Below are 121896 nucleotides of genomic sequence, written 5' to 3' on the forward strand. Positions count from 1 at the left end.
TTTTTTTTCAAAGACAGAGAGTCAGAGAGAGGGATAGATAGGGACAGACAGATAAGAACGGAGAGAGATGAGAAGCATCAATCATCAGTTTTTCGTTGCAACACCTTAGTTGTTCATTGACTGCTCTCTCATATGTGCCTTGACCATGGGCCTTCAGCAGACCGAGTAACCCCTTGCTCAAGCCAGCGACCCTGGGTCCAAGCTGGTGAGCCTTGCTCAAACCAGATGAGCCTGTGCTCAAGCTGGCAACCTCAGGGTCTTGAACCTGGGTCCTCGGCATCCCAGTCCAATGCTCTACCCACTGCACCACCGCCTGGTCAGGCAAGGACACCAGCCTCTGAACAACCCTGGCAACGATGAAGCTGACACCTTGGCACAGATCTAGTAGTTACATTCCCTAGCAGTGGACACTATGGACTGGCTGCACCGGAAGCTGAATCATGTTAGTCAGCGCACCATGTGGGAGACAGTGAAGGCCTGACATCTGCCCCTCCAGTATGCAGACTTTGTAGATACATGTCAGAAGTGCCCAGTATGTGCTAAGAGACATCTTACCCCCCTCCTGTAAGAAGGTGGGAGGATCCAACAAGGGGAGGAACCCCTGACCTGTTGGCAGGTAGACTACCTCAGACCCTTGCCTCATAGTGTGGGATCTCAGTATGCATTCACCCACCTTGATACAACAGAACTTCTACTGGCATACCCAAGTGGAAAGACCAATCAAAGGGAGACCATCTGGAGGCTTTGGCAGCTCTGTGCCTCCTACAGCACCCCTGAAGTAATTGAAAGTGACCAGGGAATCCAATTCCCTGGACACCTGGTCCAGGACAGGGAAGAGAACCAGCACATCGATTGACAATTCCATCCACTCTATTTTTTTTTTTTTTTTTTTTTTTTGTATTTTGTATTTCTCTGAAGTGAGAAGCAGGGAGGCAGAGAGACAGACTTCCACACGTGCCTGACCAGGATCCACCCAGCAAGCCCACGAGGGGGTGATGCTCTGCCCATCTGGGGTGTTGCTCCATTGCAACCGGAGCCATTCTAGCACCTGAGGTGAGCCCATGAAGCCATCCTCAGCACCTGAGCCAACTTTGCTCCAATGGAGCCTTGGCTGCGGGAAAGGAAGAAAGAGATGGAGAGAAAGGAGAAGGGGAAGGGTGGAGAAGCAGATGGGCACTTCTCCTGTGTGCCCTGGCCGGGAATCGAACTCGAGACATCCACACACTGGGCTAACACTCTACCACTGAGCCAACCAGTCAGGGCCCACTCTATAACACTATTGGAGCTGGACTCATAGAATGATATAATGAGCTGCTGAAACAGGCTCTTAAGACCAATAATGACTCATATTAAGGACAGACAATGCACTTGGCAGACTGCCTCAGGGTCTTGAATGAATGGCCATGGGGAGGACAAGCAGCCTTGGTCAATGCCTAAGTGCATTCTGTGGCAATCTACTCCAGATTTGAAGCCTGGGCAAGGTCAGCAGAATTATGTACTCTTGCCAGCCTCTCATGATGCTCCCCCAGGGTGATCAACTCTGATTTGGGACTGGACAGCACAGATTAGCCACAAGTGGTGCTCCATCCTTTCCTCTAGGTGGGAGGGTCTGACCCAGGTTCTGCTCTTGCAACCAGCAGTCTCCAGTAGTTGGCCAACGTGGATCTGCTGCCAGAATCCCGGTGGCCAGACCATTCCCAAAGGGACATACATTGCCTCAGTCTGGCTGATTAGGACCCTGTCCAGATACCTATCCTCCACAGGCAGGGAAGGGAGTAGCACAGGCGTGGTATAGGAAACCAGGGCACACCCCTCAGAGTGTGACTGTGCTGATGCAGGATCATGAAACTGCCTGAATTTTACCTAATGGTGGGGATTTGCCTTTGTTAGTACCCTTATCTCATTTGTCTTATCCCTAGGTTAAGTATAGGTAACTCCTTTCTGTAGAGTCACAGTACATATTAGGTGTGCTCAGAATTTCCCACCTCAGTGGGGACAGATTACCCTGGAAAATACATCCAGCCAATCAGACAGAATGGACCTGGTTACAGAGGTGAAAGACCCTCCTTTCAACACCACCAAAGAACAGGTGTTCCACCTCATCCGGGAAGGTGTATGGTATGTCAGGAAGCAGACTCAAGCATGACCCTGACTGCCCCTCAGCCATGAGGTTTGAACAGGGCTAAGCTGGATGACCGCTGTATGTGCTGATTTACTCATCTCAGCCCCTCACTGCATTGAAAGAACTAATAGGACTGGTAATGTAACCCACCCCATGGAGTGGCTATCACAGGTCCTGTGTGAGAACATAACCTACATCACTTCCAATGACCATTTGAGGAAACAAAATGTAACCTTTCAGACAGGGGCCTTCCCCATCCCATGAGGAACCTTTGGATCTACAGGTCTTATGGTTGGCCCTCCTTGCCTTACAACTTGAAGGTTACCCCTAGGGGCAAACTTAAAATACATGCTATTAAGTATTATAGGTATCTGTCTTTTCTTACTGGTGCTTGCTTGTAGCTTATACTGTGTCTGTAGTATTTGGATGTAATGCACCATTGCTCAGCCAGCACAGGTTCTCTATTGGAAAAATTTTGCATAGATTGTGAGGTGAAAGAGCAATGCTAGGGTGGAGTGTACCTAAGTTTAATGCTAGACATGGCCCTTCCACATCTGGCAGATAGCCCAGAGCCCAGGGCCATGTGCTCTTGAAATATATGTCATGTTCTGCCAAGGAACAAACAGACCTTGCAGAAGGCTTCTATTCCCTAACATCCAGCACATACACCCCTGGCCTTTGGCTTTGTGCCATTATTGTCTAACTGCTTTATAAGCCAGACTACCTACATGGTCAATGCAGGCTCTCAGCCAACTAACTGCCATCAGTACTGTTCCCATATGTAAGTAATAAAGGCTACGTCTGCCCCATCTGGTCCTCCTTGTGGTTTTTTCAGAGTATCTTCAAGACAAGTGGACCTACCTGGTCTCGAATTCCTGCATTATAATAATCGGGATGAAGGGTTAAACAACAGGAATCAACCCACTTACTTCAACCTGTTAGGTTAATCCAGACCATAGGTTAAAAGGACTTAACATTTACTGGTTACTTGTTACTAGTAAAGCACTGCTCAAATACTTTATGTAAAATATTTTTTATCTTTAAGTCAATTCTGCACACTGTCATTGTACAGATGAAGAAACTCAGGCAACTACTCTATCTAGAAAAACTGGGATTCAACCTTGGGGTACGGAGAAGGGACTGGCTCTAAATTCCTCTCTGTTTCCACTAGGTTTTGGAATCTCAGCACTGCTGTCCCTTTATTTTTTTTTATTTATTTATTTTTTACAGAGTCAGAGACAGAGTGATAGATAGGGATAGACAGACAGGAACAGAGAGAGATGAGAAGCATCAATCATTAGTTTTTCGTTGTGGCACCTTAGTTGTTCATTGATTGCTTTCTCATATGTGCCTTGACCGTGGGCCTTCAGCAGACCGAGTAACCCCTTGCTGGAGCCAGTGACCTTGGGTCCAAGCTGGTGAGCTTTTTTTTTGCTCAAACCAGATGAGCCTGCGCTCAAGCTGGTGACCTCAGGATTTCGAACCTGAGTCCTTCCTCATCCCAGTCCGACGCTCTATCCACTGTGCCACCGCCTGGTCAGGCACTGCTGTCACTTTAGACCAGATTAATTCTTTGTTGTGAGAGGCTGTCCTATGCACTAAAGGATGTTTAACACTGTGACAACCAAAAATGTCTCCAGACATGGCCAAATGTTCCTGGAGGTGGGCTGGGCAAATCCCCTCTGAGAACCACTAGACCTGACCAGATTAAGAACTACTTATTGGCCTGCCCTGTGCTGGCGCACTGAATAAAGCGTCAACCTGGAATGCTAAGGTTGCAGGTCTGAAACCTTTGGCTTCCCTGGTCAAGGCACATATGAGAAGCAACTACTATGAGTTGATGCTTCCTGCTCCCCCCATACACCCTTCTCTCTTTCTCTCTGTCCTCCCTCTTAAAAAAAAAAAAAAAAAAAAAGAAAACAAATTACTTATTGGAACCTCTCCTTCCAGCAATGAGTGCTCTATTACCTTCTCCCAACTTAACGTAAAAAATAGTAAGTGGGGAAAATCTATAAAACCACCATTTTGAACACTGAAAAATGTAGAATTGTAATATATGATAAAAGAATAACAAACAAGGTGAACTCAGTCGAGTTCCAAGAGTTGTCAAGGCTTCCTTCCTAAAGGAGGAGGGAGAACCTAATCAGACTGTAGGATTCTCACTTATGAGAAGACAAAGACCAGAGTATGGGAAGACACATCCCTACTAGAATTTGGAAGGCAATGAACCAGAGAGGAGGGATCTACATAGGTAGACCTTTAGAAATATCTCCAGGCTGCGGTTGTGGTTGTCGCTAAACACTAATCTACACATGCATAAAGTGAAACCACATGACACAGGAAAACAATGATTCCTAAGAAAAGAACAATTACTTGAGAGCTTTAAGACTAACAATTCCAAAACAAAACAAAACAAAACAAAAAAGATTAACAATTCCAGGGCTCGCCTAAGGCCAGGAATATTTCAAATTCCTCCCAACCCCAGCGGAGAGACCTTGCTGACTATAAAGGGCATTCTGTAGACTCCCAAAGAGTCACACATTAGAAATGCAGCTATTAGCCTTAGAATAAATACGACCATACACCTACCCTAAAATATCTTATAAAACAAACCTCAAGCCTGACTGGGCGGTAGCGCAGTGGATAGAGCGTCGGACTGGGATGTAGAAAACCCAGGTTCGAGACCCCGAGGTCGCCAGCTTGAGCGCAGGCTCATCTGGTTTGAGCAAAAGCTCATCAGCTTGGACCCAAGGTCACTGGCTCGAGCAAGGGGTTACTCAGTCTGCTGAAGGCCCACAGTCAAGGCACATATGAGAATTCAATCAATGAATAACTAAGGTGTCGCAATGAAAAACTAATGATTGATGCTTCGCATCTCTCTCCATTCCTGTCTGTTTATCCCTCTCTCTCTCACTCTGTGTCTGTAAAAAAAAACAACCTCAAAAGGATCAAGCTAATATGCAATAGCTTAACTTCCTGCCAGGAAACTCCAACAATCCTTAAAAGAGTATGATAAAATCCAGTACTCAAATAGAAATCACAATATCCAACATCCAATCAAAATATGCAAGACCGCCTGACCTGTGGTGGCGTAGTGGATAAAGCGTCGACCTGGAACACTGAGGTCGCCGGTTCGAAACCCTGGGCTTACCTGGTCAAGGCACATATGGGAGTTGATGCTTCCTGCTCCTCCCTCCTTCTCTCTCTCTCTCTCTCTCTCTCTCCCTCTTTCCCTTTCTCTCTCTCTCTCCTCTCTGAAAATTGAATAAAATCTTAAAAAAATAAATAAAATTGCAAGACCCACCAGAAAACAGGGAAATGTGACCTACAACTAGAAGAAAAATCTGTCAATGAAAACAGACACAAAAATTACAGAAATGATAAAATCAGCAGAAAAGGACCTTAAAACCACTATTAGCCCTGGCCGGTTGGCTCAGCGGTAGAGCGTCGGCCTAGCGTGCGGAGGACCCGGGTTCGATTCCCGGCCAGGGCACACAGGAGAAGCGCCCATTTGCTTCTCCACCCCTCCGCCGCGCTTTCCTCTGTCTCTCTCTTCCCCTCCCGCAGCCAAGGCTCCATTGGAGCAAAGATGGCCCGGGCGCTGGGGATGGCTCTGTGGCCTCTGCCCCAGGCGCTAGAGTGGCTCTGGTCGCAACATGGCGACGCCCAGGATGGGCAGAGCATCGCCCCCTGGTGGGCAGAGCACCGCCCCTGGTGGGCGTGCCGGGTGGATCCCGGTCGGGCGCATGCGGGAGTCTGTCTGACTGTCTCTCCCTGTTTCCAGCTTCAGAAAAATGAGAAGAAAAAAAAAAAAAAACAAAAAAAAAAAACCACTATTAAAAGTATAATCTGGCCCTGGTTGGTTGGCTCAGTGGTAGAGCATTGGCCTGGCATGTGGATGTCCCAGGTTCATTTCCCAGTCAGGGCACACAGGAGAAGCACACACTGTTTCTCCACCTCCTTGTCTCACTTCTCTCTCTCTCTCTCTCTTCCCCTCCTACAGCCATGGTTTGATTAGAGCAAGTTGGCCCTGGGCACTGAGGATAGGTTCATGGCCTCCATCTCAGGCTCTAAGAAGAGCTCGGTTGCTGAGCAAGGGAGCAATGCCCCAGATGGGCAGAGTATCGCCCCCTAGTGGGCTTGCCAAGTGGATCCCAGTCAGGGCGCACGCAGAAATCTATCTCTCTGCCTCCCTTCCTCTCACTGAATAAAAAATAAAAATAGGCTTGACCTGTGGTGGTGCAGTGGATAAAGTGTCGACCTGGAACACTGAAGTTGCCAGTTTGAAACCCTGGGCTTGCCTGGTCAAGGCACATATGAAAGTTGATGCTTCCTGCTCCTCCCCCCTTCTCTCTCTCTCTCTGTCTCATTTCTCTCTCTCTCTCTCCTCTCTAAAATGAATAAATAAAATCTTTTAAAAAATTAATAAATAATAAAAATTAAAATTATGATCTATTGGCTCAAAGATGTAAAGGGAAATATAAAGATGATCAGAGAAATAGAAAATATTTAACAGAATTTCTAAATAGAATCTCTAGAGATAAAAAAATATCTGAACTAAGCCTGAGCTGTGGTGGTGCAGTGGATAAAGCGTCAACCTGGAACTCTGAGGTCGTCGGTTCAAAACCCTGGGCTTGCCTGGTCAAGGCACATATGGGAGTTCATGCTTTCTGCTCCTCCCTCCCCCTTCTCTCTCTCTCTCTCTCTCTCTCTCTCTCTCTCTCACACACACACACACACACACTCTCTCTCTCTCTCTCTCTCTCTCTCTCTCTCCCCTCTCTAAAAAAAAAATTAATAAAAAATAAAAATCATAAATATCTGAAATAGCCTGACCTGTGGTGGCGCAGTGGGTAAAGTGTCAACCTGGAACGCTGAGGTCGCCAGTTCAAAACCCTGGGCTTGCCTGGTCAAGGCACATATGGGAGTTGATGCTTCCAGCTCCTCCCCTACTTCTCTCTCTCTGTCTCTCTTTCCTCTGTCTCTCTCTCTCCTCTCTAAAAATGAATGAATGAATAAATAAATAAATAAATAAAAGATGTTAACCTAGAATTCTAAACATAGCCAAAATAGCTTTCAAAAAACAAAGGCAACTGCCCTCGACGAATGGCTTAGTTGGTTAGAGTATCATCTCAAAGTACAGAGGTTGCCAGTTTGATTCCGGGTCAGGGCACATACAGAAACAGGTTGATGTTCCAGACTCTTTCTTTCCCTTCCTCTCTCGCTAAAAATCAACAAATAATTTTTTTTTTTTTTTTCTGAAGCTGGAAACGGGGAGAGACAGTCAGACAGACACCCGCATGCGCCCGACCAGGATCCACCCGGCACGCCCACCAGGGGCGATGCTCTGCCCCTCCGGGGCGTTACTCTGCTGCGACCAGAGCCACTTTAGCGCCTGGGGCAGAGGCCAAGGAGCCATCCCCAGCGCCCGGGCCATCTTTGCTCCAATGGAGCCTTGGCTGCGGGAGGGGAAGAGAGAGACAGAGAGGAAGGAGGGGGAGAGGGGTGGAAAAGCAAATGGGCGCTTCTCCTATGTGCCCTGGCCGGGAATCGAACCCGGGTCCCCCACACGCCAGGCCGACGCTCTACTGCTGAGCCAACCGGCCAGGGTCAACAAATAAAAATTTTTTTAAAATACAATCAGCTTTAAAACAAACCAAAAATAAATAAATAAGGCAAAATAAAGTATTTTTCAGATAAACAAAACTTAGAGGCATTTATTGTCAGAAGATCTGAAATACAAGACATATTAGAGGCAGTTCTTTAAGCAGAAGGCCACCAAATGTAGATTTAAGTCTACACAAAGGATAACACTGAATGTAAAATACATATAATTGAAAAATTAAGCTCACCTATGGTGGCGCAGTGGATAGAGCACCAACCTGGAATGCTGAGGTCGCCAGTTTGTAACCCTAGGCTTGCCTGGTCACATATGAGAAGCAACCAATAAACAGCTAGAGTGAAGCAACTACTTCTGGTTCCCCAACCCTCTCACTCTTCTCTCTGTAAAATCAATAAATAAAAATCTAAAAAAACGCCAACTCTTATTGCTTGTCTCCTAACAAAAATCTACACAAAGAAATAAAGGGTGCTAAGAATGGCATACATGCAGATAAAATTAAAATATTCTTCCCCTCATTTTCACAGTCTTAATAGACTGGCTGTTTAAAGCAAAAAGAATTAATGTATTACAGAGTTTATAACAGCAATAAAAGTCGAATTTATGACAATAGCATAAAAGACAGGAGGGAAGCAATGTAAGTATATTGTTGTAAAGTCTAGCATTATATATGAAGTGAAAGATATATACTGCAAACCCTAGAGCAATCACACAAAGATACATAGTTTAAGGCCTGACCAGTGGTGGTGCAGTGAATAGAGCATTGACCTGGGATGCTGAGGGCCCAGTTTTGAAACCCCGAGGTCACTGGCTTGAGCACAGCTCATCAATATGATCACATGGTAGCTGGCTTGAGCAAGGGGTCACTGGCCTGCTGGTCAAAGCACGTATGAGAAGCAATCAATGAACAACTAAAGTGCTGCAACTACGAGTTGATGCTTCTTATCTCTCTCCCTTCTTAGCTTTCTCTTTCTCACTCGCACACATGCTAAAAAAAAAGAGACATAATTAATAACTCAATAATAGAGATAACCAGAGTCCTAAAAATATTCAAATAATCCAAAATAAGTCAGGAAAAGAAAAACAGTGTAAAAAAATAAATAGGATGGGTAAAAAACTAACAGTAAGATGGTAGACTTGAATCTAACCTTATTTATAATGACATTAAATATAAATAATTTAAGCACTCTAATTATAAGGCAGAGATTGTTATATTGGATAATAAAAGTAAGTCTATATGCTGCCTACATGAAACACACTTTAAATATACACAGATAGGGCCCTGGCTGGTTGGATCAGTGGTGGAGCGTCAGCCTGGCGTGTGGGGAGTCCTGGGTTCGATTCCCAGCCGGGGCACACAGGAGAGGCACCCATCTGCTTCTCCACCCCTCCCCCTCTCCTTCCTCTCTGTCTCTCTCTTCCGCTCCCGCAGCCGAGGCTCCATTGGAGCAAAGGTGGCCCGGGCGCTGAGGATGGCTCTGTGGTCTCTGCCTCAGGAGCTAGAATGGCTCTGGATGCAACAGAGTGATGCCCCAGAGGGGCAGAGCATCGCCCCCTGGTGGGCATGCCGGGTGGATCCCAGTCGGGTGCATGCGGGAGTCTGTCTGACTACCTCCCAGTTTCCAACTTCGGAAAAATGCAAAATAAATAAATAAATAAATTGGGCTAGTGGCCCTGGCTAGTTGGCTCAGTTGTAGAGCATTGGCCTGCTGTGTGAAAGTCCCAGGTTCAATTCCAGGCCAGGGCACACAGGAGAAGCGCCCATCTGCTTCTCCACCCTTCCCCATTTCCTTTCTCTCTATTTCTCTCTTCCCCTCCCACAGCCAAGGCTCCATTGGAGCAATGTTGGCCCAGGTGCTGAGGATGGCTCCATGGCCTCCGCCTAAATTGCCAGAATGGCTCCAGTTGCAACAGAGCAATGCCTCAGATGGGCAGAGCATCCCCCTTAGTGGGCCACCAGGTGGATCTCGGGAGGGCTCATGAGGGAGTCTGTTTTGGCTCATGAGGGAGTCTGTTTCTCTGCCTCCCCACTTCTCACTTCAGAAAAATACAAAAACAAAAACAAACAAACAAAAAAGCCCTGGGCTTGCATGGTCAAAGCACATATGGGAGTTGATGATTTCTGCTCCTCTCCCCTTCTCTCTCTTTCTCCTCTCTAAAGTGAATAAATAGGCCCTAGCCAGTTGGCTCAGTGGTAGAGTGTAGGCCCCAGGCATGTTGATGTCCTCAATTCAATTCCCTGTCAGGGCACACAGAAACAACCATCTGCTTCTCCTCCTCTACCCTTACTTCTCTCTCTTTCTCTCTTTCTCTCTCCCTTCGCCTCCCACAGCCATGGTCCAAATAGTTTGAGCACATTGGCCCCAAGTGCTGAGGATGGTTCTGTGGAGCCTTTGCTTCAAATGCTAAAATTAGCTGAGCATGGCCCCAGATGAGCAGAGCCTTGACCCCAGACAGGGGTTGCCAGGTGGATCGCGGTCGGGACACATGCAACAGTATATCTCTCTTCCTCTCACTTGGAAAAGAAGAAAAATAAATAAATTAATAAATAAAATGAATAAAGTCTTTAAAATACATACACACACACACACACACACACACACACAGATAGGTTAATAGTAAAGGATGGAAAAAGATATACTAACCGACGGCTAATTAAATGAAACATCGAGTGGCTATAATAGTATCAGAATAAACTTCAGATTTCAGAATAAGAAATATTACCAGGGACAAAGAAGGGTATTTCATAATAATCAAAGGATTAATCCACCAAACTTTTTTTTTTTTTAAGAGACAGGGAGAGAGTCAGAGAGAGGGATAGATAGGGATGGACAGACAGACAGAAACGGAGAGAGATGAGAAGCATCAATCATCAGTTTTTCGTTGTGACACCTTAGTTGTTCATTGATTGCTTTCTCATATGTGCCTTAACCACAGGCCTTCAGCAGACCGAGTAATTCCTTGCTCCAGCCAACGACCTTGGGTCTAAACTGGTGAGCTTTGCTCAAACCAGATGAGCCCGCGCTCAAGCTGGCGACCTCGAGGTCTCGAACCTGGGTCCTCTGCATCCCAGTCCAAAGCTCTATCCACTGCGCCACCACCTAGTCAGGCAATCCACCAAGCTTTAACAGTCCTAAATGCAGCACCTTACAAAGGAGGTCCAAAATACATGAAGCAAAACCTCACAGAACTGAAAGGAAAAAAGAAATTCACAATTTTTTGTTGAAGATTTACACAATCCTCTCAGTACAGTATTTGATGGAACAAGTAAATATTGAAGATCTTAAAGACACTGTCAAGGAATCTAACCTACTTGTCCTTTGTACAAACACTCCCTCAAACAGAGCCTAGTATCCCTTTTAGATGCAAAGAGTGCAATTCACCAAAATAGGCCATATATGTGGCCATAAAACAAGGCTCAATAAATTTAAAAAGATGCCTGACCAGGACAGGTCCTCAGCACTCAGCTCACCATCCCCCCAGGGCACCTCTCTCTACACCACGCCTGCTCATCAAAAAGGAAAAAACTGGCCAGACTGACCCCTTCCTGGGAATGATGATGGGCCTCGGAGGGGGCATGGACTTTGACTCCAAGAAAGCCTACAGGGATGTGGCCTGGCTTTAGCCGACCTCCTCGGATGGAAGAAGGAGCTGGAGGACCTCATCCAGAAGGAGCATGCCAGCATAGATGCTCAGTCAGAGTCAAGGAGCCCCAACCCACCACTTCAGCTTCCCTCCAAAGGTCCCCACCTCCTGCCAAGGAGGAAGCCAGGGCTACGAAGACAGAGAAACCGCAGTGACAGCAGCATCACCCAGGCAGGACACCCAGCTCCTCTGGGACAGTCCCAAACAGCCCTGGCCCTCCCTAACTTGCAATTCTTATCTGGGAAGCTCAGAGCATTCCCTCAATCTCATAACTACTTCCTTCCAAAACAGGGTTCCAGTCCCCCTGACCCTGGCAAATCTCTAATATCTGGGGGCTGAGGCATAGGCAGCCCATCTCTAACAGCCTGGAGCTTCTAACCACCAGGGGCAAGGATCGACCTCCCCTGATTTCTAACTGCTCCTGGGGGCTGGCAGGCCTCCAAATTTCTAACTGTCCTAAGACTGGGCCCCGGGGCCCCAGTACTCTCTACTGTTCTCAGGGGCCTGTGGCCAAGTAGACAAAATCTAACCTACCCTGGGTGGGGCGGGGCCCTCCAAACATAACATCCAATGTGGGGGTTTGAGCCTGCAGCCTGCAGGCCTCCCACCTCTCTGCCTCCAACTCCCAACTGGTTGCTGGGCCACCTTCACTCATGACCCATTTCCCATGTGGGGATGGGCAGATGATGTTGCTTATTGGAGACACATTAAATTATTTAAAATTTTTTAAAAATTTAAAAAAAAACTAAAAAAAAAAAGCCTGACCAGGCAGTGGTGCAGTGGATAGAGACATGGAGGACCCAGGTTCAAAACCCCAACCTCGATGGTTTGAGCGCGGGCTCACCAGCTTGAGCTCTGGGTCACTGGCTTGAGTGTGGAATCATAGACATGACCCCATTGTCACTGGCTTGAGCCCAAAGGTTGCTGGCTTGAAGCCCAAGGCCGCTGGCTTGAACTGCTGTAGTGACCCTCCCTCAAGGCACATATGAGAAAGCAATCAATGAACTGAAGGAGGAGAAACCAGAAGAATGCAGAGAGGGGGGCCTGCAATGTCTAGGGTCTTACACTCCAGCCTGTGACCTCAGTGTTCTTGACTGAGAGAACAAGGGCAGACAGACAAGTTTGAAAACATAACAAACCATGGGTGTGGACCTTGTTTGTTATCAGTTCCTTGAAATGAACTTGCAGCTCCAATAAGAAGAATGAGTGATAGGATCATCAAGGACAGACCCTCAGTCTACCTCTCCGCTTCCCCTCGCTAAGACATGAAAGTCATGTAGGCCTGAAAACAAAGAAGTCATAGAAATCGGGCCTTTGTCACATGAAAGCTAAAGCTGTAAAGTATATAAGATGCAAGAAATCTAACTTCGGGGAGCACGTGTTTTGTTGCCTCTTTGGGGGTCACGCAGCTCTGCCAGCTAAATAAATCCTACTTCCTTCCTCAAGTTGGGCGTTTTTGTTCTGCTTTGATTCCTGCAATAGTACAACTACGGTGCCCCAAGGAAGAATTGATGCTTCGCATCTCTCCCTTCCTGTCCGTCTGTTCCTATCTGTCCCTCTCTCTGACGCCATCAAAAAAATAATAATAAATAAATTATTTTTAAAAGGTTTAAATCACATAAAGTATGTTCTCTGAGGAAACAAACTGCTCTGATAGAAAAATGACAATATATGTAAAGTGCTTTAGGGGGAGCTGAACAGGCGGTCTACTCTGCTTCTGGAATCTCCGCAAGGGCTCTGCTAGGAGAGCCGCGTGGGAAGCCAGAGGTGCGGTCTTGGGCTTGTGAAGCCGCGGAAAATACTTCATTGAACCTGTAGGGCTGGGAGCCGGACTAACGAGGCCCCAATGCCCGCGCAGTCACTTACTGGCTGTACAGCCCTTATCTGGAGGTTCTGAGTAGGCCTTGTCCTCTGCCCGGGACCCCCACCCCGCGCCGTGATGACGCCCTACCTGGTAGCCCATCACCTCCACAAATTCTGGGGAGACCGGCGGCGGATCACGCAGGCAGCACAGGAAAAAGGCCGTGTCGAAGCGACGGCTGCCGCTGCTCAAGAACGGCGTGACCCAGCCGCTCCAGCTGTGCAGTGCCCAGATGTCGGGGGTGCAGTCGAGGTGTGCACAGAGGCGCAGGAAGTGGTGCGGGTCGCGGTGGACGCGTTCACGCCAGTCGTCTACGTTCTCCGGCGCCGGGAGGGCGCGACCCGGCTGGAGCTCCGGGGCCAGCGAGGTTCGGGGACGCAGGAGCAGCACGCCCGCTTCCTCGAAAGTCTCACGAATGGCGCAGATGCGGAGGGCTATGTCATCCGGCAGCGCCGCCCTGTCCAGTTTGGCGGCGTCGGGCCCCGTGGGCCACAGCACCGGGAAGGTGGTGCGCGGGAACGGTGCGGGGCTCAGGCCGAAGTACGGCGGCCGGTGGTGCGGCGCGAAGAGGCCCAGCCAGTCGGGCGAGCTGTCTGCTGCGTCCACTACACCGCCGGGGAAGACGTGCGCCCCGGGAGAGAAGCCTTGCTGCTGGGAGCGCTGTAGAAACAGCATCCGGAAGTCCTCGGCTGGCGGCGGGGGCAGCGACCCGGCTGCGGGGCTTGAGGGAGGCCAGCCCGCCACCAGCACTACGGTGGCCGCCCGCCGCCAGTTGCTTGAGCCCGACCGCAAGACGCCGCTCATGGCTTCCGGCCTCCGGGTTCTGGCGCAGCTACGAGTACCAAAGCACCAACCCTACGACCCACAGCGGTCTTCCTGGGTCAGAGGGCGGAGGCTCCTGTCTCTTAGATCAAAGTCCGGGCGCTCTGAGAATGGGCTTTCGCCGGTACCTTCATGTGGGAGGAGCGGGGCGCGAGAGCGGGCGGGGACAAGTACTGTCACAGCCATGGTAAAGGAAAAGCCTTAGGATCCTCACACTGGACCAAAAAGCTGGAATGCTTATGAGTGCACGTGACCTCCCAGGGTAAAAGTATGATGCAGTCCTGGTGACACCAAGCCGACCAAAACCTGAGAGCTAGGATTTTGCCCCTTAAACCCTGCGTTGACAGAAGACCATGTTTACTTTTGGGAGGGGTGTCACTGGAACAAGCCAGGATTCGTGTTGTCTGTCATCCTATTTTATCAATTTCAGGAGAGACAGGGGCTGAGTAGGTATAAGAGCGTTTTTAATTAAAATTGCAGCAAGTTGAGAAGGCAGGGCACTCCTGTCCAAAAGAACTGCCTTTACAGTCTCCTGGTGCTGATGGTTTTTATACGGCTCAGGACCTGTTAGTAATGGGGGTGGGGGTGGGGGCGGAATCCGTGCAGTTAATTATGAAACAATGTGCGGTAAGAGGGAGTTGGGTTTGCAGGGATGCCGCCCCAAAATGTCCTTGCACTGGCACAGGTCTGTCTAGTGTTCTTGACGTTGCTCCTGAACTGCCGGGTTCTGGCATCTGCTAGGAACTTTCTGCAAGAGAACTCCCTGTATTTCTTAGGCAACAAACTAAAGATTAAGGTTTATGAACTAAGCTCCTAGTTATCTGCAGTGCTTTAACCCCTTACAGGAAATTATTGGAATTTAACCCCTTAGGAAATCTACTCATTACAACTAACAAGTTACATACAATAGCTAAAGCCAAATTTCTAACTTTTGGGTTCCCTGATCAGGGGTAGGGGGGCAGTGTCCAAGGGGCAGGTGTCTGAGCTTTGCACACTTACATGAACCCCACCAATGAGAAACTGATGGATGCACCAGATGCCGAATCATAAATTTCCCACTGCGCAGCCTAAGTGTGAGAGCTCTTTCTTGAATCCCTGATCCCCAGGGTAATCTGCTTTGTGTTATGAACACCTTATTGGTGCACCTGGGACTACTGTAAGCATCTTGAAGATTTCCACTTTCATGGGAGATGTTTAATGCAGGCCATTTTTAGTGACTATAACACTCTCACCTCCAAGAGAAACTTACTGTCTCCTAGAAAAAGCCTGTTCAAGTCTGAGTCTTCTCTTTTACAACTCCTTATCAGTCACCAACAGCTTCTCCCACAATTGGTATTATAATTGATTCCACATTCATTATGTTTTCTGAGTGAGATACAGACTCTACTCTTGCTAAGCCTCATTTACAAGCTATCATTTCAATATGGGTTATTTCCTGGGGGGAGAATCCACAGATGATACCACTAGTATTTAGATTGATTTTTGTTAGCATTATTTTCTAAATTTTCAAGTCTCTTTGTACTGACTGAATTCCCAGCAACAGAAAATGGGGCCACACATTGAGAAAAGCACACATGAAGGGCAAAGGAGGATACATGTCCTGGAAGGGTCTGCTAGCTTTTATCCACCTTGAGTCTACAGAATCCACTGTTGGGGACCCATCCCTGACCTGCTTCCCTGTGGCCCTGCTCTGAGAATCATTTCAGAATCAGAGAGTCTTGGGTGGCACCCTAGAACCTGCATTTTAAACAATTCTCTGCTCCCCAGGGGTGCCAGTGCTATGAGCCATAGGAAGTTATAAAGGGGCACAGTGACATCATCAAATTCATATCTTCAGAGGTCACCCTGATGTTGGGGACTGAAAGCCAACAGGGTCCTTGCAATTTAGAGTTTTGGGGGATAGAGATGTGGGGAACTGGCAGTAAGCTGACAGTCTGCCCAACCCCCCACCTCACTTGTTCTGTGAAGTTGCTAAAGGCTATTTTTTTCTACACCTTTATGTTTGCTATGGTGTGGTATTGTTTATACTTGTCCTATCCCCCATGTCCCTTGGAAAGACTGGAGACAAGTTTCTTTTTATCCCTTGTCTTGTGAAGTTAAGATGTTATGTATGGTGAGGGTTTTCTGCACTTGGGAAAATTCTTGGGATGCCTTGGAAATGTGATTTTGCTTTAATGATCTCTTTGATTTGTTAATGGCCTCTCTTTGCCCTATAAATAAAGCAGGTTAGGGAATGGAGCTTTAATTTTGCAAGCTATCTCTTGCGTGTCAAAGAGAACTCCCAAGCCCATCCTTTCTGTCTAAGCCTATTTTCTTAATTCCATGCCATTCCCAATCAGGACCTGGAATTACTAGCCACGCTGGTTCGTGGCAAGTGGCACCTGAATAGGGACTTGAAGAAGGGAAAACTAAACTGAAGGCAGGTGATGGAACTCCCCAGGTGCACACAGTAAATAAAATTTTTGAGTAGAGTTTTCAGGGAGAGTATAATCACGAGTAATAAATTATGGGACAGTTAGGGTCAAAAGTAAGGGATCTTTTTTTTTGTACAATTTTTTTTTTGGTTTTTTTTTTCTTGTATTTTTCTGAAGTTGGAAATGGGGAGGCAGTCAGACAGACTCCCACATGTGCCCAACTGGAATCCATCTGGCACGCCTACCAGGGGGCGATGCTCTGCCTGTCTGGGGCGTCGCTTCATTGCAACCAGAGCCATTCTAGCGCCTGAGGCAGAGGCCACAGAGCCATCCTCAGCGCCCGGGCCAACTTTGCTCCAATGGAGCCTTGGCTGCAGGAGGGGAAGAGAGAGACAAAAAGGAAGGAGAGGGAGAGGGGTGCAGAAGCAGATGGGTGCTTCTCCTGTGTGCCCTGGCTGGGAATCGAACCCGGGACTCCTGCACGCCAGGCTGATGCTCTACCACTGAGCCAACCAGCCAGGGCCTGTACAAATGTTTTTGTTTTTTTTTAAATAAATATTCTTTTATTTTTTATTTTTTTATTTTTATTTTATTTATTCATTTTAGAGTAGAGAGGGAGTGAGAGAGAGAGAGAGAGAGAGAGCGAGAGAGAGAAAGGGGGGAGGAGCAGGAAGCATCAACTCCCATATGTGCCTTGACCAGGCAAACCCAGGGTTTCGAACTGGCGACCTCAGCATTCCAGGTCGATGCTTTATCCACTGCACCACCACAGGTCAGGCACAAATGTTTTTATGTGAGAAGTTGTTATTTGATCAGAGTGAGCTAGAAACAGAGGGATGTAAATATGAGAAGACCTTGGAGTCTGAGGATGACTCCGGAGATAATGAGGGTGTCTGGCTATGGCTGCCCTTAACCTTTGTGCCTCCACCGCCCTCTGCTCTTTCTTATGCTTATCGGGTTGCTCCCAGGATCTCTGTCTCAGACCTTTGGAGATTCCTGCTCCAACAAGCTTTAGATCAGGCTCGAGATATAGGGGATTACATCAGAATATGTGCTGATATTGGGCCTTTATATATGCAAGGTCTGGTTATTGCCACAGCGTTTCAGGGGAGGCCTCCAGGACAATACTTTGATAAACAGCAGAACAAATGAAAGAAGGAAGGTCAGGGAAGTACTTTTGCCCATGCATTTTGTTTCCAGTGCGGGGGGGGGGGGGGGGGGGGGGGGGTAGTTTAGGACATTTTGCTAGAAATTTCCCTGCCCCCCCCCATATAAGTCTCAGCCTCTCCTTCAAGGACAGCCAGCTGTTAAAGCTCTTCTCTGCCCACATTGTAATAGAGGGAAACATTGGGCGAATGAATGTAAATCTAAATATACTGCTGAAGGGCAGGTGATTCAGGGAAACAGATAATGGAGCTGGCCCGTCAACTTAGTTTGCTGCTTAGCTAAAATTGAGATAGAGAAATCTCAACATAATCAACCTGAACTGCCAGTTGCAGCAGCTATTGGAGTTTGAGAATGAATAGGAGACTCAGGTATTAGGAAAGTTACAGCTTTTCCTATTATTGTCTGATGTTCTTTAATGTTTTAACTACAATCTCTGAACTATCATTTTGTTTCTTTCTTATTCTTTGCCTAGAAATTAAGGCAGGGGACACCTGTTGGATCCGACTATAGAAAATATCCCAGCAGCTGCTGAGTTTTCTTTTTCTCAGGTGTATGGCCAGTAGCCATAGCCATCATCACAACCGCCTGGCCCATGCAGGTTCGCATTTGATTCGAACAGATAATAATGAAACAACGAAGCCAAGAACTGTTGGGCCATTACCTTTAATCCTAGCTTGCACACGATGGGCAAGAAATACACACAGTGGGAAAACACTTCCCTTTCCATTCAGAGCTCCGAAAGCCACTGACTTATCCAAGTTTCCTAGAATCAAAGGTTTGTACCTCACCAGCCTTATTCACCTCTGTTCCCCATCTCCTTCTCTCTGCACAAACTCTACAATAACTGGCTTCTCCTTCAGAACTCCGCCATCTTGGGTGCTTCTCCTCTCCTCCACGTGGCCTTTCTCTGCTCTCCTCCAGCATGGGCTCCTCTGCCCCATTTTATAGTGTAGAAATCCAAACCTTTAATCCAATATACAAACAAGGAAGTCTCTCATACAAAGTCACTTATCTGAGGCATAATGGAATTCCTCATGAGAGTGCACCACCCCACATCATGCAACAGTCAAGGGTGTGGGGAAAAGCTTAGTGTTGAGAAGATCTTAGTATTAAAAGGGTAGGAAAGGCGTCTGACCTGTGGTGACGCAGTGGATAAAGCATCGACCTGGAAATGCTGAGGTCGCCGGTTCAAAACCCTGGGCTTGCCTGGTCAAGGCACATATGGGAGTTGATGCTTCCAGCTCCTCCCCCCTTCTCTCTCTCTGTCTCTCCTCTCTCTCTCCTTGGCCGGTTGGCTCAGCGGTAGAGCGTCGGCCTGGCGTGCAGGGGACCCGGGTTCGATTCCCGGCCAGGGCACATAGGAGAAGCGCCCATTTGCTTCTCCACCCCCCCCCCTCCTTCCTCTCTGTCTCTCTCTTCCCCTCCTGCAGCCAAGGCTCCATTGGAACAAAGATGGCCCGGGTGCTGGGGATGGCTCCTTGGCCTCTGCCCCAAGCGCTAGAGTGGCTCTGGTCGCGGCAGAGCGACGCCCCAGAGGGGCAGAGCGACGCCCCAGAGGGGCAGAGCATTGCCCCCTGGTGGGCAGAGCATCGCCCCTGGTGGGCGTGCCAAGTGGATCCCGGTCGGGCGCATGCGGGAGTCTGTCTGACTGTCTCTCCCAAACAAACAAACAAAAAAAGAATTCAAAAGGGTGGGAAAGGCTTAGTTTTAAGACTAAGCCTTAGGCTGTAACGACCCTGCCTGCTTACAGACAGCCTGTCCCCCACACCCAATGCAAACTATAAGCAAGCAAACATATATATCATATTTACAAACTTACGACCTGTTTCCAGTTTGTTTTCAAATGCAAACACTGCTTGTTGAAGGGATAAGACTGTATTTCCAACGCCTTGCATTTTCACATTAAGCTGGTTCAGATGTTCAGTCATGTCTACTAGATAGTAGAACTTCAGAAGCCACTCAGTGTTAGCTAACTCAGGATGCTCGACGTTTTCCATTTCAAGAAAAGTCCAGATTTCACTCAAACAAGCCACGAAACAGAAGCAGATCAGGATAATTATTCCCAACTTCATCCAGCAGTGTTTTAAACTGGCGATCATTTAAAGCTCGGGCAACAATAAAGTTGACCACCTGAATGACCAGCGACATCACCTCACCAAGCTGCTCGCCACACATCTGAGCACAAAGCGCCTCCTGATGTAGGTTGCAGTGAAAACTTAGGATGGGTCTTGTAAAGCCAGGAGCCAGGGCTACCATCATGGCTGCCCGGCTCATGCAGGTTTGCATTGGATTCGGATAGTCAGCAAAGAAACAGCAGAGCCTGACCTGTGGTGGTGCAGTGGATAAAGCGTCGACCTGGAAATGCTGAGGTCACCAGTTCAAAACCCTGGGCTTGCCTGGTCAAGGCACATATGGGAGTTGATGCTTCCAGCTCCTCCTCCCTTCTCTCGCTCTCTCTCCCTCTCTCTCTCCTCTCTAAAATGAATAAATAAATTAATTAATTAAAAAAAAAAAAAAAAAGAAACAGCAGAGCCAAAAGCTGGTGGGCCATTATTTTTAATTCTAGCTTGCACCCGGTGGGCAAGTAAAAACACACACTTGGATCCAAAACCCACTCACATTCAATGCTCACAAAGCTACTGACTTATCCGAGTTTCCTAGAATCAAAGGTTTCTAGCTTACCAGACTTTATTCACCTCTGTTCCCCATCTCCTTCCTTCTCCCTGCACAAACTCTGCACTAACTGGCTTCTCACTCAACACTCCGCCATCTTGGCTGCCTCTTCTGGCCTCCTCCACGTGGCCTCTCTCTGCTCTGCTGTCTCCTCTAATGTTAATCTCAGGAACCAAGAGCGCAAGCTCCTGTTCTGCCCCCACTTTATAGTGTAGAAATCAAAACCTTTAATCCAACATACAAAATAAGTCTCTGATACAAAGTCACTTATCTGAGGCATAATTGGATTGTACCACCCCACATCAAAAAGGGTGGGAAAGCCTGACCTGTGGTGGCGCAGTGGATAAAGCGTCAACCTGGAAATGCTGAGGTCGCCAGTTTGAAACCCTGGGCTTGCCTAGTCAAGGCACATATAGGAGTTGATGCTTCCAGCTCCTCCCCCCTTCTCTCTCTCTATCTCTCCTCTCTCTCTCTCTCTGTCTCTCCCTCTCCTCTCTAAAATGAATAATAAAAAAAAATTTAAAAAAAGGTGGGAAAGGCCTGACTAGGCGGTGGCGCAGTGGATAGAGCATCAGACTGGGATGCAAAGGACCCAGGTTCGGGACCCTGAGCTCGCCAGCTTGAGCGCGGACTCATCTGGTTTGAGCAAAATTCCACCAGCTTGAGCCCAAGGTCGCTGGCTCCAGCAAGGGGTTACTAGGCCTGCTGAAGGCCTGTGGTCAAGGCACATATGAGAAAGCAATCAATGAACAACTAAGGTGTTGCAACGTGCAATGAAAAACTAATGATTGATGCTTCTCATCTCTCTCCATTCCTGTCTGTCTGTCCCTGTCTATCCCTCTGTCCTTGTCTATCCCTCTCTCTGACTCACTCTCTCTCTCTTTAAAAAATAAATAAATTGAAAAAAAACAAAAAGGGTGAGAAAGGCTTAGTCCTAAAACCAAGCCCCAGGCTACAAGGATCCTACTTGCCCACAGCCCGCCCCCAGCATACATTAATATCACCTGGGCGACAGCTTTCACGTGGGCAGCGCCATCTTTAACAAAGTGAGCATAATATATTTTATCTGCCCAACAGGTCCCTTTTCATGTTCATGAAGAAGCATTACGAATCATCTGTTTTTCCCCACCATGCATGGAGCACCATCAGTACACACCGAAATAAGTTTATCCATCAGTAGATTTTTTTCTTTAGCGAACTCAGTGAAAGACTTGAATAAATCCTCCCCTCTTGTTGTCTCTTTCATAGGCAAAACAACAAGACTTTCCTCACGTAGTGTGTCACAGACAGCATACCTTGCAATCACGCTGAACTGGGATAAATGGCTTACGTCTGTTGACTCATCCAAAGTGAGAGAAAACAATGGTGCTGCAATTACGTCCTTCACTTGTGTTGCCTCAATTTGATTTGCCATCATGATGGTATGATCGTGAACAGTTCTTGCTGACAGAGGCATGTCTTTTATTTGTTTGATTATCTTGTCTTTATCCGAAAAGTCATCAAAAAGTTCATTGGCAACATCAAGCATGAATGTTTTGGCATAACCCCCACCTGTAAATGGGTTTTGTTTCTCACAATTGCTAAAGCACCAGCAAAGCTAGTCAAATTCCAGTCACCTTGTTGGGTCTAAACACAGAATTGCTGCTGACTAGCTTGCACTCTGCATAGCAGCTCTTTTTTTTTTTTTTTTTTTTTTTTTTTTTGTATTTTTCTGAAACCGGAAACGGGGAGGCAGTCAGACAGACTCCCTCATGCACCCAACCGGTATCTACTTGGCACGCCCACCAGGGGGCGATGCTCTGCCTATCTGGGGCATCACTCTGTCACAACCAGAGCCATTCCAGTGCCTGAGGCAGAGGCCACAGAGCCATCCTCAGTGCCTGGACCATCTTTGCTCCAATGGAGCCTTGGCTGCGGGAGGGGAAGAGAGAGACAGAGAGGAAGGAGAGGGGGAGGGGTGGAGAAGCAGATGGGTGCTTCTCCTATGTGCCCTAGCCGGGAATCGAACCTGGGACTCCTGCATGCCAGGCCGATGCTCTACCACTGAGCCAACCGGCCAGGGCCTGCACAGCAGCTCTTGACATGCTTTCTTCCTGCTGTCCCCGCTGGATATTTTGATGCAAATGTAGTATGATGTGTGTCGAAGTGCCGCTTGATATTTGACTGTTTCATCGATGCAATTTTATCATTGCATATTAGATGCCGGGGTCCAGCCCCAGGGGGGAATCCAGGGATCCCACTGGAAGAGACGGCGTCGGCACGAATCGAGTGAGAGAGCCGAATTCTTTTCTTTCTCTTTATTCTCCAGTTAGCATTTACTGCCAGGCATCTCTCTCAATTGCTGGTCTAGCTTTCCTTTTATGCACACACACTAAGTTACAATCACATGGTATTCAGAATACATTGATTAATCATTGTTTTTGTTTCACTATGGTTACATTTTCTAGTAACAGTTAATTCATTTCTATAAACTGTAAGTCATTCAAAGTACAATTATACAATAACTTGAACACCAATAACAATATTGATACAAACTTCTAAAAGGTCAGTACTGATTAATAACTCTACCTTGTCTAGGATACTATTGTCTAGTCAAATTTTATTTATTACTATATTCATACACTAATTAAGTTCTAACTTTACTTTTCTTAGAGTGTTCCACCACCTGCAGGTCAGGTATGCAAGAAGAATGGAAAGTTTCTTTACTCTACTACATGAAAAGGCTCAGGGAGGTAAAGTGATGAATTAAGTGAAGGCTGAAAAGTACTCTGTGTATAGTTACTGTTTCCTACCTATTCATAAGTCACAATCTATTGTTTATAGTATGATTAAGAAGAAGTTCTCCTACCAACTTAACCCTTTATGAGGGATATCATAGCCAGCCTCTTATGTCTATGAGCCCAGTTCAAGGGGCTTACAGGCTTTTCTGTGGAACTCACACCCTCTGTCTCATTTCCAAAGATATTACTATGAATCTACAGGGAAAGTACGGTACTATTATCCCTGTGCCATAAATGATAGCACACACCCAGAAAAGGGGGAATATAAGGCCAGATTAATTCAAAAAGGTCAAAAGGGGGAAGTATCATTGTGCCTTTCCTTTGCGGTGACTTTGTCAACTCGCAGCTGTTAGTCTTCACTGCGGTGACTTTATTAACCAGCAGCCATAGGTCTTCTTCTGCTGTGACTTTGTCAACCAGCAGTTGTGGATCTTCTTCTGCTGTGACCTTGTTAGCCAACACTAGTGGATCGGCTCCCGACAATTAGACATACTGTAGAACCTGCTCTCTCCACAAAGACGAATTCTCTGTCCATTCCTGCTGAAAAGTACGATACTCCTCATCTTTTTATCTTTTAGCCATCTTATTCATCAAAAGGGTTTCTGCAATTAGCTAGCTGCCTACTTGATTAAAAGGAGGGAAGTTTAGCCTGACCTGTGGTGGCGCAGTGGATAAAGCGTAGACCTGGAAATGCTGAGGTCGCCGGTTCGAAACCCTGGGCTTGCCTGGTCAAGGCACATATGGGAGTTGATGCTTCCAGCTCCTCCCCCCTGTCTCTCTCTCCTCTCTCTCTCTCTCTCTCTCCTCTCTAAAGTGAATAAATAAAAGTAAAAAAAAAAAAAAAAAAAAAAAAAAAAAAAGGAGGGAAGTTTACTTCCTGACCTCACAACGACCTGTGTACATTATGCATTATCCAATAAAAATTTGATGTTGTCCCAGAGGACAGCTGTGATTAGCTCCAGCCACTCGCAACCATGAACATGAGTGGTAGGAAATAAATGGATTGTATTACCTGAGAATGTTTTATATTTTTAACGTTATTATTTTTTTATTAAAGATTTGTCTGCGAGGCCTGACCTGTGGTGGCGCAGTGGATAAAGCGTCGACCTGGAAATGCTGAGGTCGCCGGTTCGAAACCCTGGGCTTGCCTGGTCAAGGCACATATGGGAGTTGATGCTTCCAGCTCCTCCCCCATCTCTCTCTCTCTCTCTCTCCTCTCTAAAAATGAATAAAAAAAAAAAAAAGATTTGTCTGCAAGCCAGATGCAGCCATCATCTTGTGAGCCATAGGTTCCCGACCCCTGGTATAAGGCTTATCTTACTATGCTCTGATCCCTTACCTGTCCCATCTATCAAATCCTCTTAGCACACTCCAAACCTCTTTCTCCTGCAAATTCCTAACCTCCTTCATTTGATCCAGCTGATAACACTGTCCTTCTGTCTTTTCCAATTAGCTCCAGATATATGGAAAAAAAGTTTATATAGGCAGAAGAGAACCCTGAAACCCCTCAATGAGATCTCCTGAGCATGGCTTTTTTTTTTTTTTTTTTACAGAGACAGAGATAGAGTTAGAGAGAGGGATAAACAGGGACAGACAGACAGGAACAGAGAGATAAGAAGCATCAATCAGTGCTCGCTTCGGCAGCACATATACTAAAATTGGAACGATACAGAGAAGATTAGTATGGCCCCTGCGCAAGGATGACACGCAAAATTGTGAAGCGTTCCATAAAAAAAAAATAAAAAAAAAAAGAAGCATCAATCATTAGTTTCTCGTTGCACATTGCGACACCTTAGTTGTTCATTGATTGCTTTCTCATATGTGCCTTGACCGTGGGCCTTCAGCAGACTGAGTAACCCCTTGCTCAAGCCAGCGACCTTGGGTTCAAGCTGGTGAGCTTTTATTAAACATTTTTTTTAATTTTTATTTGTTTATTTATTTTTTACAGAGACAGAGAGTGAGTCAGAGAGAAGGATAGACAGGGACAGACAGACAGGAACGGAGAGAGATGAGAAGCATCAATCATTAGTTTTTCATTGCACGTTGCAACATCTTAGTTGTTCATTGATTGCTTTCTCATATGTGCCTTGACTGCAGGCCTTCAGCAGATCAAGTAACCCCTTGCTGGAGCCAGCAACCTTGGGTTCAAGCTGGTGGGCTTTTCCTCAAACCAGATGAACCCACACTCAAGCTGGCGACCTTGGGGTCTCGAACCTGGGTCCTCTGCATCCCAGTCCAACGCTCTATCCACTGCGCCACCGCCTGGTCAGGCAGCTTTTAAGGTCTATAATGACAGAGAGGAACAGGAAAATGTAGACAGGGCCCAAAAAGATCAGGCAAAACACCAGCTCTTGGCATATGCCCTTAAAGACTCCAAAGCTCCTAAGGGGCCTCATAAAACTCCATCAGGGCCCTGCTTCAAGAGTGGAAAGGGGCCCTGGCCGGTTGGCTCAGCGGTAGAGCGTCGGCCTGCCGTGTGGGGGACCCATGTTCGATTCCCGGCCAGGGCACATAGGAGAAGCGCCCATTTGCTTCTCCACCCCCACCCCTTCCTTCCTCTCTGACTCTCTCTTCCCCTCCCGCAGCCAAGGCTCCATTGGAGCAAAGATGGCCTGGGCGCTGGGGATGGCTCCTTGGCCTCTGCCCCAGGCACTAGAGTGGCTCTGGTCGCGGCAGAGCGATGCCCCGGAGGGGCAGAGCATCACCCCCTGGTGGGCAGAGCGTCGCCCCTGGTGGGCGGGCCAGGTGGATCCCGGTCGGGTGCATGCGGGAGTCTGTCTGACTGTCTCTCCCCGTTTCCAGCTTCAGAAAAATACAAAAAAAAAAAGAGTGGAAAGGAAGGTCATTGGGCTATAGCCTGCTTGGCTTCTCAGCCCCCACCAGGGCCATGCCCTTGCTGTAGGAAAAAGGGACACTGGAAGGTATGCTGCCCCCTCGCTCCTCCAAGGGAGAGTTCAGTCTCTTCCAGCCCTACCCCAGCCACCTCTGACCTAACTGGTGAGACTTGCCACTGAAGATAGAAGGTGCCCAGGGCCATCAGCCCCATCTCACATCACCGTGGATGAGCCTAGGGCAATCATCCTAGTAGCAGGTAAGCTGATCTCATTTCTTTTTTTTTTTTTTTTTTTTTGTATTTTTCTGAGGTTGGAAACGGGGAGGCAGACAGACAGACTCCCGCATGCGCCCGACCAGGATCCACCCGGCACGCCCACCAGGGGGCGATGCTCTGCCCATCTGGGGCGTCACTCTGCCGCTATCAGAGCCATTCTAGCACCTGAGGCAGAGGTCATAGAGCCATCCTCAGTGCCCGGGCAAACCTTGCTCCAATGGAGCCTTGGCTGCGGGAGGGGAAGAGAGAGACAGAGAGGAAGGAGAGGGGGAGGGGTGGAGAAGCAGATGGGCACTTTTCCTGTGTGCCCTGGCCAGGAATCAAACCCAGGACTCCCACATGCCAGGCCGACGCTCTACCACTGAGCCAACCTGCCAGGGCTGATCTCATTTCTTATAAACAGGAGGGCCACTTACTCTGCCTTGCCCGAATATTTGGATTCTGCTCATCCCTCATAAATCTCTGTTGTGGGTGTTGATATTCTTATTTTCCTCCCCATTTGCCATGGATCCACTGCCTTGTTTAATACACAGTGTCTCCTTTACACACTCTTTTTTTTTTTTTTCATTTTTCCGAAGCTGGAAACGGGGAAGCAGTCAGACAGATTCCCGCATGCGCCCGACTGGGATCCACCCGGCATGCCCACCAGGGGGCGATGCTTTGCCCCTCTGGGGCATCGCTCTGTTGCGTCCAGAGCCATTCTAGCGCCTGAGGCAGCGGCCAAAGAGCCATCCCCAGCGCCCGGGCCATCTTTGCTCCAGTGGAGCCTCGCTGCGGGAGGGGAAGAGAGAGACAGAAAGGAAGGAGAGGGGTGGGGTGGAGAAGCAAATGGGCACCTCTCCTGTGTGCCCTGGCCGGGAATCAAACCCAGGACTCCTGCATGCCAGGCCGACGCTCTACCACTGAGCCAACCGGCCAGGGCCTCCTTTTTTTTTTTTTTTTTTTTTTAATTTTATTTATTCATTTTTAGTGAGGAGAGAGAGAGGGAGAGAGAGGAGAGAGAGACAGAGAGAGAGAAGGGGGGAGGAGCTGGAAGCATCAACTCCCATATGTGCCTTGACCAGGCAAGTCCAGGGTTTTGAACCGGCGACCTCAGCATTTCCAGGTTAACGCTTTATCCACTGCGCCACCACAGGTCAGGCCCAGGGCCTCCTTTACACACTCTTTTCTCCTCCTGCCTCAATGCCCCATGCCTATCTTAGGCTGGGACCTACTCTCCAAATTCAGAGCCTCCCTCTCTCTCTCTCCTTTTTACCCACTTCTGTTACAAATTTATTGCTACCACCCAGCATAGTATATCCCAAGGTTTTCCTCACCACCCCATGGTTGCAAACTCCAGGAAAAGGCCACCTGGTTTCATCTCTCCAGGTTAAAAAAAACAGAAGCTCTGTCTCCATACATGCTGCAGATGGCCCTTTCAGTCTACCTGAATCATTGCCAGAAATCCAATATTGACATTAAGCTTGAGACAGATCTTAATGTACTAGAAGCAGTGGTCATTGGGACTTGGTCACTAGCTGCAGAGTGTGGAAATGTGACAACATTTCCAGTGCCATGTGGACTTTTCCTGAATGTATGTGACTCCTGCTCCTTGGGACAGTTCTCAGACTGAAGTGGGGTTAGGTTGCATTTACAAATAATATGGAGCGATGATGGTGTCAACATGGACTTAGTGAAATTACTTTAACATATTTAGGACATTCAAAACTACAAAGATTCTATTTTAGATCCTGCTGTATTAGCTAAGAATTTGCTTGATAATCTAAAAGGCTTTAATCCTTTCACGGTATTAAGACACTTGTTTTGGTATCTGTTAGTATTGGCTATTTTAGTTTTGTGGGGTTTTTTGTTTTGTTTTGTTTTTTGTATTTTTCCAAAGTTGGAAACAGGGAGGCACTCAGACAGACTCCCGCATGCGCCCGACCGGAATCCACCTGGCATGCCCACCAGGGGGCTATGCTCTGCCCATCTTGGGGCATCACTCTGCCGCAATCAGAGCCATTCTAACGCCTGAGGCAGAGGCCACAGAGCCATCCTCAGTGCCCGGGCAAACCTTGCTCCAATGGAGCCTTGGCTGCAGGAGGGGAAGAGAGAGACAGAGAGGAAGGAGAGGGGGAGGAATAGAGAAGCAGATGGGCGCTTCGCCTGTGTGCCATGGTCGGGAATCGAACCCGGGACTCCTGCACGCCAGGCCGACGCTCTACCACTGAGCCAACCAGCCAGGGCCTAATTTTGTGGGTTTTTTAATAATTTTCCAGTCTGCCTCCAAATCAGAACATGGGAAATCAGATGAGTATAAATCACAGCACACGAATTGAAGTTAAAAAATAGAAAAGGGCCTGACCTGTGGTGGCGCAGTGGATAAAGTGTCAACCTGGAAATGCTGAGGTTGCCGGTTCAAAACCCTGGGCTTGCCTGGTCAAGGCACATATGGGAGTTGATGCTTTCTGCTCCTCCCCCCTTCTCTCTCTCTCTCTCTCCCCTCTCTATAATGAATAAATAAAATATTTTTAAAATATAATAAATAAAAATTAAAAAAAATAGAAAAGGGGGATATGTTGAGGACTGAAAGCCAACAGGTTTCTGCAATTTAGATTTTTGGGGGACTGAGATGTGGGGAACTGGCAGTAAGCTGACAGTCTGCCCAACCCCCCACCTCACTTGTTCTGTGAAGTTGCTAAAGGCTATCTTTTCCCACACCTTTATGTTTGCTATGGTGCGGTATTGTTTATAGTTGTCCTACCCTCCCTGTCCCTTGGAAACACTGGAGGCAAGTTTCTTTTTATCCCTTGTCTTGTGAAGTTAAGATGTTATGTATGGTGGGGGTTTTCTGCACTTGGGAGAATTCTTGGGATGCCTTAGAAATGTGACTTTGCTTTAATGATATCTTTGATCTGTGAATGGCCTCTCTTTGCCCTATAAATAAAGCAGATTGGGGAATGGAACTTTGTTTTTTGCAAGCTATCTCTTGAGTTGCAAAGAGACCTCTGAGCCCATCCTTTTGGTCTAAGACTATTTTCTTAATTCTGCCTCGTTACCACTCAGGACCTGGAATTACTAGCCACACTGGTTTGCAGCACCCTGAGAATGTGGTGTCTCAATTGAATGGGGCTGAACTGGAGGCCCATGGAATGTTCTAGGCAAGAAATAATGAGGGCCTAAACTAAGAGTGGCTGTGGAGAGGGGGTAAGGTGGGAAAAGAGGAATGGTTTAGTATTTAGAAGATAGACTTGAGGTAATACAGTAATTGGTTGAATATGCAGAGCAATGGAGAGGAAGGAGTTAAGGTTCTAGCTTGGTAATACTAATATACTAAGCACTTACTGTTTGTGAGGCACTAGGAACTTTGTATTAGCTGCATAATCCTCACAAAACCCTGTAAGGTGGGAATAGCTATTGCCATTTCACAGATGAGATATCATTCACAGAGGGGTTAAGTGTCTTAAGAAAGGACATATTCTTCACTGTAAAATAACATCATGGTTTTGTAGGTATAAATGTTTATATTAGCCAGTTTTCCCAAAGGTTGGCCACTCCTGAGTGAGATGACCAAGTCCTGGAGTACATAACAAAGTGATACATTTTGGTTAGATCTTTTATTATTGAATTTATTGGGGTGACATTGTTTAACAAAACTAGACAGATTTCAGGTCCACAATTCTACAACACATCATCTGTACACTGTATTGTATGTTCACACCAAGTTCACTGTGCTTAGATCTTAATCAGTGCAGAGGAGTCTCCAGAACTGCACACGGCCATGTGGGTCTTAAGTGGCTCTATGATGATGCAATGCCATTTTGTATATATCCAGAGATCACATCTTGTCACCTCAGTTATCTGAATTGTAACCAAGAATCAGAACCAAAGAACAGACCAGGCCCTGAGCAGCAAAAAAAAGACACCAGTATATTCAAATCTAATGTTCTCTCAGTAAGAACTAATTTATGAATATATTACTTATCTAATTGCTGTTAAATCCTTCTAAAACTTGGTGGCCTAAAACAATAAACATTTACTCTCTCACAGTTTCTATGGATCAGGAATTCGAGATCATTTTAGGTGAGTGGTTTTGACTCAGTATCTCCCATGAGATTAAGGTCAGCAAGTCAGCTGGGACTTGACGGGGGGCTAAGGGACTCTATTTCTACAATGGCTCAGTTGCATGGCTATCAATTTGACAAACTTTCTGTCTATATAACTTTATTATGACAAAACACTAGAAGAAAGTCTAAGATATAAAACACTAAAGCAATCTTTAATGCCTATCACAAATGGTTAAGAATTAGAAAAAATGAAAAAGTAAAAACTTCCAATTGGGCCCTGGCCGGTTGGCTCAGCGGTAGAGCGTCGGCTTGGCATGCGGGGGACCCGGGTTCGATTCCCGGCCAGGGCACATAGGAGAAGCGCCCATTTGCTTCTCCACCCCTCCCCCTCTCCTTCCTCTCTGTCTCTCTCTTCCCCTCCCACAGCCAAGGCTCCATTGGAGCAAAGATGGCCCGGGCGCTGGGGATGGCTCCTTGGCCTCTGCCCCAGGCGCTAGAGTGGCTCTGGTCGCGGCAGAGCGATGCCCCGGAGGGGCAGAGCATCGCCCCCTGGTGGGCAGAGTGTCGCCCCTGGTGGGCGTGCCGGGTGGATCCCGGTCGAGCACATGCGGGAGTCTGTCTGACTGTCTCTCCCCGTTTCCAGCTTCAGGAAAAAATACAAAAAAAAACCCACAAAAAAACACACACACACAAAAAAAACTCCAATTGTATAGAAAAATGGGAAAGAGATCATGAAAAGACAGTTCACTGCTATTTATTTAAGGTCCCATGCCAGCAAGTATCAAAATCTGTCTGCAAACCTATTGGCATCTTCTCAGAGTGCCTTGTCCAGCCCTGTTCTGCCATGGACACAGTGCCAGCTACCCCAGGCCTGACAATAAGTACACGTGGCCATCAACTATTAGTGCTAGCAATTACTGTGTGCCATTTGGTCACAAGACTGTGAGTTACTTCGTTTATGACAACAGTTTTTTACTTCATAGCTAAGGACAGTTAACTCTTCATTCTTTTGTTCTACTGGTCCTCCCTAGCTATCTTTTTTTTTAATTATCTTTTATTTATTTATTCATTTTAGAGAAGAGAGACAGAGAGAGAGAGAGAGAGAGAAGGGGGGAGGAGCAGGAAGCATCAACTCCCATATGTGCCTTGACTGGGCAAACCCAGGGTTTTTTTTTGTTGTTTTGTTTTGTTTTGTTTTGTTTTGTATTTTTCTGAAGCTGGAAACGGGGAGAGACAGTCAGACTCCCGCATGCGCCCGACCGGGATCCACCCAGCACGCCCACCAGGGGCGACGCTCTGCCCACCAGGGGGCGATGCTCTGCCCCTCCGGGGCATCGCTCTGCCGCAACCAGAGCCACTCTAGCGCCTGGGGCAGAGGCCAAGGAGCCATCCCCAGCGCCCGAAACCCAGGGTTTTGAACCGGCAACCTCAGCATTCCAGGTCGACGCTTAATCCACTGCGCCACCAGAGGTCAGGCCTATCTTTCAAATAAGAAGTTTCCTTACTTGGTTTATTAGAACAGGCATAATCTTGAAAGAAAAAATATTACAACCCTGTCATATTGCTTATCTACAACTCCAAGTGGGCTTTTATTTCAATCTTTCAGCGAGCCCAAATTCATTTGTTCTCCATTATTTATCAGGTTTTTCGGTTGAAAAAGAAAGAAAGAGAATGTGATCTGTAGGGCTAGTCATGGAAAGATGACTTTAGCTTGGAGATTCAACAGTAACAGGAGAGTTTGTTCCACCTGCCTAGAAACAAAGGCACCTTAGTGCCGTGACACAAAATTCACCTGTGAATGACCAGTGACAACAACCTGGGTGCACCCAGAATCACCAAATACAACTTATTTCTCAAAAGATTTTTTGAGAAGGATTTTTATTTATTTATTATTATTTTTTAAAATTTATTTATTTATTTTTAGAGAGGAGAGAGAAACAGAGAGGGAGAGAGAGGAGAGAGACAGAGAGAGAGAAGGGGGGAGGAGCAGGAAGCATCAACTCCCATATGTGCTTTGACCAGGCAAGCCCAGGGTTTCGAACTGGCGACCTCAGCATTTCTAGGTCAACGCTTTATCCACTGCGCCACCACAGGTCAGGCGAGAAGGATTTTTAAAAGGTTCACAACATTTGTTTTCTCAAAAATGTATGAATTCCATTTATGTGATGTTCTGGAAAAGGCAAAACTATAGGGACAGAAATCAGATCAGTGGTTGCCAGAACCTGGGGTGGGAGGAAAGGATTGACTGACTACAAAGGACAAGGGGAACTTCTGGGGCTGATGGAAACATTCTATATCTTAACTGAGGTGGTGGTTAAATGATTATAGACATTTGTCAAAACTGAAAACTAGGCCTGACCTGTGGTGGCGCAGTGGATAAAGCGTCAACCTGGAAACGCTGAGGTTGCCGGTTCAAAACCCTGGGCTTGCCTGGTCAAGGCACATATGGGAGTTGATGCTTCCTGCTCCTCCCCCCTTCTCTCTCTCTCTCTCTCTCTCTCTCCCCCCTCTCTATAATGAATAAATAAAAAATCTTTAAAAAAAAAAACAAAACTGAAAACTACACACCTAAGAAAGGTGAGTGTTGCTATATTTAAATTAGACGTCAACAAATTTGACTTTATAGGCACTGGCCAGTTTGCTCAGTAATAGGGCATCAGCCCAGCGTATGGATGTCCTAGATTCGATTTCCAGACAGGGCACACAAGAGAAGTGGCCATCTGCCTCTTCCCCCCATCACCTTTCTCTCTTCCCTTCCTGCAGCCAGTGGCTCAGTTGGTTCCGAGTGACAGCCCCAGGTGCTGAAGATAGCTCAGTTGATTTGAGCATCAGCCACAGACAAGGGGCTGCCAGATGGATCCCAGTCAGGGAGCATGAGGGAATCTGTCTCACTATTTCCCCTCCTCTCACTTAAAAATAAATTTAAAAAATAATTGACTTTTTTTTTTTTTTTTTGTATTTTTCTGAAGCTGGAAACGGGGAGAGACAGTCAGACAGATTCCTGCATGTGCCCGACTGGGATCCACCCGGCACGCCCACCAGGGGTGACGCTCTGCCCACCAGGGGGCGATGCTCTGCCCCTCCGGGGCATCGCTCCACACGACCAGAGCCACCCCATCGCCCAGGGCAGGGGCCAAGGAGCCATCCCCAGCGCCCGGGCCATCCCCGCTCCAATGGAGCCTTGGCTGCGGGAGGGGAAGAGAGAGACAGAGAGGAAGGAGGGGAGGGGGGTGGAGAAGCAAATGGGCACCTCTCCCACGCGCCCTGGCCGGAAATCGAACCTGGGTCCCCCGCATGCCAGGCCAGCGCTCCACCACTGAGCCAACCGGCCAGGGCCAAAATTGACTTTATAAATGTATGAATTCCAACTTCTACATCAACCTGAATTTCCTTCTGTAGTCTTGACCTTCTTGTTATATACCTTCTCACATTTGACAAGTTTATCTAATTTTAATATATAAATATTAAAATATTTTCATATATCAATATATTTTCTTTGGCAACCATTTCATTTTTTGGACTTCTAAAGTAGTGTGGTAAATAACAGCAGTGGGGCCTGACCTGTGGTGGCACAGTAGATAAAGCGTCAGCCTGGAATGCTGAGGTCACCAGTTCAAAACCCCAGGCTTGCCTAGTCAAAGCACATACAGGAAGCAACTATTAGTTGATGCTTCCTGCTCCTCTCCCATCCCTTTCTTTCTTTCTCAAATTAATAAATAAAATATTTAATAATAATAATAAGCAATGGAAGCCAACATTTATGAGCTCTGTGTTTGGAAAAAGTCATCTCCACATTCTTATGAAGTTTACCCTATTATTGCTCCCACTGTAAAGATAAGGTAGTTGGAGTCAGAGAGATTAAGGAACTTCTTTAAGAAGGTCAGATCAGAACTCAGGTGTACCTTACTTCATAGGCAGTGCTTTTAACCTCTATGCTCTTGATATCGTATTTCTTTTTTTTTTTTTTTAATTTTATTTATTCATTTTTAGAAAGGAGAGAGAGAGAGAAGAGAGAGAGAGACAGAGAGAGAGAAGGGGGGAGGAGCAGGAAGCATCAACTCCCATATGTGCCTTGACCAGGCAAGCCCAGGGTTTCGATCCGGCGACCTCAGCATTTCCAGGTCGACGCTTTATCCACTGCGCCACCACAGGTCAGGCTTGATATCGTATTTCAAAGCATGCTTCTGATTCTCTGCAGTAAGATTCCAGATGTATATTCCTGGGGGGAAGATTCTGAACTTATTTCTCATTGTAATTGACACACTAACTGCAAATATATGTTTTTTAATAATAATATTTTCTAGGTGATAAGAGCATTCCAATTTTTTATTGTAAAAACAATATAACACTAAAAATATTGAAAAAACACCATTCATAAACCCACCACCTTAACAAATATTTTCATTTCTGTTTCCTTGTAGATCTTCTCTATATGCCTAACACATACATACAAGCAGGGGACACTCAACTTTGTCTTCTGGCAACAGCATATTAAAAGGACTTTTCAAAGTCATTTCACCAACAGAGAGCTCTCATTTGGGCTTATTTACATTTGTCATATAAGCCTTCAGTTTATACAATTCTAAACTTATACAGCAAATAACAAGGATGCCCAGGATCTCACAGTACTACATTGAAAACACTCAGAATCCTCTGGAACGAGATGAAAATAAGTAAATGAAAGAGAGGAATGCTTTTCCAGAAATACATTTAGTCCTCATAGACTCAGGGCTGCAGCATGTGATCAGTTCCTGAACTTCTGGTCTGTTCCTGAGAGCCAAAAAAGCAATATTTGAATATGACTTTGATCTGTGTTAACCACAGCCAAAGATTGTTCATCTGGAGACCTACTGTTCTTCCCGGATTTCATCCTGCATTAGCAGATGAGTATAATCATATTGTAGAGCACCCTTGGAGATTTATAATCCTGGAGTATTTCTGAAAGTCCCTTTATGTCATTTACCCTGTCAAGGGTAAATACATTGATCAGGACATTTACTTCAATTCAAATGTGCATGAAGATTAGGAGTATCTTTTTAAAAATCACTGTAGTTGATAGCTGAATATTTTGAGGGTGTCTTTTCTGGCTATGTTATAAATGCTGCATGTTATCTTTAATTTTTTACTTATTAACAAACATTTTATTTAGAAGCATCTTTCAAACAGTAGATACAAAGCTTTTAAGTCCACCTTGGAGCTGATGTCAGTACAGAACAATCCATGCTGAGCTCGTGTTCCATGACTTCAGGCAGCCAATGTAGTTTCAGTTCTGAGGCTCCCAGGTTACTTACAGAATAGGATTCTCCTGGCCTCCATCACAAATGACAGGTTTTCACACATGTAATTTCCCAGAATCAGTTCAGGTGGTCCAACTGCTGGGCACAAAAAACTGTTTAATACATACTAAGCTTTCTTTGACTTAGACTTAGGGTCTGAAATTAAATTCCTAATCTAATGTAAGTACTATAAATTAGTAGCATTTACACAAATTTGCTACTAAGTCTGATACGGACTAAAATCACAGTAAGCTTAGTTCATTCTGATTTTTAAAATTCATATGGAACTTACCAACAGACTAATTATAGACAATAACCACCAAACTGTAAGATTCCATTTCAATATGCACCCAAACCAACAACATCCAAAAAAAAAAAAAATTCCAACAAAACAACCCTTTCTTATTTAACTGCATTCTGTTAAATGTTTTAGGCTCTGGAAGGGACCTTTGGGTTAATGAGGAAACCCTTCATTTCACAAATGAGGGAAGCGAGGCACAGGGAGGTCAGTGACTTGTCTGAGGTACTTGGAGAGAGAGGCAGAGCCCCTGCCAATTGCAGCTGGTCAGGCCTTGCCGGAAAAGGCAAGCCCTAAGGAACACAGCGGCCAGTCCTACAGCACTTTGTTTCTCAGACTGACATACGGACTCACACTCTGGGGCTTGCACCCTTAACAAGCATTCAATACAGAACAGAGAACTACATTCTGAAAAGCAACCAAGTAGCTAAAAACATATCAATGTGCACATTGAAAAGGAAAATGCAGCATTATCAGGGTCCTCATGCATATCAGAGCTCTCTTTAACCAGACTACTTTAGTCAATTCACATCACACATCTCATATGTTGCTTACTGTAAACCTTAGGTAAATCATGAAGTTTATGCTCTACTTTTATTTACCAAAAATATTTTCCCTTGTGGCATTTAAAAGTGTAAGTTCTTAGAGCACATGAAAAAGAATTTGCCAGAAGGCATTTTTTTCTCCTACAAACATATTAGTTTCTTTTTAAACTAATAGCAATAGTTCATAGTTCCCATGATAATGACCTTGACATTCTACATTCTTTTTTTTTTTTTTTAAACAGGAAGCATCAACTCCCATATGTGCCCTGACCAGACAAGTGCAGGGTTTCAAACCAGCAACCTCAGCGTTCCAGGTCGACGCCCCACCCAGTGCACCACCACAGGTCAGGCCACATTCCACATTCTTATCTTCTCAGTTATCACATAAAGCCATGCTGTTTCCCAAAAGAGAAACCAGAAATGTTTTCTCTTTACAGGTATTTAACTTCACAAGAAATTTTGCTTCACAGTAACATTTTTCTTTGGAAAGTCTATCCTTCAACTTAAACCTTTAATTTGGGAAAGTAGATGTTCTCTGCCATAGGCTTTAATAAAAAAAAAATCAACCTCTTCATATATATATATATAATATTATTAAACATGTTGAATTTTTGTTTTTATTTCTGTCACTTGTATCATGGTATAAGATCAAACCAAATGCTTTTTGAAAATTAGTAACTGATGTAAAACACCTAAACTAAATCAAGCTTCTGCCAGAAAGCAATTTCTTGAGTTATATTTATTTATTTATTTATTTATTTATTTTTCTTTATTCATTTTTAGAGAGGAGAGAGAGAAACGGGGGGAGGAGCTGGAAGCATCAACTCCCATATGTGCCTTGACCAGGCAAGCCCAGGGTTTCGAACTGGCGACCTCAGCATTTCCAGGTTGACGCTTTATCCACTGCGCCACCACAGGTCAGGCTTGAGTTATATTTAGAAATAAGAGCAGCCTGTTACTCAAGTGGAAAGTGATTTTGCTTGTTTCATAGAGCAAAAGTTCAATTAGTCAATGTTATAACTACAAATAATTCCAAATAGTCCTAGTGTTTAAATTTTTCAAATTCAGTTGTTTAAACTAATAGGTCTACAGGATAAATATGTTTATTGTTAATTCAGTCTTTTTTTGCAACATTTTGTTACTAATTTCAGTGATCAGAGGACTCTCAAAATTAGATACACATTTGATTGCACATATAAGTAAATACTCAAGGATCTGCCATGTGGGTGGAAAGAGTGACAAGAAATTTGTTTGCCCCAAACTGTTCTCTATGGATTATACAACTTCCGATGGGTTGTGTAACAGGTTCTGCAGAACAATTTTTTTAATTGATTGATTTTAGAGAGAGAAGGAGGGAGAGAGGAAGTGATGGAGGGAGAGAGAGACAGAGAGAGACAGAGAGAGAGAGAGAGAGAGACATCAACCCATTGCTCCACTAATTTATGCATTCATTGGTTGATTCTTGTATATGCCCTGACCAGGACTAAACCCACAACTTTAGCATATTCAGATGACACTCTATCTAACTGAGTTACCTGAATAGTGCCTAGACAATTTTTCTTTTCTTTCTTTTTTTTTTTTACAGAGACAGAGAGAGAGAGAGTCAGAGAGAGGGATAGATAGGGACAGACAGACAGGAACAGAGAGAGATGAGAAGCATCAATCATTAGTTTTGTTGCGACACCTTAGTTGTTCATTGATTGCTTTCTCATATGTGCCTTGACCGCGGGGCTACAGCAGACCGAGTAACCCTTCGCTCGAGCCAGCGACCTTGGGTCCAAGCTGGTGAGCTTTTGCTCAAACCAGATGAGCCCACGCTCAAGCTGGCAACATTGGGGTCTCGAACCTGGGTCCTCTGCATCCCAGTCTGATGCTCTATCCATTGTGCCACTGCCTGGTCAGGTGACGATTTTTCTTTTTTATGAACAAAACACCTTGATAAGAACAGAGAGTCACAGCCCTGGCTAGATAGCTTGGCTGGTTAGAGCATGGTCCTGAAGCACAGAGGTTTCCAGTTCGATCCCTGGTCAGGGCACATACAGGAAACAGATCAATGTTCCTCTCTCTCTCTCTCTCTCTCTCTCTCTCTCTCTCTCCCTTCTTCTTTCACTAAAATCAATAAATAAAAATAAAAATAAACCCACAAAAGAACAGAGTCACAGTCTTAGAAAAGAATCTATCTAGGGTGTGGTTTTCAAAGATATTTTCCAACGCTGGGTCACAAATGTATTAGCCTCTCCCTGCCTGAGATGAGACTTTGGGTAAGGTGACAGAGATCCCAGGTTGTGTTGTGTATGGGAGGAGGAAGAAGAGAATCAGAAAAATTTCTGTGTCATCTCTGAAGGTACCCAGGGGTGGCAGGTGCAAAAGAACTTGACATTGGCCACTATTCAGATTTACCCAGACTGAACAAGGCAGAAGGAGTTCCTTTTAATTAGTTATTGTTATAAAACTTTTAATCAGCCGTAGAGTGTCAGCCTGGCGTGTGGAAGTCCCAGGTTTAATTCCCGGCCAGAGCACACAGGAGAAGTACTCATCTGCTTCTCCACCCTTGCCCCCTCTCCTTTCTCTCTCTCTCTTCCCCTTCCGCAGCCAAGGCTCCATTGGAGCAAAGTTGGCCTGGGCACTGAGAATGGCTCCACGGCCTCCGCCTCAGGCGCTAGAACAGCTCCCGTTGCAGCAGATCAATGTTGCAGATGGGCAGAGCATCGCCCCCTGATGGGCATGCCAGGTGTATCCCAGCTGGGCGCATGTGGGAGTTGGTCTGCCTTATCCCCGACCCCTTCTCACTTCGGAAAAATTAAAAAAAAAAATTTTTTTTATTGACTTTAGAGAGAGGAAGGGAGAGAAAGAGATGGAAACATTGATCTGTTCCTGTATGTACCCTGACTAGAGATGAAACCCACAACCTTTGTAGCTTGGGATGACGCTCTAACCAACCCAGTCCAGGTCAACACTTTGTCTTTTAAAAGTTACCTCAGATACGCGCAAATATCTCATACTCTAAGTTACTAGAAGCTGTGTGCCGAGAAGTGAGAATGGGCTATACTGGGAAGGTAACCCTTAGTTAGGACTGGGTGCCCAGACAAGCACTTCTACTGTTATTTGCCTCTTGCCCCTCTGCCCTCCACATTGCCCTTGTGAAAAACTGCCAATTACCTCCTCCTGGTCCCTTTCCTCACTTCTGAGGTAAAGAAGAAAATTAAATCCTTGTCAGTTTTCAGCCAAACTAAAGTTTAATTCTAAATTATTACCTTTAGGGAGTTAAATGCTTTTTTTTTTTTTCTCTGTCTCAACAGATGCCCTCTCTGCAACACAGACAGGAGGTGGCAGCACTGCCCAGGCAAATTCCAGACAGATCCAGGGTGTCTTCTATACTTCCTTATTTACTGATCAGAAGAAAAAAGGCTACACCTGTGGGTCTAGAAGTTTTTACTATGACCTCTTGCCTTCAAGATCAATTTTAAAAATAGATGCAGATGTGTATTTACTAACCAAAGTATGTAAGTAAAGACTGCTATGCTTCACTCATTGGCATGTATAAATTCGTGGCCAAATATCCTTTAGAAAAAAATACCCCAGCTTTGACAGTATACAATGTGGTTATGATTTTTCTCTTAAATGATTGTTATTTTTAAAACGCTTCTTAAGTTTCAAATTAAAACTGTTACATTCTAACCCAGTCTAGGCTAACTGGCTCAAAACCTCTGTGTGCCAGCCACTGTATCCCCTCAGGAGGCAGTGCTGGGGTTAGTGAGCTGTGCATCTCCTTCCAAAGCCAGCTCTCTAACTGGCTGCCCAGCAAATTCCAAGGGATAGATAGGATTAGGGCTCCAAAGAGGATTCCCCAGCCCTCCCCCAAAGGAGTATCAAAAACTCTAGTCTAGTTCTGGAACAAAAATAAGCCAAAGCGAAGGAGAAAGTCCCTGTTTATGTAGCATGTGGCCCTTCCCAAAGCTTGCACCCCTCCTGGGCTGGTCGGGGAGAGCCCTTTGAAACAGGCAGTGTGAGCAGTGGCTCCAATCCCTTGAGGGGAGGTTCTATAGCCCTTCCCTGGGTTCCTAAGCAGAGTCAGACCCTTGGGTTGAGGATACAATCCCAAACCTCTGCTAGCTGCTTTTAGTGACTAACGGATAAACTCTGCTAAGAAGCGCAATCTGCGCCATCAAGAAAGCGCTTTGCATGAACTTCTATTTGCACTCTCCTAAGCGCAGGCCTCAGAAGATTAAGGTAATAAAAATAAAAAAAAACCCTCCCAGCAAAATCCCCCTTTCCACACTTCATCACCCCTTTTTTCAAACTGCCCCATGCAGAGAGTGGGAAACGCCAGTAGGGATGGTGGCACCAAGCTCGGACTCATTGTAAACACGCCCCAGCAGCACACGTGGTCTCCATTAATTAACTCAGAGGAATCTGGGGTCACTGTGGGCGGTTTTCTATTAATAGGGGATAAAGCTCCTGCATATATTAGCGGTAATGCCCTGGCGGCCTGCACAAAATTAACTCCTCCCAGGCCAGCAAGGGGAAACAACGTTCTGCTAGCAGATGTGTGCATGAAACACCCGTGTATGCCTACACATACAGGGTTTTTAGAACCGCTTCCCTTAAACATGCCAGGTTCCATTATCAGCCCGAGTCCTGGCGGTAAGAGGTCATTCCAGGAGAGGAGTCTCTCCGCGGAAGGAGCGGTGGCGGCGGGGGACCGTCGGGTGTCGGTCAGCTCAGCTTCGCCACGCACACCACCAGGGCCACAGCCGCCAGAAGTACGGCGCTGAAAACAGTGGCAGCCAGGGCCTTGCTCGGGTCGCAGGGCCCTGTGCGCTCTTCTATGGACACAAAGCCCGCCGAGGAGACGCCAGCACTGGACAGAAGCTCTGCGCCTGCCGCCTGCCGGGATTGCACTGTCCAGCGGGGCACGTTGACCTTCACCTCCATGTCGTGGATCATCTTGCCCACCTGAAGGATCTCCCGTTCCAGCTCGCGCAGATCGTCCACGTCGAAGTCGCGCTCCGCCTCGTGCCTCAAGCTGCGGGCGCTCAGGGCGCGGGCCGCTACGGCCGCCGCACCTCCCTCCACACCCGTGCGCACCAGCGGCCGCCGGGGCACGTGCAGCGAAAAAGCGGTCCCCAGCGCCAGTGCGCGCCGCATGTCGGCTTCCAGCAAGTCCAGACAGCCGGAGAAGGAGACCCAGAGGCGCTCGAACTCCGCGCGCTCCTCGGCACCCAGGCCCTTGTTTCGCAGCGCGGTCGTTAGGGGGGCGCCGGTGGCCACCGCCAGCTCCTGTGCCTTCTGCCGCGTCTTCTGCATCTCCTCACGTAGGTTTTGTGAGTCCGCCGAGCCGCCGACGGTCAGCACTAGATGGTGGTAGCATGCGGTCGCCTTGTTGAGCGCGTCCAGAAGCGCCTTGCACTCCTCCCTCGCCATTGCGTTGCGTGCCGGCACAAGCTGGCCGCCTGTGCCCTACACCCTCAGCGTAGCAGAACGCTGCCAACCCCGACCACGACCCCGCATGGGGTCGCTGGAACTCTCCTCATGGCCCAAGACTAGCTCCGCGCTGCAGGGCTGTCGACGGAGCCCGCTCAGGACCCACGACGTGCGCCTCAGAGGACAAAACGCGGAGAGGGAGCCCTGTTAGCTGCCTCCTGCCCCCTCGTCCATCCTCCCAGATACGCTCCGAGTCACACGCTGAGTCTTTGCACCTCCCTGGCCTCCACGGTGGCCCCTTGCGAAGCCCGGGTTGCAATCCCCATCTTCCTCTTGTGTAGTCGCCAGAGGCTAACCCCTGAGCTGCGCGCTCCGACTTAGCCGCTGCCAAGGGCGGCCGGGTCGTGTTTCTTAGGATCCACCCACCCCCGCCCGTCCTCGCGGGGTGCTTCCATCTGCTGGACAAGGGATAGGCGGGGCCCCGCGCGGGGAGGTCACGTGTAGGTCCCCCATCTCCCTCTCCTCTCTGGAATATTAGTGCTTGGCAGATCTAACCTTCTATTTTACGGATAGGGAAACTGGGGTCCAGGTAAAAGTAAAAGGGGGGCTAGATCACTCGACACTCAAAGTGAGGGGACTAGAACCTACGGCCCTTGACTCCCAGCCCCTGCCAGTGACGGGAGTAGTGTGCTTCGTAGGACTGGGCACTTCTGTCCTCCAAAGCTAGCAGTAAGTGGGTCGATATGGTTCCTGGTTCTCCCCATCCCAGTTCAATCAGCTTCCCAGAGACCGAGCTTGGACCCCTCCCCTACTGTCGGAGCTGCTCTCGGCCCCGCCCTCTCCCTTTTGGGCACGCGCAGTCGGCGGCTCTGGGATGGTTCAGTCAGAGTAGGAAGCGTTGTGAGCTTCCTGAGCTCCTCCCACAGCCGAGCGGACTTAATCATTGCTCCGCACGCACGTCACTCAGAGGTCCGGCTCCGCCCAACAGTGGAGTAAGAGGGTGGGCGGTGAAGTAAGGCTGCCGCGTTGGGGTGGTGGACCCTGAGGCCGGATGCCTGGGGCAGGGAGGTGTTGCCGCCTCTCCAGGAAGGTCAGGGAGTGGAACTATGTAGCCTTTTAAGTAAGTGTCCTCTCTCCTATATGCTCCCGCGCCTCCCCTCCCTCAGGACCGCTGCGCCTCGGGACTCAGAGGCCGGGCGAGGCCCGGAGCAGGGGGAGGGGCTCTTTCCGCTGCAGGCGCCTCACGGCGTCCCGGGCTGGGGCCGCGGGGCGACCCCCAAGGCCCCGGCCTCTCGCGGAGTGGACCGCCCCGCCCGCGCTCTCCCGCTCTGGTCGGCAGCGAACTCTTCCGCCTCTCCTTTCCGGGGTGGGGTGGGATGGGTAAGGGTAGAATGCGCGCTCTGACCCTCGCGGCTCCAGGACAAGTCAGCGGGTCCGAGGTCTCAGGAGCTTGGAGTTGGGGCAATGGGCGGAACCGTCGCACCAGGGCTGAGTGGCCTCCAGGGCTTGCTAGCGGCCTGGCCGTGAGGGTGGAGAGGAGGCTGTGTGGGTGGGTGTCCAGCGCCTTGGGGGGACTCTTGTGGTGCGGGGGAGAGGAGCTGATGGGGACGCAGGGGTGGAAGAAGGGAAATACGTACCTGCCTGAGTGCTTCTCCGCGGGGCGGGGTCTCTTCGTCCAGCCAGGTAAACATTGCTCCAGGAAAACTTTTTTTTTTAGCGAGAAAGAGAAAGCCAGAAAGAGGGACAGACAGGAAGGGAGAGAGATGAGAAGCATTAAGTCTTCCTTGCAGCACCTTAGTTGTCCACTGATTGCTTTCTCATATGTGCCTTGATGGGGGAGGGCGGGAAGGGGTGGCAGGGTAGCTCCAGCCAAGCCAGTGGCCCCTTGCTCAAGCCAGCGACCATGGAGTCATGTCTGTGATCCCGTGCTGAAGCCAGAGACCCCTCACACAAGCTGGTGAACCCGCACTCAAGGCAGCGACCTCAGGGTTTCCAGCCTGAGTCCTCTGCATCCTAGGTGGATGCTCTGTCTACTGTGCCACCACCTGGTCAGGCTCCAGGAAAACTCTTAACCACGAAGACATATTCTGGACTTTAGATCTGTTCAGTTCTTTTAGTTGGAAATGGACTGCCCAAAGACGCTAGAGATAGGCCATTCCCCTCTGGCCATCCCTAAAGGTGCTAGGGACCTGATTCTTCTGGGCCCTTACAGAACCGCAGGAACAAGTGTCCTCATTGAGGATTTAGAATGCTCAAGAAACAAGAGGGACTACTAGTCTACAGCCAGCTGGGATTTTCCAAATTATAGGTTTCCTGGAGTGAGGCCCCTATTTTAAGTAATGCACCATTGCGTTAGAGAAGAGCAGTGGATATTAGCGTTTCTGGGTCACCTCTTTGGTCCTGGTGTTGAGGCATTCTGGAGGTTCTGGAGCGTCCAGAAGCCTGGGCCTCAGGGCTTGCTCTTACTCAGCAATCTGTCCTTGAATCTGTTGATTCAGTGGCCATTTGTGGTGAGGGCTCAGGCTCTCTGGGCCTTGGCCATTCTTTGTGGTGCAGGGTCTCAGCCACCCACCTGCCAAAGGAAGAGTAGTTTCCAAAACAAAATGCTAGCATCTCCATCTCCTTGGAGAGTGGGGACAGCAGAAGGAGATGAGGCTGCAGAAGTGAGTGGGAGGCCAGAAATGAGAGGCTCTTAATACCTAGCAGAAGAGTTGAGAGTTCATCTAGTAAGGAGTGGAGAGGAAGTAGTTGAGGAATCCTACACAGACGTCAGTGTTGGAAAGATCACTTTGTGGTCTTGCTAGTGAACAGGTTTGAGTAACATCGGAAGGCGGGGCCTGCAGGTCTCCAAGGGGGAAGTGCAGTATGAGAGCAGGAAAAATACTTCTGACCAGCCCAAGGGCAAGAAAACAATAAGGGTTGTGGATCTGGGTATGCAGTTTGGGTGAGCTCTCCCAGTGGGGGCTTGTCACCTGAAATAATCCTGCAGGGCAGTGTCGCTGGGGGATTGAGCACTAGTATCTGCAGAGGGTCTGCGGTCAGGCCTTGATTGTGCCTCCGTAGGGCTCTTGGATTTTGTTACCCTCGTGAGGGCAGCTTCTGGGTCTCTGTTATTCGCTTGTTTGTACACTGTTAGTGTGTCTGTCAGGGCTCTCCCTCTGTTTATGACTTGCCAAGATTAGATTAGTGTTCAGTAACTTTACCTTCTTCTAGAGGAGCATAGTAATGTGACCATGTGATAGATACAGAACCAGAAAGGATTCGCACCTGAAGAATCCAGAGCTGGTTTGTCCTGAGGTTGCTTCCACATCTGAGAGACACTAAGTGGCCCGTGGCATTTCTGCCTTTCTGCCCAACATGGCAGGGAAGTGGGTTCTGGTGGCTCTACCTGTACCTCCAGGAACAGGGTGATGGAGTGGCATTCTATGGAGCAGTTGTTCTCCAAATTTTCTTGCTCCCTTGGTGGTCATACCCCATTCTGGTCATGAGGGCTTTGCTCTATCTTGTGACCCTCTACCATTCAGCTGTCACTGTGTTTGTTTTGGCCAGCTCTGAGGACACTGTGTCTCTCCTTTAACCAATGCTTGCATGGCTGCCTAGGGCCAACCCCTCACCTTCCCTGGATATGGGCAGTGGATTTCCAGCTCTGGTGAGAAATAATGCCTCCCTGGGAGCTCGAGTTTCCTCTAATACCCCACTATTCTGTATTCAAGTGGGAGAACAGTTACTGCAGGCTTACAGTGAGCCAGGCGGCTAGGTGTAGGCTGGGTGCTTTGAAGAGGAGCTTTGAGAAAAATATGTGTGCAATCCATAGACATTAGATTAGAAGGACAGAAATGATCATAATATTATACATTGTATTAATGTTTTCAGCCAGAAGTCCGCCGGAAATTTCATGACAGTTGGTGAAAGAGTTAACCACCCTGATGTTGTGTGAAGATTATAGACCCAATGATTATACTCTATAATCTTCATTTCTGGTGGACCAGTACCAGCTCAGTGGTTGAAAACCAATGCATTATATCATCAAATCGCTTCCATTTGATATTAAACAGATGAATAGAAAGTTTTTCCTTTTTGCCTTTTTCTTCTGAATCACAAATTAAATCAGCTGGAGAATATTGGTCATCAGTTGTATGCCAGGGTCTTAGATCAGGGCACAGGAAGGATAGGAACAACCACAGCAGTGAGATTTTGGCAAGGAGTGTCTCTCTGGGAGGAAGACTTTCTTATGCTGGATTCTGCTGAGCCAGGCTGCATGCTGTTACCAGTGGGTCCCAGAGCAGCCAGAGTCATCCAGGCTGGCAGACAGTTGAAGACCACACAACTGCAAGTGTACACACCATCTCCTGAACTGCCTGGTACTCGCCTAACTGTCCTGATCACAGAGCATCAGATAACTTATGTTCTGGGCTATTTTATCTCTAACTTCACTGGATTTTCTGTAAATGATCCCATTATTTGAGCTTAGGCAGGGATTCACTCATCATTTTAGTTTTACAAGGAAAAAGTTTACTTTGTATGCATGATATTTTAAAATGTAAAATCAATTCTTGCAAGTAAACTTGTGAGAGTATTAAATTTTTTTTTCTTTTTTTATTATTAAGTGACAGGCAGAGAGGCAGAGAGACAGACTCCCACATGCACCCCAACCAGGATCCACGGGGCAAGCCCACTAGGGGGTGATGCTCTGCTCTTCTGGGGCCATTGCTCTGTTGCTCAGCAACAGCTATTTTAGTGCCTGATGCGAGGCCATGGTGCCATCCTCAGCACCTGGGGCCAACTTGCTTAAATGAGCATGGCTGTGGGGGAGAGAGACTGGGGGGGGGGGGTCGGGGGGGTGGAGAAGCAGATGGGAGCTTCTCCTATGTGCCCTGAGCGGGAATCAAACCCGGGACTTCTACACACTGGGCCGACGCTCTACCACTGAGCCAACCGGCCAGGGCAGGTATTAAATATTATTTTTAAACATTTACCCCTACATAAGAATTCAACTCTGACATTAAGCACCAGCTTGTATGTGATTTTTACATATTTTTAACCCTAGGACAGGAAGGTTGAGAACAGGCTGGATACAGCTCTTTGAATCCCTACTTGGGGACAGAGGGTTAAGTCATTGGCAACCAGGAGGACTGCTGTCCAAGAGAAAGCAGATGACTTGGGATAAAAAAAAAACAGCTTCATCTCATTCACCAGCAAATTTGCTAAGAGTCTTATGTGTTTACACAGTTTGTGCATTTGAATTGAATGTTTTTTTGTTTTTTGTTTTTTTTTTCTGAAGTTGGAAATGGAGAGACAGTCAGATAGACTCCTGCATGCGCCCAACCGGGATCCACCCGGCATGCCCATGAATTGAATGTTTTTAAGTCACATTCAGGGATCTTCTCTTACCTTGCTGGCCCTCTCTGGCCCACTCTGTTTGGATTCTTATTATTTCCCTGGCCTCATCTTGTAAAAAACAGTTTGATTTTTCTTTGCCCACAAGGACCTTTTCCTGCCTCCTGAACCGCTGCCCCTGCTCTGGTCCCTGCCAGGATGCCTCCCCCACTTCTCACTCCAACCCCCTCCCTGCTTTTTCTGTTGCTACCTGGCCCTCACTTCTCCCAGCATTCTCTGGGTTTGTTTTACTCTTCTGGTACTCATTCTTTGCCTTGTATGCAGGTAATTAGTTTCTGCATCAAAGCCAGTTCTATCACCTTCATTTTGGGGATGAGATGTTGGTGTTTTGCCAGCATCTTGTCTGAAGAACAGTAGGAGTGTCCCCTCACACTTTTCGTCTGACCATAATCTATCCTGTTTCTCATGTGGTTTTTGTCCAAGGCATCTTTACTTGTGTACTCTGCCATGTAGAACCAACTGTAAATTGGTAAGGGACTTGGAAGAATTTTGTTTTCTTATAACTCTGTCCCAGCAAAATTATATTCAGTTGCTCTGGTAGGGACTTGTTAAGGGTTATCTAGGCTCTCGTAATAATTGAATTTGACAATTCAAATACCTAAATTGTTGCAGGGCTGTCTCTGGGGTCTAGGAACAGATTATATGTAGTTGTTTTCATGTTAGGCTCTTCCCTCTAAGCGGATTTGCAGGGAGCTCAGGGACTCCTCCTCAGTCCCCGGGTGCTCCAGCTCTGGCTGGATCAGACTGATGTGGGGTCTGTGTGGCTGTCTGTCAGGGGGACTTTTCCATTGGGGGAAAGGAAATGTGGAATCCTCACATCCATGGGTCATGAAATAGCCCCTATGCCAGACAAATTTATTTTACATGTTAGTGGTTAAAGTAATGGGTGTTAAAATAAATTCTAATATCTTGTAACCTTGAGTTGGCCAGCTGAGCCTCACTTTCTTTATCTGTGACATGGGGCTAATGGTACCTATAGTTATGCTGAACATTGGTCATTGTTAGTTACCCATAGTTATCAGTGTATTAAAATAGGATGAAGACGTATAGAAGTTACCACAGTGCCAGGACGAATGATGCTCTCTAATGGTGGCCGTTTTTGTCATTAGCTATAAGGAATAGAAATCATAATATACTTATATATATGTAAACTGTTCTGGTGTTTTCCTAAGGAAGCCATATTGGAATGTTGTTACATAATGAGAAAGCAATTCAGTTTTCACTCATGTCATTCATCTGATTATATCAAAGATAACTTTACTTGATGTTCCTTAATAGTTTCTGATTTTCTCTTTTTAATGATGAGACCATAGGCTTAAGCTCAGAACCTTTGGCAGGTAACAGTATTTAGCAAAGTTTTAAATAATGTCAATTGTTTTCATAATTTTTAATTAAACTTTAATTTTTTAACAATAAATTTTAGTATATGTGCTGCTGAAGCGAACACAATAATAATACATTTTAATTAATAATTAATTTTAATTTTAATTGATAATCTATGGGTATTGACACTTCTTTTCATTTAAGTAGCTATAAGAATTCTTTTATTTATATATATATATATATATATATATATTTTTTTTTTTTTTTTTTTTTTTTTTTTTTTTTTTTTCTGAAGCTGGAAACCGGGAGGCAGTCAGACAGACTCCCGCATGCGCCCAACCGGGATCCACCAGGCACGCCCACCAGGGGGCGATGCTCTGCCCATCCTGGGCGTCACTCTGTTGCGACCAGAGCCATTCTAGTGCCTGGGGCAGAGGCCAAGGAGCCATCCCCAGCGCCCGAGCCATCTTTTGCTCCAATGGAGCCTCAGCTGCGGGAGGGGAAAAGAGAGACAGAGAGGAAGGAGAGGGGGAGGAGTGGAGAAGCAGATGGGTGCTTCTCCTATGTGCCCTGGCCGGAAATCGAACCCGGGACTCCTGCACGCCAGGCCGACGCTGCACCACTGAGCCAACTGGCCAGGGCAAGAATTCTTTTAAATAAATTTTAAAAGAGAGTAGGTTTTTAAAGGAAAATGTCAAACATTAACAATAGAGCTATTGTGTACACTGTGCAGGTTATTTATTGCACAGGTACTCTGCCCGGGGAGGGAAATATTGGCAAATTGGGGCTAATGAATAACCTCTGAACTGTTTACTAAGCCATATGCCCAGGTACAAAACTGTACCCCTAATTCTCACAAAGGAACCATGTAGACTGGCACTAAGTGGAAGTACATTGCTCTTCAGTATGGCGCAGATGACAAGGGTACAGTGTAAATGGATCTTCTGTGAGACAGATATTTGTATTCTTCGTTGCACAGACTAAGGTGGAGGTGCAGAGAGGTTCAGTGACATGGCAGAACTCTGACTCCTCTTCTGTGTCCATTTTTCATATTCCTCTCTGAGAGCTTTGTAAAACCACACTGATGTGTGTGAAGAAGAACAGACCAGGGGCAAAGGAGGCCCCATTTACAAAAGGGGCAAATCTATACTGAATATAAATATATAATGTCTAATAAAGGTTGTATATGATCTTTAAAAAACATTTTATTCATTGAATTTTGGAGAGAGATAGAGACTTAGAGAAAACATCAATTTGTTGTCACTCATTTATGCCGTCCTTGCTTGATTCTGTATGCCCCCTGACCAGGGATCGAACCTGCAATCTTTGCATGTTGGGACAACACTCTAACTAACTGAGCTACCCGACCAGGGCCTGAACTTTAAAATTTTTTTTTAATTTAAATTTTTTATATTGAATTTTATGGAGAAAGTAAAACACCAGTTTGTTGTTCTATTTACTTATGCATTCATTGGTTGATACTTGTATGTGCCTTGACTGGGGATCAGTATACAACCTTGGTATATCAGGATGATACTCTACCTAGCCAGGGTGTATGTGATCTGTGTAAGCAGAGTGTATGTGATCTTTATAGAGAAAATTTAATTGAAGAATATGGAAGATGTACATGGGAAGACATACCATATTCATGGATGATAAAATTATTACAAAGATGTTGATTTTCTAGTCCATAAATTCAGTACAGTTTTAATAAAAATCCCAACAGGATTTTTCATGGAATTGATAAGCTGATTCTAATTCATGTGACAGTGCAAAGAACTAGGAATAACAGACAATTGTGGAGAACAAAGAGGGAGGCCTTGCTTTATGAGATACAAAGCAGATTATGAAGCTGTAGTCATATAAAATAATATGGCTGTGCTCTGTCCAATATATAATAGCCACTAGCTACATGTGGCCCGTAAGCACTTGAAATGTTGCTAGTATGAATTGAGAAGTACTGTATATGTAACATACATGCCAGATTTTGAAGACTTAGTAGGAGTAAAAAAAAAGTAAATTACGTATTAATAAATTTAAAATATTTTTAAATTTTAAAAAAATTCTTTTTAAAATTTTTATTTATTGACTTTAGAGAAAGAGAGAAAGGGACAAGGGAAGCGCAGGAAGCATCAACTCATAGTATGTGCCTTCACTGGGCAAGCCCAGGGTTTTGATCCAATAACCTCAGCATTCCAGGTCAATGCTTTATCCACTGCACCACCACAGGTCAGTTTTTAAAATTTTAAATTGATTTTTAGAGAGAGAGGAAGGAGGAGAGAGAGGAAAAAAATAACATAAATTTGTTCCACTTTTTATGTATTCATTGGTTGATTTTTGTATGTGCCCTGACTGGCGATTGAACCCACAGCTTTGGTATTGGGATAGTGCTCTAACCAACTGAACTACCAGGCCAGGCCTAATAACTTTAAAATATTGATTACATGTTGAAAGTGTAATATTTTAGACTTATTACAGTAAATAAAATATGTTATTAAAATTAATTTCCCCTTGTGGCCTGACCTGTGGTGGTGCAGTGGATAAAGCATCGACCTGGAAATGCTGAGGTCGCCGGTTCGAAACCCTGGGCTTGCCTGGTCAAGGTACATATGGGAGTTGATGCTTCCAGCTCCTCCCCCCTTCTCTCTCTCTGTCCTCTGTCTCTCTCCTCTCTAAAAATGAATAAATTAAAAAAAAAAAAAAATTAGCCCTGGCCGGTTGGTTCAGCAGTAGAGCGTCGGCCTAGCGTGCGGAGGACCCGGGTTCGATTCCTGGCCAGGGCACACAGGAGAAGCGCCCATTTGCTTCTCCACCCCTCCGCCGCGCTTTCCTCTCTGTCTCTCTCTTCCCCTCCCGCAGCCAAGGCTCCATTGGAGCAAAGATGGCCCGGGCGCTGGGGATGGCTCTGTGGCCTCTGCCTCAGGCACTAGAGTGGCTCTGGTCGCAACATGGCGACGCCCAGGATGGGCAGAGCATCGTCCCCTGGTGGGCAGAGCATCACCCCATGGTGGGCGTGCCGGGTGGATCCCGGTCGGGCGCATGCGGGAGTCTGTCTGACTGTCTCTCCCTGTTTCCAGCTTCAGAAAAATGCAAAAAAAAAAAAAAAAAAAAAAAAAATTAATTTCCCCTTTTATGTGGCTACTATAAAAAATTTTTTTCTTTATTTAAAAAATATGGAACGCTTCATGAGTTTGCGTGTCATCCTTGCGCAGGGGCCATGCTAATCTTCTCTGTATCGTTCCAATTTTAGTATATGTGCTGCCGAAGTGAGCACGCTACTATAAAATTTAAAGTTACAGGCCCTAGCTGGTTGGCTCAGTTGGTAGAGCGTCGGCCTGGCGTGCAGGAGTCCCAGGTTCGATTCTCGGCCAGGTCACACAGGAGAAGTGCCCATCTGCTTCTCCACCCCTCCCCCTCTCCTTCCTCTCTGTCTCTCTTCCCCTCCTGCAGCCAAGGCTCCATTGGAGCAAAGTTTGCCCTGGCGCTGAAGATGGCTCTGTGACCTCTGCCTCAGGCGATAGAATGGCTCTGGTCACAACAGAGCAACACCCCAGACGGGAAGAGCATCGCCCCCTGGTGGGCATGCTGGGTGGATCCCAGTCGGGCACATGCAGGAGTCTGTCTGACGGCCTCCCGGTTTCCAACCTCAGAAAAATACAAATAAATAAATAAATAAATAAGTAAATTTAAAGTTACATATGTAAGCATGCATAATATGTATGTTAATATTTTCCTACATCTGTCTGTTTGACAGCACTGGTCCAGACCATTGAAACAGAGTAGAGCCTAGAAACAGGCAAAAATATATATGGGAACTTGGGGTATGACAAAGGTAGCATTATCAGCCAGTGTGAAAGGGGTAAACTCTTCAAAAACAATGAGGGGGCCCTGGCCGGTTGGCTCAGTGGTGGAGCGTCGGCCTGGCGTGCAGGAGTCCCAGGTTCGATTCCCGGCCAGGGCACACAGGAGAAGCGCCCATCTGCTTCTCCACCTCTCCCCCCCTCCTTCTTCTCTGTCTCTCTTCCCCTCCCACAGCAGAGGCTCCATTGGAGCAAATTTGGCCCTGGCGCTGAGGATGGCTCTGTGGTCTCTGCCTCAGGTGCTAGAGTGGCTCTGGTCACAACAGAGCGACGCCCCAGATGCGCAGAGCATCGTCCCCTGGTGGGCATGCTGAGTGGATCCTGGTCGGGCAGGCGCATGCAGGAGTCTGTCTGACTGCCTCCCCATTTCTGGCTTCAGAAAAATACAAAAAAAAAAAAAAAAAAATGATGGGACAATTATCTTATTGTTATACCTTCCCCAAAAATTTATGTTGAAACTCTATCCTCCTTCTTTTTTTTTCTTTTTTTTTTTTTTCTTTTTTTTGTATTTTTCTGAAGTTTGAAACAGGGAGGCTGCCTGACCTGTGGTGGCGCAGTGGATAAAGCGTCGACCTGGAGATGCTGGGGTCGCCAGTTCAAAACCCTGGGCTTGCCTGGTCAAGGCACATATGGGAGTTGATGCTTCCAGCTCTTCCCCCCTGTCTCTGTCTCTCTCTCCCTCTCTCTCTCCTCTCTAAAATGAATAAATAAAATTAAAAAAAAAAAAAAAAAAAAGAAACAGGGAGGCAGTCAGACAGACTCCCGCATGCGCCCGACTGGTATCCACCCGGCATGTCCACCAGGGGGCGTTGCTCTGCCCATCTGGGGCGTTGCTCTGTTGCATCCAGAGCCATTCTAGCACCTGAGGCAGAGGCCACAGAGCCATCCTCAGCGCCCGGGCCATCTTTTGCTCCAATGGAGCCTTGGCTGCAGGAGGGGAAGAGAGAGACAGAGAGGAAGGAGAGGGGGAAGGGTGGAGAAGCAGATGGGCGCTTCTCCTGTGTGCCCTGGCCAGGAATCGAACCCGGGACTCCTGCACGCCAGGCCGACGCTCTACCACTGAGCCAACTGGCCAGGGCCCAGATGGTTAACTTTTTTGTGTGTGTGTGAGAGAGACAGGAAGGGAGATGAGAAGCATCAACTCATAGTTGCAGCACTTTAGTTGTTCATTGATTGCTTCTCATATGTGCCTTGATGGGGGATGGCTCCAGCCAAGCCAGCGACCTTAGGCTCAAGCCAGTGACCATGGGATCATCTTAATGATCCCACATTCAAGCCAGCAACCCCCACACTCATGCTAGTGAGCCTGAGCTCAAGCTGGCAGCCTTGGGGTTTTGAACCTGGGACCTCAGCATTCAAGGTCTACACTATCCATTGCGCCACCACAGGTCGGTTAATGCTTTCGCAGATTGACACCAGTACATGGACTGGAAGTTGAAAAATACTGGTTTAGAAACTTAGTCTATGATATTCTGTCATAGCAACCCAAACAGAGTATAACAGTTTGCCATATGAAAAAGATTAAATTAGATGTCTGATTTATAGCATATATAAAAATAAAGATGAATTGACAACTTAAAAATGAAAATTTTTAAGATTCTTAGAAATTGTAGGAAAAAAATTGTGGGGACTATTTTTATGACTTTGATGTTGGGAAGGCTCTACATTCAGTTATAGCCTTAGCTGCATAACAAACCAGCCCAAAACTTAGGAGCGTAAAATGGCCACAATTTATTACTTCCTGCTGTTCTCTGGAGTGGCAGGAGGTTCTTCTGCTAGTTTCACCTGGACTCACTCACATGGCTGCATTCAGCTGGTGGAATGACTGTGCTCTCTGAACCACCTGGGCTTCTCTATTCTTTTTTTTTTTTTTTTTTTTTTTTTTTCATTTTTCCAAAGCTGGAAACAGGGAGGCAGTCAGACAGACTCCCGCATGCGCCCGACCGGGATCCATCTGATATGCCTACCAGGGGGCGATGCTCTGCCCCTCTGGGGCGTCGCTCTGTTGCATACAGAGCCATTCTAGTGCCTGAGTCAGAGGCCACGGAGCCATCCTCAGTGCCTGGGCCATCTTTGCTCCAATGGAGCCTTGGCTGCGGGAGGGGAAGAGAGAGACAGAGAGGAAGGAGACGGGGAGGGGTGGAGAAGCAGATGGGTGACTCTCCTGTGTGCCCTGGCCGGGAATCGAACCCGGGACTCCCGCACGCCAGACCGATGCTTTATCGCTGAGCCAACCGACCAGGGCCTTTTTTTTCAAACTTTTTTTTTTTTTTTGGTATTTTTCTGAAGCTGGAAACGGGGAGAGACAGTCAGACTCCTGCATGCGCCTGACCGGGATCCACCTGGCATGCCCACCAGGGGGTGATGCTCTGCCCCTCCGGGGCGTCGCTCTGCCGTGACCAGAGCCACTCTAGCGCCTGGGACAGAGGCCAAGGAGCCATCCCCAGCGCCCAGGCCATCTTTGCTCCAGTGGAGCCTCGGCTGCGGGAGGGGAAGAGAGAGACAGAGAGGAAGGAGAGGGGGAGGGGTGGAGAAGCAGATGGGCGCCTCTCCTGTGTGCCCTGGCCAGGAATCGAACCCGGGTCCCCCGCACGCCAGGCTGACGCTCTACCGCTGAGCCAACCAGCCAGGGCCTAAACGTTTTTTTTTTTTTACAGAGGCAGAGATAGACAGGGACAGACAGGAACGGAGAGAGATGCGAAGCATCAATCATCAGTTTCTCGTTGCGTGTTGCGACTTCTTAGTTGTTCATTGATTGCTTTCTCATATGTGCCTTGACCGTGGGCCTTCAGCAGACCGAGTAACCCCTTGCTCAAGCCAGCGACCTTGGGTCCAAGCTGGTGAGCTCTTTGCTCAAGCCAGATGAGCCCGCGCTCAAGCTGGCGACCTCGGGGTCGAACCTGGGTCCTTCCGCGTCCCAGTCCGATGCTCTATCCACTGTGCCACCGCCTGGTCAGGCAAGTCTTTATGGTCTTTTATACCATGGCTTCTTCATAGCCTGGTGGTCCCAGGACACCAAGAGAATGAGAAATGAGAGTGGAATCTGCAAGGCTTGTTGAGGCTGACACTCAGAAATCACAGAGCATCAGTTCTGTCTGTTGGTTGGTTAAAGCAAACCATGGGCTCAGATTCAAGGGGTAAGGAAGTAGATACCACTTTCTTATTGGAGGAATGGTTAAATCACTTTGCAAAGGGGCATGCCAGATGATAGGATTCCCTAAAATCAAAAAAGCTCTGACTATTAAGGCAAAGATTGACAAGTTCAGCTACATAAGAATCAAACACTTCAGTTTTGAAAACACCCATTTGAAAAAACAAAAAGACAAATTGCAGATTGGGAGAAGATATTTGCAACATCTTTCAGTGTCCAGATATACTATAAAGAACCATAAATCATGAGAAAGAGGACAATAGCCCATTAGAAAAAATTAGCAAAAGACATGATAAGGTATTTTATAGAACATAAGGAAATGTTCAACTTCATTAGATAAATGCAATTATAAAAACAATGAAATACTATTATATACTCATGTCAGAAGTGAAATAACTTGACAATACTAAGAATTGTTAGCTAGGATGGGATGTGAGGAAGGGGAATGAATGCTCGACTTTTTTATTTTTATTTTTACAGAGACAGAGAGAGTCAGAGAGAGGGATAGACAGGGACAGACAGACAGGAACGGAGAGATGAGAAGCATCAATCATTAGTTTTTCGTTGTGACACCTTAGTTGTTCATTGATTGCTTTCTCATATGTACCTTGACCACGGGCCTTCAGCAGACCGAGTAACCCCTTGCTCAAGCCAGCTACCTTGGGTCCAAGCTGGTGAGCTTTGCTCAAACCACATGAGTCCATGCTCAAGCTGACAACCTCAGGGTCTCAAACCTGGGTCCTCTGCATCCTAGTCCAATGCTCTATTCACTGCACCACCGCCTGGTCAGGCTCGTGGACTTTTCAAGGAAGTAGAAAGCAGTTCAGCATTGCCAGCATCTGGTGATAGTTCAGGTGGGTGCACCCTGCAGTGCCACCTAGGGACATTCCTAGATGTGTGCTCAGGGGACACATAAGGGTATAGTGTTTGTTCCACCATTGTTTGTAATATTGGAAATGTGGAAGTAACTTAAATATAGAATATTAGATACTGTACATAAATTGTGTCATGTTTAGTTAAAGATACTATACAGAAATCAGTGAGTGAGTGAGACCTGTATGGGTCAGCATAGACAGAACTTGCAAACGTAATGTTGATTGAAAAGAGTATGTTCCAGAATACTTATAATCTGCCCTATTTATGTAAATTTTGAATCACATGAAACAATATTCTAGATTATTTATGAATGCCTAAGTATTAAAGGAATAGTAACATGAGCAAGAAGGACATAAAACAACTCCAGGATCGAGGTTGCCTCTGGAAGAGGAGGAGAGAGTGGGGTCTGGGCGAGGCACAGTGGGGGTTCTGGTCTACTCTCATACACTCTCGCTTAAAATCTGAGGCAAGTATGACAAACTGTAAGAGTTGGTAATTCTGAGTGGTACTTTTTATTTTTACTTTGTACTTTTCTGTATGCTTAAAATATTTAATTAAAAATATATGTGCCCTGGCCTGACCTGTGGTGGCGCAGTGGGTAAAGTGTCAACCTGGAAACGCTGAGGTTGCCGGTTCAAAGCCCTGGGCTTGCCTGGTCAAGGCACATATGGGAGTTGATGCTTCCAGCTCCTCCCCCCTTCTCTCTCTCTGTCTCCCTCCCCTCTCCAAAAATGAATAAAAAAAAAAAAATATATATATATATATATATATATATATATATGCCCTATATATATGTGCCCTGGCTGGATAGCTTGATTGGTTAGAGCATCATCCAAAAGCACAGAAGTTGGCCTGACCTGTGGTGGCGCAGTGGATAAAGCATCAACCTGGAAATGCTGAAGTCGCCAGTTCGAAACCCTGGGCTTGCCTGGTCAAGGCACATATGGGAATTGATGCTTCCTGCTCCTCCCCCCTTCTCTCTCTGTCTCTCTCCTTTCTCTCTCCCTCTCTCTCTTCTTTCTAAAATGAATAAATAAATAAATAATTAAAAAAAAAAAAAAAAGCACAGAAGTTGTGAGTTTGATCCCCGGTCAGGGCACATACAGGAACAGATTGATGTTCCTGTCTCTCTCTGTCTCCCAAACCCTTTCCCTCAAAAATAAATAAAATAAACATAAAAAAAAATACATTGTGTTTTTTTGTTTTTTTTTTTTTTTACAGAGGCAGAGATAGACAGGGACAGACAGACAGGAACAGAGAGAGATGAGAAGCATCAATCATCAGTTTCTCGTTGCGCGTTGCGACTTCTTAGTTGTTCATTGATTGCTTTCTCACATGTGCCTTGACCGTGGGCCTTCAGCAGATCGAGTAACCCCTTGCTAGAGCCAGCGACCTTGGGTCCAAGCTGGCGAGCTCTTTGCTCAAGCCAGATGAGCCCGCGCGCGACCTCGGAGTCTCGAACCTGGTACTTCCGCATCCCAGTCCGACGCTCTATCCACTGCGCCACCGCCTGGTCAGGCACATTGTGTTTCTTTAAAGTGTCATAATTTTGGTCATGTAGAATATTCTCAAAAGAGTCATTTTTTACATTTGCAGTGACCTGGAGTTGAATTTTCTGAACATAATTCATACGTTTAAACAGTAAAAAAATAAAGTCACTTTAGAATTGATGGTGGCCCTGACCAGTTGGCTCAGCAGTAGAGCATAAACCGGGCATTTGGAAGTCCTGGGTTCGATTCCTGGTCAAGGCACACAGGAGAAGCAACCATCTGTTTCTCCAGCCCCTCCCCTTCCCCCTTGTCTCTCTCCCTCTCCCTCCCTCCCCCTCTCCTCTCTCTCCCTCTCCTGCTCTTGCAGCCATGGCTTGATTGGTTCGAGTGCATAGGTTTCCAGACGCTGAGGACAGGTCCATGGAGCCTCCACCCAGGTGCTAAATTAGATAGCTCTGTTGCCAGTTTGGCCCCAGATGGGCAGAGGATAGGCCCCAGGCATGAGTTGCTGGGTGGATCCTGGTTGGGTGTATGCGGATGCAGGAGTCTATCTATCTCCCTTCCTCTCACTATTTATCTTTACTATTTCCTGCGGGGGTGTTAGGTCTATAGGGTAGAATACTATGTTTCAGGAATGGTTTTTAGAAATAGCCAGATCACCTGACCAGGCTGTGGCACAGTGGATAAAGCGTCAGAATTGGACACGGAGGACCCAGGTTTGAAACCCCAAGGTCACCGGCTTGAGTGCGGGCTCACCAGCTTGAGTGTGGGGTCACTGGCTTGAGCATGGAATCATAGTCATGACCCCATGGTTCGACCTTGGGCTGGCTCGAGCCCAAGGTTGCTGGCTTGAGCAAGGGTCACTTGCTCAGCCCCCAGTCAAGGCGCGTTAGAGAAAGCAATCAGTGAACAACTAAACAGACTAAGGAGCCACAACAAAGAATTGATACTTCTCATCTCTCTCCCTTCCTGCCTGTCTGTCCCAATCTGTCCCTCTCTCTGCCTCTCTCTCTGTCACACACACAAGAAAAAAAGAAAAAGAAATAGCCAGATCAAGACTTTCATGTGTTATATAAATCTGAAAGCGGTCATTTATTGCCTTTTCTTCCCTTGTTCCAGGAGTCTCGCTTTGCCCCATCTGAAGTCCATATGGCTCTTTATGATGAAGATCTCCTGAAAAATCCTTTTTATCTGGCTCTTCAAAAGTGGCGTCCTGACCTGTGCAACAAGGTGGCCCAAATTCATGGCATTGTAAGTTCTGAAGGTTGTCTTTTTTTCCATTAGGTATGGACCAAGCAGTGCTGGTGAGGCCAGACACATAGTAGACTTTGGTTAAGTTTAGAGGGAGTCAGCCACAAGCCCACTCAGCGTAATAAGCCACAGAATGTGCTCGGTATGTGAACGAATACCTGTCCAGGGTGTAATCTTTTCTCTGAACTCTCAGCCCATGTGACACAAGTCTCATGGTATTCACCTCTGTTTCTTTTGTTTCCATGTTGACCATGAGGGCTTCTCAAGGACAAAAATCATATTCCCCCTCAGGGCCTCACGAGTCCTGGTGTGTGAAGTGAGTGCTCACTCGCATAGAATAAGAGAATGGCCCTGGCTGGGTAGCTCAGGTGGTCAGAGCATCATCCCAATATGCAAAGGTTGCAGGTTCAATCCCTGGTCAGGGCACATACAAGGATCAACCAATGGATACATAAATAAGTGGAACAACAAATTGATGTTCTCTTTCTCACTTTCTCTTTCTCCTGCTCTCTCTCCCTCCCCCCTTCCTCTCTCTCTAAAATCAATAAATTAAAAAAAAAAAAAAAAACAGAATAAGAGAGCGTATGAATACATTCACATGTCACTTTCAAAGGCATTTCCTAAAGGGAAAGAACTGTGGCGAGAGAACTTTTATAATAGAGTCCACAACCTCAAAAGCCTTCCCAGACAGCCAGGTAACAGGAACGGAGACATGTGTATGAGAAACCGTGTCCTGCTGGTGGGGCCCGTGCTGCCTGGCAAGAAGGCGGACCTATCCCACAGGTCTGTCCAGTTCTGAGGCTGCCTTACACACACATCAGGACACTGTGAGCACCTCTGCACGTCCTCTGCTTGAGGAGTCTTCTGTGTTCTCTCTGTGTGTCCCCTACTATGTTCCCACTATTCTTGCCATGGGGTGTGACTGCACTCTGGAAAATTATTATGTATCTCTGTGTTTTGGTTAACCCCTTCTTCTTTCATCCAGTCCCCTCAGCCCTCTACCCTCTGACTGCTGTCCGTCTATTCTGTGTCCATGCCTCTGTTTCTATTTTGTTCATCAGTGAATTGTGTTCATTAGGTTCCACATATAAGTGAGATCATACAGTATCTGTCTTTCTCTGATGGGCTTATTTCACTGTCACCCCACCCAATGCCATCAGAAGCCTGATTTTGTGAAGTCTCTTTTAGTTTTTATGATTGGTTTTGTGATTCATACATTTTTCCCAGAATATTTTTTGCTCTGGATTTTTTTTTTTTTTTTTCATTTTTCTGAAGCTGGAAACAGGGAGAGACAGTCAGACAGACTCCCGCATGCGCCCGACCGGGATCCACCCGGCACGCCCACCAGGGGCGACGCTGTGCCCACCAGGGGGCGATGCTCTGCCCATCCTGGGCGTCGCCATGTTGCGACCAGAGCCACTCTAGCGCCTGGGGCAGAGGCCACAGAGCCATCCCCAGCGCCCGGGCCATCTTTGCTCCAATGGAGCCTTGGCTGCGGGAGGGGACGAGAGAGACAGAGAGGAAAGCGCGGCGGAGGGGTGGAGAAGCAAATGGGCGCTTCTCCTGTGTGCCCTGGCCGGGAATCGAACCCGGGTCCTCCGCACGCTAGGCCGACGCTCTACCGCTGAGCCAACCGGCCAGGGCTTTTGCTCTGGATTTTAAAAGCCATAAAGTTCATTATTTTTAAAAATGGAGAATATAGCCTGACCAGGCAGTGACCAGTGGATAGAGCGTTGCACTGGGATGCGGAAGGACCCAGGTTGGAGACCCCAAGGTCGCCAACTTGAGCGCGGGTTCATCTGGTTTGAGCAAAAGCTCACCAGCTTGGACCCAAGGTCATTGGCTTGAGCAAGGGGTTACTCGGTCTGCTGAAGGCCCGCGGTCAAGGCACATATGAGAAAGCAATCAATGAACAACTAAGGTGTCGCAACGAAAAACTGATGATTGATGCTTCTCATCTCTCTCCCTTTCTGTCTGTCTGTCCCTATCTATACCTCTCTCTCTCTCTCTCTCTCTGTAAAAAAATAAAAATAAAAAATAAATTTAAAAAAATAAAAATGGAGAATATAGCTGTTGCTAAAGAAGAAAATAAAAATCTCATAAAAGCTCACCAAAAGACATTCATTGTTACCTATTTATTTCACACTAGCTATTAAATGCTACTCTGTGCAAAAAGTATGAGTATATGTCACCATTTTTACCCTTACAGAGCTTAAATTCTCGTGGGAGAGATGGTCGTACTCTGGGCAAATATATACAAAATATAGTTGTGCTAAGTGTCACAGAGAAAGTTAGGGATGCAAAGCAACCATATTAACTTGGAGGACTTGACCTAATTTGGGCAAGACTTCTTCCGGTCTTTGTTCTATGATATTTTTTAAGTACTGTCTAGTATGTTACTTGCTCATACTTTTTTAAAAAGGCCAGACTCTGGAAAGCTGTGATTTCTGAGTAAGTTCTGTGGGACCTGTCTGTCTCACTTGCCACTGTGTGCCAGCACTTAGCACAGTTCCTTGTCACCCAGCAGGTGCCTTTCCAGCTGCAGGTAGTGGAATCATCATACTTGAGCTCACTTGAGCCGAGGCGGGATTTTGAATGAGAACCTTGGCATCTTGGTCACCTTCCTTTCAGGGGCACTAAGGAGTGAGAGATTCTTCTTAAACTGTACCATCCCAAGTTCCCAGTTGGTGCCCTAGATGCTTACCTCAGCCCCCCCCCCCCAAAAAAAGCCATGAGCTCCACAGGAGCTGCTTAGGCCCACACGGGGCAGCACTGAATTCCTCAGCCTTGTTTAGTTGGAGAATCAGTGAGGCCAGCTTCTCAGCAGGAACCAGCAGTGATGGGAAGGAGTTGTCCTGCTCAGCATGGGCAGATATTGTTTGTTGGCTAGCTTCTGCCCTCTGTTGGCCGTGTGACAGGATCACTGGCTCATCCCTGTCCAATCCATAACAGTGCTTCATCCACATCTATTGGTTGAATGGAAACAGAATACTTCAGTTGCCTCTAGAAGAGCACTTATCCTTCCTGCCCCTCTAAAGGATCCCATGGCCTCAGTGGCTGAATGATGAATTTCTTTCCATGGGGCTTGGCCACTGGGCCAAATTTGGCCACCTTTGAATTTGCCCTGGGGATCAGAGTCCAAAAAGATGTGAAATAATCGCTTCTATACATATGTGTCTCCTAGGGTTAACTGCCCTGCACACCTCTGTTAGCCAAGCTTACGGGCCCCCTTGCCCTCACATGAGTGTGTGTGGCAGCCAAGGGTGGCGGCTTGTGCTTCCCCCACCTAGCCTATGCTTGAGTCTGACTTCCTTCTAAGCCTTCCTTTGATGGGGATGCCTTCATATCCAGGCAGGTGCCTCCTGCCAGCCTCTTGCTCTCTGTCTGGACAGTGGGAGCTCTTTTTGCCATGTTCCCTGTTTCCCAATCACAGAGGCCTGTGACACTCACACACTGCTTCTAACAGCCGCCGCTTTTCTTAGAACCACCTAGCTAAGTATACACTGTGACTTCTTCAGAGCAAGTTTGGCAGGCCTGCTGCCCCCCCGGGGCTCTTCTTGTCCAGGGGAGGGTCCTGCAAGTATCCCAGGTAGATTGGGGGTAGGTTCATTTGACTGTAGGAAAAACAAAAATTATAAAAGGAGATTAAATGTGGTTCTTTAAATAATGGTTCTTTAGTTATAGAATAGGTAGGATTTTGAGACCTAGTCAGGGAGCCTAGTAGCATGTCTTATAATTATGTTCCAGAGAACTGACTTTCAAGTAAAATACCTAGACAGCCCAGCTAGGGGCACTCTTATCCATATTCCAGATCTCAGGATTTATTTATTATGCATGCAGCCAACAAACATTGATTGAGTGTCTACTATGTGCCAGGCACTGTGCTGGGTTTCCAGGATTACATGGGTGGTTAGGGAACAAAGTATGTCATCAGGAAATTCTGGAAACAGGCTGTTTGTAGGACAGAAGAATGTCAGCAAAGAAGTCATTTCAGGTTCCCGTGGAGTGCCTAACCCTCCCTTGGTGGGGTCCGGAGTGTACCCTGGAGTGCATGTCTATGCTGATTCTTGCCTTTATTGTATTATCTTCTTTTTAATTAATGTTATTTTAAAAGTTCTTTATAGCCTGACCTGTGGTGGCGCAGTGGATGGGGCGTCGCCCTGGAAACGCTGAAGTTGCCGGTTCAAAAACCCTGGGCTTGCCTGGTCAAGGCACATATGGGAGTTGATGCTTCCTGCTCCTCCCCCCTTCTCTCTCTCTCTTCCCTCTCTATAATGAATAAATAAAATCTTTTAAAAAAATACAAAAAAGTTTTTTATAAAGGAGCTAGAATAAAAAGGTTTATTGTTAAGCTTTGAAACGTGTATGTCCCCATGTTATGGCCTACTTCATGATATCTATTCTAGAAGTAGTCTGAGGCTCTCTGGCTTGTGAGAGCCCCTGAGGCCCTTGATTCTCCCTCCCTGGGCAGCTTCCTAGCTTACCCCCATCCTATGACTCAGGACGCTGATGAAGATGGAGGAAGCCATAGAGCGCCAGCCATTGGCGTCTACTTGCAGTGAAATGTTCTGGGCAGCATTGTCTGCCTGAAATTGGAGGGCCCTCTATTCGCTCAGCAAACATTGATTGGCACCCACTGTACTTCAAGCGGTGTGCTGGGTAATGAGGACACAGTGCAGTGGAGCCAGTCGTACTCTGTGCAAGTTAGGGAGGAGGAGAGCTTTCGTAACAGGTAAATAGAATGTAATCACCACTGGGGTGGAGTTCACCCAAGCACCTCAGAAGTTCCTGTTTCTAAGAGGCCCTTCCTATGGGACTGTGTGACCCTTCACCCACAGAGCTAGAGTGGGCTCATCTCTTGGCCTCTCTGCTTGGCGTGTCGCATCCCCTAGGTCTGGTTCACGATGTTCCCTTGCCTGTGGCAGACTCTCGTTCTCTGTATACTCAGTGCTGCCCCAAGGCCTCCTGGGAGCCTTGAGGTTGTTTCTCAATTCAGACTGGTACCTGAGAGCCCCCCTTTTTTTTATTTTGTTTTATTTTTATTAAAACTTAAAATTATTATGTTTAATTTCAAACATATAAAAGTAGAAAGAATACTATAACTATTATTATGCACCATTGCCGTGATCAGTTCAGTGGCCAGTCAGTCACATATCATTTCTACCCCTCCTGACCTCCACCCTTGGCCACTGGATTATTCTGAAACAAATCCCAGAAAAGTAAATAAGATAGTCATATAGTTTTTTTGTTTTGTTTTGTATTTTTCTGAAGCTGGAAACGGGGAGACAGACAGACTCCTGCATGTGCCCGACCAGGATCCACCCAGCATGCCCACTAGGGGGCGACACTCCATCCATCTGGGGCGTTGCTCTGTTGCAACCAGAGCCGTTCTAGTGCCTGAGGCAGAGGCCATAGAGCCATCCTCAGTGCCCGGGCCAACTTTGCTCCAATGGAGCCTCGGCTGTGGGAGGGGAAGAGACAGAGAGGAAGGAGAGGGGGAGGGGTGGAGAAGCAGATGGGCGCTTCTCCTGTGTGCCCTGGCCGGGAATCAAACCAGGACTCCTGCACACCAGGCTGACGCTCTACCACTGAGCCAACTGGCCAGGGCCCATATAGTTTTGTCTGTAAATATTTATGAATATATTTTTAAATGATAAGGACTCTTTAAAAAAAAAAACCCAATAGCCAAGCCTGACCTTTGTGGTGCAGTGGGTAAGGCATTCGGCATGGAACTCTGTGGTCGCCAGTTCGAAACCTGGACTTGCCCCATCAAGGCACATACGGGAAGCAACTACTGCAAGTTGGTGTTTTCCTCTCCTCTCCACCCCCTTCCTTACTCTCTTTTCTCTTTAAAAATCATTAAATAAACATTTTTAAAAAAAATAGCCAAATATCATGATCACAACTAGAATATTCCTCAATAATTCTTCAATATTGTCTAATATCTAGTCACTGTTCAAATTTCCCAAATAGTGTCATAGTTTTTCTTTGTTTGTTTTGCAATTGGTTTGTTCAAATCAGGATTCAGAATCCACACCTTATATTAGATTGTTTGGTCTTTTAAGTCTCTTTTTCTCCTAACTTTATTGAGCTAAACTGAAGTCCACTAAACTGCACATACTTAACGTGCACTCTTATGTTTCTTTTTCATTTTTTCTTCTCATTTTCTTTCTTTCTTTGCAGTTCACTGATCCAGGTCATTTATCCTGTGGAGTTTCTTGCATTCTGGCTTTTGCCAATTTCAGTCCCATGCTGGTGTTTAACATGGTCTTCTGTTCTCCGTACTCCTGAAATTGGTGGTTAAATCTAGATCTTTATCTGATTCCATCTTGACTTTTTGAATCAGGGCAAGGCTACTTCCTAGACAAGGTTGAGTTCATCTACCAGTAAGTGCCTCCCTTTTCTGCTGTGAGTGAGGAGTTGGTGTGTCCCTCTGTGGGGGGAAAGGCTACACCGCTCTTTCTTTCTCTCTTTTTTTAAAATGAATTTATTGGGATGACATTGGTTCACAAAACCATACAGATTTCAAGTGTACAACTCAACAAAACATCATCTGGCCACTGCATCGTGTGTCCACTGCCATGAAAGTCTCTTTCTGTCCCCATTTACCGCATTTTTCCCACCTCCATCTACCCTCACCCCCTTTTCCTCTGGCTTTCACCACACCACATTGCTCTTTCTAACCTGATGACAGCTGCTCCCAAAGGCTCCAGGGTTGCACGGTATCTTTGCAGAGGAAACTCCAGCAGGAGCTGGGCTGGTCTTCCAGGAGGCAGCAAGATGGGCAGTGGTCAGAAAGGTGACAAAAATCTGGATCATGGCTCTGCCACTCACTGGCTGTTATGTGACCCTGGACAAGTTATTTAACTCCTTTAAGCCTCACTTTCCTCTTCTGTACATTGGGAATAGTACAGAAGCCATTTGCTTTGTGCTAGGCTCTTTTAGGAGATGGGGCTCTGAGGGACTTAGCCCTTTGGTCATCTTCCTCCCAGGTACACTTGAGTCTGAGATTCCTCTTAAACATGAGTCCCTGAGCCAAGAACGGAGCATGTGCCAGGGCAGTAGGCAGTGTTGAGTTGCGCTCCTTCCTGTCGTTCTATTGAGATGAGAAGCTGATGCCTGGTCAGTGAGGTGGCCGCTGTTAGACTAAAAATTCAAGTTTCAGATTGCATCTGTCCCAAAGAGAGAGTCTGGTGGAGGTGACAGCCTATTATTGAGTTTTGGTGGCTTGTGTTATGAACTATGATCACAACTAGGCCTAAAAACAAGCAAAGAAAAAGGTTGGGAAAGAAACCGTCTTCATGTGCAATGTTTATCATTTAAGTGGTGGGATTATGTGTGACTTTTTTTTTTTTTTTTTTTTTACAGAAACAGAGAGAGAGTCAGAGAGAGGCATAGACAGGGACAGACAGACAGAAAGGGAGAGAAATGAGAAGCATCAACCATTAGTTTTCCATTGCGCATTGCAACACCTTAGTTGTTCATTGATTGCTTTCTCATATGTGCCTTGACCATGGGCCTTCAGCAGACCGAGTAACCCCTTTCTCAAGCCAGCGACCTTGGGTCCAAGCTGGTGAGCTTTTTGCTCAACCAGATGAGCCCACGCTCAAGCTGGCGACCTCAGGGTCTCGAACCTGGGTCCTTCCGCATCCCAGTCTGACGCTCTATCTACTGCGCCACCGCCTGGTCAGGCTGCGTGTGACTTTTTAGTTACACTGGCCTATACTTTGCAAACTATCCTCTCTTCATCTGGACTTGCTTCTGAGCCTATTGAAGATTGAGTGGGCACCTGGTCTAGCTGTGGGGAGGGACCCCATGGGGGTAGGAGCGACCCCCACCTCTCATCTGTAGGTGTCAGATGTAAGAGGCCTCATGCCTCTTCCCACTGCCTGGGCTCCATCACTACAACAGCAGACTAATTCAGCTGGTGCAACCCACCACTGTCTTGGTAAGTGACCCCCAGGCGTTCTCTCTGCCAGTAGGCCCCCACAGCCATTCCAGCTGGAGTGTTTTGATACACCCTGTTCTGCTGAAGTTATAACCGACACATCTCTCTAGTATTCACTCTAATTTTTTTTCCAGGTCTTGGTACCCTGCAAAGGAAGCCTGACAAGCAATGTTCAGTCTACTTGTCAATTTGAGTCCTATATTCTGATACCAGTGGAGGAACACTTTCAGACCTTAAATGGAAAGGTATTTGTTTCTCTGTGGGTCAGCCAGGGTTGTTCACTCAGTGTTTGGGTGGGGCGGAGGGGAGAGAATCCTGCTTGTCTCCCTTTCACGTCTATGTTGAGTGATGGCTTTGACACACACAGCAGCCCACTGCCCGTTGCCTCTGAGGAAACAGGAGGTGGTAGTGCTGAGCAGGACCCTGGCAGCGGCCTTGGAGAAGGAGGGCTGTGTGTCTCTCCCTCAGCACACGGGGCTCCTGCCCATGCATCCGAGTGTCGCTGGAACACCTCTTCATCGAGACCCTGTCAGAGAAAGGGTATATCCTTTTATTCCTGTGACATTGAAAGCTCATTGGTTTCTTGGCCATAAATTAGAGATCCAGTGAATTTTTAATTTTTTTTAAACTTTGCTTTGAAATAATTTCAATCCTACAATAAGTTTCAATAAAGTGCAAAGAATTCTCACATACACTTCCCCTAGATTGTCAACTAATAACATTTTGGCCACATTTATTTTATTACCATACATATCTATAATACACACTATTATTTTTCTAAAGTTTTTTTAGAAAACGTTTCAGAAACCATGTCCCTTTACTCCAAAACAATTCAATTTGTATTTCCTGCATAACTACAGCACAGTGATCACACTCAGAAAGTTTAACACTAATTGAATACGGTCTTCCAACAGACTGTTCTTATACAAAGGATGCTGATTACACTAATACTATTCTTTTAGACCCAGGATCACAGAATGCAGTTTTAGTTTTCTTCTACTTCGAAGAGCCCCTCGGTCTGTGTCTCTCATGGCATTGACATTTTTGTTTTGCGCTGTGTACTCTTCCTAAGTGTGAGTTCTCTGATGTTTCCTTGTGATTATATTAGCAGTTATGCATTTTGGTAGGAATGCCTCCACACAGGGTATTTTATCTGTCTCAGTGGGCACATGATGTCAGTCTATTTCATTGTTAAATGGGGCATGCATTTTCTACTTTTTTATGTGGAAACAGAGAGGTTACACTCCTAGTCAGGACTGCCCACAGTCTCTCGTGGTCAGGGGAAGAGCCACATTACCTTCTCACCAGTATTGGTCCAGTTTGGCCTCTTTAACCCAGCAGCCAGAGGGAGATGCCCAGTGGGGCATGGAGTGACCCCGATGCTGGCTTGGGGGCAGCAGCCCCTCTGGCTCATGAGGTGTGCCACTGTTTTCCTGTCAGGGATCTGCTTCCCACAGCTGCCAGTCCCTCATTAGTTTTTTTGCTCTCTTCAGGATACCCAAATCTACAAAGAGAGCAGAGCAGTCAGGCTTATCATAGCCCTGGACACCCGGCCACAGCCGGAGTGCATTGTCCAGCCCCGTCCATGTTGCAGCACTTGTCACTTTGGTCTCATGTTCAGATAAGAAAGCCTTCTTACTTTCCCCTTCCTGGGGGGTGCTGGTTTTCTGCTACTCTGAGGAGCAGTGTAGTGCTTCTTCTGTTGCAACATTTAAAAAGGTTCAGGATACTATGTAGTCACAACTACAGGCTGAACACAGAGGAAAGAAAAACATTTTCATATCAAAAAGCAAAATAGTACTCGTGCTGGTACAAACTCACATTGGAGGGAGGAGGGGCAGGTGGGGTAATGTGTTGGATGGGGGTCCAGGCTGAGAGGGGTCAATGGTCCACTGGCTAGTGGTACAGTGACAGTTTTCTTGTTCCAGGATGTCGTTATACAAGGCAACAGGATTAAATTAGGAGCTGGCTTTGCCTGTCTTCTGTCAGTGCCCATTCTCTTTGAAGAAACTTTCTACAATGAAAAAGAAGAAAGTTTCAGCCTACTGTGTATAGCCCATCCTTTGGAAAAGAGAGAAAGTTCAGGTATTGTGGGAGAAAACCCCTTTCTCATGATTTGGAGAGATGTATTTGTTGAACTTCCTCCTGACATAACTGCTACAAACATCTCAAAAAATATTTAGGAGTCCACTAGAAACCTGCGTAATTGTTTACATAATTCCCCATAGAACTTAATCAGAAAGTCTCCTTGAGTTAAGGTGTGGCCTGGGCTGCTGTGTATGGTTGTACTGTATTCACATAAAGCTCGGTGTGGATGTCGCTCCCTGGAGTTGTGCAAGGTGGTAGCCCTAGCTTTGTCTCTGGGCCTCAGCTTTAGGGCTAGCTATTACAGCATTATTACCCACCTAGCCCCACTGTGTGACCTCTGAGATCTCATTATCTTTTCTTTTTTTAAGTGAGAGGCGGGGAGGCAGGGAGGCAGAAACAGATTCCCGCATATGCCCCAACCGGGATCCTCAAGCTCCCTATCCCTACAGGCTGATGCTCTACCCATCTGGGGTTGCTTCTCTATTGCTCGGCAACTGAGCTATTTCAGCACCTGAGGCGAGGCCATGGAGCCATCCTCAGTGCCTGGGGCCAACTTGCTTGAACCATTCGAGCCATGGCTTCAGGAGGAGAAGAGAGGATGAGAGTAGAGAAGCAGATGGCTACTTCTCCTGTGTGCCCTGACCAGGAATCAAATTGAACCTAGGACTTCCACACGCCAGGCCAATGCTCTACCACTGAGCAACTGGCCAGGGTTGGTCCTCATTATCTTTAATGAATAATAATTCTGCAATTGCTCCAGGAAATTGAGGCAGCACTGTGTCAAATGCACTCGAGGCTCTTCTAATTAGACTCAGGCTTCTTCACTAGAGCCTCACAGGTCATGGCCATGGTCCCAAACAGTCCAGTTTTTATCCCAGAAAAGGGTTCCAGGAGGACCAGGCTCTCTGGACCCTGGGTTGCCCTGTAACTAGGCTGCTCTGGGCAATATCTTTTTCTTTTTTTTTTCCCGAAGCTAGAAACGGGGAGGCAGTCAGACAGACTCCCGCATGCGCCCGACCGGGATCCACCCAGCATGCCCACCAGGGGGTGATGCTCTGCCCATCTGGGGCGTTGCTCTGTTGCATCCAGAGCCATTCTAGCGCCTGAGGCAGAGGCCATGGAGCCATCCTCAGCGCCCGGGCCATCTTTGCTCCAATGGAGCCTCGGCTGCGGGAGGGGAAGAGAGAGACAGAGAGGAAGGAGAGGGGGAGGGGTGGAGAAGCAGATGGGCGCTTCTCCTGTGTGCCCTGGCCGGGAATCAAACCCGGGACTCCTGCATGCCAGGCCGACGCTCTACCGCTGAGCCAACCGGCCAGGGCCGTGGGCAATATCTTAAAATAAGGTTATCCTCCTCTTTCCCTGGGAAGATGGGGCCCCAGATCCTGGGCAAACAGGTCAAAGGACGTAGCACTTCCCTGGTAGGAAACAGCGAAAGCTCCAGTCAGCCTGATCCACTGTCTCTTTTTCAGAAGAGTCTTCAACACCTTCAGATCCCTTTTCCCTGAAAACCATCGAAGATGTGAGAGAGTTTTTGGGAAGACACTCGGAGAGATTCGACAAAAACATTGCCTCTTTCCGGAGAACATTCAGGGAATGTGAAAGAAAGAGCCTCCGTCACCACATAGTCAGTAGCCGGGCCTTGCTTTGCCAGGCACGCCTGGTCACGAGCCAGTTTAGAGCCGGGGACCCTCTCAGTTCACTCTGAAGCTTGGCTGTCTCCACTGTTGGAAGTTTTGTTGAAAGTTTCTTTCTAACAGTAAAAGTAGTACAAGTCACTGTAGAAAACCTGAAAATCACAGAGAAGTATAAAAATGAGTATTATCTGTGTTAACCCCAAGGGGAGGTTTTTTCTACTCTTAATGCATATACACCTAAAATAAATAATTTGAATAAAATCACACAATTGATTTGATAAGCTTACATTAGCACTTATAGCTTGTCACCCAGAAAATACATTTTGTGAAATGTTCTCTTCACTCCAGGACACATTGCATGTCCTGGTTTGTGTTATGGCCTCAGATTACAAGGTGACCTGCCTCTCTGCTCTGTTGCACAGGACTCGGTGAATGCTCTCTACACCAAATGCCTCCAGCACCTTCTGAGGGACTCTCACCTGGTAAGCAGCAGGGCTTTCAAAACAGAATTGTATTTTCCCACATGCAATGCCAAGCTCTTTAACTGTACTTTTCTTGTCTTCTAGAAAATGCTTGCCAGGCATGAGGCCCAGATGAACCTGATGAAGCAGGCGGTGGAGGTAAGAGGCCAGGGCGGCCGGGGGAGGGAAGGCAGCCACACTGCAGGCTCTCCTTGCTGCCCCCCGCCCTGAACTGAGGTCCGTTGACTTCACAGATGTACATCCAGCACGATATTTATGATCTGATCTTTAAATATGTGGGGACCATGGAGGCAAGCGAGGTAGGTTCTAAATCTTCATCAGTCACCCAGGATAGAAGAGCCTCATTCTATGTTTTCGAAGAAATTTGAAGCTTTGTTAAAATCTGTTGTTAGGATGCCGCCTTTAACAAAATCACAAGAAGCCTTCAAGATCTTCAGCAGAAAGATATTGGTGTGAAACCTGAGTTCAGGTAAGGCCTGCACTGCAGCCAGTGGCGGGGGCGCCCTCTCTCCCGAAGCAGGGCCCTCGGCAGCAGTGGTGGCAGGCTGGTTTGACGTGGTTCGTGCTGAGGAGCAGTGCAGTTATTTTTGACCAAAGATGAAGGGCTGACATTGGCGGATGACTTGTAGCTGTCGCCCCCCTGTACCTGTCCGCCCATGTGTCAGCTGGGTGGGAACTAACGGGGCTGTGGTTCACACAATGGGCTCCAGGTGAGCACATACATACCTCACCCAGGTGGGTTCTACGTGCAGATGTCCCTCCTCATCTGCCCGTCTTACGGGACCCTGCCCAAGAGGCACTTATTTTTGAATCATTACAAGTGTCATTAGGATAAAAAAATGTCCCCCCTTTCAGCTGTTTCACTCTGGGGCTAAGAACTTTTGTTTTTTTCCTAATTTTCTGTTGTTGCTTTATCACTGGGCAGCCTGAGTGACACGTTTAAAGCTGTTGTGTTTTACCACTGACTTAAGTCAGATGGCTTCTGAGTTTCTATTTTTATTTTTCATTATTATGGTTTGTTTTAAGAAATGTAAGTCAGAGGTACGTTATTAGATCAGAAAAGAAGGGCCTTCACACTGTGGTTTTAAGTTGTCATTTGCCAAATTATGTTATAGCTTCAACATACCTCGTGCAAAAAGAGAACTGGCTCAGCTGAACAAACGTACCTCCCCACAACAGAAGTTGGTTTGTTTGCGAAAGGTGGTGCAGCTAATTACACAGTCTCCAAGCCAAAGAGGTTTGTGCTGGGGGAGGGGCGGGGGAGAGGTACATGCATCTATCCAGATGCAAAAGTCTGTTAAGAAGCAGGGCTGGCCTGCCCAGGCAGTGGTGCAGTGGAGAGAGTGTTAACCTGGGACACTGAGGAACCAGGTTCAAAACCCCAAGGTCGCTGGCTTGAGCATGGGATCTCTGGCTTGAGTGCGGGATCATCAATATGATCCCATGGTTGCTGGCTTGAGCCCAAAGGTCTTTGGCTTGAGCCCAAGGTCACTGGCTTGAGCAAGGTGTCACTGGCTTGGCTTGAGCCCCTAATCAAAGCACGTATGAGAAAGCAATCAATGAACAAGTAAAGTAATGCAACTACAAGTTGAAGCTTCTCATCTCTCTCCCTTCCTGTCTGTGTGTCTCTCAGTTAAAAAAGGGGGGGGGGGGCCTGACCAGACGATGGCGCAGGGGATAGAGTGTCGGACTGGGATTCAAAAGGACCCAGGTTTGAGACCCCGAGGTTGCCAGCTTGAGCACGGGTTTATCTGGATTGAGCAAAAGCTCACCAGCTTGGATCCAAGGTCACTGGCTCAAGCAAGGGGTTACTCGGTCTGCTGAAGGCCTACGGTCAAGGCACATATGAGAAAGTAATCAATGAACAACTAAGATGTCGCAACGAAAAACTGATCATTGATGCTTCTCATCTCTCTCTGTTCCTGTCTGTCTGTCCCTATCTATCCTTCTCTCTGACTCTCTCTCTGTCAAAGAAAAAAAAAGGAGGTAAAACAAAATAAGTCAAGAAAAAAGTAATGAGAAGGCAGATATGTGTGTGCAGATAGGGGACTATCTTCAAAGTGTATTAAATGAAATAAACAGGAGTGTGTACAGTATACTTCCAGCAACATGCAGAAAGAGGGGATGTCTGCATATCCATATATATGGAGTAAGTTCAGAGACTGTCTCATAGACCTTGGGCTCAAGCCAGCGACCTTGGGCTTCAAGCCAGTGTGGGAAGCGTGGGAAGCATTGGAAGTGATAGTGGTACCTCCGGGAAAGAAGACTGGGTGGCAGGTCGGGGAGGGACAGTCACGGTTTGCTCTTTTATACTGTTTGAATTTTTAACTGTGTGGATTACTTAAAAGTTCAGAATAAAAAGAAGTCAGGCTACTGTCAGCATTAGACTCCACAGTGCGTAAAACAGAAATGATCTAGGAGGAAAAGGCTTTCAGCAGTGACTCCAGGCACCTCTTCACTTGGTGTCTACTATCACTGACCTCCCTGGGCTCTGTCCATCCAGGAAGGTGGCAAGGGGTGGTCTGCTTCTAGTTCCCTTCTTTTGCACGTGTTCAGAGAACGCTAGTCGTTCCCCTTGAATCTGGCATCTGTTCAGGATACTATAAATGAAATTGTGCAATTGAAATTCTCCCTGATGTATAATATTACTGGGCTGTGGTTTTGTGGATTGACTGATGGTGGGGAGTTGATGCAGCTGTTGGTCCGTTTGTCTCCTGATGGCATTGACCATGTTTCCCCCTTGCAGTTAACTTGGAGACTATGTGTGCTGATGATCTGCTCTCCGTCCTGCTATATTTGCTTGTGAAAACAGAGATCCCTAACTGGTAATATTTTTTGTGAAAATACTTTTTAAAAATGGCAGCACTGTACTGTGGTGGTGTGTGTGGGACTCTAGGAAATTGAGCGCCTTTCCTGAGTCAGGTGCTGTGCCTGCCCCACCTGCATTTGGCAGTAGTGGCTTGCATCCCATTTACAGAAGGGGAAACCAAGGCCCAGAGAGCTCACGTCTCTCCTTCCGAAACACACAACTAGTTAGTGGCTGAGCAGGAAGCCTTGTGGCCCCAGAGCTCATAGGAACCCACAGTTCACTTTACAGTAATCAGCTTTCTAAAAAAAATACCCTACTCCAGGAAATAACAAGTCGTTTTCCTATCGGCACACACTCTGACTAGAGAACACGGGTGGCAGTCATTGTTCCCTGGAGCTAACCGACTTTCGTCACCCAGGCCAACAACACTGTTTCTGCAAGTAATTGTGTACAACAGTAAAACTTTGTTTCCTTTTGTTAGGATGGCAAATTTGAGTTATATCAAAAACTTCAGATTTAGCAGTTCGGCAAAAGATGAGTTTGGGTACTGCCTGACCTCGGTTGAGGCTGCAATCGAATATATTCGGCAAGGAAGCCTGTCCCTGAAACCGCTGGTAAGATGCCCTCCTGCCCTGGCCTTTCTAAGGGGTGTGCGTTTGATAGGGTTCTGTGGTGGGTGTTGGGGGAGGAGATTCTTAAATGATCTCCTGAGAACGGGGCCTCAGCTATTTACAGGCCCTGGGGCTGGACCGCAGCCCAGCACACTGAACATTAAGCACCCAGGTGCTGTGGGAGTGTGTGGGTTTCGCTGGGACTTACTTTGTTCATGTCCTGCTTCACTGATCCTCAGCATCCTCAAACACAGGCAGAGGGAAGCTAGTGAATGTGGCTCGCTTGGCCATGATAGGCAAGAAATGAGATTAATTATGCAATTTTAGGACTCAGTGGCCTTACTGTTGTTTTCTTGGTTGGTTGGTGAGCTTTGGCTAGGAAAGGCGATTATGTTTCTACGTGAATTATGAGGATATTGCACCTAGATTGCATTGTTGGCCTATTTCACTACAAACCAGTGGGCAAAACATGACTACTCATAGAAATCACAAAACTGAAATGAATAAAAGGAACATTTTTTTTTTTTTGTATTTTTCTGAAGTGAGAAGCAAGGAGACAAAGAGACAGACTCCTGCATGCACCCTAACAGGATCTACTTGACATGCCCACTAGGGGGCAATTATCTGCCCGACTGAGGCATTGCTACCAGAGCCATTCTAGTGCCTGAGGCAGAGGCCATGGAGCCATTCTCAGCGCCCGGGCCAACTTTGCTCCAACAGAGCCTTGGCTGTGGGAGGGGAAGAGAGAGATAGAGAGGAAGAAGAGGAGGAAGGATGGAGAGGCAGATAGGTGCCTCACCTGTGTGCCCTGGCTGGAAATTGAACCCAGGACTTCCACACACCAGGCTGATGCTCTACCACTGAGCCAACCAGCCAGAGCCCCCAAAATTTTTTTTAATTTTAGATTTTTATTTAGTCTTTTAGAGAGGGAAAAGAGAGAAAGGGAGAGAGAAGGTAGGGGGAGGAGCTGGAAGCATCAACTCCCATATGTGCCTTGACCAGGCAAGCCCAGGGTTTCAAACAGTGACCTCAGTGTTCCAGGTTGACGCTTTATCCACTGCACCACCACAAATCAGATTAAAATGAAGAGATTTCTGGGTTGCAACCAAGAGTCCTGAGGACTGAACATTTATGTGATACTAATCTCCCAAAATAATCTGTGAAAACATCTGGAAAAGAACATAAGCCTGTCCAAACAAGTGTACTTGGGTGAAAGCAGTTTCTCTGAATTCATTTATCATTAACCTGTTTATGTATTTTCCAGTTTTTCCTATCCATGTATACTTCAAATAATTGAAATTACATTGTATACAACATTGTATATTTTTCCCCCCAAAAGAATCGTTTTATTTTTTCTGATTTGAAGACTAATAATACAAGCAATATTTGTGATCTGTATAGTTACAGTGAAGAAAACAGAAGCCTCTTGTAAACTCACTAGCTGGGGGTAACTTTTACTAACATTTTGGTATATGTCTTTTTGCTGTGCCATACAATTGCGTCTTTACCCACAATTTGAGGTTATGCTGTACTTGTTGGCAGGTTCACTTATTTTGTTCTTTAGATCCCACAGCTAAGTGAAATCATATGGTATTGTGCCAATCAGTAGCATCATGGTGCTTCCTAAAGAACTAAGTTCTGCTTTTGTCTGGGTTTTGATTTGGTTGCCCACGTGTCTGCAGGTCACATCAGAGGCTGTCCATCTCAACTCAGATGTGGCTGGCTGTGCCTCTTGTGAAAAGGTGTTTCTAATTTAGGGGGAACTAACTAACATGTTAGAATGAACATCTGTGTGCTCTCTATATGCACTGGTGTTTGCGGCATCAGCTGCCACTCCCATAGTAACGGAGTAAGAGCTCTTAGTCTGAAAATCGTCTTCCATGGGGTTCTAAGAATGTAGGTTTTTTGGGTTGTTGTTTTTTTTTAATGTGATCAGTTAAGTATTTTATTTGATTTCAATTTTATTCTGTATTGGTTTCAGATATTCAACTTCCGATATTTCCAGTACCCACCTGGGACCATACACAGTTATTACAACATTATTGACTACATTCTCTCTGCTGTACCTTACATCCCTGTGACGATTTGTAACTGCCAATCTGTACTTCTCAATCCTTCTCTCTTAACCAGTCCCCGAAACCCACCTCGTCTCTGGCAACCACCAGTTCACTCTCTGTTTATGATTCTGTTTCAACTTTGTTCACTTATTTTGTTCTTTAGATCCCACAGCTAAGTGAAATCATATGGTATTGTGCCAATCAATAGACAAGTTGATAAAAAAAAAAAGCTGTGGTACAGACACAATGGAATGTTACTCAGCCATAAAAGAGAAGGAAATCTTACCATTTGCAACAGCATGGGTGGACTCAGCCCATGTCATGCTCAGTGAAATCAGTCAGTCTAGGAACATGTCGTTCCCATGATGCCTGCAATGGGTTTCTGTGATGGCCCTGTCCTCCTGGTTCTTTCCCTCTCATTGTCTGAGAGGTCACTCCCTTCCTGGCTCTACCACCCTGCGAAGGAATTGCCTGATTCTCTTGATGGGGCCAGGAGCATCCTTGTCACATGGAGAGAGGTGTCCACCTCTTGAAGGTGCTCCTGTCCCTTTGTTGCCCCACACTGTACTGTGGCCATCCTGCTTCCTTATTTTCCAGATAGGCAAGAAGGCCTTTGAAGGCCTTTGGCCAGAGTGTAAGGAGGTTGCTGATCAAAGAGTATCAGTCAAAGTTTCACACTGACTTTTACTTCAGGAAAAGATTCCAAGTGGGGTTGGGGGATTGTTTGAGGAGTGGCCCCTCTTGTGCTGGTGTTGGTTTGAGTCTCGTACTTCTGTTTGCAGTTGGACAAGTCTGTTTGTCTTTCTAAGCCTGTGTCCTTCTTCCTCTCTATACTAGCAATACTGCTGTGTATTTTACCCCTTCCTAGATGGTTATGAGAATCAAATGGAATATTTGGAAGTGCCTTTTTGAATTCTGAAGTGATACTGGTGCCCTAAGCTGCTCGTCTAACATCCCTGCATCTGAGTGTCTTGTTTCATGGTTCTCTGGTGCATTCTGCATGGATGGGGCAGGGGTGTGGAACACAGCCCGGGGAGTTCCTCTAGCCAGGGGTGTCCGACTCTGGTCCTGTCTTTCTGGATGGGAGCTGGGTGGTTGGCTCCATCAGGCAATAAGACAAGGTGTGTGTCATCCTTATAGCTTGCCCATCCCTTGGGTCGGGCTTGAGAAATGCTCTTCACTTTATTGGCAGAGCAGGGATTATGGCTTCTTTTTCTTTTATGATGCCAGTATTGGGGTTCCATCTGTGGTAGTGCCTCTGCCTGAGCTGCCGACTGGCTTCTTTTTTTTTTTTTTTTTTGTGGCAGAGACAGAGAGGGTCAGAGAGAGGGACAGATAAGGACAGACAGACAGGAAGGGGGAGAGACGAGAACCATCAATTCTTTGTTGCAGTTCTTTAGTTGTTCATTGACTGATTTCTCATATGTGCCTTGATGGGGAGGGGGGCTACAGCAGACCAAGTGACCCCTTGCTTGAGCCATTGACCTTGGTTGGGCTCAAGCTGGTGAGCCTTGCTCAAACCAGATGAGCCGCTCTCAAGCTGGCGATCTTGGGGTCTTTTTTTTTTTAATTTTTTAATTTTTTTTATTTATTCATTTTAGAAAGGAGAGGGGGGGAGAGAGAGAGAGGAGAGAGAGAAGGGGGGGAGGAGCAGGAAGCATCAACTCCCATATGTGCCTTGACCAGGCAAGCCCAGGGTTTCAAACCGGCGACCTCAGCATTTCCAGGTCGATGCTTTATCCACTGCGCCACCACAGACAGGTCAGGCGACCTTGGGGTCTTGAACCTGGATCCTCCACATCCCAGTCTGACTCTCTATCCACTGCGCCACCGCCCAGTCAGGGTCGACTGGCTTCTTTTCAGTAGTGCAGTTCCCTCTAGGAATGTTTGAGGCCACTGCTAAGTATTGGTGTCGTTTGTTTTCTGGGGAAAGAGCCCAAGAGTATCTCCAGCCTTACCAGGTGGTGGTACAGAGAAGAGAGCGTCAGACTGGGATGCCGAGGACCCGAGGTCGCCAGCTTGAGCGTGGGCTCATCTGGTTTGAGCAAAAGCTCACCAGCTTGAACCCAAGGTCGCTGGCTCGAGCAAGGGGGTTACTCTGTCTGCAGAAGGCCCGCAGTCAAGGCACATATGAGAAAGCAATCAATGAACAACTAAGGTGTCGTAATGCGCAACAAAAAACTAATGATTGATGCTTCTCATCTCTCTGTTTCTGTCTGTGTTTCTGTGTCTATTTCTCTCTCTGACTCTCACTCTGTCTCTGTAAAATAAATAAATAAATAAATTGAAAAAAAATAAATTAATAAAAAAGAGTATCTCCACACAGTAGGTGAGGTTTCTGAAAAGCATTAAAGACTGAATATTAGTCTTGAATTATGTTTTACTCTTGACTCTTTATGTAACATAGTTTCACAGAAATTTTTTCCCCAAGATAGAATCATACTAGATATGACCATAAACATTCTTCAAGCATAAACACTTAAATAGGCCCTGGCCAGTTGGCTCAGTGGGAGAGCATCATCCTGGCATATAGAAGTCCTGGGTTCAGTTCTCGGTCAGGGCACACAGGAGAGTCATCCATCTGCTTCTCCCCACTTTCTCTCCCTCTTCTCTCTCTCTCTCTTTATCTTTCCCCTCCTGCAGCCATGGCTCGATTGTCCAGGTGCTGAGGATGGCACCATGGAGCCTCCACCTCAGACGCTAAAAAGAGCTCAGTTGCGAGTGGCCCCAGATGATGTTGTCAGGTTGATCCCAGTTGGAGCACATGTGGGAGTCTATCTCCCCTTCTCTCACTTAAAAAACAAAAAAAGAAAAGCTTTAAATAATTTTAGCTTTTTAAAAAATAAACATTTGTGGCCAAAAAAACAAACAAAAAAAACGGAGGAGAATCCTGAGTGAATCTGTACTCTTCTCTGGTCTAGCTTTGCAGGCTCTGGTCTTTCTCTCTTGACTGGGTTTCTAATAAATATTATTTATGCCATTCTCAGATGGGTCTTATCTGATATGCTATTTCTTCTCGTAGTTCTTTCTTCCCTGACAATTCACCCCTGGAAGGCTTCTCTCTCTTTATCGCTGTCCTTCAGATGGTTACCCAGAATAGAGGAAAGAACCCTGAATTTACCTGAACAATAGTATCTTTGATGTTTCTTTGACCCTAAGCTGCTCAGCTATACATCACTGAATAAAACAGGTTGTTAGAGCTTTCTATAGCTCATAGCAGCTGGGAGCAAAATGGCTTTAATTCTGAGTTGTTGGTGTTTGTTTGCCAAGTTAACCCTCTTAGGGAAGTCAGTATGAGGGAACCTGCAAGATAGCAGACCCCAGAAATGGTCCATTCCCCAAGATACTGTTGGCTGTATCTTAGCTGAACCTCTAAGTCAGAACTTAGAGGCCAACATAGAGAGCCTTATCCTACAGTTTTGTCTGGGGTGCTGAGTTCTACTGGCAGCAGCTAGCTGGAAAAAATTTTTCTTTACCGCCCTGGCCAGGTAGCTCAGTTGGTTAGAGCATTATTCCAATACTCCAAGGTTGCGAGTTCAATCCCTGATCAGGGCACATACAAGAGTCAACCAACAAATGCATAAATAGATGGAATAACAGATCAATGTTTCTCTTTCTCTCTAAAAATCCATTTTTTAAATTTCTCTTTACCACCCACCAAGACTCTTTTTCTGATTTTTTTTTTTAATTTTATTGATTGCTTCTAGAGAGACAGAAAGAAAAAGAGAGAAAGAGACAGGCAGAAGCATTCATTTGTTGTTCCACTTGGTTGTGCATTCATTGGTTGCTTCCCATATGTACCCGAACCGAGGATCCCACAACCTTGGTGTTTTGGGACAGTGCTCTAACTGACTGAGCCAACTGGCTAGGGCCCAAGGCTTTCTAAGGAAGTTTATTTGTCATTAGACAATTTAGTTGCAGGTGTTCAATTCAACATTAAACTGTCTTGCTAGAAATTATTTCATAAAGTAGGGATAGGTAGAAGAGGGGATAAATGGTGATGGAAGGAGACTTGACTTGGGGTGGTGAACACACAGTACAATAGACAGATGATGTATTATAGAATTGCATACCTGAAACCTATATAATTTTGTTGACCAATGTTACCCTGATAAATTTAACAGAAAAGTAAATAAAGTGAGAACACATTTTTTAGACTTTTGTATCTAGGTGATTATTGCCTACAATTTGAAGACCTGACTTTGTTAACTGGGGTAAATCCTAGTATATTATTGGACTTTGGGCCAGTGACCATATTGTTTGCCTTGTGTGTGTGTGTGTGTGTGTGTGTGAGAGAGAGAGAGAGAGAGAGAGGAAGGAAGGGAGAGAGATGAGAAGGATCAACTCATAGTTTCGGCACTTTAGTTGTTTATTGATTGCTTCTTATATGTACCTTGACCAGGGACTTCAGCCAAGCCAGTGACCCCTTGCTCAAGCCAGCAACCTTGGGCTTCAAGCCAGTGACCATGTGGTCATGTTGATGATCCCACACTCAAGCCAACAAATCCTGTGCTCAAGCTGATGAGCCCGAGCTCAGGCCAGATGAGCCCGTGCTCAAGCTGGCAACCTTGGGGTTTCAAACCTGGGACCTCAGTGTCCCAGGTTGACACTCTATACACTGCATCATCTCCAGTCAGGTTTGTTTGCTATTTTAATAAGTATGTTCAAAAATTAAGACCCTTCTCTCCCCTGCTGGTTGACACCAGTAAATGTAGACCACCCTGTCAAATGGTTTACCTGCCTATAGGCCACCGGTAAAATGGCAGGGGATAAATAGGGCTATGAAGGCTAGGACAGAAGTTTGAGAGGAGGAGGAGGCCAGAACAGCCCAGGTGTTCATCTGGAGGTTGATGGTCTGTGCATGCAACTTTCCACACTTAGAGATGGCACATTCTACACTCACAGCCAGCCAGTGAGCCACTACTGTCCCAGATCCCCACTGGGAAGTCATCGTCAGAGCTACCACTTCCTAGAGAAACAGCCAGGAAGCCTTGTTCCTAGCCTGATGTGGGTCAGCTCTCCAGCTCAGTGAGAGGGGGAGCGAGGCACTGCTGACCCTCTTCTAGGGGAATGGCAATAGTTGTTCCTGTGGCCTCTCTTTTGAAGGATCTGCACTGACATCTTGTCACGTGTGATAAAACAGATTGTCGGTTTTTTCTTGCAGGAGTCTGAGGGATTTGGTGACAGACTGTTCCTTAAGCAGAGAATGAGCTTACTATCTCAGATGACTTCAACTCCCATTGACTGCCTGTTTAAGGTAAGACACCAAGAAGTCTTTGTGAGGAACACTCAATCTTTCAGCATCGCTGGTGTCTCTACGGAATCCACAGGGTGGCCTGAGTGGGTAGCTCAATTGGTTAGAGTATTGTCCTAGTACGCCAAGGTTGCAGGTTCAATTCTTGGTCAGGGCACATGCAAGAAATCAACCAATGAATGCGTAAATAAGTGGAATAACAAATTGATGTCTCTCTCTCAAAAAAAATTAATAAAGGCCCTGGCTGGTTGGCTCAGCGGTAGAGCGTCAGCCTGGCGTGCGGGGGACCCGGGTTCGATTCCCGGCCAGGGCACACAGGAGAAGCGCCCATTTGCTTCTCCACCCCCCCTCCTTCCTCTCTGTCTCTCTCTTCCCCTCCCGCAGCCGAGGCTCCATTGGAGCAAAGATGGCCCGGGCACTGGGGATGGCTCCTTGGCCTCTGCCTCAGGCGTTAGAGTGGCTCTGGTCGCGGCAGAGCGACACCCCCGGAGGGGCAGAGCGTTGCCCCTGGTGGGCGTGCCGGGTGGATCCCGGTCGGGCGCATGCGGGAGTCTGTCTGACTGTCTCTCCCCGTTTCCAGCTTCAGGAAAAAAAAAAATTTTTTTTTAAATTTAATAGATAATTTTTTAAAAATTAAAAAAAAATCCACATGGTCTATGTAAACACTGAATTTCACCTGTGCTCAGAGCAGGTGGTAAGAATGCTGAGGTTTTACAGATGGAATTAGCATGTATGCCCATCTCGGGTCACCAGGGCCCTGAGCCTCCACAGGTAGTACCCTCTGCCCCAACTGTCCTCCTCTCTCCATTTGGCAAAACACAGTTTGTCTTTAGGCCAGCTCAGTGGCACCTCCCTGTGGCCTCGCCGAGTTGATGCCTCTTCTCCGCTCCTGGAGCCCTGCATCGCAGGTGTCTGTGTGACATGTGTTGGGTTGGGCATGCAGCTCTCCATGCAGATCTGATTGGCTGCTGGGCAGTTGGCAAGGACTGGGTGAGGGTGATCTCAAGAGGTCACCTGGAGCCAGAGTGGCCAATGTGCTCCCCAGAACATCTCACTCCCTGAGGGAGCACATCCAGGAATCACAGGTGAGCCCTGCAGGTTTGGTTGTTGATAGGGTCTCCTGCTAATGGCGGCTGTTTCCTCCTCCCCAAACTGAGGCTCTGTCAGGTACAAGGGAACAGGGCCAAGGCTTATTCTAGTGAGGTGTCAGAATCCACTCTGAATGAACAACTAAGGTGCCGCCACGAAGAATTGATGCTTCTCATCTCTCTCCTTTCCTGTCTGTCTGTCTCTATCTGTCCCTCTCTCTGTCTCTCTCTGTCTCTGTCACATGTAGCATCCACCGGGTACGAGAACAAATGTCGGAGACTTTCAGGAGTTAAGATGTTACTTTATTGGCCAGTTTAACCTGCGCAGGGGCGAACTCCCGAGATGTCCGGAGACACCGTGCCCACAAGGAGCTGCAAATGGGAGCCGCGCCTAGCGCTCACAGCTAAATCTTTTTATAAGCTAAGCAAGCAAGCCTCATACAGAAGCAAATTTGGCATTTAGCAATTGGCTCCCCTAAATTAAATTCTAGTCACGTGCCTTAGTAATCAGTCATACAGTTGAAAGCTCCAGCTGGAAATATCCCTATCTATCCCCTAGGATGTGGTTACATTTACTGTCTTAGGAGTTCTTGTGGCTTCCTTATCTCAAGGACTCCTTAGCTCCTAGCCATCCTGGGAGTCTAACGACTTCTCTATCTCAAGGACTCTTCAGCTCCTAGCCATCCTGGGAGTCTGGGCTCACCTGTTTACTGGACTAGTTCCTTTGAAGTTATTTCTAAAGCCTATTAATATATTTTATAGCTTTTTATTCGAATGTCACATCACACACACAAAAAATCCACTCTGAGCTTCTGGATGTATTGTCTCCCTACTTCTATTGCTTTGGGAATTTTGTCTCTTTTGGGGTTGGAGGTATGAGAGAGAGAGACAGGAAGGGGGAGAGAGGGGGAGAAGCATCAACTCATAGTTGCTTTCACTTCAGTTGTATGGTGATTGCTTCTCATATGTGCCTTGACCGGGGCGAGCCAGTGTCCCCTTGCTCAAGGCAGCAACCTTGGACTTTTTATGTCAGCAACCTTTGGGCTCAAGCTAGTGAGCTATGGGATCATGTTGACAATTCCCCTGCTCAAGCCAGAGACCTTGTGCTATTGCGCTTGTGTTCAGAGCCAGTGACCTCAGGGCTTCGAACTACGACCTCAGCATTCTGTGTCAACTCTTTATCTGCTGTACCACCACTGGTCAGGCTAATCAGGGGTCTCAAACTCCGGCCCGCAGGCCGCATGCAGCCCGCCCACCAATTTTGTGCGGCCCGCAGACTGGCCCGCAGACTAATCCACGAAGTTTGATTAGTCTGCGGGCCGCACAAAATTGGTGGGCGGGCTGCGGAGTTTGAGACCCCTGGGCTAAATGATGGGAAAATTCTTACGTTTACAGTTACAAAAATAAAAGAGTAGTGTAATACACAAACCCCCACATAGCCATCTCCCAACCTTAGTTCATCTCTGCCCCCACCCACTTTCCATCTACCCTGATTATTTTGAAACATGTCCCAGAGAGCAAGTCAGTTCATCTATCCATAAGTGTTTCTACAAGGACAGGCCCTGGCCGGTTGGCTCAGTGGTAGAGTGTCGGCCTGGCATGCAGAATTCCTGGGTTCGATTCCCGGGCAGGGCACACAGAAGAAGCGCCCATCTGCTTCTCCACTCCTCCCCCTCTCCTTCCTCCCTGTCTCTCTCTTCTTCTCCCACAGCGAGGCTCCATTGAAGCAAAGATGGCCCGGGTGCTGGGGATGGCTCCTTGGCCTCTGCCCCAGGCGCTAGAGTGGCTCTGGTCGTGACAGAGTGATGCCCCGGAGGCACAGAGCATCGCCCCCTGGTTGGCAGAGCGTCGCCCCCTGGTGGGCGTGCCAGGTGGATCCCAGTTGGGCACATGCGGGAGTCTGACTCTCTCTCCCCATTTCCAGCTTCAGAAAAATACAAAAAAAAAAAAAAAAGTGTTTCTACAAGGACAATCAAAAAATTCACTTCTTAAAAAGCAAATAATTTCCTAGCCCTGGCCGGTTGGCTCAGCGGTAGAGCGTCGGCCTAGCGTGCGGAGGACCCGGGTTCGATTCCCGGCCAGGGCACACAGGAGAAGCGCCCATTTGCTTCTCCACCCCTCCGCCACGCTTTCCTCTCTGTCTCTCTCTTCCCCTCCCGCAGCCAAGGCTCCATTGGAGCAAAGATGGCCCGGGCGCTGGGGATGGCTCTGTGGCCTCTGCCTCAGGCGCTAGAGTGGCTCTGGTCGCAACATGGCGACACCCAGGATGGGCAGAGCATCGCCCCCTGGTGGGCAGAGCGTCGCCCCTGGTGGGCGTGCCGGGTGGATCCCGGTTGGGCGCATGCGGGAGTCTGTCTGACTGTCTCTCCCTGTTTCCAGCTTCAGAAAAGTGAAAAAAAAAAAAAAAAAAAAAGCAAATAATTTCTTAATATTAATAGTATCTTTGATGTCACTTTCAGCACATTGCTTCTGGTAACCAAACGGAAGTGGAAAGACTTCTGAGCCAAGAAGACCAAGATAAAGATGCCATCCAAAAGATGTGTCACCCTCTGTGCTTCTGTGATGACTGTGAGAAACTCGTGTCTGGGTAAGAGGGTCCTTGTGGAGGCTCAGTATGCCAGGAAGCAGGATACTCGGCCTTGATGGACTTTTCTGCTTCTTTGCCCTGAAATTCTGAATGAGGCCCTTATCCTAGCTGTGCTCAGCTTCCTCTGCTATAAAGTGAGGACACTAATCTCTGCCACTTTGGAGCATCAGATGGAATAAAAGTCGTAAAAGTACTTGGCCTGCTGCCGGGCTGCCTACAAGGGTAGGCAGGTATAGGGCCTGCCCCAGCCTCGGCGGGTGGTTTAGGGTGGGAGGAATGTCGGCCTCCCCCAGTAATCTTGTTGATCTCCCCTTAATCTAGTCAGACTTTTGTGCTGGGTGTCGAGGCCTAGAAGGATGGCGTGGTGGGGAGGGATGCTAGAACTGGATGCCTCAGCTCCTCACCCTGTGAGCAGGGGCTGGATTATATCTGGGACACTGTGGGGGAAACGCAGCTTGGATCACACCCTGAGATCTGTCTTCTAGTCCTAGGACCCTGACATGGCCAGTCTTGTCAGAAGGTGGCTTTGCCATGCCAGTTCCTAGGGTGTCATTTTCTGTATTTTCTCTTTATTTTAGGAGGCTGAATGATCCCTCAGTTGTCACTCCATTCTCTAGAGATGACAGGGGTCACACACCCCTCCATGTGGCTGCCCTCTGTGGTACGTCGTCTTGGGATGGCCTCTGGGGATTGTCAAGGCAAAGGGAGGAGCCAAGGAAGGCCCAGCAGAGGCCTGAGGCCTGGCTCACGGGGTGCGGTGAAATTGGGGTGGTGGAAGGGGCTCATCATGGGTGGCCCCTGGGGGCTTCACTGAAAAAGAAGATTAGCACATGAGCTGCAGGCCTTCCTATGCTGCTCCCGGGCTGAGAGTGGACGTGTCCATGTTCTCACTCTGTGGGCACCTAATGCTGCTCTGGCTGGAGGTCCAGGGAGGGAAGGCTTGAATCCGAGCTATAAAAAGGGTCTTAGAATTGGAGTTCTTATATTCCACTTTAAAAAATTAACTTACTGTCTTTTAAAGTGCACAAAATAGCCTGACTGGTGGTGGTGCAGTGGATAGAGCATCGACCTGGGATGCTGAGGACCCAAGTTCAAAACCCCAAGGTCACTGGCTTGGGGCAAGCTCATCCAACTTGAGCACGGGCTCACCAACTTGAGTGTGGGGTTGCCGGCTTGAGTGTGAGATCATAGACATGACCCCATGGTCACTGGCTTGAGCCCAAAAGGTCACTGACTTGAGCAAAGGGTCACTGGCTTTGCTCAAGTCAAGGCACATATGAGAAAGCAATCAATGAACAACTAAAGTGCCACAACTAGGAGTTGATGCTTCTTATCTCTCTCTCTTCCTGTCTGATTATCTATCTCCTCTCTCTCTCTCTCTCTCTGTCATTAGAAAAAAGTGCAAAAATTAGAAAACACAAACTTCTCCAGTGTCACCTGCCATCCTACTGTTTCCCAGAGATAATTTGATTTATGAGTATCTGGAATTTCTCTATGCTTGTGTGTACATGAATATAAAATATATGCTGGCCTTTGGCCCAGCATGTGGACATCCTGGGTTCAATTCCTGGTCAGGGCACATACGAAAAGCACCCATATGCTTCTCTCCCCCTCCCTATCCCCCTTTTTTTTTCTTCGTCTCCTGCAGCCAGTGGCTCAATTGATTTGAGCATTGGCCCCCGGCACTGCAGATGGCACAGTTGGTCCAAGCGTGTCAGCCTTAGGCGCTAAAAATATTGTAGATTGATTGATTAGAGCATTGGCCCCAGATGGAGTTGCTGTGTAGATTCCAGTCAGGGTGCATGTGGGAGTCTGCCTCACTATCTCCCCTCCTCTCACCTAATTAAATATATATATATTTAAATACATATATATACACATATACATATATACATACACACAGGGGGTCCTTGGGTTATGACAGTCTCAACATATGTACGATGTTTTGAGTTTATGATGCTCACTCCCATAAAAACTTTAAAAAATTGAGATATGAGTGTTTCAGCTTACGCCATTAGCATCATATTTGTGTACTATGTGGGCAAACTAGTTCAGTTGCGTGCAGTGGAAGAATATGCAGTAACACAGTGTATGAGTGAGGGGGTTGGCGTCCCCCAGCACACATACTTACGCCATTTTGGACTGTTAAAAGCGTGTGTTCAGATAGGTAAGTAAGTGACTTAGGCTAGGGTGTATTTTGACTTACATCAGAATTCAAGTTATGTCACTGTCGTAGAAATGGAACAGTGTTGTTACCCAAGGACTCCGTGTGTGTGTGTGTGTGTGTGTGTGTTTGGGTGGTGTCATACTGTTCTGTACTGTGGTCTTCTCACTTGGCAATATATGAGAGCATTTCTCTTGTCAAATTTTTTTATGGTTGCACAGTATTCCATCTTATGAATTGATAAACCATGTACTCTTCTGTGGGCGTCTAAGGTTCTTTTCCACCACCTTCTGGGCTAGAAGTGGATTGGAGCCAAGTCCCCTCTAAGAGCCACCCCAGAGTGCCCGGAATCTGCAGTCTGACTTGACATTGGCTCTGGTTCTTCTCAAGCAGAAAAGTACCTCTGGGCATGTCTCATTCCATGGAATAGGAGGGCAAAATAAGGTGGCTTCACATTGAGGGCTGGGAAAGCCCCCTCTCTGTCCTTCTCCATGTGAAGTCCTCCTCTTCTGTAGGGCAGGCATCCTTCATTGACCTCCTGGTTTCCAGAGGCGCCGTGGTGAATGCCACAGACTATCACGGGTCAACTCCACTTCATCTCGCGTGTCAGAAGGGCTATCAGAGCGTGACGGTGAGTAGGGGTGGCAGCGCCACCCCACATTCCTGCTCAGAGAAGCTGGGCTCTGCATTTTGCTTTCCAGCCATGTTGGCCATGCCTCTCTGTCCCACACTGGCTATGCTACGGCCACCCAGGAGGGACCCCTTAACCCCTGGGCAAAACTGTGAGGTCTAGGTTTGAGATGTCTGATAGTCTGGGGATAAGGTGATGGGACTATAGACTTTTTTCTTTAATCTCTAAACTTTTTGTAAAGAACATGAGAGTGGTGATATCATTTGATTGTATAATAGATAAATAAGATTGAAAATGGAAATAAGTGACCTCCCCCTTCTAAGACTGTAGGCCACACTTCCTGAGGAAGCGTGTGCCTGCCCTTGCGGTCTTGCTGCTGCTTACCCGCTTTCTCCTCCCCTGGAAGCTGCTGCTGCTGCACTACAAGGCCAGCGCCGACGTGCAGGACAACAACGGCAACACCCCGCTCCACCTGGCCTGCGCCCACGGCCACGAGGACGTGAGTGCTCCCGCTGTCCCGGCTCACTTTACCCTTTATCACACAGGAAGACATGTGAATCTCTAATTAGTTTAGTGTTGATAATTATTGGGAGGTCTGTAATTTTTTTAATTAAAAGTTTTTAAGCCTGGCCTGACCAGGCGGTGGCGCAGTGGATAGAGCGTTGGACTGGGATGCAGAAGGACCCAGGTTCGAGACCCGGAGGTCGCCAGCTTGAGTGCGGGCTCATCTGGTTTGAGCAAGGCTCACCAGCTTGGATCCAAGGTTGCTAGCTCGAGCAAGGGGTTACTCGGTCTGCTGAAGGCCCGCGGTCAAGGCACATATGAGAAAGCAATCAGTGAACAACTAAGGTGTCTCAACGAAAAACTGATGATTGATGCTTCTCATCTCTCTCCGTTCTTGTCTGTCTGTCCCTATCTATCCCTCCCTCTGACTCTGTAAAAAATAAATTAAAAAAAAAAAAAAGTTTTTAAGCCTGACCAGGCAGTGGCGCAGTGGATAGAGCGTCGGACTGGGATGCGGAAGACCCAGGTTCGAGACCCCGGGGTCTCCAGCTTGAGCGTGGGCTCATCTGGTATGAGCAAAGCTCACCAGCTTGGACCCAAGGTCGATGGCTCAATCTAGGGGTCACTCAGTCTGCTGAAGGCCCACAGTCAAGGCACATATGAGAAAGCAATCAGTGAACAACTAAGGTGTCACAACGAAAAACTGATGATTGATGCTTCTCATCTCTCTCCGTTCCTGTCTGTCCCTGTCTATCCCTCTCTGTGACTCTGTCTCTGTCCCTGAAAAAAAAAAAAAGAAAAAAACTTTTTAAGTTTATTATAGACACCATGTTGAAATGCAACCCTGAAGCTTAATTGCCCATTGCCTTATTATAAAACTAAGTTGGCCCTGGCCAGTTGGCTCAGTGGTAGAGCGTCGGCCTGGCGTGCAGGGGTCTCGGGTTCAATTCCCGGCCAGGGCACACAGGAGTAGCGCCCATCTGCTTCTCCACCCCTCCCCCTCTCCTTCCTCTCTGTCTCTCTCTTCCCCTCCTGCAGCCGAGGCTCCATTGGAGCAAAGATGGCCCGGGCGCTGGGGATGGCTCCTTGGCCTCTGCCCCAGGCGCTAGAGTGGCTCTGGTCGCGACAGAGCGACGCTCCGGAGGAGCAGAGCATCGCCCCCTGGTGGGCATGCCGGGTGGATCCCAGTCGGGCGCATGCGGGAGTCTGTCTGACTGTCTCTCCCCGTTTCCAGCTTCAGAAAAATACAAAAAAGAGAAAAAAAACAACAAAAAACAACCTAAGTTATTTTCATTCATCCCTGCTACTATCTGATTACCTTTGCTCATATACAATTTTTACCTATTTTTTATAGTAATATCAAGGAACTTTATAATTTCCATTTTCACTTAATATTTAACAGTGTGATTTTCCCTGACTGTTCTCTCCCCCACTCTGCACAGTGACTTACAGGTGGGTTTATATACACATACTCAGGGTTGAGGCTGCGTTAGGTGGGTGACGTGCAATACCGAGACCATACCCTACACATTTTTATGCAACTTGCGTTCCTAATTTAACAATACATTATGGAAATGCTCTAGGTCAATAAATGTAGATTAGCCTGATTTTTATGTATTTATTTTTTTTATTTTTAGAGAGAGAGAAAGAAAAAGAGGTGGGAGAAATGGGAAGGTTCAACTCATAGTAGTTGCTTTCTATATGTGCCTTGGCCAGGCAAGCCCAGGGTTTTGAACTGGTGACCTCAATGTTCCAGGTCAACACTTTATTCACTGCACCACCACAGGTTAGGCGATAAGCCTGATTTTTAATCACTACACAATAATCAGTTATATGTGTTGTGTCAGTGTTCCTAAGACTACAGTCCCTTGGTTCAGTGAGTTGTGGTAACACCTGTGAGGTATTGTGTATAAGGGCAGCCCTCTAGGGCACTCAGGCCACATTTTATTGGAGGCTGCTCATGTAAACCTCTGCCTGGCATGTACCAGAATTCCAGACTCCCAGAAGGAAAGCAGGTGTTCAGCATAAACCACATGGTTTTACAAACAGGTTAGGCACAGTGATCCCTCTTATAAGGCAGGGAACTGTGGACACGCTCCCCAAATCCAGGCTCCCAAGGAATATTGCAAGTCAAGGACTTAACCTTGCAATTGGGCCTTTCAAGGGGTTGTGGGCTCAGGCCTGCTGTGCATGGGTACATCACAATTTATTAATCCATTTCTTATTGATGGGCACTTGAATTCTTTTGAAAAAGTGATGTGTCCTGATTAGGTAACCTGGAATCCTTGAATTCTGTGACTGCAGTTGCTTACTGAGTTGAGCCTTAATTGACAGAAACCTGGGCGGAGAGGCTATGGAGTGCACAGATGTTGCCCAAGGCTTGGTATGTGCATTAATGGTGGCATTTCCCAATTTCTTTGCAGTGTGTGAAGGCTTTGGTCTACTATGACGTTCAGTCATGCAGACTAGATATTGGGAACGAGAAAGGAGACACCCCTCTACACATAGCTGCACGTTGGGGTTACCAAGGCATCATAGAGACATTGCTACAAAATGGAGCATCCACAGAGATCCAGAACAGACTGAAAGAAACTCCCCTAAAGTGTGCGTTAAACTCAAAGGTAGGTGGGGATTTTTTATTTCAGAGAAGGAATATGCTTTAAAAAAATCCATGTCCACAAATTAGGTATTGGCCATGCTGGACAAATTGCATTAGTGCCTAAGGGCAGAAGTTGGCCTGTACCCTCTCTGCTGCCTTTGGGACCTGGTTGTTAATGATGAGTTTTCTTATTTATGTTATTTTGAGTTTTTCTTTGTGTTGTTCCAAGGGCTACTCCCAACAGTTTGCCTGGGCCTCATGTAGTGGGTTTATGAGCAGATGGAGTGGGTGAGAACAGGGCGGAGTTCTGACCAACAGGAATAGGGCACGGGAGCAGCAAAGGCTCAGAGCTCTGTGTTCCTGTTGCTTCATCCTCAGCTCCTGGCAACCTTATCCTGATTGGCCAGTTTTGAACATCACTGGGTATTGTTTCTTTCACAAGTGATTTGTTAATGAACTGTTCATCTTTTCCTGGATGTAATCTCTGGGAACATGTTTGTGGCAACATGTGAAAGTGCTCACTTCATGAGTGGGTGGGTACGGGGGTGCTAAGAGAGATTAGTTCGTTGTATCCGTCTCCTATCTCCGGTTGAAGGCATTTATTAATTTTTAGAGAGAGGAAGGGAGAAAGAGAGAAAGATCAATTTATTGCTCCAATTATTTATGCACTCTTGATTAAATCTTATATATGCCCTGACTGGGAATCAAACACACAACCTTGGCTTATTGAGATGACGTATGATCGACATACAAAAAACTGTACGTATTAAATGTACAGGCATACCTTTGAAGATATTGCATGTTTGACCAGACTACTACTAGAAAGTGATCAATAATCTTTTTGCTTGTGGGTGGAGGGTCTTGCTTTCAATTTGTAAAAAACACAACATCTGGCCCTGGCCAGTTGGCTCAGTAGTAGAGCATCAGCCTGGCGTGCGGAAGTCCCGGGTTTGATTCCCGGCCAGGGCACACAGGAGAAGCGCCCATCTGCTTCTCCCCCCCTCACCCTCTCCTTCTTCTCTGTCTCTCTCTTCCCCTCCCACAGCCAAGGCTCCATTGGAGCCCAGGCTCTGAGGACAGCTCTGTGGCCTCCACCTTGGGCACTAGAATGGCTCCTGCCACGATGGAGCAACACCCCAGATGGGCAGAGTATCGCTCCCTGGTGGGCATGCCGGGTGGATCCCGGTAGGGCACATGTGGGAGTCTGTCTGGCTGCCTCTCTGCTTCTAACTTCATAAAAATACAAAACAAAAACAAAAAAACACAATATCTGTAAAGTGCATACAATAAAGTGAAGTGCTGTGAAATGAGGTATGCTTGATGAGTTTGGAAATAAGTACACACCTGTGAGACTGTCACCACAATCAATGCTGTAAACGTCCATCACCTTCAAAAGTTTCCTCTCTCCTTCTTTATTATTATGTTTGTGTGTGGCAAAACACAATAAGATCTACAGTAGCACAGTTTTTGAAGGTGAAATCCCTTTCTGACCCTAGGGTGGCTTGAGCCATACTTCACGTACACTCATGGGGTCCTTACTTGTAGCAGACACAGCTGACGGGACTGGGTGGCACCACGCATGGTCTGGGATGCCCAAGAGAGGCTGAGGCCTCCTCTGTCCCTGTATCTTCTACCACAGGCTCCTTCCCAAGGGAGGTCTGCAGAGGGAAGGAGACAGCTGTCTGCTTGGGTTTGCTCTGGGCTGCTTGTGGGTGCCAGTGAAAAGGCCACTTTATCCCTGTGGACACATAGCCCAGGGGCTGGATGAGGCAGCCTGTGAGGCCCCTTCTGTGGCTGGGCTTCTCTTGTCCTCTGAGCCCGTTCTGGGAAGCACCAGCTCCTCCTGGCAGGCAGAAGGAAGCCCGGACTCAATCAGTATGATCCTAATTAAGCCCCCACCCAGTCCAGGCCGTGGGTCTCTGTCTCTCCAAAGCTGTGGCTGAGCTGCGTGACCTTCCGAGGAGATGGGAGGCAGTTGGGCATTCAGGTGATGAGGCCTTGGTGACCCATCTCATGCAGAACTTTGCTTGTCCCCTTTGTCCTAGATTCTGTCTATAATGGAAGCCCGTCATTTATCCTTTGAAAGGAAGCAACAGCCTTCAGAGGTAAGTGAACAGGGCTGTGCTCCTTGGCCCTGTTTATGACTGGGCCATCCTCTCTGGCCCTCACCTGTCTCCTCTCTCGTCGGGCTCCCTTGCTGCAGGTCCCTGTGCCACCCCCTCAACCCTCCGTGGATTCCATCAGCCAGGGGTCCTCCACCTCCAGCTTCTTCTCTGTGTCTGCCAGCTCCAGACAAGAAGACCCAAAGAAGGACTACAGAGAGGTGAGGCCCCCGGTGGGAGGGCCGGAGAAGGGCTGCACAGCCCTGTGTGACGGTGCTGATTAAACAGCCAGGGCCAGACAAGGCCACCCAGCTGGCCTGCTTGCCATTACTGGGACAGCCTCAGCTGCTATGGTGGAGTTGGCCCCCTGGGGAGGAGCCCAGACTGTTTTCTCCCTGTTTATGTGTGTGTATGAGAGAGAGAGCATTCTAAGAAAAGTACTAGTAAAGGTACCTGTAGGTCCACTGATAGAAGATGATTTTATAAAATAAATTTTTTCTGCCCTTACCTCCCACTCCATAAGCACCGTTAACCTGATACGGGACCTTAGCGACTTCTTGCGAAGTTTCTAGACATTTACATGCACTCACACATTACGTTTTATAAAAGCTTATTAATGGCCTGATTTTTTTCCCATCTAATCTGTCTTAGAGCTTGTCCATTGACAGCCCACAGAGCAAACCATTGCATCGATATGCCACAACTCCTCTGCCCATTCCCCTGTGAATGGGGAGCCCTCACTGAGTCTGCCTAAGACCCCTCCTCCCCTGCTACTCCAAAGCCCTGGCCTGCTCCTGGGGGGCCTGATGCAAAAGGACAGCAAAGGAAACCAGGAGACACGCTCCAGAGTCTGACAGAGAGCTGGGATCACTCCTGGGAGGGGCGTCCCCTCATGTGCCCTGAGCTACCAGATAATGAGAGCTGAATATAGTTTCTCTAAAGAGTGGCTGACCTCCTAGGGACTGCTTGTGCTTCAAGGTGGCTTCATCTCACTTTGCTTCATAAATAAGAATGTCATTTTATAGACCTTAAATGGTAATGGGTTCAGTGAACACTAGCAACCTCTTAGGATGCCCTGTCTGAGAAGCTTTAAAGATATGTTTGAAAGATACTGAGTCAAGACTCTGCAAATCAAGCCTGACCAGGCAGTGGCACAATGGATAGAGCATTGGCCTGGGATGCTGAGGATCCAGATTCAAAACTCCTGAGGTCGACGGCTTGAGCGTGGGCTCATCCGGCTTGAGTGCAGGCTCACCAGCTTGAGCGCAAGGTCACTGGCTTGAGTGTAAGATCATAGACATGACCCCATGGTCACTGGCTTGAAGCCCAAGGTTGCTTGCTTGAGCCCCCTAGCCCCCAGTCAGGGCACATATGAGAAAGCAATCAGTGAACAACTAAGGTGCCGCAAGTATGAGTTGATGCTTCTCATCTCTCTTCCTTCCTGTCTGTCTGTCCCTGTCTGTCTCTCTCACCAAAAAAAAAAAAAAACCCTCCACAAATCAAGAGACAAATGAAAGCTACTAGACATGTTGTTTTTATTATTATTTTATTAAAAATTTATTTTTTACATTCTTTTTCCTTTTGTTAAGGTAGAAAAACTTTTAAGAGCAGTCGCTGATGGAGACCTAGAAATGGTGAGTCTGTAGAAGTGCATTTGGAAAGCTCTCAGTTTGAAACAGCGGTACAGGGCTTTCTTGTCTTGGTTCCATTGGGAACAGTGTGGCTTCATTGTTGACTTTCACACAGAAGGTGGTGTATTTAATAAATATTTGGCAATGGCAATGTGACTTTTTGCCACAAGCAATGAGGCAACTGGACATAAAGCCGCATAGCGATCATGTCACTGCCTCTTAGACACTGATTTTCTTGGAGGGTGGTGATATGTTGGCAAGAGATCAGCCCACGTCCAGATCACAGAGCATGGGCTCAAAGCCCGGACCCACTGGCCAGGAGCGAGGTGAGCAGACAGGGCTGTGAGTGAGGAGAGGGTGGTGGAGGCAGGGGCAGAGTCAGAGGGTGTTAGTGTGGCTCTTCAGAAGCTGTGGATAGCTGGACACCTGGGCCAGGAGGCTGAGGTCTGAGGCTTGGGGCTCGAAAGAATCACAGGCAGGTGTCTGGACAAGATGGTGTTGACTGCTCTGGGGTGGAACCTGTTGAGGACGTCCTGGTGGGGTGGGAGGTGTCTGTCCTAACTCTCCCTGTCACGTGATAGGGAACATCTGTTATGAGATCATTGGAGAGTGGAGACAGCCTTCATGAAGTTCCCACAGGCAGTTTCCCTGGCTTGCCTTTGGCTTCCTGAAAGGGATTTGTTTTGCCTTCCACTTTAAAAGGAGTAGTAGACCCGTAAATGCTGTGCAGTTTTATACACATTCACAATGTACTCTTGCTGCCTTCTAGATAATTTACTTTGCAACACATTACTGCACAGTTGTAAATAACTTATGTACTGTAACATCACTTCAGTTATGTGTAAAAAATAAATAAATAAATAAATAAATAAATAAATAAAAGGAGTAGTAGGCCCTGGCCAGTTTGCTCAGTGGTAGAGAGTGTTGGCCAGGCACATGAATGTCCTGGGTTCAATTTCTGATCAGGCCACACCGGAAAAGCGACCATCTGCTTCTCCACCCTTTCACCTCCCCCTTTTCTCTCTTGCTCTTTCTCTTTCTCTCTCTCTCTTCCTCTCCCACAGCCATAGCTCGATTGGTTTGAGTGCATCAGCCCTAGGTGCTGAGGATGGCTCTTTGGAGCCTCTACGTCAGGCTTTAAAAATAGCTTGGTTGGCCCTGGCCGGTTGGCTCAGCAGTAGAGCGTCGGCCTGGCGTGCAGGGGACCTGGGTTCGATTCACGGCCAGGGCACATAGGAGAAGCGCCCATTTGCTTCTCCACCCCCCCTCCTTCCTCTCTGTCTCTCTCTTCCCCTCCCGCAGCCAAGGCTCCATTGGAGCAAAGATGGCCCGGGGGCTGGGGATGGCTCCTTGGCCTCTGCCCCAGGCACTAGAGTGGCTCTGGTCGCGGCAGAGCGACACCCCAGAGGGGCAGAGCATCGCCCCCTGGTGAGCAGAGCATCGCCCCTGGTGGGCGTGCCGGGTGGATCCCAATGGGGCGTATGCGGGAGTCTGACTGTTTCTCCCCTTTTCCAGCTTCAGAAAAATACAAAAAAAAAAAAAATAGCTTGGTTGTGAGCATGGCCCCAGATGGGCAGAGCATCAGCCCCAGACGAGGGTTGCCAGGTGGATCCTGGTCAGGGCACATATGGGAGTCTGTCTCTCTGTCTTCCCTCCTCTCACTTGGAAAAGAAAGGGGAAAAAAGGGAGTAGTAAATCAGGTGCTTAGAAGATTAGGAACTCTGAGTAAGTCATATTACAAGAGAGCTTTACCATGATAGTGTTTCAAGACTGCTTTTTGCAGATGATTGAGTTTGAGGTGGTGGACAGAAATTACTGGGATCTGATTATAACAGCCTCTGAGATACTAAAAATCTGACTGTAGTCACTGGTGTGTTAGGCTCTGCCCAGAAGCCCCTGTTAGCCCACTAGATGACATAGTGTGTGTATCTGGCTGAGGCTGCATTGCTCCTCTCATGAGAACAGCCCCGGAGAACCCAATGTTCTTTGTGGAAAGCAAAGGAGGACATTTTTAGGCACTGTAAGAGCTATGGTGTGAGCCAGTGGCCTGTGAGGAGGAGAGATTGCCACTGTCCCTGTATTGTGACGTATCTGTTCTTCTACCTTCTGTGGCGGGTGAGGGGGCTGGGACCGCTCATGAAGGAGGTGGTCAGGACAACCAGTGCCCTGGGTTCCCCATCCAAACTAATCTACACATGTGATGACTTCCAACCCCCAGCCCAGGCCACCTATCCCTCAGCGCCCTGCCCCGAGTCTTGTCCCCCTGCTCTCATCAAGAGGACCGGCCCTCAGCCTGTCTCAGCGGGCATTCGAGGTGGGCCCAGAATCAAATCCTTCGGTGTTCCCACCCCAACCAGTGTCTGTTGTCTGGGATGTGAAGGGACTGGAAGAGAGGAACTTGGGGTCAAAGGGGTTCCTTGAATCCTTTGTCAGTCATTGTGGGCACATGCTGACTTCCTCCGTGCTCAGAATCAGATCTAGATATGTATTTAGATTGTTTTCATTTCACAAAATTTGGCCTGTTTGGGGGTCTTTTCAGTGCTTTCACCTGTGGGTCAGTTTATTGTAGTGGACAGGACAGTGGTGTGGAGTTCCAGCCACCACTTAGTGGTTGTGTGAACAAGTTGTTGACCTCTTGGAGAGAGAGTTTTCTCCCTGGTAGATAAAGGGAGTGGCTGGTTTGGAAAGTATACAGTTAGATGACAGAGGACGTGCTTTCCAAATGCACCAGGACCAGGGTTTTGAAGCAGAACCACTCTGCCCCTTTTTAAGATGGAGAAAAGAATCTCTAATATAGGTTACAGAAATGGCAGCTTAACCTCTTTGTCACCATGGAAAGGGTTCAGAACAACTGCAGTACATATGAACCCTGGAGTCTGTGTGAGCAGCAGCTGCCATTTCTTAGTTACTTTGGTAGTAGAAGAAGTATACACCCTGATGGGGAACAATTAGAGAGAGAGAGAGCATTCAGGATAGTGTAGCTTGTAAAGGAGCTGAGGATGAGTTTGAAGTTCTTGTTTCTCTCTCCATACAATACCAGGTGCGCTACCTTTTGGAGTGGACAGAGGAGGACCTGGATGATGTGGAGGACACTGTCAGTGCCACAGAACCTGAATTTTGTCACCCTTTGTGCCAGTGCCCCAAATGTGCTCCAGCTCAAAAGGTTTGGGTTTGCTTCTGTTGATGGAGGTAGGGATAGGAGGGAAAATCCTTCTTTTTCCCTCGAGAAAGTTGTCTGCTTCTCAGCCAGCTAACTTCTGAGTGGCTGGTGGTGGGTATCTCTGAGACGTGGGATGAGTTAGCTCAGGGTGGAGAGAAGCTGTCCTGGGCTGCCTGCTTCCTGAATGGGTAAGCCACTGAGCAGGGACATCCACATGTGCTAGTATTTCAGCTGCTCTCTGGGCCCGAGTACAGGCAGGAGTTTACAAAAACATACCCCGAGGGCGTCGGTCCACATGGCTGCACCCCCTGGGGAGGCTGCACTCGAGCTCACTGCTGCTGCCTGTGCTCATGTTGGTACATCCATCCTTTGTGGCAGACAGATCTGCTGAGGTCCCGTTTCCCCTCATGGGAACGGCTTGCAAAGCCATAGAACAATGTCACAACCAGGATATCAACGTGGATATAATCCATCCACCTTATTCAGATACCCCAGTTTTACCTGTGCTTGTATGTGTATGTGTGTGCTCCTGTGTGTGTGTAGTTCTATCTCATTGTATCACACATGTACCTTTGTGTATCCAACTTTCAAGGTACTGAAGTTCACTCACCACAAGAATCACTCGGGTTGCCCTTTTATAACCACACCCACCATTCACTAATCTGTTCTCCACTTTAAAGATATTATGTAAACGTAACCATACAGCATAAACCTTTGGGATTGGTTCTGTTCACTAGCATGATTCCAAGTCGTTGCATGTAGTTAACAGTGTATTCCTTTATTGTTGAGCAGTGTTCCCTGGCGGCACAGTGGTTTACCCACTCACCTGTTGCAGGACATATGGGTTGTTTCTGGATGTGGGATACTATAGATAAAGCTGCCGCATACATTTGTGTACAAGTTTTTGTGAGAACAGAACATAGTTTTGATTTCTGTAAGTTAAATGCCCAAGAATACAATTGCTAGCTCATGATAATTACATGATCATATTATAGTTAGCTTTGTAAGGAACTGCCAAGCTTTTCCAGAGTGGTTGTACCTTTCACATTCCCACCAGCTGCGTCCGAGCAGTCCAGTTTCCCCGCACCCTCCCGGCATCCGGTGGTGTCACTATTTTATATTTCAGCCATTCCGATAGGTGGGTAGCACAACCTCACTGTGGCTGTAGTTTGCATTCCCTGAAGGATGGTGATGTTGAACCTCTTTTCATGTACTTATTTGCCATCTGTATATGTTCTTCAGTGAAGTGTCTGTTCATTTCCTTCGCCCACTTTCTTTTTTTCTTTCTATTGAGTTTTAAGAGTTCTTGTTAGATTCTAGCTCCTTGTCAGATAGGTGGTTTGCAGATATTTTCTTTTGGTCTGTAGTTTCCTCACATGAGTTTTTACAGAGCACTTTTTTTTTTTCATTTTTCTGAAGCTGGAAACAGGGAGAGACAGTCAGACAGACTCCCGCATGCGCCCGACCGGGATCCACCCGGCACGCCCACCAGGGGTGGTGCTCTGCCCCCCAGGGGGCGATGCTCTGCCCATCCTGGGAGTCGCCATATTGCGACCAGAGCCACTCTAGCGCCTGAGGCAGAGGCCACAGAGCCATGCCCAGCGCCCGGGCCATCTTTGCTCCAATGGAGCCTTGGCTGCGGGAGGGGAAGAGAGAGACAGAGAGGAAAGCGCGGCGGAGGGGTGGAGAAGCAAATGGGCGCTTCTCCTGTGTGCCCTGGCCGGGAATCGAACCCGAGTCCTCCGCACGCTAGGCCGACGCTCTACCGCTGAGCCAACCGGCCAGGGCCAGAGCACATTTTTTATTTAGAATTCCAGTTAAGCGATTTTTTCTTTTATGGATTGTGCTTTTGGTGTTAAGTGTAAGGACTCTACTTAGCCCTAGATTTGGAAGATTTTCTCCTGTTTGTTTTTTTTTCCCCTAAAAGCTTTATAATTTTACATTCACCAGTTAAGTTCCTGATCCAATTTGAGTTAAATTTTGTACTGAGTGTGAGATTTAGGTTGCGGGGTTTATTGGGGGTTTTTTTGTTTTGTTTTTTTGTTTTTGTTTTTTACAGAGACAGAGAGAGAGTCAGAGAGAGGGATAGACAGGGACAGAGATGAGAAACATCAATTGTTAGTTTTTCGTTGCGCATTGCAACACCTTAGTTGTTCATTGACTACTTTCTCATATGTGCCTTGACTGCGGGCCTTCAGCAGACCGAGTAACCCCTTGCTCCAGCCAGCGACCTTGGGTCCAAGCTGGTGAGCTTTTGCTCAAACCAGATGAGCCCTTGCTCAAGCTGGCGACCTCGGGGTCTCGAACCTGGGTCCTCCACATCCCAGTCTGACGCTCTATCCACTGCGCCACTGCCTGGTCAGGTGGTTGTGGTTTATTTTTTACCTATGGATGTCCACTTCCCCAGCACCATTTGTTGCAAGGCTATTCCTCCCCCACCGACTTGCTTTTTGGACCTCAATTGACTGTGTATGGGGTGGTTTGTTTCTGAGCTCTGTGTGCTGCTCCCCTGCCCTGTGTCTTTCCTCCACCCACACCACACTGGCTTGGTTACTGCAACTATAGAGTAGCCTCAATATTGGTAGTGATTCTTCCTCATTTTTCTTAAAGCTAGAGAAAAAGACAAGAAGGGAGAGAGATGAGAAGCAAGTCATAGTTGTGGCACCTTAGTTGTTCATTGATTGCTTCTCATGTGCCTTGACTGGGGGCCTCCAAGTGAGCCAGTAACTCCTTGCTCAAGCCAGCTACCTTGGGTTCACACCAGTGACCTAGGTTTCAGACCTCGGTCCTCAGCGTCCCAGGCCAATGCTCTATCCACTGTGCCACCGCCTGGTCAGGTCAATTCTTTCTTATTTTTTTTCTTAGGATTATTTTAGCTATTTTAGGGCCTGTGCCTTTCCATATAAATTTTAGAATAAGCTTGTGTATGTCTACAAAAAACTTGTTAGAATTTTGATAGGGCCTGACCAGGCGGTGGCACAGTGGATAGAGCGTGAGACTGGGATGCAGAAGACCCAGGTTCGAGACCCCGAGGTTGCCAGCTTGAGCGAGGGCTCATCTGGTTTGAGCAAAAGCTCACCAGCTTGAGCCCAAGGTCACTGGCTCGAGCAAGGGGTTACTTGGTCTGCTGAAGGCCCGTGATCAAGGCACATATGAGAAGGCAATCAATGAACAATTAAGGTGTAGCAATGCGCAACGAAAAACTAATGATTGATACTTATCATCTCTCTGTTCCTGTCTGTCTGTCCCTGTCTATCCCTCTGACTCTCTCTCTGTCTCTGTAAAAAATAAAAATAAAAAGTAAAAAAGAATTTTGATAGGAGTTGCATTAAAACTATACATCAGTTCAGGGTAAATAACATAGTTAATGGGTTGAGTCTTCATGAACATGGTATACCTCTCAAGTATTTAGGCCTTCGAGTTCTTCATCAACATTTTGTGATTTTCAGTGTACAGATCCTGTCCATGTTTTTTAAATGTATACCTATTTCATTTTCTTCTTAACAGTTGTAAATAGCATTGTGTACATAGTATGCACTTGTGTGCTAGCTAACTCAATGTGTACTCTATACTAAGAAAATTAATTTGACTTTACAAAATAGATATAGTGGTGTTATCCTTTGTATTGCAAGATTATACTACTTTATTTAAAAAGCTTCACCTGCCCTGGCTGGATAGCTCTGTTGATTAGAGCATCATCCTGATACACCAAAGCTGTGTGTTCAATTCCTGATCAGGGCACATACAAGAATTGACCAATAAGGCCCTGGCCGGTTGGCTCAGCGGTAGAGCATCAGCCTGGCGTGCGGAGGACCCGGGTTCGATTCCTGGCCAGGGCACATAGGAGAAGCGCCCATTTGCTTCTCCACCCCCCCCTCCTTCCTCTCTGTCTCTCTCTTCCCCTCCCGCAGCCGAGGCTCCATTGGAGCAAAGATGGCCCGGGCGCTGGGGATGGCTCCTTGGCCTCTGCCTCAGGCGCTGGAGTGGCTCTGGTCGCGACAGAGCGACGCCCCGGAGGGGCAGAGCATCGCCCCCTGGTGGGCAGAGCGTCGCCCTTGGTGGGCGTGCCGGGTGGATCCCGGTTGGGCGCATGCGGGAGTCTGTCTGACTGTCTCTCCCCGTTTCCAGCTTCAGAAAAAATACAAAAAAAAAAAAAAAAAAAAGAATTGACCAATAAATGTATAAATAAGTGGAACAACAAAGTTTATCTCTCTCTCTCTCACTCACTCTCTAAAAATAAAAAAATAAGGTCCTGGCCGGTTGGCTCAGTGGTAGAGCATTGGCCTGGCATGTGGAAGTCCCGGGTTCGATTCCCGGCCCCAGGGCACACAGGAGAAGCGCCCATCTGCTTCTCCACCCCTACCTCTCTCCTTCCTTTCTGTCTCTCTCTTCCCCTCCTGCAGCCAAGGCCCCATTGGAGCAAGGATGGCCCGGGCGCTGAGGATGGCTCCATGGCCTCTGCCTCAGGCGCTAGAGTGGCTCTGGTCGCAACAGAGCGACGCCCCGGATGGGCAGAGCATCGCCCCCTGGTGGGCGTGCTGGGTGGATCCTGGTCGGGCACATGTGGGAGTCTGTCTGACTGCCTCCCCGTTTCCAGCTTTAGAAAAATACAAAAACAATAAAATAAAATAAAATAAATTTTTTTAGGGGGAGGGGGGATGCATTTGGGGCGACACTAGAATCTATGAAAACACAATAAATTAAATAAAAATTAAAAAAAAAATTTTAAAGCTTCACCATGGGGCCTGGCCAGGCAGTAGTTCAATGGATAGAGTATCCACCTAGGATACCAAGAACCCAGGTTAGAAACCCCAAGGCTGCTGGCTTGAGCGCAGGGTCACTAGCGTGAGCATGGGATCATAGACATGACCCCATGGTCACTGGCTTGAGCTTAAAGGTCGCTGGCTTGGAACCCAAGGTTGCTGGCTTGATCAAGGGGTCACTGGCTTGTCTGGAACCCATCAGTCAAGGCACATCATCTATCTACCTTCCTGCCTCTGTCTCTGTCTCTATCATGTATGCACACGTGCACTAAAAAAAAAACGGGGGTGGCCTTGGCCAGTTGGCTCAGTGAAGGCGTGGCGTGCAGACATCCCAGGTTCGATTCCCAGTCAGAGCACACATGAAAAGCACCATCTGCTTCTCTTCCCCTTCCTCTCTTCCTTCTCTCTCTCTTCCCCTCCCGCAGCCAGTGGCTCAGTTGGTCAGAGCGTGGGCCTCAGAGCACATGCAGGAGTCTATCTTCCCTCCTCTCACTTAAAAAAAAAAGGGAGATAGCCTGACCTGTGGTGGCGCAGTGGATAAAGCGTCGACCTGGAAATGCTGAGGTTGCCGGTTCGAAACCCTGGGCTTGCCTGGTCAAGGCACATATGGGAGTTGATGCTTCCAGCTCCTCCCCCCTTCTCTCTGTCTCTCCTCTCTCTCTCTCTCTCTGTCTCTCCCTCTCCTCTCTAAAATGAATAAAAAAATAATAAAAACTTAAAAAAAAAAAAAGGGGGAGATAGATGTTTCAAAAGATATGTGAAGTAAGCCCTGGCCGGTTGGCTCAGTGGTAGAGCGTCGGCCTGGCGTGCGGAAGTCCCGGGTTCGATTCCCGGCCAGGGCACACAGAAGCCCATCTGCTTCTCCACCCCTCCCCTTCTCCTTTCTCTCTGTCTCTCTCTTCCCCTCCCGCAGCCAAGGCTCCATTGGAGCAAAGATGGCCCGGGCGCTGGGGGTGGCTCTATGGCCTCTGTCTCAGGCTTTAGAATGGCTCTGGTCACAACAGAGCGACGCCCCAGCGTGCCGGGTGGATCACGGTCGGGCGCACGCGGGAGTCTGTCTGACTGCCTCCCCACTTCCAACTTCAGAAAAATACAAAAAAAAAAAAAAAAAAAAAAGATATGTGATGTAACAAAGCCCCTATGTCTAGTCACTGAGTCTGTGAAGCTAGAGGCATCTCTCTGGTTCTTTTCTTATTTTCTGCACTCTGTTCTTACCCACTTTGGTTCATTAGTTGTAATGAGCAGCTTAAAATACATTAAATATATGTTGAATTTATTGGATAAAGTCTTGTGTTCCTTGTTCTTTTAAAAACTTTTTCAAAAACAAAATAAATAAAAAATAACTTTTTTTCCTCTTTTGTAGTTTCTCAAAAAGACACAAAAGTAAATTGTTTCTTGTCTGTGATTAAATTAAAACACCCCCAACCTCATTCTCTTCTAATCCACTGGTGTGTTTTCAGAGTTTAAAAAAACAAAAACCTTTACTGCAGTATAACTTACATACAATAAAGTACCGCATGTCCTCAAGTAATGTAATTTCAATATAATGCTGATGAGATGTTGTAGGAACTTAACTCTTCTTTATATCAACTAGCTAATGGTAAAAAAAAATTTTTAATACGTCATTTTGCTTAACATCACAGAACCAATCAGTGATGTTAAGGGAGGACTTACTGTGTATCCATGTGAAGTAGAGAGTTTGGTGAGTTCCTACAGGTGCATACACCCACGAAGCCATCACCACCATCAAGATACAGAACATTTGCATCACCTCCGAAAGTTTCCCCATCCCAGGTGTGGATAGTTAGTCAGATATACACATTGAAGGCATAACCACTGATCTGTTTTCCATCATTACAGATTCATTGGCACTTTCTAATCTAGATTACGTGTGAATGGAACCATACAGTACACACTTTTTTGAGTCTTTCTCTACTCAGCAGAATGTTTGTGAAATCCTTATTGCATCAGGAGCTCATTTCTTTCGTTCTTTTTTTTTTTTTTAATTAAGGGAGAGTAGGGGAGGCAGAGAGACAGACTCCCCTGCATGCACTGGGATCCACCTGGCAAGCCCCCAATGGAGCGATGCTCTGCCCATCTGGGGCTTCACTGCATTGCTTGGCAACCAAGCTATTTTTAGCTCCCTAAAGGCAGAGGAGGCTAGGGAGCCAGCCTCAGCTGGAAACTCGCTAGAGCCAATGGAGCCATAGCTGTGGGAAAAGGGGTGAGAGAGAAAGGAGGGGGAGAAGCAAATGGTCCCTTCACCTGTGTGCTCTGAGGGAAATCGAACTGGGACATCCACATGCTGGGCCCACACTCTACCACTGAGCTGACCAGCCAGGGCCAGTAGCTCATTTCTTTATATTGCTGGGTAGCATTTGGTTGACTATATACCATAATTTGTTTATCTGACCTGTTGATGGATATTTGACTAGTTTCCTGTTTTTTTGGCTTTGTGAATAAAGCTACTATGAATATTTGTGTACAAGTCTTTCTATAAATATGTATAGTTGGGTAAATACCTAGAAGTAAAATTGGTGGGTCACCATACATTATTTGTTGAACTTTATAAGAAACAGCCAGTTTTCCATAGTGATTGTAGCATTTTCCATCCCAGCCTGCAGTGTGTGATGGTTCTACTTAACCCACATTGTTGGCAGCACTTGGTATTTTGACTTTTTTTTTTTTTAAGATTTTATTCATTTTAGAGCAGAGAAAAAGAGAAAAGAAGAAGGGGGTAGGAGTAGGAAGCATCAACTCCCATACGTGCCTTGACCAGGCAAGCCCAGGGTCTTGAACCAGCGACCTCAACATTCCAGGTCGACACTTTATCCACTGTACCACCACAGGTCAGGCCAGTATTTTTACTTTTTTTTTTTTTTTGTATTTTTCTGAAGTTGGAAACAGGGAGGCAGTCAGATAGACTCCCACATGCACCCGACCAGGATCCACTCGGCATGCCCACTGGGGGGCGATGCTCTGCCCATCTGGGGCGTTGCTCTGTTGCAACCAGGGCCACTCTAGCGCCTGAGGCAGCGGCCTTGGAGCCATCCTCAGCGCCCGGGTCCACTTTGCTCCAATGGAGCCTTGGCTGCAGGAGGGGAAGAGAGAGACAGAGAGGAATGAGAGGGGGAGAGGTGGAGAAGCAGATAAGGCGCTTCTCCTGTGTGCCCTGGCCAGGAATCGAACCCAGGACTCCTGCACGCCAGGCCGACGCTCTACCACTGAGCCAACCGGCCAGGGCCTAGTATTTTTACTTTCTAACTTTAGCCGTCATCCTGGTAAGTGTTTAATGGTATTTCGTTGTGTTGCCCCACACACACACTTCATTTGTTTGTTTTTTATTTTTGAGATATACTTTACATATAGTAAAATTCACCCTTTAAATTTAGCTTAGTTTTTAAAAATAAATAAAAATAAGTTTAGCTTAGTTTTTTAAGCAATGATGTTTTTATTTATTTATTTTGTGAGAGGAATGGAGAGAGGGACAGATAGGGACAGAGAGACAGGAAAGGAGAGAGATGAGAAACATCAATTCTTTGTTGCAGCGCCTTAGTTGTTCATTGATTGATTTTTTTAATGCGTTTATTTTTTTATTTTTGTTAGGTAAGCTAGGTTTTTGTTGTTGTTTTTTCAGAGAGAGAGAGGGATAGACAGGGACAGACAGACAGGAACGGAGAGAGATGAGAAGCATCAATCACTAGTTTTTCATTGCACATTGCAACACCTTAGCTGTTCATTGATTGCCCTCTCATATGTGCCTTGACCGCGGGCCTTCAGCAGACCGAATAACCCCTTGCTGGAGCCAGAAACCTTGGGTTCAAGCTAGTGGGCTTTTTGCTCAAACCAGATGAGCCCATGTTCAATCTGGTGACCTCGGGGTCTCGAACCTGGGTCCTCTGCATCTCAGTCTGACGCTCTATCCACTGCGCCACCGCCTGGTCAGGCATTGATTGATTTCTTATATGTGGTTGATCAGGGGATGGGGCGGGGCTCCAACAGAGTTAGTGACCCCTAATTCAAGCTAGCAACTTTGGGCTTCAAGCCAGCGACCTCTGGGCTCGAGCCAGTGACCATGGGGTCATGTCTATGATCCCACGCTTAAGCCAACAACACTGCACTCAAGCTGGTGAGCTTGTGTTCAAGCCAGTGACCTTAGGGTTTCAAACCTGGATCCTCTGCATCCCAGGCCGACACTCCATCCACTGCTCCACCACCTGGTCAGGCTAGCAATGACATTTTTAATCATCAGAAAATTAACAAGATAACCAAACTTTTAATCCTTGATCAATCACAGAAAACATTGACACATTCCACTGTCAGAATGTATAACTCAACTGAAAGACAGAAACCACAGGACTAACCAAAAACACAAGGCTCGAGTGTTCCAAAAGGAAAGTTTATTTTAAAAACACTTAGATGTAAGTGAGCTGAGACCAGCAAAAGGTGTCAGCCCCAAACTGTGGGAGAGAGTATTAGATATAGGGGTTCAGGCATTTGCTGGCATGAGGTTGTCTGCACCTGGACATACTTAGATTAGTATATTAGGGTTGGTTGACTTGATTACAGACTGTCTCCCTTTCCCAACCCTCAGACCCCTCACGATGGCTTTGTCTCAGGACATTTTTCAGAACCTTCCCAGGATGGGGGAGTTGTTTAAGGGGGGTGGGGGAGGTTGGACAAGGGAGATGTTTACTGAAGAAGTTCCCTAATGGGAGCTGGGCGAGGGGAATTTGAGTTTTAAAGGGGCCAATTTAACCCTAAGAACATCACAATATAATGTTTTTTTTAGTTATATGGTTTAGAAAGCAGTTCTTTTACCTTTTTATTTACTGACTATTCCGTATTCACATGATTGATTTTAAAACCACTGTGAATAATAAGGTAGTTCCATAATAAAAAGGAAGGCGAACTATAGAGATAAGTAGCAAACAATTCTGTGAAGTTTGACAGATAAATTCATGGTCTCATCAGCACCAGCAGCACAGAGAAGGTACAGAGTATCTCTTTCGCCCAGGAAGACTCCGCCCCTTGGAGTTACCCCGTCCCCTGCCCTGAACCAGCGGTCACTGCTCTAGAGTCTTCTGACCCTTTGGTTTTGTCAGGCCTGGTTTTGATTTGCATTTCCCTATAACTGAAGATGTTATTTTATGTGCTTGTTGACCATTTTCTTTTGTGAAAGGTCTTTTAAAATCTTTTGCCTATTTTTTAGAAAGTTAGATTGTGTTATTGAGTTGTAAGAGTTTTTTTCTTGGTTGTTTTTTATTTTTTCAATTGTTTGGTGCAAGTCCTTTGTCAGATATACATATTGTAAACATTTTCTCCCATTCAGGGACTTTCTTTTTCTTTGACAATTATTATAAGAGTTTATTGGAGCCACACTGACAGCATAAGCTGGGGAGCAAGATCTCAAATGTTCCTGCCTGTTGATTTTCTTCCTTTTTTTTTTCTTTTTTTTGTATTTTTCTGAAGCTGGAAACGAGGAGAGACAGTCAGACAGACTCCCGCATGCGCCCAACCGGGATCCACCCGGCATGCCCACCAGGGGCGAAGCTCTGCCCACCAGGGGGCAATGCGCTGCCCCTGGGGGGGGGGGTCGCTCTGCCATGACCAGAGCCACTCTAGCGCCTGGGGCAGAGGCCAAGGAGCCATCCCCAGCGCCCGGGCCATCTTTGCTCCAATGGAGCCTTGGCTGCGGGAGGGGAAGAGAGAGACAGAGAGGAAGGGATTGGGTGAAGAAGCAAATGGGCGCTTCTCCTATGTGCCCTGGCCGGGAATCGAACCCGGGTCCCCCGCACGCCAGGCCGACGCTCTACCGCTGAGCCAACCAGCCAGGGCCTTCTTTCTTTTTTTTTCTGTCAATATTTATTATTTCTTTTCTTGGAAGGTAATTCTCCATAGTTCATTAATATAATATATAGAACATTTCAGAAAAATGAGCAGTTAGCTATTTACAGATACTGCCATTCTTTCAGAAATTATGGGAACTAGTTTTTTTGTGTTTTTTTTTTTTCATTTTTCTGAAGCTGGAAACAGGGAGAGACAGTCAGACAGACTCCCGCATGCGCCCGACCGGAATCCACCCGGCAGGCCCACCAGGGGCGATGCTCTGCCCACCAGGGGGCGATGCTCTGCCCATCCTGGGCGTCGCCATGTTGCGACCAGAGCCACTCCAGCGCCTGAGGCAGAGGCCACAGAGCCATCCCCAGCACCCAGGCCATCCTTGCAACAATGGAGCCTTGGCTGCGGGAGGGGAAGAGAGAGACAGAGAGGAAAGCGCGGTGGAGGGGTGGAGAAGCAAATGGGCGCTTCTCCTGTGTGCCCTGGCTGGGAATCGAACCCGGGTCCTCCGCACGGTAGGCCGATGCTCTACCGCTGAGCCAACCGGCCAGGGCCTGGGAACTAGTTTAACCAAGTTCATTATCAAAATTTGGCTCAGGAAAAAATGATGCCGATTCATCTGTGAAGTTTTCTTCCCTTTAGCCTAATACATCTTAACACATCAGCACTTCGCTAAAGACACATTGTGTTTTCGAGTTCTCAGTCTTGGGCTCTGGAGTTAGAAAATTTACAAGTCTTATGGTTTTGGACATGTTACTCACAATCTCAGGTCTCAGGTTCTTTATCATTTTGTGAGTATTTAGAAGTCACAAAAGGCCTTTAGAAGGCCTTTAAATTATGTTTCATGTATCATTTTTATAGTGAGAGGGGTTTCAACTTGTCTGATTCATAAAATTACCACAGTCACATTCTCTGGTGTGTCCATCCATATGAATGTATTGTCTGTAATTTGGTCTCAGGTTATTTATCATTTTGTGAGTATTTAGAAGTCAGTAAACATTTAGAAGGTCTTTAAATTATGTTTCATGTATCATTTTTATAGTGAGAGGGGTTTCAACTTGTCTGATTCATAAAATTACCACAGTCACATTCTCTGGTGTGTCCATCCATATGAATGTATTGTCTGTAATTTTTTAGTGTGTTGAAATCAACCTTCATAGCCTTGGCCAGTTAGCTCAATGATAGAGCGTTGCCCGGTATGTGGATGTCTTGGGTTCGATTCCTGGTCAGGGCACACAGGAGAAGCACCCATCTGCTTCTCCACCCCTATCACATCTCCACTCTTTCTCTCTCTCTCTTCCTTCTCCTCCTGCCATGGCTTGATTGAAGCAAGTTGGCCTCGGGCACTGAGGATGGCTCCATGGCCTCCACCTCAGTTGCTAAGAAGAGCTCAGTTGCTGAGCAACAGAGAGCAACACCCCAGATGGGCAGAGCATCACCCCCTTGCCTGATGGATCCATCAGGGCTCATGCAGGAGTCTGTCTCTCTGCCTCCCCTATTCTCACTTATAAATAAATAAATAAATAAATAAATCTATCTTCATAGGGACAAATCTATATGAATTTCAGCTGATGTTCTTAAGGTATTATATAAGATCAGCACAGAACTTGGAACCTCCTTTAAGCACACACAGGACCATAATGTCAGAGTATCATGTCTTTCAAAATATCCTTAGCCAGCCATTCAGTTCTATCCACAATGATGCCATGAGTTGTGAGGACATGTTTCACATCTCTGTATAGTGCTATGGGTACATGCCAGTTTTCCACAAACACTATGCCTCACCCATAGTCCGCACCCTCTTACTGCTCCCGCATGTGTCTCCCAGGGAAAGTGAAATGGTTCATTTTTTTGTCTCTTTTAGAGAGCAAAGATTTATAATTTATTTACTTATTTTATATTATTTTAGAGAGATAGGAAGGGGGGAGAGAGAGAGAAACATCAATTATGCTATTCCACTTATTTATGCATTCATTGGTTGATTCTTACCTGTGTCCTGACTGGGGATGGAACCCACAACCTTGGCGTATCGGGACATCACTATAACCAACTGAGCTATCCAGTCAGGGCAAGATTTACAATTTTTAAACCTAGTACATCAGGGTTTTCTTGTGTGTTTTTGCTTTGTGTTTTATCTAAGAAATCTTTGTGTATCTGTGTTCCAAAGACTTTCCTTTGTGTTTTCTTCAAGTTTTATAGTTGTAGCTTTTACATTTAGGTCTATACTGCATTTTAATTTTTGTGTTTGGTGTAAGGCAAAGGTTGATATGCAGTTTTCCACATATGGATGCCCAATTGTTCCAGGATCGTTTTTGTTGCATAGACTTTCCCTTCCCTGTTGGATCTCCTTGGCATAATACAGTATTATTTTGGGGGGTTGCTTTGCTTTCTTGAAAATGGGAGTTAGTCCCTTGACTTCCATACCGTTCTAAAGTAGTCAGTTCACCTGTGGCCAACCGGATTCTGGGTCCCATTGTGAACTCGAATTCTGCTAAGGGGCTGCTAAGGGCAGATGGGTTCAGTTACTTCAGCCTGGTTTCTTAATTATTAATGACATTTCCATTTCTGTCTTCTGCACTTACTAGAAACTGGCAAAGATTCCTGCCAGTGGGCTCGGTGTGAATGTGCCAAACCAGGATGGCTCCTCCCCTCTGCACATCGCTGCCCTGCATGGTCGGGCAGACCTCATCCCCCTCCTTTTGAAGCATGGTGCCAGTGTTGGTGCCAGAAATGCAAACCAAGCTGTCCCACTCCACCTGGCCTGCCAGCAAGGCCACTTTCAGGTACGGGCTATCTCTTGGGCGGAGTTAGAGTGCTTGCTTTTGGTTAGACCTCACTTAAGAATGCTGCAGAAGGGCAGGGGTTTGACAGCCCAGAAGACCAGCACCTCTCCTTCCTCCCAGCCAAGATTCCCAAGAGCACATGGATGAACCACTCAGCAACAGACACAGAATTTTGATGCTTCTGGGAATGGAGTTAACCTCCCGCCCACTGCCATTCACATCTGGGTGACACAGAAGCTGTCATTCTGATTCTGACCCCAGCAGGCGCTCTTTCTGGCACTGGGTGTTGGTCATCGAGGGCTCTAGCTAGGCGTTAGCGCTTTGACATCCCACAGCCCGTGTCTGTGCCAAACAGTTCATCACTTTACAGAGTGTAGCCCTCCTGAGCGGGGCCAAGAGATAACTGGAATGTCAGTGACTTTTTTTAAGTCCTAATTTTCTTTTTTTATGTGTATGTGTGACAGGGACAGAGAGAGAGACAGAAAGAGGGAAAGACAAGGACAGAAAGACAGGAAGGGAGAGAGATAAGAAGCATCAATTCTTTGTTTTGGCTTCTTAGTTTATTGATTGCTTTCTCATCTGTGCCTTGACCTGGGGGCTACAGCAGAGTGAGTAACCCCTTGCTCAAGCCAGCAACCTTGGGCTCAAGCCAGCAATCATGGGGTCATGTCTGTGATCCCATGCTCAAACCAGATGAGCCTGCGCTTAAGCCGGCTACTTTGGAGTTTCGAACTTTGGTCCTCTGCACCCCAGTCTGGTGCTCCATCCATTGTGCCACCACCTGCACTTTGACCCATTTTTCATTTTAAAAATTAAGTATGGCCTGACCTGTGGAGGCGCAGTAGATAAAGCATCAACCTGGAACACTGAGGTCATGGGTTCAAAACCCCGGGCTTGCCTCGTCAAGGCACATATGGGAGTTGATGCTTCCTGCTCCTCCCCCCTTCTCTCTCTTTCTCTCTCTCTTTCCGCTCTCTAAAATGAATTTTTAAATATCTTTAAAAAAAGAAAAAAATAACCATCCTTCTTCATTTTCCATTACTCTGATGTAAGCTTTCTAAGTCAGGAACCACACCTTAGGTCCGCCACCTCTAACCCCTCGCATAGTACTTCAGGCACGTTTCCTCGTCTATAAAACTGGAGTAGCAATTCCAGCTCTCTGTGGGTAGATCGAACGGTTGAGTGAAACAAAAAAGAGTATGTGGCACAGTCAACCCTCAGCGAATGAAATCCCCCCTTCCAGTTGGTCTGCTTTCTCCTGAGGTCAGACCTGTATCTAAAGAACCTTCTAGATAAACTTAGAGAAAAGTAGATCAACTTAAGAGAAAAATCAAAAGAATATCAAGTTAGAGGATTTCTCCACGCCAATTTTAATTCAGGTTGAAAATTGTTCTTCTCTGGACTAGGTGGTGAAGTATCTATTAGATTCCAACGCAAAACCCAATAAAAAGGATGTAAGTGGAAACACACCCCTCATTTATGCCTGTTCCAGTGGCCACCATGAAGTCGCAGCACTGCTGCTACAGGTAAGGGCCCCCACAGCCCACGGGCTGCTGCTGATTCTGGTCAGTGTGGGCATCTCGTCACCCGGTGAGCCCCCGGCGGTGCACTGAAGATGGGCAGGCTGCCTTGCGCTGTTAGCTGCCTCTGGGGAGGAGCTCCGCACCAAGTTCCTTCACGGGGTTCTCCGTCGGGAAGGAGTCCGGGTCTGCGTGCAGAAGGAGGCCGGAAAGGACACAGACACTGCTTTAGCTGCAGGTCTGGATCTTGCCTCCTTCACCGTTAGGGTAAACGGAATTGTATTAGGGTTACTAAGTTGAATTGTGACCTGTGTGTGAGCTGAATGTACTTTTCACTTTCTTTTTCTTTTTTTCTTTTTCTGAAGCTGGAAACGGGGAGAGACAGTCAGACAGATTCCCACATGCGCCTGACCGGGATCCACCCGGCACGCCCACCAGAGGCTACGCTCTGCCCACCAGGGGGCGATGCTCTGTCCCTCCGGGGCATCGCTCTGCCGTGACCAGAGCCACTCTAGCGCCTGGGGCAGAGGCCAAGGAGCCATCCCCAGCGCCCGGGCCATCTTTGCTCCAATGGAGCCTCGGCTGCGGGAGGGGAAGAGAGAGACAGAGAGGAAGGAGGGGGGGCGTGGAGAAGCAAATGGGCGCTTCTCCTATGTGCCCTGGCCGGGAATCGAACCCTGGTCCCCCGCGCCAGGCCGACGCTCTACCGCTGAGCCAACCGGCCAGGGCCTTTTTTGTTTCTTGATAAAGGTTGTAGGTGTTGATTGTAGAACAAAGAATTTTAAAAAGCAGGGAAAAACCAACTTGCCTATCATAACCCTGTTACTCAAAGGCAACTCGTTTTGGGTGGACAGTAAAAAATGTGCATGATTTAGATCAGTATATTTCTGTCTTGCTTGTTTTCACTTAAGGTAGAAAATGGTTTATTATGAATAAGACCTCAGTTGCTAATGGTTTTGTAACTCTGGGTGTACAGTGTGTTTAGCTGTCCCGGCCCTGCACTCAGTGACTTGCTGCAGTGAACATCTGTGTACATACATCTTTTTTCTCAGTATTACTTTAACCCTAACATTTTAAGAAAAATTTTAGACATACAGAAGAGTTGAATTTTACAGTGAATACCCATGTTGATTCTGAATTAAATAATCTTGAGCATGCCTTCTGATTGTGTTGTTTGTCTTTCTAGCATGGGGCCTCCATTAACGTCTCTAACAATAAGGGCAACACGGCACTGCATGAGGCCGTGATAGAAAAACACGTCTTTGTCGTGGAGCTGCTGCTGCTTCATGGAGCATCAGTCCAGCTCTTGAACAAGAGGCAGTGCACAGCCATAGACTGTGCCGAGCAGGTGAGCGGGAGGGCACCCCCAGTTCCCTCGCAGCTCACTTTGGATAATCCTTGTGTTTAAATCAGATCTGAGCCTGACCAGGCAATTGCGCAATGGATAGATCATTGGCATGGGATGCAGAGGACCCAGGTTGGAAACCCTGAGGTCACCAGCTTGAGCATGGGGTCACTGGCTTGAGCATAGGATCATAGAAATGACCCCATGGTTGCTGGCTTGAGCAAGGGGTTGCTGGCTCAACTGGAGCTTCCCAGTCAAGGCACATATGAAAAAGCAATCAATGAACAACTAAGGTGCTGCAGTGAAGAATTGATGCTTCTCATCTCTCTCCCTTCCTATCTGTCTGTCCCTCTCTCTGTCTCTGTCACAAAAAACAAACAAACAAATAAATAAATCCTATCTGAAAGAGCAGCAGCCAAACTTTTGAATTACTATGCCTGAGTCTGTAAGAAGTCTGCCAGTGTGGTTGAATACCTGGTTCTTGGTCACCTGGTCAGGAGTGGGCTGCTCCAGAACCAGGAGCTAGTCCTCAGGAGGAGTTTTGAAGGCCTGAGTAGAGGCACTCTCACACCAACTGCAGGTCTGGGGCTCCAGTCTGGCCCCCTGGATGAGCAGTCAGCACTGCATGGGGAATACCCGTGCTCTTAGCAGCACCATGGAGAAAGTTTGTTCAGTTGGTGGCTTTAAAACTCCTTGAGTTCTGCATGGAGAATTGTGATGACCAATATACCCCTCTCCCAGTGCCATGGAGAAATGGCGAGGAAACAGTTTTATTCCTGGGGAGAAGGTAGCCTTTACTATTCCTGTCTTCAGGTTGAATCTATACCTACGTTTCTGCTCAGGGTAGATGGCTAGTAGGCTGTTAAATGACACTACTGACATGTGAAAGTCACCATAAAACCAATCTGCTCATAGGCTTATTATGATATATTAAGTTTCAGACATTTCTTAAAAAATATTGAAATATTTTAAACTTTATTTTTAATTTATTCATTTTTAGAAAGGAAAGAGAGAGAGAAAGAGAGAAAGAGAAGGGAGAGAGAAGGGGGAGGAGCAGGGAACATTAACTCCCATATGTGTCTTGACCAGGCAAGTCTAGGGTTTTGAACCAGCAACCTCAGCATTCCAGGTTGATGCTTTATCCACTGCACCACTACAGGTCAAGCTATTTTAAACTTTTAATTTAGCACTTTCTCAAACGATGATACTGATATCTTTTGTTGAGTACTTACTATGTGCTGGGCCCTCTATAATTTCACGAGAACTCTTAAAATTATAGATACTGTTATTGTCAACCTAATTGCATGGAGCAGTGAAATACCCAGCCCTGCAAACCAAGCAGAGGGCAGAGCAATGCTCCAAATGCAGGGCTGCTCTTAGCCACTAGGCTTCATGGCCTCCAACTTTTCTCTGTAGTTGCTGCTTAGCTCTTCTGTCCACCTACACTAATATGGTGCTCACAAAAATTAGGGGATATTTCAAAATGAATATGAGCGATAAAAATAGAATTTTATTTTTTTATTAAACAAGAACATCAGAAAAGCAAACGACAAGTCAGAGAAAGTTGTTTGGCTATGCAAATGAGTTGCAAAACCAACTTTTATTTCACCAGTGAAAATGCACGCTACAAAAGGCTGAAAGTAGAGTATCTGCACAAAAATTAGTATCCCCTAATTTTTGTAAGCAGTATATATTTAAATTTTAAAAATAGGCAATTATCTGCTGAGATAAAATAAAAATATTACTGTTAACTTTTCCCTTGGTTTCAAATTGTAGAATTCAAAAATAATGGAATTACTTCAGGTAGTACCAAGCTGTGTGGCTACATTAGATGATGTTGGCGAAATAGACGACAAGGAGTACGTTACTGTTAAGATCAGGAAAAAATGTAAGAACTTATATTCTTTCTGTAATTCTCAATTTGGGTTTATTTGGAAGTTCATGAGTAGTTGCTGGCTTTCATTTTGTTGAAAATGTAAAAGGTAAATTATACTCATGACTAGGGGTGGGATTAGGTACCAAAGAAATGCATGTTCATCCTAATTTATCAGGTATTTTGATACTAGTTTTCTGACTGGTTATGATAATGTGTCTCAGCCTTGCATTGAAGGTCAGGCCTCCCCTCAGCAACGGGAGAGGAGGAACAGCCTCTGGTACATGCCTCATTTTCGAAAACCAATTCTTTTTCTAAGCATTTCCTGAACATCGGCGTAAATGCTACCTTTAAATAATTTTGGTTGATGGTAATTAGAACAGCATTTGCCTAACAGGACTAAAGTATTTTCTTTTTTACATTGTTATAGTTTAGATTAGGGTCCTTGTTTGTTTTTTAATTACAACATGAGTTTGCAGTGCAATAATGTGAATGTCCTATGCACACATCTGGATAAAACTGAGGCTCTCTCACTATAATTGGCTGTGGCTGGGGAGTGTCACTATATTAAGGATTTACCTTTGTTTCACGGGGTTCACACAGTAATAAATATGTTTCATTAAGCAAATAAAGTGCTTAAATTTCAAAATTTTGTTAAAGAAAATTGAAAGGTGTCTGCTGTAATTTAAAAACAATTCTTAAACTATTTTGGAAGTTTTGAGATTTTTATCCTTCTATCTACAGGGAACTCAAAAATGTATAATCTACAAGATGAGCCTTTTACAAGACAGTTTTACTTTGTCCACTCAGTTGGTCAGTTTAAGTGAGTATAAAATTTGAGTTGATTTCTGTGCTTTTGACCGCCCCTTCACTAAGAACAAAAGTGCAGCATGTACAGCTTGAATGGGTTATTGACAAATAAGCTCTCATCAAATACTGCCACTTTGTGGCCAACCACAGTGTTTTCTGCCACTATCCCAAACATTAAATTAGTTTGTTTTGGGTTTCAGGGGAAGGACTTCAAGGGAGATTATGACAAGAGATAAAAGTGTCCCTAATTTTACTGAAGATTCTTTGCATGAGGTAAGGTATTAAACACTGGATTATAATCATATTTTTTTAAGCTTAGCCTTTTCAATACTAATCCATGGTAAACACATTTCTCATTTCATTATTCCTTTCACTGTAAGGGTTAAGAGCAATTAAAATGTACTCTTTAGGAGGATAGTTAAGAGTATAGACTTCATTTATTCTAATACTGAACAAGATATTTCTCTAAGCTGAGAAAGGAAAGTCAGGAAAAAGTGGAAAACAGTTACACGCGTGGAAGACACTGCAGTTCCTGGTGTGCATACTTGGTGAAGATACAGGATTTCACCACCTAAGCAAATTCGTTAATTTGTTAATCACTAATGTAAGGAAGAAAATAAGTTTGTATATAAAAGGGTAACAAACTTCTCTAAATATGGTATAAAGTTGCTCATATAGACAATTCTGTGTGGCCATCTTCCTACAGCACTAATCATTCAGTTATAAAAAGAAGCCTGCTTTACATTGTGGCGGTTAGTGACTCTTCTCAGACGTGTGACTTTTCCACTGCTGCTGCCAATATATTACATGACTATTGATGAAAATGTGAATTGATAGTATGTGTAGGATAGGCTTGTTGGAACAAATATACAAATGTTCTCAGTCTTGTTTTAGAGAATTAAAGTGATTTTTGTTAACATGGCTCATTGATTTCATAGTTACCCTTTCCTGGCTTTGCTAATAGACCTGCGCCGGGTGGGAAGCCAGCAAGCACTGAAGTGTGCGTGGGTTCAGGCAAGTGCTGGCTCTCCCGCGCCGGCTACGGGATGTAAGGCAGATTGCTTAACTCGGCTGATCCTGTTTCCTCAGCTGTAGAATGGGGATGACAATGGTACATGCTTGTTAGACTTATAAAGATTAAATGTAAAAACAAGCATCTATGCTGTGCCTGACACATGGAGCATGTACATCTCAGACCAATACCACAGGGATGTTAGAGTGGAAATTATGTCTGAGAAGTACTGAGCACATTGGATGGCACACACAAGCACTCACGGGTAGCTGTTATCATTATGGTGGTGGCTTAAAGTACAGTGCGCATGAGAATGGTTTGAATTGTACCTTCTCTTTAGCCAGGGAGGCAAAAAGGGACACAGAAACCGAAGAACCTGTCAGACCAGAGCAGCTCTGCTGACAAAAGAGACGGTGATCAGCCCGAGAGGCCTGGACTGAAACAGACTGCTCCTGGAAACAGGCAAGTGCTCCGTAGACACTCTGTGGGCGATGCAGTTGTACTGAAGGGCCCCGAGACTGCTGGCAACCTGACTGCTCCCCCGAGAGGCTAGTGTTTCCCAGTCTCAACAATAAGGCATTAAATTTGCTACCGAGAAGCGCATCCTTAAGAAGATGCGAGCATGAATACAGCTTAGAACTAAATGTACTGTCTGGCTTGAGAGAAAGCTCCTGAAAGGTTTCTGTGGCTGGAAGAGTGCAACAAAGAAAATGATCACCATCTCTTTCCTCTTCAGAGCTAATGAATACACTTGAAAAGAAACAGACAAAGTTCCAGCAGTGTCCAGATCCCTAGAATTTGCCGTGTGTTTCTTCAGTATAAGGGTTCCTTGGTTACTGCAAGAGGTTCCATCACCAGATTCTGACCTCCTCCTACTGAACGGTGCTAAACCTCTATGACGTGTATAAATTAACAAACCACAAGCTAAAAGGATTCCTCCTTCTGGGGTGAGCTGAAGAGCAGCAGTTATGTTTACGGTACTGTGGAGGCTAGGCAGAAATGTCATATTTGAATGAAGAAAACAGGAATTGGAAAATGTTCTTTTGCAAAGCAACACTTGAACCCAAAGATGCCTACATGCTATTTTGATGTTCATTTCAGTGAAAAGGACATATACGACCTGTTCTACACTATGTATGTGGGAAAAGGTGGGTATAATTTTTATCACAACAAAGTAAGTACAGATATTCATCACTGCACATGTGCACTTATTAGCAGTGTCTTTAGAAACATCCCTTTCCATTAAGAACCTTCCCTTAGATGTCACACCTGACGGATGGCGGTAACAGAAAGTAGATCTGGCACATCTTTTCTTCATCTTTTCAGATTCAAAACTTACAGCACAAACCAGGTCAAAGTTACTTTGAGTTAGAATTTATTACCATTTATTCCTTTTTATGAATTTCTATAAATTAATACTTTTTTATGTTTACTAATTGGTCTACATCCACAAACATGGGTTTGTCCTGAGTGCATCTTCAAATAACTTTGTAATAGAGAAATGGTTTTGTGCATGTTCTTAGAAATACTTGTGTATGTACAGAAGGGAGGGCTGATTATTTTTCTACAAAGTAATTTATGATTTCTAATTTTCTAATGTGCCTTGGGTATGTGCCAAATGAAGGGAAAGAAACAGTAAACTTTATGATTCTTGAGAGTGTCATGGTGTACTTTTTTTTTTTTTTTTTTTTTTCATTTTTCTGAAGCTGGAAACAGGGAGAGACAGTCAGACAGACTCCCGCATGCGCCCGACCGGGATCCACCCGGCACGCCCACCAGGGGCAGTGCTCTGCCCCCCAGGGGGCGATGCTCTGCCCATCCTGGGCGTCGCCATATTGCGACCAGAGCCACTCTAGCGCCTGAGGCAGAGGCCACAGAGCCATGCCCAGCGCCCGGGCCATCTTTGCTCCAATGGAGCCTTGGCTGCGGGAGGGGAAGAGAGAGACAGAGAGGAAAGCGCGGCGGAGGGGTGGAGAAGCAAATGGGCGCTTCTCCTATGTGCCCTGGCCGGAATCGAACCCGGGTCCTCCGCACGTGTACTTTTTTTAGTTTATCTTTTTCTGGGGAGATAATGTGTGTCTAAGCCTCTGCTATAAACATGTGCATTGTGTGTGGAAAAATCTCCCGTTGGATGGGTATACATTTTATTTTCCAGTTAGAGGTGAGACAGTGACTGAAACGCAAACTGGATCATTCAGAGCAGATTATTATCCATCCACTCTGACCAGAGCTGTCAATACATTACACACTGCCTCAAGCCCACAATGTTGGGTTTTTTTTTAATTTACTGGTTTTTAGAGAGGAGAGAGTCAGGAGCATCAACTTGTAATTGCTTCACTTCAGTTGTTCATTGATTGCTTCTTGTACGTGCAGTGAGCCCAGGGTTTCGAACTGACGACCTTATCATTCTGGGTCAGCACTCTGTTCCACCACAGGTCAGGCCAAAATGGTTTTTTGTTGTTTTTGTTTTGTTTAGGAGAGAGACACAGACCGACAGAGGAAGACAGACAGAAAAGGAGATGAGAAGCATCAACTCATAGTTGCACCTTAGTTGTTCATTGATTGCTTTCTCATATGTGCCTTGACCTGGGGGCAGGGGGCTCCCACCGAGCCAGTAACCTCTTGTTCAAGCCAGCAACCTTGGGTTTTAAGCCAGTGACCTTTGTGCTCAAGCCAGCAACCATGAAGTCATGTCTGTGATCCCACACTCAAGCTAGTTAGCTCATGCTCAAGCCAGTGACCTCAGGGTTTCAAACCTGGGTCCTCAGCATTCCAGGCCAACACTCCATCCATTACGCCACCACCTGGTCAGGCCAAAAATGTTTTCTTTTCAAGTCAGAAGAACACTGTCCTGGCTAGGTAGCTCAGCTGGTTAGAGCATCATGCGAATACACCAAATTTATGGGTTCTATCCCTGGTTCAGGGCACATGCAAGAAGCAACCAATGAATGCACAACTAAGTGGAACAATAGATTGATGTTTCTCTCCCTTGCTCTCTAAAACAAAATTTAAAAAATAATTTTAAAAAATTAAACATACATGGGAAAAGTGATTTCCCATCACTTTTCTCTGCTACTAATTCATCTCATTAAATTTAACTTCCTCTCAGGCTGAGTCTCACAGGACTAAGATACTAAAAGATTACACTGAATAGCTCATGTTAGTTAAATTTATGACTTAGCCTGCCCTGTGCTAGCACAGTGAGTAAAGCATCAACCTGGAATGCTGAGGTTGCCAGTTCAAAACCCTGAGCTTGTCTGGTTAAGGCACACATGAGAAGCAACTATGAGCTGATGCTTCCTGCTCCTCTCTCTGCCTTTCTCTCTCTCTTTCCTCTCTCTAAATCAGTAAGATATTTTTTTAAATTTATGACTTAAATTTATGAGCAAAGGTTTCATAACCTCGTGGGAATGAAGCACAGTGTAAGAAAAGACATTGTTGTAAGTTACC

General features: G+C 46.7%; 3 protein-coding genes, 1 long non-coding RNA gene and 3 other non-coding genes across 11 annotated transcripts in view; 2 read left to right on the forward strand and 5 right to left on the reverse strand.

Annotated features, from left to right (window-relative positions):
• The window catches only part of NUDT19 (nudix hydrolase 19), a 23316-nt gene extending 9081 nt beyond the window's left edge, over positions 1 to 14235 (reverse strand). The window contains exons 1-2 of one of the 4 annotated variants that reach the window (XM_066244057.1): positions 13339 to 14232; positions 8561 to 8730 (exon numbers count right to left, since the gene is read on the reverse strand). In XM_066244057.1, coding sequence (XP_066100154.1) covers positions 8716 to 8730; positions 13339 to 14052 — 729 coding nt within the window. In that variant the 5' untranslated portion in view covers positions 14053 to 14232 and the 3' untranslated portion in view covers positions 8561 to 8715. Of the gene's footprint in view, positions 1 to 8560; positions 8731 to 13338 lie in introns of those variants that run through there. The other 3 variants (XR_010727160.1, XM_066244054.1, XM_066244056.1) reach the window with 3 other exon arrangements.
• Positions 14236 to 24732: 10497 nt separating this feature from the next.
• On the forward strand, positions 24733 to 24839 carry LOC136313750 (U6 spliceosomal RNA). The gene has a single exon (XR_010727195.1). It is a non-coding gene; the product is annotated as a U6 spliceosomal RNA (small nuclear RNA).
• A 7329-nt stretch (positions 24840 to 32168) lies between these two features.
• On the reverse strand, positions 32169 to 33153 carry LOC136313313 (uncharacterized). The gene is made up of 2 exons (XR_010727127.1): positions 32826 to 33153; positions 32169 to 32613 (listed from the first exon to the last, which is right to left on the reverse strand). It is a non-coding gene; the product is annotated as an uncharacterized lncRNA (long non-coding RNA).
• Positions 33154 to 37511: 4358 nt separating this feature from the next.
• On the reverse strand, positions 37512 to 42225 carry RGS9BP (regulator of G protein signaling 9 binding protein). The gene has a single exon (XM_066243311.1). It carries the CDS (start codon positions 41800 to 41802, stop codon positions 41095 to 41097), a length of 708 nt encoding a protein of 235 aa, XP_066099408.1. The 5' UTR covers positions 41803 to 42225; the 3' UTR covers positions 37512 to 41094.
• Positions 42226 to 42766: 541 nt separating this feature from the next.
• On the forward strand, positions 42767 to 120103 carry ANKRD27 (ankyrin repeat domain 27). 2 transcript variants are annotated; one of them, XM_066243310.1, is made up of 30 exons: positions 42767 to 42922; positions 59019 to 59150; positions 67233 to 67343; positions 69027 to 69183; positions 70656 to 70810; positions 71243 to 71302; positions 71387 to 71440; positions 71536 to 71601; positions 71695 to 71771; positions 72418 to 72539; positions 74049 to 74127; positions 74593 to 74725; positions 81944 to 82036; positions 85581 to 85708; positions 86287 to 86369; positions 88388 to 88503; positions 88910 to 89002; positions 91431 to 91628; positions 93652 to 93711; positions 93810 to 93929; positions 95298 to 95342; positions 98380 to 98502; positions 111689 to 111886; positions 113293 to 113412; positions 114593 to 114754; positions 116528 to 116639; positions 117369 to 117447; positions 117635 to 117707; positions 118787 to 118908; positions 119183 to 120103. In XM_066243310.1, the coding sequence occupies exons 2-30, from the start codon at positions 59049 to 59051 to the stop codon at positions 119199 to 119201; spliced, it is 3060 nt and encodes a 1019-aa protein (XP_066099407.1). In that variant the 5' UTR covers positions 42767 to 42922; positions 59019 to 59048; the 3' UTR covers positions 119202 to 120103. The 2 variants fall into 2 exon arrangements, with proteins under 2 accessions (XP_066099407.1, XP_066099406.1); XM_066243309.1 differs by having other exon boundaries at positions 118787 to 120103.
• Positions 51690 to 51796, reverse strand: LOC136313736 (U6 spliceosomal RNA). Its single transcript, XR_010727182.1, has one exon. It is a non-coding gene; the product is annotated as a U6 spliceosomal RNA (small nuclear RNA).
• TRNAG-ACC (transfer RNA glycine (anticodon ACC)) lies at positions 109582 to 109657 on the reverse strand. Its single transcript has one exon. It is a non-coding gene; the product is annotated as a tRNA-Gly (tRNA).
• Positions 120104 to 121896: the final 1793 nt, after the last annotated feature.

Source organism: Saccopteryx bilineata, chromosome 9, assembly GCF_036850765.1.
Source record: "Saccopteryx bilineata isolate mSacBil1 chromosome 9, mSacBil1_pri_phased_curated, whole genome shotgun sequence".
Classification (NCBI taxonomy): domain Eukaryota; kingdom Metazoa; phylum Chordata; class Mammalia; order Chiroptera; family Emballonuridae; genus Saccopteryx; species Saccopteryx bilineata.

Excerpts from the sequence above, each read along its gene's own strand:
- ANKRD27 (XM_066243309.1), top strand. The coding sequence starts at position 59,049 with ATGGCTCTTTATGATGAAGATCTCCTGAAAAATCCTTTTTATCTGGCT. Across the intron at positions 69,184-70,655 it reads GGAAAAGAGAGAAAGTTCAG|AAGAGTCTTCAACACCTTCA; the intron begins GTATTGTGGGAG and ends TCTCTTTTTCAG. Across the intron at positions 70,811-71,242 it reads AGAGCCTCCGTCACCACATA|GACTCGGTGAATGCTCTCTA; the intron begins GTCAGTAGCCGG and ends TCTGTTGCACAG.
- RGS9BP (XM_066243311.1), bottom strand. The coding sequence starts at position 41,802 with ATGGCGAGGGAGGAGTGCAAGGCGCTTCTGGACGCGCTCAACAAGGCG.